Raw genomic sequence first — 144,179 nt, 5'->3', positions numbered from 1 at the left:
GTCCTGGTGGTTGGTGGTTCCCTCTCTCCAGATGGCCCACTCTGATCATTTATTGATGACAGGAGAACAGAGGAAGGCCTTCCCAGCTGCCGCTGCCTGGCACCCCGCTCATGCACAAACAAACACAGGGGCTCGCATATTTGAGCGGTGACTCGAACGCACACGTCATCGGGACTAGACTCGGGACCCGCCACACTTAACGGACAAATTCTTTTTCCTTTGTCTTTTATAGTTTTTTTTTTTTATCTTGTCGTTTTTTTTGCCGTGTCACACGTTTCCAGCGTTGCTTTCTTCTGCTGTCAGCCATGATTCTGTGCTGCACTTTTGTCCCCACCCCCCTCGTCCCCTCCCTCCACCTTTCTCTTCCTGCCTCCAGCCCTCCTCCTCCTTTCACCTCCTGCTGTGGTGTTACTGACTCTGTCACACAGGAACAGACAGAAGGAGAGGCAGAGGGAGGGGAGAGGGAGAGAATGTGATAGCTTGAGAGCAGTGTGTAAAATTGTAGAGTTTGCAAATGCTGCAGTGAAGAATGTGCTGCTCCAAGAGCGATGTTGTAGGGAGGGGGGAAAAATGAAAATGCTCATGAGAAAACTGATAGCCTAGTATTTATTTATTTGTTGATCCAAAGTGTGGACGGACACCCGTCTTGCCTTCCTGCGCTGCCGTAGCTGATGCTGTAATGTGCTCCGGAAGAGGAAGCGTCCCACGTAAAACGTCCCGTTGACCGTTGCAGCTCATGTTACTGTAAATAATCCTATAGCACTCCTGTGCTGCACCTAACACAAACCACCTCGGAGAGCTTTTATTCACAACCCTGTGTTTAATTATTTTTCTCATTTTATTGCCCACCAGGGTTTAGGAGGAAACATAATTGCTGCTTTTAGAGAGAGATTAGAGTTAACCAAGGACTTCTGAGACGGTGTGAATCCTGCGTGTGCTAAGTAAAACACTTTGATAGCTTTTTACAAAAAAAAGTCAACACGTACACTGCTGACGTTGCTTAAGCAAATTCGAATTTCTCTTAAACAAGGGGGGGGAGGGAAGAGGGGTAACTAGCTAACAAACATTCACACGCACACCTACGGCCAATTTAAAATCACCAATTAACCTAACGGTACTCAACTCCTTAAAGTACCGCTGCCACAGACGCCGACGCTCTTTTTCACTCCTTCCACTTCCTCGGCTCTGACGGTACAGGTGCCCTGAGGCGCTTTCCTGCAAACAGACAACATCTTCTGTCTGTTTACATTTATTGTTTTTGGATAAATGTGTTGGATGTTTGTCTTTTTTTTGTACGACATTTGAAAAGCCCCTTTCACATCATATTATTGTACAGTATACTACTAGTGTTCCTGTGTGCTGCTTCTTATAATGTTAAGTTAAACATATGGTTCTACATTATCGTAGAAATAATTACTTGGCAGCTGACAAGAATTTCCATATTATTGTTAAATAGGGGCACGTGTGAAGCTGTTTGAGTTTGTTCATATCATTTGGAGGGTTGATAGTAAGCATTGTAGCTCATTTCAGAGTCATTTTGAAATCTAAAGCTAATGCTTTCATACAAACTTGGTGTACTCACAGTCACAGTGTGCGCCTGAGCTTTTTAGGTAATTTAGATGTGTGCCTGCATTTCCTGAGCTAGAAAATGACCAGACTTAAACACTTAACCTTGCCTCCTTCATGTTTACTTGTTAACGGTGTACTTCTTTGCTACTACCTTCGTTGGCACAGTGGTTCCTGTTTATGTCATTCAGAGGAGCGGTGTGAAACAGGCAAGATGTGCACCCATATGTCGGTGTTTCTCCTTGTGGCACTCATAGAAAAGCGCAGGAATACCACTAATGGTGAAAAGGCACGCTGCGGGGTGCCTTTAAATTTTGTATCGTCAGTACAGGAGCTAGCTGAGCAGGTACACCACCTACTGTAGGCCTGAGCTTCTTGAGAAAGAAAAGTAGCATTAACCCAGAGCGAAAGAGAAAAAAAAAAATTAAACAAAACTCAAATGAAGAAACTGTTGTTGTGGAAATGTAGTCCACGGAGAGGCAGCGCTCTTTTCTTTATGTTTATTTACAGATGGCTTCTTATTCTTTTCCCTCTATATATCTTTATTTATTCATTTTTCCTCATCTCATCCTCTCCCAAGCCGTGGTGGGCCAAAAGTTTTCAGGCGAAAGTGAAAAACAAAATATGAAGCTACGAAGAGAGTGAAATTCTCTATGGCAAGGCAGTTTTCAAAGTGTGGTTGTTTTAGTTTTAAGTTGTGTGAAGGACACATGGCATGCATGTACGCCTCTGCTGTCCAGGGCCAAAGAGACTTCTCTCCAGTCCCCTTACATCCAAACTCGGTGAGAAAACTCACCGACATGATATCCTTGAAGGAAGAACACAGAAACAGTGAGCTGTATACTTATATATGTCCAGGTTTTGTTACACTAAGCCCGGCATAAACACATGTGTCCTTCCTGTGACTGTGTCATAAATAGCCTGAACTGAGCATGCTGCGACTTTGAAGTTACACATGGGAGACTTCTGTGATATACAGCTGGCTTCAGCTGGGGTACCCCAAGAGATGCATGAAAAACACACACGTGAATATATCCCGTCGTACATCACGTATACACACACACACACACACACAGCAGCAACTGCTCTATTACCCCAGAGGTGCTATTTGGTGCCAACACACATTGTTACACACGAGGGGGGTCATCCTATCTCTGAAGCCCAGAAAGACAGTGAGCGAGGGATGAGATGTGTGCGCATTAGAAAGAGAAAGGGAAGAAAGAGAGACTTTCATCACCAACTAGATTCTAATTTGTTAACACAGCATTTGGTATGTACTACTGTACTATGGGATCATCCCCTATTATAGCCTATTATAGATTCAGCTTGAAATTTCACTTCCACTAAATGTCGGATTGTGAATGGAACGCTAAAAGCAAAATCCATCATTCGTCAGACACGAGATGAAGGGGCATCCTTTTTATTAAGCCCTCACAATCAATAACATCTGAGTACGTATCCCACGATGCGAGAGCGAGGCGCTCTGCAATGAGCAAAACATGCTGCAATCCGTGCAGGGTCATTCATCAACAGCATGCAAATGTACCTCTAGGTGGCACCGTCATCATGTGTGAAGTTTGAAAGCCCGTGATGCAGAATTGCAACGGCGCGTGCAATAGCAGTCGCTCGGCTGAAATAATGCAATCCTCGTCGCGCACACGTCGGGCGACGTTCCACTTAGAGAGCGGTGTGTGTCAGGTTTGTTTTCTTACCGACGCCCCGTTTCAAATGACGGACTCTACGGAGGAAGGGGCCCTGCTAATTGACGAAACGGAGCACAACAATGCGGCGCGCGGAGCCAAATATAATAATAGGCAGACGCGCTGTCAAGCACAGGATGAGCGTCATAGACCGAAAAGAGCGGTTACTGAGATAGCATCGTGGCGCTGAGCAGGACAGTGCCGCAACACAGATCAACGGAGAACTGGTCTCAGGAAACATCTGCGTGTCTGTGAAAAAAGGTTGCAGGGGCGGAGGACAGGATGACAAACACGCATTTTGTGTGGGTGTGTGAGTTTTCACCCGCACATGTGCATATTAGGGACTGAGGACAGGTTGACAGCCGCAGAACCCTGCTGTGGTTTAATCCCTTTATAGGTCACAAGGGTCATGTGTGGGGGGCACGTGTGTGCGCTTGCGAGCGTACATGAAAGAGAGGGATTGTCTGTACATGTAAAAATGCGCGTACGCACAGGCGCACACACTCTTAAACGCAGGTATTTCCAGCTACACACAACAGGGCTGGGAGAGCTGAGCAGCACAGAGGCCCCACTGTATGTACAAAGCCAACTGTACATTCCTTTCTGTCCCACTGGACATTCAGTTGCACACAGCGCCGCATGGATACCTAAAACACCCCAAAAAAAGAAAGCGTGGGAGAGGAATAAGACTTCAAGCCAGCTTGCAGTTTGCAGTCGGCGTCTTTCAAATTGACGTCCTCATTGAAACCCTGACACGCTCCAGATAAAGTCGTGTTATTTCAGGATTCCACATCTGCAACGAAATACCTGGTATTCCGCTGACTTTCGGTCCGCGTCCCGAACGCCTGCGCGGCTCCAGCGGATTCAGCTGTTTAAATGATATCATCCATAAAACATGAGGACAGATTTTCCCCGACGCTTTACACAAAAATCTGCATCAATATCTGTCACAGCTTTCATGACTTATTCTTCACGCGACTGAATAAGTGATGCCGTTCGGAATGCAAGGAAGCGAAATTAGGCATGGGAAGGGGGGAAAGAACAAAACAAAACAAATCCAATTGCAAGTCACCATCTGATCGTTAATAGACCCAAACCATATGAGTTTCTGGTGACAAAAAAATAAAAATGGCCTTTTTGTTTTTGTTGCGCCGGATAGAGATAGAAATCAAGCAAGAAAAGCGTGGGTGAGTGAGCCTGGACACAGCCTTTCAGAAGGATCTGTACAGCTCAATGAGTTATAGTACGCTGCTGATAGTTTCTGACCCTGCTCTGTCTCGCTGAGACCTGCAGGCCTGGCGCTGAATCATAAAGAGCTCTGCTGCAGCACTTAAGACTTTTGACATGAGGTTATAAAACACTGCAGTTGAATGATTCAGGATGTGTCGGAGCTGTTTGATATTGTTCAAGATGAGAGAACCGAAGGGCAGATTAATCAGAGGTTTTCCCGGTGTTTCCAATCAAGAATGAACAGACATTTAGATTATTTAATCACACAAATGCGTTTGAGCGCACCCTTTTTTTTGTAGTCAGCCTCCTTCCGTGTCCCGCTCCTGGTCGTGCCTGGTCTCGATCTCATTTCTCTCGGCCCTGTATACCTCTGTCCTTTCGGTCGTGCTAAAGACCTTTGATTCAAACTTGAAAATATTGGCTCTCAGCTGTGAGTATTTAGGTTTAATAAAGCGGCGGGCCTAATGAGAGAGAACAGAGGATGGGAAATATGGGAAATGCCGCCTTTAACTTCACCGGGAAAGTGTTTAATCAAGCGCATGTTTCTCATAGAAACCTTTGATTTGTTTTCACAAGGGCGAAATGTTTTGGACAGAAACTGCACAACGTCGGTTGTTCTCTTGATTTAAAGTGTAATGCATAGAGAACCGTTCTCATCATTAGGTAAGCAGAAATGCGCGACTATTCATTGCATTAAAGTGCATAAACTTTCTCACTGATATCTGTAGTCCAAGTAGCTAAAAGGATTTTATGACACTCATCTGTGAGTATTTAACATTAACAAAGCAGCAGGTCTAATGAGCTCCAAACACATGGTGGATTTCAGGTTCCACAACTTCGGAGGTCTTTGTTAGAGCTATTGTGCAGGCTTTCCAGGTCACATGACCCATGAGCACATGGGTCATGTTTGGGGGAACATCCCATTAAGCTGAGATGCCTCAAGTTTTGTCATCATCTCGTCTTAAACTTTAATATTGCACCCCGTATACTGTCGGGGAAAAAAATAAAAAATAAAATGCATATCTTTAGAATGATATTTTAAGGAAAAGATCACATCTGTGCGAGGATACATCAGCTCATTATGTTCAGGCAATCTTGTGAAATCACTTCCATCCACCGGGGCCTCGCTGACTTTAAACAGTGTTGCAGAGAAATCTGACATCAGTGCCTGCTAGAGCATGTCATGATGTCATGCTCTGACTTCATGTAGCAACTTCAAAGCTCCTGTTTGATGATCTCAATAGAAAAAATCATCAGAAACACGTGGCTTTTCTCTATTTTATGGAAGCTTTAATTCATCCCGCCGCTAAAAATACCTCAGCAGAGAAAACAGCTGCGAAGGAATAAAGGTTAAGAAAACAGCCTGAGCATTTTGTCAACTAACCCTGGGTGGGTGACAATGTTTCCTTATAATCTCGTTACGCTGGGAACATTTATGGTGTTGTTTGGGCGTTGCCGTTGTCATGTTCATGCAACTCCCAGCAATCCCTCATCAATAATACAATCTGCTAAATGCATCAAAAAGCCTCTGCTTCTCTAGTCATAAATCAGTCTACAAATTCAGACAATACATGCTTCCGTAGTAGTATTTAGAATATCATTAAGACTTCACGACCAGATCTGATCTTGAAGGTTTTCATAGAGAGCTAAAAACATGATTTAACCTCTTAAAATGTGGTCACAGGTAAAGATCCAGTTTTCATGTAATATCAGGGCCTCTGCACCACAGTGATGGAGGGAGGGGTCTCTAAGGATGTGTTACTCCTGTGTACTCTTACAGATGAGTTTGGACAAACATCTGATCTGATCTCAGCATGGTCATAAAATCAGAAATAGGCAGCCATACTTATTTTTCATAGCTAAAGCTATTTAATTAGCAGATATGGGGCTATTTAGAATGCATTTACAGCCCAGATGAAATGCTCCTCAGTGCTGGACAGAAACTCATTTCATCATCTGTCAGCATTGGAGTTTATAAGCAAACTGCGAACGCAGCCAGGTTGGCTTCCACACGCATTACATTATCCCACCAGTGTCCAACAGAGAACCTTCCCCCGGCTATACGGCCGTCAGTCAACAGGTGGAGCTATTCCACACGAGATGGGCCACAGACGGTTAACTGGTGTGACCCACTGTGAGGTCCCGACTGCTGTCTGCTAATGTGAGTTCAAAGTCTGGGACCTCTCGCATGACAGGTGGCCACGATGTTGGCTTGTGCGTTACATTCCACGCTTATTTATTGCAGAGCTTTCCACCCATTTGTTTGCAGACGCAGTTCAGAATAGCACCGGGGGTTTAGCGTGAGGCTTTGGGGAGATGCGTCCGCAGCAGATTTTCCAAAGCGCACGCACAACCTGGTGGCCAGTTGTTTTGGAAAAAAACCGGGAGGTGATTGACAGGAACTCTGTGGCACATTTGACCTGAGGGTATGAGTCAGGCTGAAGTCAGACGGGTAGAGACAGAAGCTTTTCTCACAGAATAGTGTGTGGTGCATTCTGCTTTAGTTACACCACTGGCCAGAGAGACAAGTAAAGATAGACTGGGGAAGCAAAACTAATCCAATTGTTTCAGTCTAGTTTTCTATTTAGTGAAGGGTTGCCACTTTGCTATATACTATACCATCTGGAATTACAAACAGCAAACATGTGTATGGTCCTTTGCACGAAGCAAAAAAACTGCAGGCTCTGCTGTTGCAAAATGAAACACAAATTTTCACTCTAATCTTCACGTCTTATTAAAAAAGATGACAGCAGCTAAGAAAACTTTTCCTCTAAACCTTTGAGTGAAATGTTTTGGGTTTTTTTTTTCCCTCTCTCTCTCTTTTCAAATCACAATTTAATTATGTTCGCAGATGCTGTTTGAGCTTGGACGGATCCCAAGTTTTCACCGCTGACGTAGCCACATGGGAAAGGTAATGTGTGTGTCTGTGTGCGTGTCGGTGTGTGTGTGTGTGTGTGTGTGTGCGTGTGCACATTTGAGAAGCTGCAACATGTGGGAATCAACTCATCATCTCTCACGTTTGTGCATAATTTCTCAGTCTGTCTGTAAACACTTTTCCTTTTTTCACCGAAATCCTTTGAGCAGCCAACTCTTTGAAGGACATTGCCTTTAGGTACATCTGCCTTCAAAGCTCAGCCTCCCTTCTTCTCTCCTTCTGTCTAACTCTATTTGTTTATTGCTAAGCCCACACGTGCGGCAAGAGAACAGAACTCTAATTTTTTCTACCGGGCTGACGTCAAACCGAACTCTTGCGCATATAGATGCAGACTGCGCATGTTGGCATTTGTGTGTGTGAGCGTCTTCAAATTTCCATTTTGGCTGCAACAGGAGTTTTACACCAAAACCTTACAAAGAAGTTTGATATCTGGCTCGGCTCCTCTGTTCGGCTGTGGTGGGTTGCTATCACACACACATACAGAGCTGTGGTGGGAACGCTATCAAACAGAGAGATGCCTGCGAGGCACAGCAGCCTCGAGCCCAAAATTGATTTGCAGAGCGAAGGAGAAGTGGAGGGGGGGGGTGCAAGCAACTCGTTAGATTTAGGGTGAAGGAAACGCAGAGATACTGAGAGAGTGCAGCTGACTTAGGATACATTTGCCCGGCTAAACTGAAAGCTTGTTAAAATAATATGGCCCTTGTTAAATCATATTTTTCCTTCTTGAGGGTTTTAAGGATTTAAGGATTAACAAGTCTTGCCGCGCTATCCCTCTCGATGCTTCACTTGTGTTAATTTCAACCTTGAATTCCAAGCCTTAATTTCACAGCTTAGCTTTGCCCATTACAGCATTATCAGTCCATATCTTTATTGATTCATGGCCACTTAATTCAACTAAAATAAAACAAAATGCAGACTCGAAGTTATAGCTTAATGAAAAAGTTAAACAGTCACACGTGAAAGTAGTTTTTCTTTTTTTCTTTTTTTCTTTGCATGTTTTTGGACCACAGATCTGGATCCAAAATGTTGTGAGTTTTTTTTTTCTTTTTTTTTTTTTTTCCGGGCGTATTGTAGGTAACCGCTGTGATGTACTTGTGAGCTTGAGCCCCCATGTGAGACAAATACCTTAAACCTGAGTTTCAGCATGAGGGAACACACTTGTTGGTGGAGTCTGTGTACAGTGAAGTGCTCATCATGAAGTGACGAGGCTTATGTGGTCGGATTTAGAACTTAAAGTACGTAAGTGCTGGTACTTCAGCGTGAAGAAAAAACACTTTTCCCAGCCTTCGGTTTTACGCAGACCAGACCAGGAAGAACATGACACACTGTGTAGTGTAGTGGCTTCTGTTCAGTAAGGCCTATACTCTTGACTATTATTTGCTAATTTGAATCTGCTTTGTTCCGTGTCTGTGGATATATGGGACGATAAAAAGACAGACAGGAGAAGGCACAAGTTAATATAAAGGTTAGTAGTATAACAAAGTAGAAATGTATAAAAACTATATGTAAAATATACAGGGATATATATTAGAATGTATTCATGCAATATATCTGGATCTGAAATATGGGGCAGTATAAAATGTACTTCCATTGTAAGATAGATATGGAGAATATGTAATAAACTATTCAAGATATACACTCCTGAACAATTTGTTAAGATGGGGGGAGGAAAAATGGCAAGTATTTGCATTTTGCACTAGTGAATTGTAACCAGGTTGTAAGTAGAGTGTCAAAATGCAAAAAGAGGAAACTGGGGCAGGAGACAAAAAATAAAGAGCAGGCAACTCATTGAAAACAGCATTTAAAATCCAACAGGCTGTTCATCAGCTGATCAAAAATTTAAGACCGTAGACTTAAGAGGCTGTACAACAATAAGCATTCACACTGTAATTTCATTGCAGCAGGATTGATGACCTGCACAAACAAGGCCTCTCGCGCAGTGCCATCACTGCCAAGGTTGGATGCAGTAAAAAAAAGTATTTTTAAATTTCTTTTAAGATCCTGAGGGTTATTACCAAAGATGGTCAAGTGGTACCCAAAAACATTTCACCCGCGCTGGGGTTGTCTGTGAAGACACAGGCCGATCCTCAACCCAAATGAACCCCCCTTACTGATGCTGACTACAGCCCAATCACTGTGAGACGGCATCTGCATCTCTTGAAAAAAGTCAAACTGTACGGTCCTGATAGCTTCCAACGTTACTGGCATGACAAGGAGATCACACTGGAGATGTTTTCTACACGACACAGTTTAGGAGGCTTCATCATGATCTGGGTGCTTTTTTCCATCAGTGGATCAATAGAGCTTCAGGTGGTGGGTAACTATGAGGACACTACGGGGAACGATGAGGAGATGTTGGAGTGGGATCTTGAATGAGAGTCCTCATCTGGGCGGCAACTGGGTCTATCAACGATCCATAATTATATAATTGCTAAGATATCTAAGTTATCAGTTATATACATTCTGCATAAATACTGTATGTATAATGGACCGAGAAGAACTTCCCGAGAGCAACAACGATGGTTGACTGACACATTTTTCTTTGTTTTTGTTAAGGGGAAGACAGCAGACATAGAGAGGTCCTGTGATGAAGATTCCTCGAGAAGGTAGGACGATACAGCATAAAACTAGATTTGTAGTGGTTACAGCAATGATCGGGGCAAGATGCGCGGTACACAAGAAGAAAATAATCTAAAACAAAAAAAAAAAAGATAGCTGACAATGTCTATTCATCTGCAGAGCGACTGATGCACGCTGCTGCTGCTGCTGCTGCTGCCTCTTTTAAAGAGCAGCGCCAATATGATTCTGATGCAAAGCTGAGCGGTTATGTTGATGTGTCCGCGGTAGAGCGTGTAATGTACCAAATGTATATGTCATCGAAACTGTCAATCCATATTTCCATACAATCATATCAGGAAATACTGGCTCGACACAATTCACTGTGATATTTTCTGAGTCAGCTCCAGGCCTCCAGTTCTTAGGCTGACGGAGAGAAAATGTTCCTTGCATGCTAATTCGCTCCCTAGCAGGAGAGAAATTGCCAAGACAGATTCACCTGTACTCTCTCTCTGTATGACACACATGCACATTTCTCTGAACAGTTACAGTCAGTCACAGCGTTGAGGGTCAGATTTGAAAAACATGGATCAGGTTCAAATGTGTCCTTGGGCTAGTAGCCGCCAAATACTCAGATGCTAATGGGTGAGAGTGTGCGTACGCCGCCTGGTTCTAAGCTTCACCCCGCGCCAGTGTTGAGACGGGAAATCCACAGGATTTAAAATCACGTCCATCCGCACTTTGTTTTCATTGTTTCGTTCTCGTTTTCTGTATAAAGTATACATAAAAAAAAACAGTGCACCACCTTGCTTTTGATGAATGACCTGGTGGTCTCTCAGAAAAAATCTAAATTTGGCGGGAAAAAAAGACAGCCAACTGTGGAAGTGTAAACTATGTAAATGTACTATATGTAGTTAAATATATAGCTGACTATTTATGTAATGTATGAACGGAAGTGTTGAAGAAAGAAGAAATTATATCTGCTAACATTAAGACTTCAAAATAGTTCATCATAATAGTTTTTTGCCTCTGGAGGGGTATGTGGGTAATGTCCACCTTTAGTTCTGTTCTGCTACTTGATGATGCAGATTGATATTTTGTCTCACCTGGTCTTTCACACTACCCTTGTGACCGGCAGCCATCAGGTGCTACCTAGCTACCTCATTCAACATTTGTGCCCTTTAATCTTTCTGTGGTTTGTCAGTTTATAGAGGAATTGGAATTGTATGCGTAGATTGTTCTTCATAAACAATCTGGCAACTTTGCAAACTCATGTACTTTGCTTGACATTTATTTGTGGTAAAGTTTGGGGCCCATGCAAATTATGGCGGCTTCCCAGCAGGAAGCCTAACCCTAACCCCAACCATAACCCTCGTCTTCACTTAAAGCAGTGTGCAAGTAAGGGGGCGGGGGAAACAGTGTAGCCTATGAGGGGTAAGAAACACAGAGCATGATTATGGCAAATAAGCCAGTATTTGTTTTTTCAGTTTCCCACTACACTGATTTTAGAAAAACAATTTTCACCGAAATTTAGAATACTAAACAACCAATTCCTAAAATAATTTATGATTTCATTACAAGGGTCTTTTTGATGCTTTTTAAGCCGTTCGTTCCATATTCTGTGTAGTGCTCTTGAAAACACAATCTGGGTTTAAAGTACCACTGAAGCAGCCTGATGTGGCAAGCTAATGACATCAAAATGCAGATTGGGAGCTTTGGCTTTGGCACAAAAACACCTCTCACTTCAGTGACAACTGTATGCTGCATATGACACACACACACACACACACATGTGCACACGCAGTTACAGTCCACACACACACACTCACAGACACACAAGCACAACTGCAGAAGCAGCCACTCCTCTACTCACAGAGTTTGCACAGTTAAATCAAACTGATTTGCTACCATTGTGAGAGGAAATTAGCATAACAAGGATGGGATCAAATGAGGTAGTTACAGCTTGAATCATAAATTGCAGACTGAGTGAACGTGCGGCTGCAAATGGATTGTAGTTCACATCAGTATTCATGAAAAGAGAAAAGTAAGCTTCAGAATGGGTTGCGTTTTTTTTTTTTTTGCCACCATTCGTTCAGTTTTCTTTAAAAATTGTATCTCAATTTTTGTCTAAATGACCACTGGCAATTTATAATTAGGTTTTATAACTCCGGCATAAAGCAAGCTCTTTCTACATCACTGTAAAATGTTAAAGGGGTGGGTGTTAGTGGGTGAATGAGACATTTTACACATCATTTGTTTTGGTTGTTTTATTATTTTTGTTTTGTATTTTTGTCAATACGAATTTCACCAAGCTAATAATTCTTTGAGAGAACATTCGCTTCATTTCCAATCATAATGGCTCCGTGGGCTACGTTACAGCGATGACACATGCATGCATTAGATCAACATCACCTATATCCATGTAAATGTGCGGTAAGTGCATATAAGATGAATGTTTAAAAGGTTACATTATGCAAAGCATTAAGGCTATGATCAGCTCTGACAGCGACATTATTTTTTCCTCCTGACACAGTCACCAGTATCTCAGCCTTCAATGAGGTCAGTATCAGACTAGTAATATGCAGACAGTGAAAGTACTTGCGATATGTATTCATAAAGAACCTGCATTTACAGTCACATGCTAACACATAAGGATTCAGACACTGTCTGCTGCACATAACCCCTTTTTCAGACCTCTGCCTTTGAGTTGATATTAATACCAGTTAATGACACAAAGACAGTGGCATACATTTTCTTATTTGCATTAGCAGGATACAGATGACTGCCAGAACAACAATCCCTCCTCAGAATTACAAGTGCGATAATCTATTTTAAATATGTGCTCAGAACAATTATTTATTAATTACAATGCGGTTAATTATTCATGGGAATACTTTTTAAATTTAAAGAACTGGTTTACATAATGATAATTAAAACACTCTGTGTGCTTGTTTCTGTGGGCTTATTTCTCATTCAACATTTGGCTTTTGCGCTTTCCGTTCTTCCTTGTTTAATATTTCACTTTTTTGCTTACTTTTAATTTCACTCCCTCCCCCTGTATGTTACTCTGTAGTACAATGAACATTTGTGGAGTCGTAGCCGTTGCAGTGGATGTAACCGGTGAGCCACAGTCGTGGCAAGAAAATCATCGAAGCCTTCTGAATCCCTGTGACTTAAACACAATTGTGTTGGTTGTGTTGTCGGTCTACTTACCTGTTGTTGTTGTTGTTGTTGTTGTTTTTAATGCTCACATTTCACATTTCCCTGTGGTATTTAAAGCTGCCCCGATTACGATAAAGAAGAACACAGCAACAGCAGATCATTATGACCACCTTCTGTCTTGTTCCTCCAAACCAGCTGTGACTCAGCAGATAATGGACATGGGTCTCCTGAGGGTGTCCTGTGGTGTCTGGTAACAGGATGTTGTTAGTGGGGACCTTTGGGTCCTATAGGGTTGAGGAGAGGGGCCTCTGTGGATCATCCCACAGATACCCGATCAGTTTGGGATCTAGTGAATCTGGAAGCCAGGTCAACACCTTGTGCTGTTTTTTGAGTCTTTTCCTGCGTCAGGCTGCATCCTTCTGGGAATGACTGCTGCCATCAAGGAGTGTCATTGCTATGGGGTGGATTTGCCTGGTCTGGACATGAATGCCTGATCCAAAAGTTTCCCAGCAGAGCATTTTATTATCAGAAAATAGATACAGTGTCTTATCATAAGATTATATGGGATTGCTCAAATATCAGAATATATACATGCAGAATCTCTATGCTTGTGTTATTATAAATTAAATGTCTCCCGTTGTATGACAGAAACATGACAAACTGTATAATCAAGAGGGCCGGTCCATACCCTGTAGCCTTCACACAGAATTTCCGAAAGACCTTTTTGGTTGGGACTAAAGAAGCCTCAATTTATTACTACAGTGAGTAAATATTGTTAAACTAAGGGAAAGAAGAACCAATATATAATTGCTTTTCTGCATGTGTTGAGCAATTTACAAAGAGGCACACTGACCAACTTGATCAACGTGCACACGTACAGAGGCTCCTGCTGGAGAGAAAAACCAAAGTTGACGATGCAAGTTGCATAATAAGCACTTCAATATCAGAAGGTTAATTCCATATTTCTGTGTGACATTTTGCTAGCTAAATATTCGCCATCCCGGATTTGAAGAGCTTAGCCTTCCATATGAATATGAGGTTATTGAAAAATACATTCCAACTTCCAGTCTTGACTAATATCACAAAGAATCCAGATATTAACTAATAAAAAAAAATGGAAACCAAAACAGACACTTTGGTCTTAATCAAAAAAGCCTTCGTTACTTATTCTGCTCCATGGCTGACAGTGGCGTTTGCCTGAATGTAATTAAACTTGAGCCTGTAAGGATAAAAAGTAAGCTTGTTAATATGTTCCACGGGTAATGAAAAAAATAAATAAATAAATAAATAAAGCCGAAGAATAAAATACACACAACTGCTGCCTCCCATCTATCGCCTCAGAAATGATATTAGAAATACAGGTAATAAAGCAGAGCTGTGAGACCACATAGTGGGTTATCATTGGACAAATAAAGCAGCTTGCAAGTGAAGGAGAGAGGAAGGGAAAAGACAGAGGTGAAGAGAAGAAGTGGAGACGTAGGGAGCACAAATGCGGGGAGATTAGCGGGGACAGTGGAGAGGGCTGACAAGAAGAGGGACTCAATAATCCACAGGACATCCTCTGTCTTTGTATTTCACTCCCGACGAAGAAATCTCAATTAAACCAGCTAATTGCGCCAAGCCAAAGAGCCCAAGCTGAGAATGATTAATGAGCTGTAACAGACCGCCATGTGTTTATTAACCTGGAATCGATCATTTAGGACAAATGTATTGTCTTTTGAGTTAGGAAGTGTTTGCGAGACACAGTGGCTCAGTGGCTCTGCCCGCACAGTCGATATCGGTTTGTGAGGCAAAAAGCAAAGCTCGATAGCAGTTATAGTAAGTATAGTACTGCACCTTTCTTTTCCAAACTGAAGAAAAAAAGTGTCTTCTGAAATTCGTTTTTTTTTTTTTTAGTGCTATTAACTTAATTATTAATTCTGTAACAGCATTTGCTTTGCGCTGCCGTCTCTCCCTCAGTGTTACAACATTTCTAATTTCACAGCAATATTTTAATGAGAAAATCCAAGTATTCTTTATGGATATTTCTCACCCCCAATTTGTATGGATTTAGACCACCCACTTGATGTTTTACTTTGCCGTGAGCGCTGAAAAGAAGAAGAAGAAAAAAAAAAAAGGCAATTATTCAATCTACTAGTTCATGACCTCAGTTTTTAGGACTGCCACGCTTTAGCTGCGGGTTCATGGAGTTCATTCAAACGGTAATCCTCACTTCAAACAAACAAGCCACGACTTCCTGCAGACACCACTTGAAGACATTCCAACCAACAGCCTCCTGCTCCTCGGCGTCGCCGCCGCCGCCGCTCTCATACCTTCGCGGCTGGGCTCGGACGCGCACGTGCGCAGCGGCGAACCCTGCCTTCCAGGAACTTAAATGAACGCGCACGGACGCGACCGCGAGCCTCAGCGCGAGGGCTGAGATGTCTGCCGCACGCGTTCATGCGTCTTAACCAAAGAGCGCACGTGCACAACGCGCTCACTCTGTTAAAACCACACATATTTCTGCAACAACAAAGGGGAAAGTGGGTGGAGGCACGGTGGGGGGGGCAAGCCTCTTCAGCGGCCCAGAGTCTTTACAATGAGTCACGGCGAAGTCGGCTGGAGAGAGATGGAATATCCTACAGAGCATGGATCGTGGTAATTGCCTCTGTGTCTGTGCATGGGATAGAAAGAAAGAAAAAGAAAAAAAACATGTCTGTGTGTGTGTCTGTGTGTGTGTGTGTGTGTGTGTGTGTGTTGTCAGCACCACCTCCCGGCTGAACTGATGAGCTCATTATTTTTGCTCCCAGAACCCCCTCCAGTTTCTGGAAACGGCAACACACAGCAGAGCATCCCTGTGTGTGTGTGTGTGTTCGTGCAGGACTGTGGCCTTTCCCTCGGAGTTCTGAACTATTTGTAAGAGCGATAGGGATAAAGAGAGGTGGGAGACGCGGAAGGTAAGAGAGAGCAAAAGAAGCAGGCGAGTGCAAATGAGACACGCGGGGAGGGACAGCTGCGATCTCGTCATCGGCTGCGAGAGGTCGGCTGCGAGCGTGCATAATTCAGAAATTAATAACACACGGAAACTAATCAACGGGCAATATTCCAGACACCTGAATTTCAGCTTTCGCCAAGATTGTGATGAATGGTGGCAAGTGATCGCAATCAAGATTGTGATAATGAAGAGGATCATAAGCTTTGAAGATTAAAATATAACTGCCGATAAAAGACTGCGTGGGTGTGTGTCAGATGTGACCGAATCCTGTGATGTAGTCTCTGCTGCTCAAACGAAAAATAAAAATACACGTGATGGAGCTGACACGATAACTGAAAAGATGATTAAAAATTAAACTTGATATGATACGGCAGTGTTTTCAGTTCACACAGGCAGGTGATTTTTTTTTTTTTTGTGTTTGTGTGGTTACATTAGGAAAAAGTGGAATTCGGACACAGGAACATTTTTGACTGACTTTTACCTTTAAACCGAGGCGCGTGTTTTATGTGTGTACATGGAGGAATAATTATACACGTGGAAGACAGTTTTCTCTCACTCGGAATGCAGCACCATGCTGAGCAAAATGCAGTGATCACACATCATCTTTGTTGGTTAATGAATGGATCCCCAAGTAGGGACGGCCAGCGAATCCATGCCAGAGGATCTCATACAGCAAACAGTCTGATATATGGAGCTAATCCCCAGATGACGCCAGAGTCGCTGTATAATTAGCATTTCAACCTTCTTACCAGGCAACATTAGGGAGTCGAATATGCAGACACGCACGCGCACACACTCAAACTCTTACAAGGGATCGGATCCCTATCATTTTGATAATTAATGCCAATGTAATAAAAGGCAGGACGTCGAAATTTAAGACTTTGGGCAAGACAGAAATCGCATGGCAAAATTAAGCTGCGTGATACAAAACAGACACACACACACACACACCCAGCTGTGCTTTCATGTAGTGTGAGTCGCTGTTGGTTGGTGCCTGTCTGGGTGAGTATGTGTGCGTTCAGTCAGTTCGGTTTAGAAGAAAAGAAATTTACAGTTTCTCTTACAGTTTTTTTTTTTTTTTTTTTTTTTTTTTAATATGTACAATGTGCATTCAATTCATTTCATCATAGATCGCCGGCTTAATTTATTCAATGCAGGTTTGTTCAGGTATGCTGAACTGATTCTTAATACATCTATTTAAAGACTTTTATTTCCAGATGTCGGTTTGTGTGACAACATGCCCGACAGCATTGGCATAATTAAAAGTATGATCGCCCCCACTGTGTTAAAATGCAATTAACAGTTGCAGTCGTCTACTGTAACAGCGAATCACAGCGAGAAGTGAGCTGCTCGGACGCGTACGTCATCACATATACCATGGATCTTATTTTGATCACAGCTGCCGTCCTCTTTTTCAAAGCCTCATCTTCCACTTCCACATTTTTTTTTTCCTTTCTCCTCCCCTTTCCCGTACTGTTATCTCTATCTGCCTGTTCTTGTTTTCATGTAAAAACCACAGGGAGGTCAAAGGTCAGCTTGAAACCAGAGACTGGTCGTTGTCGAAAGTGTTACCTTATCTTCACTTTCGCGTTCTGCAGTGAGAGGAGCACACAGTTTAACTTGGCTAAATCTCATCAAGATGTTTGGTGTCTAATCGTGTCAGTGCTGCTCTCAGGTGAGCTTCCACTGCGCTGAGGTGTTGTGTTGCACAGATTGTCAGCGGGGAAACTTCCAGCGTCAGATATTCAGTTTATGAATCTTATCATTCATCGTCTGCAGTCTGGTTCTCAGAGTTCTTCTGTGGGCCCGTGATTACATCAAACACGGCCCTGGGAGAAGTGGGGCTGGAAGAGGCAGTTTGCGAGGGGATGTTTGTGGTTAAAGATGATTCACTTGTAAATATTTCATCAATCCACTTGAGTTTAAGAAGAACAAGTTCACCCGCATGTCTTCCATGACATCAGCAGCTAAACGTCTGCTACTGGGAAAACTGAGTGTACGCAACATCCCAAGTGACAGCCCTCAGGTACTCTGATAATATCTAATAACCAGGTTGAATTGTTTATTATTTCTAATAGCCATTACTGTACCACTGACTGCACTGTGTTTTCCTGGGGCCCCAACTACCAGACCTCTGTACGTGTCTGGCCTCGTCAGCAGCTGGAGCTGCAAGCCTCATTTACCAGATTCAGATCAGTTATGTTGCACCACAGTTTAGTTGCTGAAAAGTACAGGAAAATAAAGAAAGATAGCATCTGAACTAAAAGCAAACCCATAAAAATGTCCTCTAGCCGCGGCGATTACCGTGTTGTATAAGCCTTTGAAACAAAGCCAATGGTATTAAGAATTAAGTACTGCTGCCAGGTCAAAAGTTGCTTATAAAGCAGGTTTTGTTAAGATAAGAGCTGCCTTTTCATTCGGGTCTCACGAAAAGGTAAGAATAGATAGGAAGGAGATGATGTGGCATGAAAGGACGATAAGGACAGACAAAGGGTAGGCCGCAGAGTTGAAGATACATTAGCGACGTTTGAAGAAGTCCAGATGGGGTGAAATTGTTTTCAGCTGGACTGGTGAGGTGAAAAGAAAAAAAAATAAAAATGAAAAAACAAAGAACAGATTGAACAGAGAATTCAGAACGGAGATAAGCTGCAGCCCCATCTGCATTACAGTATTTACATGAATTTCAACCAAGGTATTGACACTGGAGGTCGAGGTTTGGGAAGGGGCAAGAAAGTTCCCAGGTTTGCTGCAGCTGCACACATAAAAAAAAAACATGGGAAACAGCTGAAAGGAGAAGGAGATGACTAAGAAGGTAGAGTGCTACAGGAAGAAAGAAAGAAAAAGAAAGAACATGGAAAATAATCGAAAACAATAGACAGAAATGCATTGTGGGAAAGTGGAGTTGAGCTAGCTGTGGGTCTGGCCGTTGCTAAACCGACATGCATGTGGGCAGTAAATACAGATCTGCTTCCCATGACAGAGCAAGTTGGCTCTGCTTCACTGCAGCATCAGGCTGCACAGTTGGCCGGTAAAGTCCAGAAACAAACTAATGCATAAATAAATAAACAATACATTCACGAACCGCATTGAGAAGAAGTTGCGAAAAAATGAGTTTAATACGTAACCAGAATGGGCTTTGGTTCTCATACCTTTTCTCGAATAACAAACTGTTCTCTTCAATATCACATTACAAAAAAAAAAACAGAGTTTCCATTTTCAGTTTGTAAAATTAAATATCTTTCTTTCCTCAAAATGTGCTTGTTCGGTTTCTTGCCAAGAGTTAAATGAGAAGCTTTTCATTTCTAGTCTCTGTGCTGCAAATATGAAGATGCTACAGTGGCTTGATCCTACCCCAAATCCACCTAATAGCAACTCCTAAAAAAAGAAAAAATAAATAAATAAATGAATTAACAGCCCAGGTAAAGTTTGTTAAATGCATACGAGAACGGAAGTTGGCATTTTTCGGTGTGCGGCGTGAGGGTTATGCGCTGGACCATTTCTTGGCTAGACACAGTGATTTCCTAAAGTACTGTTTTCATTTTGGGGTTGCTAGGCAACCGGCGAAAACTTGGCAGTTTGCTGTATATTAATCAGATCTCGTCTAACATTTGGAAGGAAAGGCAATAAGTATATTTCCCAAACTGTTTTTTCCATGAGCTCAGAGTCTCCCATTAATACCCCGGCCCATGAGGGCAATCACATCAGCGAAAGCAAAATGACCAGAAAAAAAAAACTGCATCTTCGGCTTAGGAGGTGGGACCGAAGCGGGGCTTAGGAGCGGGCGTGCGCGGACACGTGACTCGGCGGTACGTACCCAGCAGCCAATTAGAATCAGGTTCACGACTAAGTTACTGGGTCATAACAGAACGGAGGCGAAGGAGGGATCAGATGAGATAGCACGAGGGAGGAAAAGGGAGTGAGCTCTTCTGTGCTCTCACAGGCTACATCTTTCTCACCACTGCTTCTGTCAGTCTCACTTTTCTCCCTCTCTGCCATCATCTGCCTGTGATGTGCTTTGCTTTCCTGCTTCCCCTCTTGTTATCATGTTATCATGATCATGTTACTGTGTTATTTTATAATCCATTACCTTTTGTGCCGAACCCACCGCCAGTTCATTAGGTACACTTGTAAAATGCATGCTTTCTAATTTAACATTCCCGCTCTAACTCTTAGCCCCAACGAAGGTTATGATATTCATTTGTTTAACGTAACCGAGAGAGCTGTTGTTTCAGCCATGTGCTCTTATTGTAGTACTGAAAATCAATTGCTGTGTATTGCACCAACACATGTTTCTATTATTTTGTCATTCTATTATTTCAGTGAGTGAGCCAGGCTAACAGTCCTGGTGGGAGACTCTTAAACCAAAAAAGCATTATTTTTTTACCTAATGTTTTGGCAAGTCAGAGTACACGTGCTTTAATTCGCTCCAATAGTTGCTCGAGTCAGATTAGATATCCTAACAGAGAACAGTTTTTACTGTGTTTACCGAGTTTAAAAACACAAGATGTTCTTTCCAGCTAATTATCACTGTTTCTCAAATCCAGGTGTTAAAAGTAAAATGCTCTGGGAGCCTCTGGCAGCCTGACAGCGTGGATCTGGAAGATGTTAAGAAACCTAAACGCACCACTCATTGACAGCATTAAGCGCGGCAACATGTCGAAGTTGCAAACATCGCGTCCAGCGTGTTCCACGGGTGTCCGAGCTAATTTGCACCTCGTTCTGATGCAAAGGCGTTTCCTCTAATCGTCCCTCTTCTTGTCCTGCATCTTTCTACTTCACTACTGTCTCTTGCCTCTAATCTCTGCCCCCGTCCATCTCCTCCAGATCTTCATATTATAGTGATATACCTTCACGCACCTGTCACCGCACTGTCAGTATTTGAGATGGAAAACAAAACACTAATGGGTGAAGGGAGGTGAGTATTTTTTGTACATTTTATTTTAGATTTAGTGGGAATAAATGTCCACGGGAGTGATTCTGTTTCCTTCTCCAAAGCATGCTTTGTGCAAAATGAAATCAAAATACATTCTATGTGTAGGGAGAGGGGAAAAAAAAAGAAAACAAGAGAGGCAAGAGAACAACACCAGATGCAACGGAGAGATTCTGCACAGGAAAGAAAAGAAATCACAGAGATCAAGAGTAAAATATCAAGAGAGTAGAAGACGCAGAGAAACACAGACGGGGGAAATAATAATAGGCTGAGGCATCACAGAGATAAGAATGAAATGTGAAATGGAGGCTTGATTGGGATGAAAATGAGATGACACAAATGAGACAGAGAGGAGGAGAATTGATATGCCGCTCCCTGACAACCCAAGGAATGCCGCACACATTTCTCCATAAACAATCAAACCGTGTTCCACGTGTAACACACCCTTAAGTTATTCTCCACCATATGCTCGTCCCATTTACTTATGGCTTCACATGCAAGCAGCGTCGTGGCTATAATTTAAGAATAATTTGTTTCTGCTGTTTCATATGCCTGTATCTTATTGCCACCCATATGGCCAGCCAGTGTGACATTCAGTTTACATACAGTATGCCTCTATTTCCGCCATCTCCATCAGATAACATTCAGCACAATCACACTCGATATTGGACTGGCTATTCTGTCTCTCATAGCACAATGTTTTTCTGATTACCATCAGAGGCAATATGGGCCACCGCAATTCACTTGCAAATGTTGCATGTATAAGGCCGCATTATGCTTTTATTGGCGACCGAAAACATTTTCTAATATAAAGACAGACACAGAGGGTGGAATAAGAAAGCACTGCGCTGGGTGCAGCCTTCAATAATACAATTTTGTGTGCAGCTGCAATAGAAGACTCCCTCCTGTGCCACATATATACTGCAGCGGCCTGTCAGACAGGCTTTTATTAGGAGAGACAGAGAGGCAGAGAGCATCTGAGAAAGCAGGAACAATTACAGTATTATCTGGGGTTTGGTTATTTCCTGCCACCCTTTGTGTGTTTATGGGAACATGTTCGGAAATGTGTGCTTTTTTTTTTTTTTTTTCCCCTGCGTCTCTGCCACACATTAGTTTTGGTTTACTTAAATAACAAAACGATGGCAAATGATGCGGAATATTGAATGGACATTAGCGGACATAACGCTTCCTTAGCATTTTTTCTGAATTTGCCCTCCCCCCCCCTACAAGTAAAAGGTATTTGCCCGAGGATGTGATATATCCCTATCTTGTCTTTTCTGAGGACAAAAAAACCCACACACACTCTGAACACAGTAATGAAGTAATACAGTAACAATTACATTGACATAATGATTACATTTTCTGTCAGGTTTACACCAATCAAGCATAACATTATGACCACTGACAAGAGAAGCGAATAACACTGACCATCTTGTAACAATACAATGTTCTCCTTGAAAACTTTCGAACTGGTATTCATGTGGATGTTACTTAGACATGTAACACCCACCTAGACCAGACCAGGGTCCCCCACCTTACACTCCTTGATGGCAGACACACACACAAAAACGATTCAGGAACAAATAAAAAAAAACATGAAAAACAACACAAAGTGTTGACCTGGCCTCCAATAAATAAAGTATTTCTTCAATCTAATCTAATTTAATCTAATTTATATCCCAAACTGAACAAGTATCTGTGGGATGCAATGGAACAAGCCTGATCCACAGAGGCCCCTCCCTTCACACCACAGGACCCAGTGACCCTCCACTAACAACATTCTGCAGCCAGACACCACAGCTGTTTTGGAAGCACAGATGATCATAATATTATGCTTGATCTGTGTATATTAATGCATTGAGAAATCTAATCCAATGACGATGCATAAGTGGGACATTTATTTTAAGAGGACAACTTTGTTTTAGATTGAGTTGCAGCTTTAGCATACTGAAAAAGAATAGAGTAATAAGATGCCAAATGTGCTAATGTGGCATCAACACGGCACATTCCAATAAACATGGTTCATTGGGTTTGTTTATTTGCTGGCAATCCCCACCTCTTTGCGTGCCATCACCTGTTGTTTGGCAGACGTATAATGTGAGAAAAAATCTGATCTTCGGTCCTCTCGAGATGATTATAAACTTTACGAGGGGAAAAGAAAAAGCTGACCTCTTCTTTGTGCTTGATTTAGGTTAATAGATTATAATGACTCCATATTGAACCGAAGCCCAGAATCTTTATAACAACACCAGCTGTATTCAAGTATATATAATTTTTTTTTTTTCAACTCCAAATTGGCCTTTAACTCAAATTAAGGAGGAAATTGTAGCCAGAGTGACTGCTGGATGTGGCTCAACAAGGTCCCGTCAGGTCCAGCCAGTCTGGTCAGCAGTGGATGATTTTAACAGACTGCTGTAAGAGGCTCATTCTAGGGAGCAGGTTTCTGCTGAGATGTCTCGGTGCTGCGCTAAATATGCCTGATACTGAATGCAGGAAGACGTTCCACATTTCCCACAGCGAGATAACTCACAAAACTTGCGTCTTGGAAAGGGCTGCACAATTTGGAACAAGTGTTGTTCAACCTTTGCAAAGACCAAAGGTTAGATACCCACTACTTTAAATGAAGGTGAAGAGAATTTAGTGCTGTAAAACCACCAGAATGCCACTGTGCTATGCAACCTCTAGCTGTTAACAACAATGACACACTTGATGCCGTTGTGAATAAAATTAGCTCCCGTAAGTGAGAAACCTCTTACAGCACGTTGACTAGGTTTTAACAGGACAAGCGGTGCATTGACTGCAGTGGTGTTAAATTTGCTCTACGGTGCAGTCAAGGACACAGTGACATTGGCGTACGGCAGTAGTTAAGAACCAGAAAGGTTTGAGTAGTCCAAAGGGAAAACAAACCAAGAACGGGGCATTAGGTGGGCACGTAGAGGAGTACGTGCAACATTTCAAAAATCCTTGAGCCACAAGTACAGAAACAGACTTTGTGTATATGTTACTTTGCCGTTGTTCATTGTTTTTCATAGACATTTTCGCAAAAGACTCAACTGAACCTTGCTGAGCACAATCACTGTATGTATTGTATAACAGCATATCTTTCTTTACATCGTTCTATTAAACCTTTATATAATGACACATCTGGATTTGTGTGCCAATAACAAAAAGTGCAGACACATTGTTTGAAATTTTCCGTTCCTTAGATTCTCTTACAACCTTTTTTCCAGCAGTCGAAGTAAGTTAACACATACAATCGTTTTTGTTATTCACTGTACGGATCATTTCAAAACACCTCAGTTGTGCTTTGGCCGGGTTATTGTTGAGGTCAGATCTGATGTATCACTCCGTCACTGTTTCATTCTCAAACAACCTACAGAGACTTGGGTCATTGTTCTAATGGGATACCAAAGATAGTCTCTAAAAACACAAACTAGAAGAGATAGTTTGTCACTGTAGATGCTGTGGTCCCCTTGATGTTTAGCTGTAAAATAATGGGAAATCCTTAGATGTGTACTTTGTATACCTATGCATAGGACTTCCAAAATCAGTCGTAGTTGTACTTGTGGTTATCCATCTAAAGAATAGTTAAATACTATATTTTACAATTCATCCCCTTGTTTCATTTGAATGAGTAAAACTTGAAGTAAAACACTGTGCATTTTTCTCCTGCAATTTCTTGCTAAACTTCTTGCCGAAGCCCTCTACAAACTCTCTCTACAATCCAGTTATTATCCAGGGTGAAATAACTGTCGACTAATTAATCGCGAAAAAAAAGAAAGAAGGAAAAAAATAGTTCATTGTCACTGATGTGAGTGGAAAGTCAGTTGCTGACGTCCATACAGATTCAGGCTGTGACACACGTTTGATGTTTTGGCTCCCTACTGTTATTACTTTGCCGAATATGAAGTGACACAATAATTATGAGGTAAATGACTGGCAGCTTTAATTAAAGGCTCAGCAATATGGAATGAACAATTAAATAACTACTGTCATGTCACATCCAAGGTAATTAAAACATCAAACAATGTGTCGCTGTCCAAACACTTAGAATGCGGAGAATAATGGAAAATATACCAACGACGGAGCTCTGAGGACAAACGGCATTTCCCCCTGTGATGTTCTGAACTGTAGTGCTAAGTGATGCGATGATGCAAAGTTTACACAATATACACACAATGTAATGCAAATCTAAAAGTGTTTGTCTAGTGACAAATATTAAAGGAGGTGCACAAATCGACTCTGTGAGAGGTGAACAGTTTTAACGTATTCCTTGGTTTCATTCTCAGACATTCTCAGGTTCATTGCTGTCGTATTTGAACTTGCATGTGATGATTAAGCTCATTATATAAATCTTTTCTCTTTGCTTTGTTGTCTTTAGTAAAGCCAAACCCTGTATTTTCATAGTACAGACAGTGTTATCTGTAACATATCTATTCAGTCCCTTCCAAAGACAAAACTCCCAGAAAGTCATAAAATAAAACTGAGAAACCTTATGTAATCCAGACTGTAACAGGACTAGTGTCACTGGTTGATAAGTATGTCATAGTTAAAGCGTCTATATAAAAAAACACATTTATATAAAAAATATGAACAAGCAGTTTTGTTATGGGCTTCATTGAACACTCTTTCAGTTCAATGTGCTTTTTTCACTCACATACCATGATTGCAATGGCCATATATCAACCTGAGTTCCTTTTATATGGATGTAATCCCACTACATCACTAGAAACTTAAAGTTCCACATTTAATTTTCATCCAGGAAATGGTTTCTTTGAAAAAGCCCATGAGCCTTACCATTTTACACACCTCTGTACCTACACCTTACATATTTTTAAGATTTTAAAAGAATATTTGTCATAAAAAAAAAATTAATTAAATTAAAGTAAATTAAAAAATTACTCTGGGTTTAACTGAATAAATAATGACTTACCAAAGATGTAATATAGCCCCAGCTCACTAATAATGCGATGGTTAAAGTAATTAGAACATATTGCATCCCCTATCATGAGAAAGTAACATATGTTAAGAAGAGAAATGATGATTAAACATAATTACATAACAAATACTGGTCCGAGTGGTGGCTGGTTGTTCTGCTGACTAACATACTGTTCTTTCTCTATTGAATTTCTGCTTTCAATTTTGCCTTCCACTTGCCTCTCTGCTGTTTCCATGAGCTGCACTGTCATAGCTCACCCGCTACTGATATATTTATAACATTGCATTCTAGCAGATTAGAAGCACACACACGTAGGGAGGGTCAAGTTAAGCAGGAGGTAGCCCAGATGTCCTGTCAGGAAGCTGTTGGTCAATTAGAGACACAGAGGAGGAAGAAAACAAAACTACACTCTGGAGACCATAGAGCCTGGGTTTTCTTATATCTGGCTGACAAAGTACAGCCAGATATAAGTTCTTAAATCCCTGTTTCTCTGGTTCAATGTAAAGGCCCTTTTAGGATACTTGATGGGACTAGATGCCTGTAACCTAGGCAGGTAGCCAACACCGAGCATCGAGCTATTTATACTTGTGCGCTCATCCGTCTGGCTCCCTCTGTGAAAACGCTAATCAGCGCTATGTCTTTTTTGCCAGTTGGGTTGGTTTCTACTTCCTGCTGAACTTTCAACAGTGGCGACTGAAACTGTTGATGAAATTTCACAAAAAAAATGTGGAAGATGAGTCATACAAATGTTTGTAACCTTTCCTCAATGTGCTCCATCTTTATCGATCCAAAACATTAAATTCAGAGATGGAGAAGCAGCAGGAAACACTAAAGTTTAAACACGCTACTACAAAGTGGACCTATTGCAGCTCTTGCGGTTTGCACCGATGCGGTGTGTAGTTACATTTCTGGGTTGTCGCGTCAATGAGTGGTCAAAGAAGCAGTAAAGGCCCATTTGCTAGTCAACTAATTTTGATTCCCAGATTCATGCCTTGAACTTGTTGTTAGCTTACATTACGTACCAATAAAAGTCTACCTCCTTCATTATTGTAATTCAGCATATAGATAAAACAAATCATGTTTACATTCATTTTTTAAACTGATGGTCCATGGAGTGAGTCCAAAGTGGCACGAACCAATTCATCACTGTTGAAAGACGGAGCTGAAAGATGATTTAATATGTACTCACCGTCTGTGACATGCAGGCTAATGTGCTTGTTTACCTTTTATTTGGATAGCAAATACATTTACCCACATACGCTTGAAAGATATTGACTGAACTTAATTTGAATGTGTTTGTTTGAGTGTTAAGGCCCAGATATGAACATCCAATCACGACGGTGTCCCTGGCTGACGCCCTCCTTCGATGACTCACTGTGGTAAATCGCCTGCAAAACCAGCACCTTAGGTTTGACCAGTGGCAGAAATGTGAGGCACACTGCAAAGAAAGTAGTGCCACGGACTCTTACTTGCAGCTCAACAGTGGCCGACCACTGGCTTAATGTGTCTTGGCTCTGTCTGGCGATGTCCGACTCAGGGTGCACTCATCACTTCGGAAGTTATCCCACAGCATAATAAATACAGTGTAGTAGATAGTAAAGTTCGAACTGCGTGGATGATCATACATCATCAGATTGATTTATTGGATTAGTCTTTGATATAAAACATTCATTGATAGGGATACCTGTAGGCATGAGGAGTCCAAGATTCTCTGCTCCGGTCAAGAGTGAAGTTGACAGTGAGTTAGCAGGAAAGGATAAGGAGATGGAACAACTGAGAAAAGAAGTTGCCAAGCGGGGTGATCAACTCCATGCTTAGCAAACTGAACTGCGTGGTGAAGGGCTGGGATGCTGCAGATGATAGACATGAATGAGCTGAAGATTCAGCAAAGTCAAGCCAACTTCTGGGCGGAAAAAGAGGAGATGTGTCCAGGAAGAATTCAGAGGGGTTCACGAACCATTGATTTAGTACTAGTGTAGCTGCAGCCCAAAGCTCAAGTTATGATGCGCAGCGCAAAGTATTTGCTTTATCTGGCTCTTAAATGGTTATGGAAGTTTAGGCGCTTTCCATTTTTAGGACTTACTTGAACACGATACAATAAAACAGAGGAGGAACAGGAAAACACTCGTGTGTGTGTGTGTGTCGGTTCAGGATGCACATCTGGATCTGGAGGATGCTCAGAGGACAGGCAAAAGCTGAATGGAGGACACATAGTACTTGTAACTTGTGCTGTTTTGCTAAATAAGAATTTTCCACATTAGAGTATAATGTGTAAAGCAGAGAAAGCAGGTAATTATTGCCTGAGCTAAACCATTTACAAATTCTCACAAACTTAGTCATTAGGAAGTACAGCAGGCGAATATAATCTGATCAACCTAATGATAATTTCAAATGTGCTGTTAAAATTGCCATTTTAGTCAGAACTCTTAGTCCTAGCTCTCTCTCTGGAAAACCCATGGGTGATTTAGTCCCAGTTTTCTTGCCACACACTGAGAGATCAACAGGGCAAATTCCCCAGAAGTGAGAACAATCATCGAATAAAGGTTGAGCTTTTCACTTAGCATCAGCACTGGAACTATAGAGCACGGGCTCATTATAGACTTCGCTTTGAATTACATAACGTGGCTAAGTGAACTAATTCCACAATCTTAACCCCAAAGTCGAGCGCACCACGGCGCGCATAGTCCGCGCTGGATACCTGCAACAACACAGAGGCGGTGATGAAAATTTCCTTCAGGCTGCGCCGTAGGAGCGAAGAACAGAGGAGGCATCTATTTCTTATGCACATCAGTGGCAGGTGCACACACGGATACGCACGCAAACACACACGTACAGTACACAACAATATTGACGATGATTTGTACACACACACACACACACACACACACACACACACTCACACACTCTCACACAGGCAGAGACGACGCTCAATAGGTGGTCTGACAGAAGTGGTTCATTGTGCATGAATGCTCCCAAAATTTCACTGTGTTGCATCAGCCAGCCAACTGTGTTTTTGCTAAATTAGTTTGCCCTTGTTTCCCAGAACAAACGAAATAGCAGTGTGTGGTGCAAATTACACTATATGCTGTATGTGTGTGTGTGTGTGTGTATATATATAAGAATATATAAAATTAAAAAATTATATATACATATACAATTTCATCATTTCTATAATTTCACCTCAGAAAATAAATAATCAAGTGATGGCATTTGGCAAAACAAAAGCTCAAAAACACTGGAACACTGTAAACTTGGTGTGTTCTCTGAAAATAGTATGTATGTCTAAAATGTAACTGGTATGTATACCTCTACATAAAGTTGCATTTGTCGGAACACATTTCCTGTAAAGGTGCGATTATGCAGATATGGAAATGAAGCTTTGGAGCATTGATAGTGTCTGACACTCGCTTGGTTTGTTTAACTAATTCAATAATTAATAATTTCATTACTTATTCATTTATTTGTTTCTCTATTTATCCATTTAATCAGCCAGTCATTGAATCATGTAATGTGATCCAAAGATTTTAATGTCGTCATACATTAATTAGAATTTAGTCAATAGTTCACGACGATGACAATTTTAAATTTTTATTCATTTATTTCTTTTTTGCTGTTTGCTGTATTATAACACATGCTGATGTGCGTGCGTGTGTGTATATATATATATGTGTATATATACATATGTCATCTATTTAGTGTTATTACTGGACCTTAAATATAAGTCGATCTTCATTATGTTTGTCGAGTGTAAAAATTCATTCACACATTAATCACCTGTCATTTATTTTTATTTAGACATGCTAAAGCATTGCGAATGCTGCACCGTGACAAATAGCACTTGTGCCACATGTCAAGCGTTAATATATCACAAATCGCAGCAGACTGCAGCACCTACATTTGTTCTGGTATAAATGTATATGGGGAAATTTATTCAGGAGTTTATTTCACACCCTAACCAACAGGTTTTCTGCCTGTAGCAGTGAGGCTTTATGCCTCAAAATAAAGTGTTGGGTTTGCATCTATGAATTTGAGCCAAACGTTATTGTCCTTGAATGTAGGTGGCACTGAAAATGTTTCATTACTGTTCCCGGTGGCTATTTTTTATTAACATATATATATATATATAGTATGGTTTTTAAGTCTTGTAGAAGATATGATCTCTCACATACACATGTGCGTCAGACTTTATTTATTAGGTGGATTTACCAGTTATTCTACTCTATTCTATTTTATTCTTACCTTCCTGTTATTTGCTGAATTTTAGTATCTCACCATCAGGTGCAGTGAGTGGCAGTTATTGGTCTGGTGTCAGTGGTTCAGGCTCAGGCGTTACCTCTCTTTAAGGCTGATCTCATTTCCTGCACACTTCCTCTGTGGGGTTAACGGCTGGCAGGCTCATACACATCCTGGCTGAGGTACGTAGGAGGGGAAAACAAAATAGTCATGGCAGCTAACAAGTGGAGGATGACATGTGTACAGCAGCATTCCGCAGAGTAATTGCCTCAAAAGTCCAATTAATTAGAGATAGCAGGTGTCAGACACCACTACGCCGCTCTGATGACAGTAATTCTTCGTTAATGTCCCGTATAATCTGTCATTTCTCATACTTCCCCATTCAGCGTCTGAGCGCTACCCGAGCTAGCTGAAAAAACAAGTTCAAGTTACAGCCCTTTTGCATGTTAATATGGCAGTTGCTGTGGAGCCTCGCACGAAAGCATTTTGCACGACTCGAGAAAAGACGGCGAAACAACAAAATGTGCTTAAAAAAAAAGGCAACAAAATAATGCCAGAAAAAAAAAGTTTAATGGTGAGAGAAGCATAACCCAACTTTTCATCCTGTGTCAAATTAGTCGGATGTTATTTTGCACAGAAAAGGAATCTAAGAAAAGCACCAAAGCGGGTAAATGGATGGTGACGAGCAGGTTGAAGATGTTCCAAAAAAAATGAAAGGAACACAGTGGAGGAAGTAATCTCTCCCATGCCCACTTCTATCAAAAAAGGATCCCTATTACAGGTCCAAAAATAATACTGGGTCTTAAAATCAGTACGTTCTGTTTACTTGTGTGAAATTTACAGCACTAGTTGACTACATTGTGACTTACAGTTTGCCCTACTTCAAGGTACTTTACATTACACCTCATGCTCTATTTTACAAGATATCATTAATAAGTCAGCAACAGGGAAAGAAAGAGATCATAGTAATATATATGTTCACATACAACTTCCATCTTTTTGTGCATTCACACGCGATGGTCCCATATTTCTAACCTATTTAAAAAAAAAAAAAAAAAAAATCATCTTAGCAGATAGCAGCTTGCATGTATAGAGTAAGATGTTTGACAGCGGTGAAAAAACCAGAGGTGGATTTTATGCGCCTGTTTCTCATTCTCTGATGGAATGACTGCGAAGATGGTTCCAGACTGACAGACTGACATGACAAACTGGCCGTGGACATAATGAAACCGCTTTCCCTGACATTTCGATCCATACCGTACAAACAAAGGCCCCGAGTTCAGCTGAACAGCCAGAGATTTATTAAGTTCAATAACATTTCCATCGCATTCATTTCTAAAGAAACGGCACACACAGGCATTTAAGTGAAATCATTTTCCCGGCCATTCATTCCGTGTCATTCAAAATGTATAGGGTCATTTTGACTTTGGCTTGAATTTTCAATCAGTCCGAAGTGCAATTCAGACATTTCTCTCTCACTGCTGATAGCTGTTAAAGGACAATTTTGCTCAGACCTCCTTCCGGCTTTGTGCCTATGAGCCTTTTAGGTTTTATATCATCAGCATGCCGCACAGTGCAATATACCATTTGCACTGTAATGATATGTCCCAAAGTCTTTGATTTTCCTGTCTGGCAGACTGACTGGGGGCCTAGCGTAGAGGGAAAGGAAGTGTGATAAAGTGTTCGTGGAAAATATAGCAGGGGCCCCTTGTCTGACCACTGTAGCTGGGGTTAGTAACCACAGACAAAGATGGAGGGAGGCAGATAGAGAGTCTGAAACTGGGCTAACCCAACCCTGGTGTTTTGGATGTTCTGCACTCGCTGAAAATTAGCCTTCCTACACAAATAGGAGGAGAGTTTTCTTCCATGACTAATTATATACAGTACGAGTGGGTCAGACATTTAAAGCTGTTAATTAGCCATGGCAGCAGAGTTGCTCAGGGGACAGCATTGTTTGGTGGTTGGTCCACCACTTTGCTCCAGCCTTACAGTAAATATCTACCAGAAAATAAATAAAAAAAACAAAAACAAACTTTGAATGGATCACCGTAGAGGCATGGTGCAGACGTTCATGGTTCCCAGAGGAAGACGCCTAGTGACTTTGGGGCCTTTTGTGCCACAGTGAGACATTACTTTTAGCGAAATGGTCATTATTAGATGGATTACCGCTGAAATGTATGGTGCCCATGCTCCGTTTTTTGTTATTATCAAGGGCCTTTCCAGGTATTATGAAAAAGGTAACTAAATATAATTATTAGGGCAAACATAGCCAATTAGATACCATAAAACCTGCTGTGAAATCATGTGTTTAATTAAAAACAGATCTCTGCGGACTGCACAGTCAATAAAGGGAAAAAGCATAATTTTAGATGACTTGCTATGTGGCGAGTACACAATGCGGTTACAGGTCAGACTGGACTTATAAAGATAAAGAAGCGGACCACAAGCATATTGTAAAAGGAGGCTTAAGAGGCTTAAGGGATCATTTACTTTATAATTCAAAACACACCTCAGACCAAACTTAAACCCGGTGTGCAGAAGTAAGACACTTTTCATCTAATGTCACCGCCATCGTTATCACAGCACACTGTAGCAAGCCACTCAGCTCTAAGCTACTTAAAGCGCTTTAACGCGCAGGTGTGGAAGAGGAAGTAATGCTCTCGCTCTCTTGATGTCGCTCTTGACGGGGAGGACGCACTCTATACACCGTTCACATGCTGCTGGGAGATTCTTACACAGCGAGACAAGTGTAGCTCCATGTTTTCATGAGTCTGTTGGGGAACCATTAAAATTCTTTATTCAACATTATATTACCTAGATTTTTCAGAGAACAATACAATATTCATTAATAATCCATGTTGTCATGATGAAAGTGAGAGTCGCTCACACTTATATTGTCATGATAGCACCATGGTCTGGGGCTGTTTCCCCATAGAGTATTACATATTGTATGAGTACAGCTGTCTTCTTCCCTCGAGACCAAATTGTGATATCTTAACAGATATATATACATATGTGCGCACACACACACACACACACACACACACACACAGTACCAGTCAAATGTTTGGACACACCTTGCTAAATATGTTTTATACTTTACATCACAGGTCTTTAACAGGGGGTCCGCAACGTCTTTGGTTGATTAGACATTTTTTAATCCATTTTTTTTTTTTAATTTTGCCCCACACATTTAATTTTCTTTAAATACACATTAACATGACTCCAACATATTTTAGTAAAGGGAGAAGGGATAGCTTAATATTGAATGTAAAATGATAATGATAATAATAATGTGAATTTATAAATCGCACTAGGCTGAGTTTAATATAGAACACATATAGTGGGTAAGGGGGGCCCTACGTAACCTCTACATCAGTTTGGGGGTCCTTGGCCTGAAAAGACCCCTGATTTACATTCCTCAAAGTAGCCTGCTCTCAGTCACCATGTAGTCACTAGGGATGCTTATCGTTAAGGTTTTATCCAATACAGGTGCCAAAGCGGTACTTAAACGGTGCTTAAAGAATGGAAAACATACTAACTTTGTCCAAAAACTGTACCTTTTTATTTTTTAAGCTATTTTGTGATACAACTGAGAAAGGGAGTCACTGCCAACAACAAAAAGACTGCTGCATGAGATTACGACGGCGTTTGCTAGTTCATCCTAGCATTCATTTAGCATTCCTTCAGCACATTGATTTAACCATAACCACCATAACTCACTGGCAGCGCTGGGACTGTCCTCTCCGGGGATGATGCTAACTCCACTGGCGGCAGCAGATGTGTTTGGCGTGGGTACATTTCTCAACTTTAAAAAAAAAAAAAAAAAAGAAAAAGCTATGCATCGTCAGATGTTTAATCAAATTTCAGGTGTTACCTCCCTTGCACAGTATCTCCTTCGAGTACTTTTCGCCAGTTGCCAAGTCTGCATCTTTTGAGGTGAGGCACAGCAATAGAGCTAAGGGGGGCGGTAATTAAAAATTCAGTGGCACGGAAATGAAGCACCAAAATCTGCTCTGCTTTTCGGTCTGTTTGCTACCGTTAGCGTCAGACCCTGGTTTTGGGCAGGGGATGGGGATACAGGACTCAGGGTACAGGACTGAACCACTTGCAGTTCCATATATATTCATTCATTATAGGCAGAGAGAGAGAGAGAGCAAGAGAGACATACACACATACAATATGTGTATGTCTGGTACAATAACATATTTCAATGACATCAGATACACCACCTCAGTGGTGGAACAACAATGTGGACAGCACTTTCCAATGTTACAATGAATATGAACAAGAAAAGGCTTTCCCACTGTTTCATAAAGTGCATGATTGTGCTCCTGTATCATAAATTCACTCTGATGCCATTACAGAGTTTGTGCTAACACATGGTTTCCCCATATAACACAGTGTTCTAACTTTTTTTTAACATACAACACATACAAAATCTGAGACGTCACAGCAGTGAACACCATTGATGTGGCTGCACAGCCTTAGCTTCTCATTTAAACTCCAGACCCCCCACATGCTGCCATCCTACCCATAGTCAAATATTTAGGTTGCACTTTATGATGATGATGATGACAATTATATGTCATTTTGAACATGAGAAATACGCAGCGCATAGCTCCATATCCTCTTCTCTCACACTTCCTTGATGTGTTGCTTTTTCCTCCTCTCCTGAGTTGTCTTCCTCTTCATCTCCGTTTTCTTCATCCTAAATGTTGCACTGTGGACGCGCACGCTGCAGAGAGAGCACACACATACAAATCGTTTCATTCACCGAAGAAGAAACACGTTTCTGGTAAACACGCACAGTATAGGGTGCGTGAAAGCATTTTCTGTTGTTGCTCTTCTGGCAGTTAACTGAATTTCCTGCAAAGGTTTTTCTTGAAACTGAGAGGACTGTACAAAACACACATATAAAAAAAAAAAAAAAAAAAAAAAAAAATAGCATGCCATGTGCAGCTGCCACATTTGATTTGTGTTGATTTTTAGCATACACGACTTTAGTTTGAAGTATTTGAACTAGATTTGTGCCAACATTCAGCAGAGGCCAGGTTTAGGCTGTACCAGCACAACGCAGCACATGCTAAATTTAATTGCTTGATGTCTCCATTACATGCACTGACCCTGGCAGCCTGGACTGTTGCTAGGAGAATGAAAGCATTTATAACACGGGCAACTTTTTCTTCAGAAGATTCTGCATCTTACTCATCTCTCAGGGTGCCTGGTGTTGCCTTCACTGGACCACATATTTCCATATGCGGCATGTGCTCTACACAAAAAGGCTTTAACTATTATCTATAGACAGGAATTGCGGCATTTACAATTCTGGGAAACTCATCATGGGATCATTACTCAGCATATTGGAAAGTGCAAACTACACCCTGAAACACGTCTGAGTGTCTATGTGAAGTGAAAAGCGCCTCATAAATCAGCACTCTTTAATACCATATCATTAAAAAAAAGAACTGACATATAAATCACTAGTGGTCTGTGTTATTCCCAGGGGTTATGTGTGCTGCGCACTGTCAGGCTGTCTGTCTCCCAACACGTCAGTCTGGCAGACTTCACATCTAGATCACTGTTATTATGACAATCATAACATTTAACAGGGTACGGTATTTCAGGCACTTCTATGAAATATCCAAAATTGGAAATCAGTGCCTTGTCGGAAGATGTCTATATGTTAAGTTTATTTTTAGAGCTGGAGATATACAAGTAACTGACATGTCTGCGTCCCATGTGTAAAATTAAAGTAGGCCGTGGCTGTCCTCAAATACAAAAAAAGACAAAAGTGTCTCATGCTTGATATATGGTTGCTGACTTTGTTTCATCTTCCTCTTAGATATATCTCCGAGCTGTGACACACTAAACTGATAGACAGCCATGGCTCCAGCTAGTCGACTTTGTGATTTGGTGGTGGAGCACAGCTTAGCAAACCAGTGGCCAAGAGTAGAGAGGGATGTGATGAAAGTATGCAAACAACGAATTCAACAGTTCGCAGCCCATGCTAGCTCTGTAACTAGCTTCACAGCTAGTCCGGCCTCTTCAGGTCTCCCCTTTTGAATGACAGTGCAGACTACTGCCACCTGCTGGCATGTGGCCTTCAACACATCTGCTCGGTGTAAGCTGTATGTCTTTGCAGTGTGCTCTAGTGCGACAATGTCGCATTCGGGCTTGTTTGCCGGTATTTCCTTGACGTCTGTTCAGCTAGTCTGGGCCTCTAGGGTGAGCGTAGCATGGTTGTTCTAGATGATACGAGCTTGTAAAACTGGATATACTGCAGTAGTCATCAGACTTCAATAGAGGAAGATACTTCAGAATTATGCTTGAACAGCAATCAGACAAAATTACCGACCAGACTGCATCGCTCATTTGTCAGACAGTCAGACAGTCCAAGTTTATCAGGGTGTGTCATCTAACAGTGAGCATTTCAGCCGTGACTCACCGTGGCGTAGCTGAACACTCACTCTCTCTCTCTCACACACACACACACACACAAACAACTCCAAAGAACGGTTGGCTAATGTGCTTAAAAGTGTCAATAGCCTGTTTGGTTCTTAAACGTGAACAGTTGGCCACAGTTTGTTATAACAGCCGCGTCTTATCTAACGCATAACCGCACGCATTTTCCAAGATACTGATGTGACACAACAATACAGAAAGGGAAGTGCTATTGTTCACTTACGGGCCTGCATGCGTGGTCATCCCCGAACAGTCATCTTCCCTACGGTCACACGAGACAAGGCACGGTATAAGCCCGTTCGGTTTACACTGCAAACACAAACACACGGTGCCTCGGTCACGTGCGTCTAAACAAGCAAAAACAAAAGCAGTCAACACGACAGCCTAGTCATGCAAAGATGATGCTGAAAGGAGAGGGGGAGAAGGCCCGTGACGGAAAAGACACATTGTGACAAGAGAAAGGAGAGGGGGGAGGGGAGGCGGGGGGCTAAACAAATTAAATTACATCCCCCTCTCGATCTTTTTCTCTTCTTTCCATTTTTCACTCCCTTGTTCTGCTCTTTCATTTCCAGCTCATTTTGCTGCCTCACTTTCTCTCCGCCACCCCCTCCATTCTTTCTGTCAGTCTCTGTCTCTCTCTCCATGAGCAGACAGGCAGAGACAGGGAGACTGTTGTTGTGCTTGCAGTCTGACACTATCAGCTCATAAATCCCTGTCAACAGCTTGTATGTCTCCTCTCCTCCCCTCCCTCCTTCCCTGTCCTCCCTCCCTCCACTGGTGAAGGAGTGGAGGAACCCAGTGACCTGCCAGTGAAGGTTTGACTGGCACAACCACAGACACACACACACACACACACACACACACACACACACTTAGGAAAAAGAAACACACAGAAGCGTGCACGGCAATATGTGCTGTACATGGGCACATGGATGGATGGAGGGATGGATGGATGGATGGATGGATAGTCTGTCTTTTTTGTGATCCCCTCCCCACCCCTCTCCTTCCCTGTCTCTTCCCCTCTCCCTGTCTTTCTTTCCCTCAGGCGATGTTTGCCGGCAGACATTCGTCACTGACAAGAGCTTCCTGTGGTTCGGGGTAAACACCTGGGTAATGAGGCCACACTGCACAACAACCATAAAAAAAAAAAAAACTTCCACCAGGGTTCACAGCTCTCACTCGCAGCACATGAGGATATACACTGTATACTCGCAATCAGGTCATGCAGGCACATAGGGGCGCGCACACACATACAAACACATCTTGCACAAGCACAGACAGGCACTGAACACACACACACACACACATACATGCTTGACTCAGACTGCTAAACAAGCATTGAGCCAAACCAGCCATGTCAGCCAAAACTCAACACTCAGACTGACTCCACTGTTAAAAGCATCCCGTATTGAGCCGAGGCGAGGGGGAACGAACTGAAGTCAAGCTTCTTCTATTCTTTCACCGTCACTAATAGTTTATTTTCCAAACTTAGAAACTCTCCAAGGTTGCCCGTGAGAAACTCGGCTTGAACAATTTGCAGTATGTCAAATATCCTGACAGATTGCAGCGCAAGGTTATGCTTTGGTGAAATGTGAGAGCTGCTGCAGTGAAGCGCAGAGCTGTCTGTCAGATGTTGGTGACACAAATAGGCCTCTTCCACAACAGGGACTTCATCGACCCCCAGCTGAACCATTGTCCAAAGCGCTGCTTATGTTCTCACCGTCCTCAAAGTTCCATGAGCTAAGTTTCGGCGCACTTGTGGAGATGGTACTGCAGAGTTTCCCATACAATGCTAATTCTACGACGGCCTGCTAGGGTCTAATTTGCGCCGCCGTGGCCTCATAACGAAACGTAAATAATATGTTTCAAACAGCGTTGTGCTTGAGTTGGTTTTCCTATTGCTCCTGAAGCATCTCTCCCTCCCTCCCCTCCCCAAAGGCGCCTCCCCCCAGACCTTAAAAAAACAAAAGCCAGTCGCTCCCCTGCTCTGTAATTTAACCTGACGTCGAAAAACGGCACTCACGTAGAATGTGAACCTATTTGTGTTGGTCACTAATAAAAGTTTACATCACCAGTAGTTTTTAAAACCCAGTAATTCTCTTGATTTTTTAGACCATGGAGATTTACAATAACTCATTGAGAACCTGAGTAAACAACTAGCTTAACTTAAAAAGAGCTAGCTCGCAAAGTTGAATTGAACAGTTTTCTTAAAATACGTTTTATTCACTGATACAAAACACATGCTGTTATTTAATGTGTACACATTGTTGGGATAGTAGCGTAATTTGGGGCTTTTATTAAGACGTAGAATCATTTGCCACGCACACAAAAAGGTTACGCCAAGGAAATTTTGTTGGAAACACTGGTTCTAACTAGAGTTCCAGTTCCTAGTGTGGGGAGAGGTGGGTGTTTACATGGTTATTGCCCATGTATTGTAAATCAGCTGTCACTCCTGATATAGCAAACGTGGCTTTTACCAGCGATTAACAAAAGGGAGTTGACTTGAGTGGGTAGCAGTCCTGCATTATAAGTTTGTGTCCTGTTTGTGTGTTTTGTCTTGCTGACATATTTCACTGCACTTAACTGGTCATTAAGTTTTCATCAGTGGAAAAATAGCCTGAGTCTACTTGTCATGGAGGATGCACTGACCAACCTCTTAGCCTTAATGACATATCACTTACGACTTGTGTAAGAGTGGCGACAGAGGAAGCTTAATTATAAATATAATGGTAGTCACAATGGTGCTGTCAAGCATGGCTTTCATATCATAACTGATGAATAGAAAGACATGTTGAAGGAAGAAAGTTGCACTATATGCACATAACCCATTCTTAGCTTTGAGTTACGTTACACTTAATACATTCTGGATCTGTCTGCACCAATCAAGCATAATCAGGCTTAATGACCACCTTCCTAATATTGTGTAGGTCTCCCCCGTGGCTCCAAAAACAGGTCTACTGGGGGTGTCCTGCGGTGTCTGGCAACAGAATGTTGTTAGTGGGGCCCCCTTTTGGTGCTATGGGTTGAGGGGAGGGCCCCCTATGGATCAGACTTGTGCGTCCCACAGATACTTGATCAGTTTGGGATCTGTAAGTGTCAGGCTGCATCCTGCTGAAGATGGCTGTTGCCATCAAGGAGTGTGATTGCTATGGGGTGGGGGTGCCTGGTCTGAGCGTAGGTGGGCGGCACATCTCCAACATCCACACAAATGCCAGATCCAAGTTTCCCAGGAGAACATTGCATTGTCAAAAGATAGTCAAAGTTACTCAATTCTCCTGTCAGTGGTTTTAATGTTTTGGATGATGGGTATATATGCTAGAAGCACAAAGATTCAGCCAATCACATGTCTAGGCTTGGCTGTATTTAATCCTCCTATGTCTTTCTGCCATATTTGTACAATTTTTTAATACATTCTCAAAGCTTTGAGGCAAAATAGGCAATTTTTTAACCAGCGGCAACCCATAGTTCACTGTCACGCCACTTTTGCTCCTAACAATGTGCCTTTATCCTAATTGATTTTGTCACCACAGAATTATTTCTGGCTCCGCTGCTTCAGAATATTCTGTATGTATCAAAGCCTCAAGAATCTTCCTTGTCAAAAGCGCTAGAGTGCAAGCGATTCACTCAAGAATCGTGTTATTGTTATCTCTGGACAACACAGCGCAGCCTGCATGTGTCATCGGAACGGGGAAGCCTGTGGTGAATCATCAGTCCTGCCAGAACAGATAAGTCTTTGGGAATTCTTTTCAGTTTTACTGAGGTTTTAATGTCCAAAGGACATCGTCCTTAGCTTTTTTTTTCTTTTTTTTTTCTTTTTATTGTAGTTACCTTCAACAACAGATACAGCATACATTGCTGTATCTGGCTTAGAATGTGTATACACTCACGTGTGTATGTGGCCCACACATGTCTTTGTGTGCAACGGAAATGGCTGACAGTGAAAAATGTGACCAATTCTAATTTTAATTGCCAATGAAAAAAGGCCTCAGTATTTATGGGTCCTGTCCAGACGAACAGAGCAGAAGGGTTTAAGCATGAAAGCATATTCCTTATCACAATTAAAAAGTGTTTTAACATGACTGCAACCCTTTGAAGTTAGATTAGCAGCAATATTGGAGAGATCTGCCCTGGCTTTGAACAATGGAAACTGAATAGAGGGAAAAGAAATTATTTAACAGAGCCAAAGGTAACGCTTTCCTTTCCTTGTCTCTCCCTTTTTTTCCTTGAATTTAGCCTCATGCTATTTTCTCAGAGATTTACTTGCGTGGAACCACTAATTTTTTTTCCCCTTTCTTTTCAACATGAAATTGCTTCACGTGCACTTGAAAAAAAAATATGCTTGGAGTTCAACCTAGGACCTTGATTGAGAGGCGGAAAGAAGAAAAGAGGGAAAACTAATTTGACAGCACAATTTGAATTGGGATCCTTTTTTGAAGGATTTGAAACGCGGAATGACGGAAAAAAGAAAAAGAAAAAATTGGAGGCACAGCTGCTGGAGAATTGTAATCGCAATGAGTCCACAAGTCTTGATTATAAATATCTGAAACCGTGCAGCGCCGGTCCACACGACCAAGCACACGGGGGAAAAGAAGAGGCGCATTCGTGCAAAAAAAAACACATACAAAACAAACGACAGCAGACTTGTGAGTTAAAATTCCCATCATTACAAAAAAAAAAATGCCATTCAGCTAGTCCTTACATAAGGACATACAAACCCATGGGAAGGCACGGGGCTGGAACCGAGAACAGTGTAATTAGAGAGAAAGAGAGGACAGAGTGAGAGGCAGAGAGAGCTTAACCCCAGGCACAGAAACAGGAAGAGAGAGAAGGAGAGGTGACATGCTTGAGAAAAATCCTCCCATGTTAACCTGAAAGAAAGCAAAGAGAGGGGAAGGAGAAGTGCATGACAGCAAGCAGCTGTTGAGGATTTACATGCTGTAAATTATTTATGCAATCAGCTGTAGGAGCAGAGATGGAGCCATGGACAATAAGGGAAAAAAAATGGTCCGCAGGGAGAAGGGCTGAAAATAGAGAGACGTACACAGAGAGAAATATGTTTTATACTGCAAGAGGCAACAAAACTAATGTAACACTCACCCTGCCGGTCCTGTCTAGACCAGGTGATCTTTTCCACTGAGTCTCATCCTGTCACACCTGAAAGAAAGACGAGCGTTCACATACATGCGTTGCTCTCCGGTTACATGTGCCGTTTCAGATATCTGCCCCCAGCTTGTGAATGACAAATGTCCTTTGAACTGGTTCAAAATGCCACAACTTTATTAGACTTCTTAAAGGTTAGTTAAAGTTAAAAATAAAAAAAAAAAAGGTCACTGTGAATTTACAGCATTTGATACCGTGTACTTTATTAAAATTTCCATGCACAAATATTATACCCTTTAGGTCATATTATACACATATATATATCCCATTCTACCTGTCAGTGCGGTTCTGTGGTAAAGTGGGGACTGTGTGCATGATCGAGTGACAACACTGACCTTAAAAAGTCCTCCCGTCATCACAAAAATAAACACTGGGCTGCTGTTTCTCAGAAAAATAGTTTTCACTTTGGCGGCAATATCTGCTGTGCTACTGTATAGATGTAAGCGTACACAATTTGTGGAAACTGGCCTCCACGCCACGTAATATCACTCTGTACCTCCAGAAGCGACAGTGAGTCATTGTAACATCCAGTCTGTGCAACATAAGAGGAGGAAGTAGCCATACAGAGTTTTCTAAGTTCTCGACAATCGTGTGTGAACACACAGCTCTTAGCGAGGAGTGGAAAAGAAGCCATGTTTTTGCGTCACAGGAAAGAAGTGATAGACATGAGAGAGCAACGAGAGTTGACACTGGCATCGCTTTCAACTGCTGGAGAATGCTCTTGGCGAGTATGCCTCCGATGGTTGTCAGTAAACCGGGACATGTTAATCCAACCGATCCACAATCTTAAACAAGGGCAACGGGAAACTGGGATTAAACGGGAACATCTGTAAGTGTTGCCCATTAGAAGCTCGCAGGGCTGGGGTCTGTTAGTGCTCAGGAGGAAACTGTTTTGGTCCTGTTTGTCTTTGTGAGTAAATAAAATTGTTAATGTCGGTGTTGGCTGTCTTTCTAATCATTAAATTGTCCTGACCAGTTATAAACCAGGCGTAATGACCTTGTGTGGATGATTTAAAACAGATCATTAATGCATTGACGACACAACCGTATTGAAAACCATTTTTAAAAGTTTTGCCATGTATTGCCCTGCAAAGATTTACAAAATTATATTCCACAGAACATCTATTACACATTATTATAGGTTATTTAGCGTCATACTGACTCTTAAACTATGCCACCGCTTGTCCTGCCCTCCCCCCTGCCCCCTCTCAATTTCCACAATACTCTGCGATACACAGAACTCATCAGAAAGGCTGCATAGAAATAACGACACCGCTGCACTCCTTGCACTCTTTCTGTGCACAGTTATTCACTCTGACGCCCAGGAGCGTTTTGAGAAGATGCTGATCCACAAATTCCCATGGGTTTGGTCGAGTGGACCAGAGCCAGTGGAAATTGCAAACAAACACTGGGACTGCTGTGTCTGATGTGAGCACAAACAACCTCAAAGCCCTCGTTCACACATCACATGTGCGCGCACAATTGTGCATGTGTTTGGGCGTACGTGAAGGAGAAGGAGAAGAAGAAGAAGAAGAAGTGAGAAAAAGTGGGAGAAAGTGTGTGTGTGTGTGTGGGAGAGGGAGAGAGGGGGGATTGCAAGCATTGGAAGGCGTTTCAAAGGCATTACACCATTAGATTTATGAGGGCATACGCAGTAACACTGGCAATAAAACAAAGATCCCAGCTCCTGTCAAAAGTTCACATTAGGTCTTACTGTGGCAAGAGAGAGTGGGAAGAAGGAAGAGCGAGCGTGTGAGAGAAAGGATGGTGGAGACTGGAGTTCAAGAAGGATGTTGAGAATAGAGGAAACAAGTTGAAAACAACAAAAAATGGCAAGAGAGAGACATCTCATGACAGGCCAAAGGCGACAAAGTCCGCGACCAAAAATTTAAAGAGCAACAGAGAGAAACAGTTAGCAGCGCTCCCCTCCCCTCGTGCCTTTCCACCCCATGGTTTTAGTGGCCAAGTCCACACCACATTATGGGTCCCTGGATTTTTTATAATGGCTGGGTGTGTTCTGATCCGGCACTAAAGTCATCGGCAGTTAAATTCCTTTCCTAATTAGTGGTGGGAATGAGAATGAAAAGGGGAATCGGTTGAGGAACAATTAAACATCACTGGGGGAAAACAATATTTTCAAACAATATTTCACATCATGAGGTTTGATGGTGCCACACAGGGCACATAACGTGTCCCTGACACTTGAATAAAAGACAGAAAACGTGGCTCATTTCGCCCGTCCTCTCATTTTAATACCAAATATAAAAGTTCTTTTATTTTTGACCGTCGGGGTGAGGTATTAATATCATTAGTTGAATATTTTCTAAAGAACTTTATGCAGATGTGAACACAGGAATGTGGTGGCATTTTGGATGAACTGCACTGATTATCCAGCTCATAGAACAAAACGTTGTGGTCTGCGTAGGCGCACTTCAAGCAGAATAGGAGATTTTTTACGCCGATCAGGCAAAACATTATGACCTAATATTGCATAGCTCTCCCTGACTCCTAAACAGCTGTGGCTTATCAGTGGATGGACGTGTGCCTTCTGTCCTGTGGTGACTGAATGTTGTCAGTGAGGGGGCCTTTGTGTCCCATGGGTTGAGGGGAGGGTCCTCTGTGGATCAGGCCCCTGATACTTGATCAGTTTGGGATCTGGGGAGTTTGGAGGCCAGGGCACCACCTTGTGCAAGGTGGGTGGTGCATGTCTAAGTAACATCCACACCAGTGCCAGGTCCTAAGTTTCCCAGCAGAACACTGAATTGTCTCAAGATGGTCAATGTTATTTCCTTCTCCTGCCAGTGGTTTTAACATTGTGCCTGATCAGTGTATATACTTCCACACTCCAATTCTATTTTAAATGTGGTTGGGTATAAATCACCTTCTGGTAGATGGAGATCCAAATATAAACAATACATTTGATTGCATTTTACAGTTGTGTTATGAAATCCTCTTGACCAACGTTATTTTCTAACAGTGTCTGTGCGTTACGTGTTCTCTTACTTAAAGGCAAAACCCACGCATTATTTGCAAGTTATTTCATTATGAGCCGCTCTCTATTCCCTCGATTGTATGATGTTGACATCACAAGATGCATATTTAGCTACCATGGGCTACATGAACTGCCCCAAAAACTAACTGTAAACTCACAGTAAGCCTGCACGTGTCAGCTGTTGAAAATGTGAGACTGTAAAGCGATGGAGACGTCTCCAAGGTTCCACTGTTGCAAGTCGCAAATGTAATATATTTTGGATGAGCATGGGATAGAAAGCTCGTAATACAAACCAGAAATATTGCCGACTGCTCAGCCCTGCGCTTCCCTCTATAGCATGTGTTTCTCTGTACATGTGTTCAAGGGTTCATTGCCAAGAGCGGAAAGCTGCACATACTGTAAATCTCACAAGACACATATCATAACATTTGAGTTTGTGAAACCATGAGTTCAAAGATGGCCTTTAAGATGTGGCACAGCAATCTGGCAATCTAGAGTATCCCATACCGCCTGCAACAGTGAGCCCGTGTTAGTCTTTGTGTAACTTGATCTAAACTGCAGCCATGCAGCTTTCAAATATATGTGAGGCAACGCAGTTTCTGATTATGGATCGTTGCTGGGCTTAAGCTTAAAGTCACCCCGCTGCTTAAAAAGCAAGAAATAAAGTTTTTGGACTTTTCTCTCTCCATCGTTTCTCTGATATAATTCTCTTTTCTTCTCCGTGAAAAATCTTTTTTAGTCAGCAAGTTTTTCTTTTCTTTTTTTTTGAATGTGCTGCGCTGCATCAAATGTGCTGACTGGTGGCATGGCCATGATGTCCACACACTGGAATGCACCCTCATCCCTAGTGGAGTGGAAGGGTGAATCTATATGTGATTGACAAGTGGTGAGTCAGGCCACCGAGCGCAGATACTTAGTGCCGAAAGCCAGGAAGCAAAGGCAGAGAGAGGGACTCTGTGACAGATTGACTGCACCCACTGAGCAATTAGAGTGAGATTAATTGGTTAGTTGTCACTTCATTGGACTGTTATTAGCCAAGGAACTCCTCTCTGGAAACCATTTAAACGTGAGCTAATTGGCATAATTGTTCTGGAGATGACAGAACTCATGTGGTATCACAGAACACAGTACTCTTTTCCCTCTGTGGGTTAACAATGAACGAAATGGTAATTGACAAAATGCTGCAACTTGGAAAGAGACAGCAGCTTAACAAGGAAGGCAGACAGCAGGACAGGGAGAAAGAAAGACAGAGCGAAAGAAACCAGATTGTGTGTGTGTTTGTGATGCTGGTGCCAAACTTTTGCAGAATACCAATGTTGTAGGGCCATTTATCAGGGCCATGCAACTTCTGGAGATTAAAACCTGTGGAGACCTGCGCCAGAACAAGGGGTGGGTACTGGCAAGGACTCCATGATACGTCATTTGACTCATGATAGTATACACTATTGCGATATTATGACATTATGATATATTGCAATATTCTACATAGTTCACTGAGAAATTTTAAATACAGCTTAAAAAGCATATTGTTTATGTCTACATGAGTGATAATTCATTGGGCAAATTGAGTCAAAAAACAGTATTAGCCCAAATGATCAATTTCCAATTTGTTGCATTTGCACAGAAATAGTGGTGGTGGAGGTATGACTGTTTCTTTTAAAATCGATATTAAGACATTCAAAATCGATATTGTATTGGAACAAAAAATATCACAATATATTTCCATATCCATATTTTTTCCCACCCCTTGTTGGAATTAGATTAGGGTCTGGGTTAGTGCCTTCAGCTTGATACATATTCCATGAGAAGCAAGAGATTTGTTCTTGGACAGGTCATTTATACTTGACGAAAAGCTTAGCTGCCAAACTCTGGTGAAGTCCTCATAGGGCCCTAAGTGTGCTAAGCCTTGTGGGAGATGCGAGAGAGGCAGTTTTCTTATTATTTTTGGATGTCGGCCAGTTGTTTTGAAGACCGTGTCCACAGATCATACCGTACATTGCTGCATACCCACACACAGCATGCCAATCTCTATCCAGTAGAGATTAGCAGCCACACTACACATGTGGGTGCTCACAGTATAGACAGTATAAAGATGGATGACGAAACTTCTCCTCAAAAGCGAAGCCAAAGCAAGCAGAGCTCCCCCTGGTGACTGGCTGTAGTAAAGGTCATAAGCTCCACCTCCTCCATGCTAGTGGATGGGACTAACTGAAATACATGTTAAATATATATATATTTTTTTTTCAAGGATGGTTTCTGTCATTCTAGGTAGTTAATGTAATGTTAATGCGTGTTCAAGTGTCAATTCAATTAATTCATTCATTCAAACAAGTACAGCGTATAATCCAACATTTCCGTGTAACAGGTGGAGGTAGAGCAGAGCGTAGTATTAATTAAATGAAAACGCGACTGAATCTGGCAGAAGTGTGGTCAACTCTGTTCTGAAGTGCGACAACAAACTTGCTTCTGGCGGAGTATGTTACAGCTTTCACTTGAAATGGTTAGGGCTAGAGTTAGGGTTAGGGAATGCAGTATGTCCTTTCAAAGACAGAAACACGAATATGTGTGCGCATGGGGTTGAGGTCATGGAAACTTAACCGCCTGTGTGTTTTGGCGTGTGGATTAGCCAGGACATGCCTCCGCTCTGCCTGGAATGCTTCTTTATCACACACACACACACGCATATAAACACGAGCATAATCTAGACACTCATATGCACACACACGAGGTCGGGCTTAGAAATTAGTGCGGTGTTTGAGATGACCTTGTGAGGCAACTTCTGCACACCAGTTAAAAAGTGTACAAGATTTATGAACGAACCCGCCAAAGCACTTAACACAAATCACATCATATATTCGTTGCTAAAAGTCAAACCACTAATGCATACACTGTAAATATTTGATTATTAGTGAATAATTGATGCGTTTTCACTGCTGTCAATAAAAATAACTTGAGCATATATTTTTAAACCTTTCTATCTGGGTATTTTTAACTTGCCTGTTAGGACATTTCTACTTTGCATATCACTGTGGGAGATAAGAAGGAGTCAGCTCCCAAAATAAGCTGTCATGGAGATTAGATGCCATCAGCAGCATTCAGGGTTTTGCCCAAGATTGCAATATGATTCATTAATATGACATCAAATTATGTGACAAAGTGATAGCAGACTATGTGTTTTTTTCCAGAGATGTGATATGAACCAATTACGAATAGTGTCTCTTTTTCAAAGGATCTCTAAGATGATCAGTGCGATAAATAAGCGGAAGAGTAGAAGACTTAATCACTTAGATTGGTTTCTAAAAGAGGATCTTTCGTGATTTCAAACAAAGCAGCCTTTTCTACTGTGTTTACAACTAAATCTGCTTCTATGTTTTCCAAATCTGTAGAAGGGAATGGATGACATTTATTTCAAGTATTCTGCCTTTTTATTCTAGAGAGACAATAAGCAATTACACAACAAGTGTAGCTCGGTTTACCCAAGACCTTGCATTCAGTCTTTTATGGTAGTGGCATAGTTTTGCTGATACAGAAATGGGGCCTTACAACAGGATATAGGAACAAAGAAAATAAAAATTATTCACTCAAGCTGGCTAAATAGCTTTTTTTTTTCTGATGAGCAAAAGTACCATGTTAATACTGGATTACAAATTTAAAAACGTACATACAGTTATATGCAAATGTAATTTTTTAACCTCATATGCCTTATTATTGATATGATATTTTAGCATGTTCTAAAGAAATTAAAGCCAAGAAAGTTTGCTAGTTATAGCTTTTTCTATATCATTGCGCAGAAAATCCACACTAACATTTCAGTATATTGTAGCTAGGGTTTGAAATCTAACCAAGGATGCAGGAAATCTTGCCAGAGATTTATATTTTGTTCAACCTCAGGTCTTCTCGGAGACAGGATATTCCTTTCGGCTGTTTTTTGACTTTGCTGCACAGTTGCAGATGTGCGTGCACGTCCCTTCAGAGGTTTGAAAATGTGATGCAGTGGTTCTTTCCGTTCCTTGCGGAAGAGTTGCTACTCCACCACTGGCAACAAATGCCTTCCCTGCAGAGCAATCCATAATAAGGAAGAAGAGAGTTATCAGAAACAGTCTTGAAGAGAGTCTGACTCTCTGTTTCTGTGGATTCTGAGATTGTTGTTCTTAACTCTTCTGGACTGGTGAATTGCCGACTTCATTTCCCGGTATTATTGAAATGCAGGCTAGTGGTTATTTAGGCTGTTTACCGCCACAGCAGGGAGTGCGTACCGATGTGCGAAGCCAATTGCTCATGTCTGGGGCCTGATTTGATTTCATGTTCATGTAGCAAGTTATACATCCTTGACTCCCAGTTTGTCACCTTAAAGGGCTTTACATGGCCACAAGCTTTAAGAGAAAAAGTACAATTCTCATAGAATTGCTGCTTTAATACGCAGCTTAAATGTTGAAGTCACTCAGTTCTGAGAATGCTGATAACTGAACTCCACAGTCAAACAAAAACACCACTCTCTTAGGTAGTCTGTCAGTAGCTGGGCCTCCCAAAATTGCAGAGACAATGCAATAGAGTGAAAGACTCAGCAAAGATACTAATGGTAGCTACGTAGCAAAGTGGTTAGCAAACTGGATTTGCTTTTCAAAAACAAACATGCTCCCGGTGTTACAGATCTCCATTAATCAGCCGCAACATTAAACCCAGGAGAATTAAATAGCATTGGCTATCTTCTGATGACGTTCTGCTGGAAAACCTTTGTACCTGGAATTTGTGTTGATGTTACTTAGGCATGTACCACCCACTTAGACCAGACCAGACACCCCACCCCATAGCAATAACAATCATTGAGGGCAGCAGCAGCCATCCCCCAGCAGGATGCAGCCTGAAAAACAGGACCAAGTGTTGACCTGGCCTCCAAATTCTCTAGATCCCAAACCGATTAAGTATCTGTGGGATCCACTAGAACAAGCATCATCCACAGTGGATCCTTCTTTCAACCCATAGGACCCAAAAGCCCCCACTAACAACATTCTGTTGCCAGACACCACAGGACACCCTCAGAAGGCCTATGTCCATTCCCTGATGTTTTGGCAGCAAAAGGAGGACCAACACAATATTAGGAAGGTGATTCGTGTGCAAGTATGTGTGATTGGTCCAAAGTGAATGTCCTTGTCTCAGCTGCTTGACAAACACAGAAAGTTTTCTCAAGTTCTTGCCTCCTGCACATCATCTACTCCGATGTCTGCTCTATGTTTTTTTGCAGTGATTTTAGTGAAAGTAACTGTTGATTCACTTTGATCAACTTCAACTCCAACATGAGCCGGTCAGTTCCAGTCAACATTGCGTGAAGTACACAGAGAACACGGTCAACACAGTTTCTACCTTTGTAAGAGTATCCAAAGATCTAAAGGATTTAGAGGTTTTGCCTGTTAAAATGCCCAGCAACACTTATTTTTCAATTTATATTCATCAGATATTTTCCTCTTGGGATGTTTCACGGCAGTCACAGGGTTTAAGATGTTAGCATTATTTTAGAGCCAGGTCTTTGTACAAATTAGTGTAACAGGGGACTACTACTGAACCGTGAAGAGATATTCAGTGAAGTTATTTGTCAAAAGGTGTTAAGGATTAAAATAAATGACTTTTCCTTTAAGGGACTGCAGCATGTGTGTCATGTTGAGCATTGTACATTCTCAACATGACACACAGCTCATTCTCAAGATAAAATCCACCCACCATCTGGAAAGCATTACAGTGTGTTACAGTTAGGTATATCTTTCCCTCTGGGAACAGGAAATAGTTTATTTCTCCTGAGTAGAGCATGTCCCTGCTAGGGAAGTGGCTAACCACATGAAGCTAGTGCGATCCAGTCTGTTTACACGCAGTCATTTGCACAGGTGAGAGAGGAAGGGCTACTGGGATGAATACAGCGGCTTTATTTAGCCACCCCACCTCTGAGGAATTCAGGACATTTGGAAAAGTCATGAATTCGTTTCATTCATCAATCCCCGACCGCTTCAGGTTTTAAATCACACATGTAAAACAAATATCCAAGTTAAACAGAGCGGTTTCAGGGTTAGGACATTGCTAATGCACCAGCCATTACATAATTAGGAATCTTTAGTTAATTTAATTCTGACTGACTTAATATGTACATATAGGGAGTTATACACATGTTGTACACACACACATCAACTTAATGTGCTCTTCAAACCTTGAAGAAACATTACACCTTGGTTCCATGACTGAAATGCAAGAGGTTTAAAGGAGTTCAGTTTTCTGCCCATTCAAAGCAACACCCCGTGGTCTGATCCTGAACCAGGGTTATGTTTGATTCTTCTTAACTAGTCGTTCCAGTCTCCTCCGCTTTAAAAAGATATCAAGTAAATTGGACTGGAAAAGGAAATTGCTCACTGCATGCAAGGCTGGTCGTCACAAACAAATACTGCCGAATTCACCATAATCAGGTTTCAATGGAAAATATCAACATGCCTTTGAAAATATGTTGTCTGCTCGCTGTAAAAAAAGAAAAAAAAAGTCTCTTTTAATTTTATGTCACAAAGAGGTGTCAGTGTGACCCCACCATGGGCCTTGTAGCAGCACAAAAATGACACACAAACATAAACAGAAATACATACAGACCAACACTCACTCAGACGCTCTGAAAAAGTCTTATATCTATTCAGAGTGAGTAACTATTTGCAACAAAAGAAAAAAGAAATGAAATACTAATTAACCCTGCCCTTACATACTGCGGCCCCACTGAAAAGATTTTTATCACGCCTTTTGTGCAACAACATTTTATTTTATTTGCAAAGGTCAATCATTTCGTGCATTCTTGTGTGTTATTCCTCCCTCAGTCGTACTTTTCTTTTGACTCCTTTTTTCAAGGTTACTACTTCATTCTGACTTTCTTTTATCTTTTCCATAACAGCTTATCATCCGTCCTACCTCCCGTGGATTTGCCGCTCTTATGAGGTTATTCAGACGTGTTTACAACCTCTCCCTCCCTCTCCTCTCCTTCAATCATTCATTCATCCGTCGTCATTGCTGATCATCCATCATTGATACGGCCATTCCTCCGTCTTTATTATCCATCTTTAGCGGGCGGTTGTTCATGTCTGCTTGACTGTCTGCCAAGCTGTTTACTGACCGCCCTTGCTTTTTTTGGACTACTCTCCTTCAACTCTTTACCCTCTCCTATTTATCATAACTTCTTTCATCCCTTTCCCTTTCCATCCATCCGTCTATCACTCCAGACTTTTTGAAATCTGCACGTTCTCTTTCTTTCCATCCCTCCATCCAGCAAGCTTACCTTTGGCGAAAGTTAAGTTCTCCTCGCTGTACCCCCTTTCATCTCCTCTCTCTCATGTCCATCTCTCTCTGAGAAGTTATTTGAAGTTATTTAGGTTTGTTTATCAAACATTTCTCGTCTTGATTCCCTGACAGTCCACTTCTCAATCTATACGCCCTGTCCTTCTCTCTACCCTATGTACAAAATCCGTTTCATTTGCAGGCCATGCTGCATGCATTTCCCCCTTTATTAGGTCACATACTGATAAACATTGTGGTCCATACTTAGTTCTCCCCTTAGATGAAAGTCGGAGCAGAAATCACAGATATTTGACCGCAGCCAACCAGGCAACCAGTGTGTGTGTCCATGTGTGCGTGAGGGAGATAGGCAGACTGAAAGGCAAGCCACTTAAGGCACGTTCAGACCACAGCCATGTTTTCATAGATCTGTTTAAAAAGCATCCCCTTTTTCTTGTGTAGAAGTCAGCTTTTAGAGTCCTTTTTAACCTCTACTTTAGGGTAAAGGGTAGGCACTTTCCAGGCACAAGACGAACCTTGAGTGACGTAAATGTGTCGTGATTAGTTCCAATTTGAATGCGGGTTTATCAGGTGGAACATGTAAAAGCATCAAACACAATGTAAAAACACAAAAAGTACTGTAAAAATTTCAAGGTGGTAAAATTTACTTAAAGATGAGAGTAAGCTATACTGAAAGAGAACCTTTGTTATAACTATATAAACATATACTTTCTTGTTTCAACTTGATACTATGAGTTAAAGCAACTTCCTGGGTTACATTATCCACTGAAGAAATCTCATTTTATCTATATACACTCACTTGCCACTTGATTAGGCACACCTGTTCAATTGCTTGTTCACACAAACAGCTAATTAGCCAATAACATTGCAGCAATTCAGTGCATTTAGGCATGTGGAGGTGATCGAGACAACTTCCTGAAGTTCAAACCGAGCATCATAATGGGGAAGAAAGGGGACTTAAGTGACTTTGAATGGGGTATGGTTGTTGGCGCCAAATGAGCTGGTCTGAGTATTTCAGAAACTTCTGATCAACTGGGATTTTCATGCAGAACCATCTCTAGGGTTTACAGAGAATGGTCCGAAAAGAGAAAATATCCAGTGAGCAGCAGCTGTGTGGATGAAAACACTGACGTGATTTGGTGGGATTTCAGAGGTCAGAAGAGGATGGGCAGACTGGTTCGAGATGATAAGGGCAACAGTAACTCAAATAACCACTCGTTACAACCAAGGAGTGCAGAATACCATCTCTGAACGCACATGTCCAGCCTTGAAGAAGATACAGCAGCAGAAGACCACACTGGGGCCACTCCTGTCAGCTAAGAACAGGAAACTGAGGCTACAGTTCACACAAGCTCACCAACATTGGACAATAGAAGATTGGAAAAACGTTGCCTGGTCTGAAGAGTCTCAATTTCAGCTGCAACATTTGAATGGCAGGGTCAGAATTTGACGTAAACAACATGAAAGCATGGATCCATCCTGCCTTGTATCAGTGGTTCAGGCTGGTGGTGGTGGTGTAATGGTGTGGGGGATATTTTCTTGGCACACTCTGGGCCCCTTAGTACAAACTGAGCACGGTTTAAACGCCACAGCCTACCTGAGTATTGTTGCTGACCATTTCCATCCCTTTACAGCCACAGTGTACCATCTTCTGACGGCTACTTCCAGCAGGATAATGCACCATGTCACAAAGCTCATATCATCTCAAACTGGTTTCTTGAACATGACAATGAGTTCACTGTACTCCAATGGCCTCCACAGTCAGATTCTCATCATAGATGTTCAGCCGACAAATCTGCAGCAACTGTGTGATGCTGTCATGTCAATATGGACCAAAATCTCTGAGGAATGTTTCCAACACCTTGTAGAAAGTATGCCACGAAGAATTAAGGCAGTTCTGAAGGCAAAAGGGGGTCCAACCTTTAACTAGCAAGGTACCTAATAAAGTGGCTGGTGAGTGTATATTCATATCAATTGCCATTTTAAGTTGAGAGTGCCAGTGTTTCTAAACCACTTAAATTTCTTATGTTGACTACTAACTACAATTTAATATTGATTTTAAAATCTATTGACAAAATGTACAAAGGTTTGCAAAGGCATTTAAAGCAGTTCCCTCACTTAATTCCATGTAGGTGTTTAGGTGTGTTTAATACCATGGTTTAATCCGCTTTTGCAGAGCGGTATCACCATTTTATAGTAATAGTTCTAATTCCAAAAAGCAAAAATGGCAGCAGCCTCCATGTTTCTTCTCCATCACCTCTCCTCCTGCCTCATTGCTTTTTTTTCCAACTCCAAACTTAAGGTCGTGAGTTAAATGAGCATTGACCACACTGACATAACTCAAACCAAGTCCTGTCAATGGATTTAAAACGTATAAAATTGAGCTCAACACGCACCCGTTTGTGCGCTACCCTTTCTTTTCCAAAGTGTAAAATTTCATAGACCTTGAGCAAACGTGGAAGATTGGGTGAGAGGGTGAGAGAGGCAGCCCAGCTAAGGTAATAACCTGATTTCAACTCAGTTGGTTTTGATTTAAGAGAGGAAGAGTGTGTCAAAAACACAGCGGGCGCTCTGCTGTCTCGGGTCCATGCCAGATTTTTGAAGGGAGAAGCAAGAGAGGGATGGAGACGCCAAATGAAAGGTGAAAGAAAGTGAACAAAGAGAGATAGAGACAGAGAATCACACCCCATGCCAATAATATGAAGTGAGATGACACAAAGAAACCGAGATACCATTGAGAAAATGAGCGTTCAACAGAGGGAGACAAGGGAAGGGAGATGGAGAAGGGCGAGTGGGAGGGTATTACCAATGAATGAATTTTTAATAGCATTGAGATCAAGCGTACCCAGGAGCTCAAACAGAAATAAATACCATGCCTCCATATTTTAAACCTCTTTTATAAAACTGTAGCAACTGTATGTTTATTTTCTTCCTACCAGGATGATTCTTAATCATTCAGCAAATATGACAGTGTACCTGACACCAGAAAGCGAGGCAAGACCCTGACAGCAAGACAGGCAGGGACAGGGAGGCTTATGGGTAAATACAACGTTGCACGCCACTCACACCCCGCACACACAGCCAGTTGATTACCCCAGGTGTCTGTATTCACACATGGGGAGCATTTGAATTTTAAACTCCTCCAAAAAACATGTGTCAGCCCTCGCCCATCTGTCTGTCACCCCGCAACGCCCTGACAATAGCACGAGCACAATTAACGTAAGCCGGGAGAATGTGCCAATTTACCCCCAATTTCCTGCTTACGGCATCAGACTTTACTTTCAAATGCGTATTTTTTTAGCATAACATATGAGACGTGCCATTTCCCTTGCCAAAAGCATCTCCATATCAACGAGGATGTCCCAATTTGCAGATTTTAAAGTGCGGCACAATTCACTGTTTAAAACATTGCAATTCAAATACCTACATCTCGTGAAGGGCTATTTCAATCAAAAACATGTTCCATTTCACTGCTTGCATAACATTTTTTTTAAAAAAAACTGTGCTGTAGGCTCAGAAAATAAAAAAATAGCCTTCTGCTTTAATAACAAGGCCAAGGTTTATTGTTTGACAGTGTAGACAATGTCTTGGAAATTTTAGATCTACAACAGGTATTTGTGCATTTTGATTTCTATCAAAGCTCAAGTACAAGGTGCAGATTGATTGGATTTAAAGTTGCATATGATTCAGCTATGCACTGACAGAATGAAAGAGGGGTCCGGAATAGAAAATAAATGAGTATTTACAGTACTATGTTAATACCATATTAACAGAATAAGGATAATCAAGGATCCCATCTTTCGTGCCATCTCTCTTTTGTCTGGCACTACTGTCTTTGGTATCCCCTGTGTGACACTATCTGAGAAAACTGTGATATTTTGCATAATAATATCGACATAGCACGGCGCATGCATCTTCCTTGACAAGGCCAAAAAAAAAAGAATGTTAATGGCTCTTTCGGTGTGGCGATAGTAATTGCTTTCTGTGTGTCTGATAGCTGTCAACAAGGCAGCGGGCATTATACTAAGTCAGTGGGATGTCGAGGAAATGAGGGGGAAATGGTTTTCAGAATTCCAGAGCCATTCATAATTTGTGTGACTTTGGAAAGAGCACCTCGGCAGTCGCCTTATTTAACGCCGAACTTCCCCCAAAGTGTTATGCATAACGAAAACTGTCACATATGCAGGGTGATTTCAGTTTCATGCAAACATAAAGGTAGGGCCGGTTCGTGCATTTGCAGTTGTTTTGTCGACTGAATTGGTATCCGGTCCAGTTTGTCCAGTCCATATACAGTCTATATCATAAGTATTGGACAGTTGTGCACCTTTTGTTCTACAGCCTCTTTGTTTCAGCACGTTCAAACTGAGCTTAATGGATGCTACATTAAAGTGCCATGTCTAAGTTATGATTTAAAAGGGGTTTACATTCATTTCGAAACAGCGCTTTGGAGATGCTGCCATTTAAACACAGAACTCTGTGAGTTTCACTGCAGTCACCTTCAGCCTCATGCTTGTTGTGGAGACTCTGCCATTACTGCGGTCTCCACCAAGTGGAACGCAGCTCAGTCTGATGTGCTCGGCAAGTCAAAAATATTTCATCTTTTCATCTTGAGAGATGCTTTCATATTGTTCTGCTTGATGTTGACATTTCGCTGTTAAGCACACCCTGAGTCCTGAGTACTCGGTATCCTCCCGTACACATCTGCATCAATTACGTTTCTGACAGTGGTGAGACCATAGATAAATGCCGGTGTGCCATTTGCTTTGGTACTCATGAGTGCTTAAACCATGACAAAATCACCACAGATGTGGTGATATTCTCTGGGCCATGAGTGGTTCCTTTCTATCCACACTCTTTCCAGCAATTTCATCAAAGACGGGTTCGCAGCTTGTGGAGAATTCTAAAAGATTACAGTCACAACGGCTTCACTTGTTTAAAAGGATATATAGTGGAGAACGTCGTTCATTTGTGTGTACACTCACATGGGGAGTTCTTCCCAATCGTGCCGACGATTTTCCACAAAGCAGCTAGGTCTGAGAATGCTCTGATAGACTTGGATAACTTTATTATTATCTTTTTCCTCTGTTCAACTCTAAATGAACTCTTACCTATACATAAGCTCCCGTTTGCACGAACTTGCACTGAAATTACACAAAAGTAAGTTAAAGGGGCCATAGTTATTTCAACTGTGATATAAATCTTCTCGTAAATCTCATAAACCTCAAATTAAAGCTAAGGTCAGGCAATCTGACGTAGTTTCCATTAGTTTATTTCAAATAGAATGTGCTGAAGCCTGAGGAATAAAAAAAAAAAAAGTCTGAATACTACTGAATCTGAGCTGCATGTGGAACTGAGCACTGACTCTTAACAACCAAAAACAGGTGATCCAGGTGTTGCCCTGTTAGGTCGGTGATGGTATTCACATCATTTCCCAACCTTCGGATGACATGGATACGTGAGGGTATAAAACAGTGAGATCGCTGCTCTGATTCCCCTCCGCTTGAAACATTTGTTGAGTTTCAAGTTCTCTTTTTAAGGAAAGGGATTGATTAAAATTCCAAACAGTCATTACCGAAAACTTTTCAGTTCAGCATTGTAGTTTGATAACTAAAACGGAACAACAAGCACTGAGGTTTTGGGGGTTTGCTTTCCCAGGGAGATGAAATTGCAACGCACTACTCCGACCTTGTAGTATAATTAATCCAAAAATGCTTTGATGTGATCAACATACAATTCTTTCTTCTTCCTTCTAACTCTGTGCACATACACTTCCTCTTGTGTGCATATAGCAGGATGCAGAAAGAAAACAAAGAGGCAAGAACAGGTAGATAACGACAACAAAAAAAGGAAAAGAAAATATTATATCACATTGCTCTGTATGCCTGAATTTGTTTACCACTTTTCCTGCCTAAGTCCATGATCTCACTGCTGCCTGTAGGACTGTTCAGCTCTCCTTTGGACTCATTTACATTCATTAAGTTTTCTGCTGAAAAAGAAAAAGTTTTTGTCTCTCTTGGACTCTTGCTCTTTTGTGTTTATGTAGCAGACTCTTAACTATGAAGAGTCTGCGAATGTGTGCTGACAAAATTGCTATAGGCTACAAAACTCTTGATTTTCCATTTCTCTCCTCTTAAGCTTTTGCAAATAGTGATTGCTGAAGAAAAAAAAAAAAAAAAAAACACTTTGTTACCAGTGAGCCAGTGCAGGAACGTTGCCACGGACACCAGATTTAAGCTCCGGTATTCTGGATTAATCTGCTTAATCAGCATTGTGTGAACCTGTTTGCCGATGGCTTGAATGTAACGGACATTCATTTATATGTAAAGGTCCTGTACCGTGGCTCTAACAGTTCACTAATTGCTTGGCTTACTGGTGCCTTTACCTGCCAGTGTTTTAGTAAATCCTGTGATAATTAAAAATAGTAAGTGTAGCTGAGGTGATATCTGTAGGAACTTCGAGAGAAGCAGTAGGTTTCACAGATTTCGAAAGCTTCTATAGGACCGCTCGTCGCCCACCGCATTGTAGCTGACATTCCAGCCTCTGGTTGCCTAGGTAAGCCTCGCTATTTTCCACCCCAAATGTTTCCAAAAGAACATAAAAAAATAGCGTCTGATCACCCAAAGCTCAAATTCCACTATCTATTTGGGAAACGCTGTGTCAATCACATCACTGCAAAGTTTAGATTACTTTAGGCAGTGTGTGTGTCAGTGTGTCAGTGAAGTAAATGCAATGTATATATTCCAATATATATATACATATATATTCCAATATATATATATGTTCCTCATTTCATATCATGTATGAACAGTGGTGTTCTTTCCTGCACCTATTCTTATTATCAAGAGCTCTTACAATGACTCAAATTAAAACTCCCATTAATCCGACAGTGTAATCCCCCCATTGCATGGAACAGTCTTTTCAGCCAGCGTGTGGATTAGAGAACACTGAGACCCTGTGTTGGTGGTCACTGGCGTATAACGCCTCATAAAGATAATATGTGTGTGTGCTTGTGTGTATCCTGCTGTGCTGGTGGTCAGTGTTATATAGCCCTGAAGGCTTGTGCGTGCGTGCGTGCGTGTGTGTGTGTGTGGGAGGGGTGAGGTGCTGTACATGTGGGTAACGTGCCTCTTTTACTCTTTGTGGTTACCTGGTGAAGAGGAAAATCCCTGTGAGGTGGTCTTCTCGCAATGAGGATTTACAATGAAGGGGGCCTAAAAGAGAGGAAACAGTGAATTAATAAAATAAGTCCCCTAAGTCCAACACAAGCCACCAGTCAGACGGCAGAAAAGTGAGATGGAGGGAGGTATTTGTTAAATAAAGCAGGGGCCACAGACAAAATGCCGCTGGTTCCATACAGAGGTACAAAATGGTGTTCTGGATTAATTTTACAGCATAAAAAAAGGGATTCAGTTATGGAACACGTCGTACTATTTCACCCCTTGTCTCAGTGTGCCACCCAGGCATTCAATTAAAAGCCTTATGATTGGGATCTTTTCTGCAACGCAACTTTTGATTACGAATTAACCTTTTACTCTTTCACTGGATTTTAGCTTACTGGACACATTTCGTCCGTTCGCCTTTGCTCATCGCCCTGTAGCAACTCATCTTCGCCGCTCACTCCGCTGGCCCTTATTACACACGCAGTGTCTTTAAGTATCAATAAAAATTCTAATTCCAACCCCAACAGCGAAAGAGGGCGAACGCACCTCCTGACCCCGACTCACCTCCCTCCCGGAGATCATTCATTAAAAGCAAACTGGAACTGGTGGGCGAAAACACCACGCGGCGGACACAAAAGTTGCAGCGAAGAGGTAATAATAATAAACATTTATATCCCTCGGCTGCTGTATGGGAAAATCTATACGGTGCGGCCCCACGAAAGCGATATCGGTCGGGGATGCACGGCTGCGCACGTCTCACTGGAGCTCGGGATGAACGTGTTTTTTTTTTCGCGCACGGTTGTTGCATCGAAAATGGGGACAATCTTAAAAGGTGGTCTTAAACATAAAGACTGTTTATCTTCACTTGGAGCAATGATGCATGGTATGCACGGGAATGTGCAGTTTGCGGCTGTGCATTTGTAAAGAGACGTACAATATGCACTGTATATACCCTTAGCTGACTTTATATATCATTGGAAACGAGGCTTAATAGTCTGTAGTGGCAAACAAGCAGATATTATTTCATTCAGCGCCGGCATGAGTGCAATAGAATGGTAAAGCTGATAGTGTATAATAAACCATTTGCCAAGTCAAGTGTGTGCGTGTTCAGAACATTACTGCACGCATATTTATTGTATAGTCTGGCCTGGCTTTTTTACTGTCAGCAGACATTAAAAAAAAAATAGTGTTATTCAACACTTTCGTAAAAGGCGAACACATGTAAATCGCATCTCGTTAAATGATATCATTCAGTCGGAAATGCAACATTTGTTTGTTTTTTTGTTGTTTTTTTCATCCCAGAGATGCATCCGTTAGATCCGCACTTCTTGTGAACTTCATGTCATTTCCCACTGCAGCCATAGATCCATTTATGCCGGCCAAAAACATGGGTGGGCAAGTGTCAGGTACAGTGCAGAACAAAAATCTCCTAATCTCCCAACCCTTTGCCATTCATTATTATTTTACAAGGCAGCCGTCCCAAATACATAGGGCCCCTACCCTGCTCAGCCCAGTCTGCCAAGCTCCGACTCTGGGTTTGATGTTCCTCCAACATCCAACAGGCTATGATTATTTCATTCCTTTTTTTTTTTAACATAACGCATCAATTATTCAACCCTTGCTAGACCAGATTTGATTTTTTTTCTATTTAACAAAAATGACTCCGTGTGTGCGCATGTGTGCGTGCGCCTTTGCAATCTAAAGCGGAGACTGAATATAAAGTGTTCCGCAAAGATAATACCTCATGCCTTAGATGACTGATGGATGATGAAGGGGTGGAGTAGAAGTAGAAAAAAATACCAGTACTTGGAACGCGGAATAAATGATGACTGCATTAGCATAGGATAGCAACCGCTCCCTCCGTTCTGCGATAAATCGCTCCCGTCCTCAAGGCAAACTGTCCACGCGACGAGTGTAATCGTGATATTGGAAGGCGCGTGTGTGTGTGTGTTTTATGGTGTGTGTTTAATTCCACCTGAGAGTAAAAGTGTCTCAGCAGCGCTGCAACAAACATGCAAAAAGATTAGCATTACGCACAAATCTGTTACATCCAGGCGTTTGGTGCAGTCAAGTAACATCCAGTAGCCTTTGGGCAGAGAGTGAACTTTGACTATATAAATGTGATGAAGTGCGAAACGTTATAACTTAATTAAAAACCTAAGCATCTCATTGTTAAGCGAATTAGCTTGCGGTGCACGTCTCTTACTAATTCATACCTTTACAAAAATTATCCCTTTATCCTCTGGCCTCATTTCCTCTCTTTCTGACTCTCCCTCTCTCTCTCTCCCTCCCCTGCCATCCCTCTCCTCTCCTTACATCCTCATCTCAGCTAATGAGCCCACTTAAATCTATGCCAAAACACAAACAGCACGGCGAACAGGGGGAAAAAAAAAAAGAAATAGGTACAGTGCTTAGTCTGTTTGTTAAAGGATTCATCATGTGAGCTGTTTTCAATAAATAATAAATGCAAACGCTGACTTTTGTCTGCAGACGAGACTTCGGGACATGAATAATGCATTGTTATTCTTGGATAGGGCAATACAGGGACAGGGTGGCAGTGTGCGTCGTGTGTGTGTGTGTATAAAAGCGTGTACGTGCGGTAGATCCCCGATACACACTGTGAACACTGTTTCGGAGGCTTACAATCAAGGCATTTCTGTGGACACAACGCGCTGTGATTACAACTCTGAAGACATGGTTTTGTTTGCGGATACACGCGCGGCCTAAACCTTAAGCTTCTGGAAGCTCAATTTGACTTTGAGCTCAAACTTGACTGAAAAAGGATCACACATTGCACGGCTAAACTTTTATTATTAGTTAAGCTGATTCTAATCAAGTTTCCCTTTAATGGCTGGATGATGAGGAGCGGGATTTGTGCGTCTTGACTCAGTCTGGCTTGCGTGTGGGAGGTGTGTGCGTTCGAGGTGGTCCTCCCAGCACATTTGTGTTTACAGTATTACAGTATTCTTCCATTTGATCTCTACTCTCTCCCCTTTCTCCTCCTCTTTTTTCTGCTTTTTACCACTCTGTAATCATTACAACAAAGGAAACCGCATTCCCCGCTAGACAGTGGAAAGGTTCCACTAGCAAAACTAAAAGAAATGTGTATATATTGTATGTGTGTGTGTTTTTCTTTTCTTTTTTCATTTCTGTTGTCACTGGGAAACACGAGTGCAGAAACTTGATTGGAAACCAGGGGAGAAAAAAAAAAAGGGGGAAACAATTACAAAGAGGGGAGAGGCACTCATCCACCCGCGACAGCAATCATCACTGATCTCTGCTGTCATTTCACTCCACTGTAAATAATTCATCAAAAGAAACAAAGGGGAAACAAATATGCAAATAAACCCCCCGAAAAAGGCCAGTGACATCAGCCTACCGCCACAAGGGAAGAATACTAGTGGATTATTATCATGGCAGGTTATGACTGTGATGAATCTGATTTTCTCTTGTTTCATCTACCTTGACAGTGCTGAAGTCACACAGACACAGAAAAGAAAGAAAAAAAAACCTGGAGGGATTTGAGGGTTTGATTGAGGAGGGGAGGGAGAGAGGGATTAAGGACAAGGGGAATGGAAGGATTGAAGGGGGGGGGGGTGTATAGGCAGGGAAGAGGGGTAGTAGACATTGGAGGGAAGAAGAAAGAGATTTGGGAGGGGATGGGAGGAAAGGAGGGAGGGAAGCTTTTGAGGGTGTATTCGACAGTACTGTGAAAGGTAGCCATCAAGGGCTTTGATGAAAAGTGCAGGCCTTCTAAAGCTTAGGAGTGACAGCATATGATTTGGTCAAAGCATGAAGCTTTTCAAAGGTAGACATTCTCACTCCCATTCATCTCTCTCAGGTTGAATATAACTTTTGGGCTGAGCTCTGGCAAAAATTTGGAATTGGTTTGACAGATTGACCGCATGTGGCATTGTCCCTGTGACTTACAGACAGTAGGCTGCCTGGAAATGTAGACATCTTGAAATGAAGGGGGCTTATATGTAATGTTTCAGCAAACTGCCCTAGATCAGCGGCTATGCAGGAAGCGTCACTTTTCTTTCTAAAGGTTACATAAAAAGTGTAATCCTGTGTGCTTTAAAGGAACTTTAAATCATCGCTGTCCTTGGTTCTTCAACATTTCCTGTGCAAAAAAAGTGTAATATAAGTTTAATAGCAACGTGTGGCTTCATGTGTGATTGTGATTAGCTCACTGCTTCCAAGAGACCATTGTGTTTCTATTTTAAGCAAGAAAAATTAAATAATGTATAATATAGTAAGACTACAATTTTACACATTCTGAAATCATCCTTACCTCTAACACACCTCCTTTGGATGTTGTATGTCTTTCCTACACCTGGTAACACGCTAACACATGCACGATAGCTTTGGAGTTCCAATGGCCATTTTTTCCTTGGAGTGGTGCTCGAGGCTGATTAGCAGTTTGGCTCGGAAATGTGGCAATATGGACAGGCTTTCGGAGCCAAGAGAAATCGGGGGGCTCAGGTTTACGGTCCCAGGTCAGCGGTAACAGGCGAGGACACCGGTGTGTCATTTTCTCTCGCATACATAATGTTGGAAATGGCGTGCAATTCAACACCCACGCGCGCAGACGGACAAACACACTCTTGATAGTCCTCTTACATGCAAAAGCATGCATGTGCACGCAAAATTGAAAACACATGCCTGTGAGGCTCTTGTCTGAAAATGGTCCCTCATTCTCTCTCTCTCTCTCTCTCTCTCTCTCTCTCTCTCCCTCTCTCTCACACACACACACACACACACACACATTCGCACAGATAATAGTGTCTAATTTAGGCCCTCATATCTGTAGAGTTCTCCAGAGGACTAGACTTCATCAGGAATATATTGGTGACCTACATACTAGGAATGCACGCACACACGCACGCACACACGCACGCACGCACACACACACACACACACACACACACACAAAAGTATTATAAATGCACATGCTTCTACACTGCAACACAAATCTACAGTCGGGGATCTTCGAGCAGACACATGTACAGCAACATGCCTGTACACCATGGATGTAACACACTGTCAAATACAGACATACTGGAGCGTATGTCCACATATAGATGTATATCCGCTCCACAACATGCATGCATACTGTACTCAGAAACAGATGTGCTCATATCCTCTCTCGAAGATCAAAAATGTTGCTGCAAAGCTCCCATGAAGGGAAAAAAAAAGAGAAACATGTCATGGTGATCTTTAAAATACTGTATGTAGCTTTAACCCACAGGATCATCAACACTAACATTAAGATCAAGATTCAACATAAAATTAGAATAGGGACTGGTCTATTTCGATCACTGAAAATCAAATAATAAAAAAAATATTACCCAGAGTGCTGTGTGTCTCCTGTAATTCGACTGCATGTTTGATGGGGTGGGTGACAGGAGTTGTCGTATGTATTCTGTATTATGCATTCTGTTGACACCAGACAGTCCTCCAGTCATCATTCATCATTCATGGTCATTGTCTGTATGTGTCTCAGTCTCCTAAATAGCCAAGAGGACCTGACAGGGGATGACAGAGAGCAAAAGGGGAATCTCAGCTATACATAAACACTAGAAGACCTGACTCATACACAACCAAACACGTTTAGATTAAGTCCAAGACACTGACAAAGACACTGAGTGAAATGTGACAGTTTTGGAAAAGATAGTATGTATCAGAAGGCTCGTTTTCCCTCCTGCCATATGATCCCTGTAAGCCTTTAACGACCCTGCACCCTGAGAAGTGTCAAACTATATGCAGGGGCAGAGACATGCAGAGCCCCTGTATTAACTATCTGGCAGTGGGTGGAGACCTAAGCAGACTGTCGGCTCAGCACCATGTTTATAAATGACTAAAAGAACCTGACTCATACAGTATTGGTCTAGAGGAGAAGGAACTGAGGTTGGGACCACAACTGATGCAGAAATAGACTTTCGAGCCATCATGGAAACACATTAACTATTTTCACGTTTATGGGTGGTTAGAGGGCCTCGGCTCAATGGCGAAGAGGACCTGACTCATGCATAGTGGTGTCTTTACTTAGCACCGCAGCTAAGACGTAATAGCAGCTTTGGGAGCTGGTGTTGGACCACAACTGATGGAACACTTATTCAGTGCAATTACAATTAAAGCAGATACATTGCCGTATCTATAATGTGTTTACAATAAATGAAAGATTCTTAGTAAAAGACGAGGACTTTTTCTTAATTATTTGTTTTTTCTGAACCGGAATTATTCAATATTTTTTTCCTCGGCCTTTGGCCAGTGCCACACGCGCTTGCACATAAATTCAATGCACACAAGCAACTTGCACTTGAAATGTATTGTAATTCTTCTGTTTATCAGGTTATGAGAGCTGAAAACGGTAACACACAAAAGTTCATCCTCCTTCGCTCACCGAATGAGCCTAAAACACAGTCCCAGCCTCTGACTATGTAATTATCTGCTGCCTCAGTAAATCAGACACTAATTACAAGCAGACTGCATGTGCAAACAGAATGAAATTCGAGCCGTGTTTTCATCAGCGGCAAACTGTCTCGTGGAGTCAAAAGAGTCTAGTTTTGTTCATTTCATTCTTTTATAAAGTTTGAGATAAGCAAGCTGAAATGGTGTGTACAACGGACAGACCGATACAAGACAGCTTTCTAGCTACCTACAGGGAGGACAAAATTCATTTCTACTTCAGTAACTGGAGGCAAGGGCATAGGAATTCATTTGCTGGGGCATCACCTCATACATACTGACCTGCCGAAACCAATAGCTCAGGAGCAGGGATAAAAAGTTGGCACAGCGGTCTGCAACTTCTACTTTTGCCATACTATTACAAGATTGGGAAAGAAAACACATACAGTATGGACATTACAAAAACGGGAGGCACGGCCAAAGTTTGGAAAAAGTTACTCCAAGCTTCATGACCTTTACAGAAAATGCTTCCTTTTCTTTTTGGAAGGAGCACAAGTATGGCATGGCAGAAACCTAGTGTGTCTCTGGCAAGACAGACAGAAGACAAATCATATGTGCTGCTGAACTTACTACAAGCAAGATTTATGCCACAAACCAGCTATATTACCTGTGGTGTGGATGGTGTTGCTATTGACAAACCGCTTCGAATCAATTTTAAAAAATCGATCTTGGCATCGATGGCAACCATGTTCATCCCTGATTTTCCTGCAGCGCTGCTATGATATTTTGCTCTAATTTTATATATATATAAATATTAGATGGATTGCAGTGAAACTGATATTCATGTCCCCCTTATGATGGCTCATTGGCGATTTTTTAAACTTTTTTTATCTAGCACCACTACTGAATCAAGACCAATGACATTCAAACTTAGCTTCAGTTTGTGGATTTTTGACAGTTAGCATATTCTTGCATGCAATTTATGTTGGTGTGCGACAAAATAAGGCAGTACACACTGTAAACATTGTACCTGCTAAATGTCAGCGCAGTGGCATTGTCACATAGAGCCTATTAGCATAGCGTCATTAGCATTTAGGTCAAAGAGCTGCTGTTATTATTTACAGTCTCGTAAGAGCTGCAGACATGTCTGTACATTTTTAATTTAGTTTCCTCTTCCATGCCAGGTTAAATATTACTGAACACTCGGTTAAAGAAATGCTGAGCACTGTAACTGTGGAGATAATACAGTATTTAGTACATCCAAGTTATATTAGAATCCATTCATATCCACTGGTGGAGCTAATGAACTGGCAAGGGAGTGTACATTTCTTCTAGCTTTTCTTGTTTTACTTTTAGCCAGGAAGGTGCATATGCAAGTGTATTTTGTATATATCAGTGTTTCCCACAAGATTATGTCATTATATGAAATGTATGCACGCACAATACGATCTTTAAATTACTACATAACGAGAATCTTAGCGACAAGTAGCAGCAGCACCTGCAGTTCGGATACAGGAGCGCTAAACATGATGCTCTTGAGACGTTGCATCTATGGACAAGAGTTTTTAGGATTAAATAAAGTATCAGCAAATAAATCAAATTCATAATTAGCAGCTGGTTAATTCATGTTACGTCCGGAGTCTTTTCAGTCTCTGGTTGTCCACCAACCAGAGAGAGGGTTAGCGGTTTGATACCTGGAATGTGACAAATTCCCAAGTGTCCTTGAGCAAGATGCTGAACCACCAGCTGCTCCCAGTATGTGGCGTATGTGTGAGTGAATGGGTAGATGCATCTGTGACCGAAAAGCGCTATATAAAAACGAGACCATTTTCCATTTTCCTCCATCAGGTTAAATTCAGTACAGACTAAGTGAGTGGATGTGCGTTTATTGAGAGGGGTCTGTGTGGAGGGGAGAGGAGGGGAGAGGAGGGGGTGGGAGGGAGAGACGATCTAACTAATGGGGAGAGATGATTGCGGGAGCAATAGGAAAAACACAGCGTTATTTGAGGCTTCCGATTCGTTACGAGACCACGGCGGGCGGCCATAGAATTAACATCATGTGGGAAACCCCGATATATTCAATATCAACACAGTGAATTTAATGTTGAGCTGCACTGGTGGACTCATGGTACTGTGTGAATGTGTTTTAATTACTCCGTTTTGCTTTAATGTGGTGTACTGGTATGACAACAGTCCTTTTCTTTCTTCATCTGCTGCTTCCTTCTTAATTTCTCGGGAAACACAAATGTAACGTGTCACGCCAATAAGGCAAGTTGAAATTGAAAAACGCGCAGGGTGTGGGGGGCGGGTTCGGCGCGGCAGCGATGTGTCTCGATTACATGACGCCGTTCTCATGAAATGAGACAGATAGCAAAGGAGAGGCAAATGTAAAAGGACAGAGAATGCAAGGGAGACTGACAGACAGAGGCGGGCGAACAGGAACAGACAGCATTTTGTAATCACACATTCGCCGTGTGCCTACCAAAGAGCTGAGCCACTGTTATGTAAACTAGAATGAAACATTCATGAGCAAACCACGAATGACCCATATGGTGCATTGGCCACTATCTGAAACACATCTATAGCAAACTGGACCGCTTTGATAGATGGAAGCTCGAACCTAGAGAGAAAGACAGATACAGTGCGGAGGAGAACAGAAATGGGGACGGCCTTTATTCACATCAATTGAAAATATATGCTTTCCAGAGTAACTAAGGTTACATTCAAATCCTGAGGAAAAAATACGGCGAGGGACGGTTGGGGGGGCGATGGGGAGGAGATAGAGGACAAAAACAGAGGAGGGCGGTGCATGAGGAGGAAGAGAGGATGAGAAGAGAGACAGGGATTAGGCAATAAAAAGACAGATGAGATCAAGAGACAGTTCTGACACGCTCAGGCAGCGAACGCTTTCCGTGAGCCTGGGAGCAGCTGAGCTGAGTGGTTATGCGCACGCACACACTCACGAAAAACGCACACCAAGTTGTGATGTGGTTAGCTGTGACTTTGTGTCTGACTGGGTGTATATATGAGATTTTTTAGAAAGGGGGCTGCACTGTAGGAAGTTGTGCCAGATCCCTTACACCACACCCCACCAGCATAAGGAGACGGGGACTTAGTGGGCTTTGGACTTCTGTTGTGGTTCCTTTAAGTCTCCCCCTCTCTTCTCCTCTGTCTCTGACTCTCGCTCTGTCTCTGTCCTTGCTGTCTGTTTCTCAGTCCAACGCTCCGCTTCCCTTTGGCTGTTCCTCCGCATTTTCGTCTCTCTATATCCATCAATCTTTCTCCCATCCTTAACCCGTTCATCTCTCGCATTCTTCGAGGCGACGCGCAACCACTGAATAACATTTGCCGTGTTCTAACATTGTCATGCCTGCATGCGGCCATTCAAACAGGCCAGCGTGAATCAAGGAAAAAGGGCTCCTATAGAGAACTCGCGGCAGCGTGCTTATCGAGCCACTGGGACGTTAAAGCAATCCGATCGTCACCACAAACGGTTAAAGAACCTGATCTTTTAGGCATGTGTAGGCCCAAACACTGGAACTGGAACACAGGAGGCGTTTAGATTATGACTGTAATAAGTATAGGAACCTCCTGTCAGATAAACCGCACCACTCTGTGATCATAAGGTGGTGGGCTTTGTTGAGGTTTCGGGCTTATGTTGTGGTCGCTTTGTACTTCATTGGGTTTTTTCCCCCCTAAGACTATCATGACATTCTCCATCACTCAACCTCTTCTCTTTCTCACTCCAGCAGCGCCTGATCTCGATATCCTTTAATGACTTGAGTGTGAGCAATAACCAGAGCTCCACTTTGTCCTTTGATTTTCCCTGGCTCGCAGTTGCCCTCGTACTTTCTTCCTTAATTTCTCCTCGACGAATCCGCTCCTGCGTAGACTTTTCTCCGTCTCTGTGAAATTCACCTTGTTAGTTTTAGCCTGCCTTTTGTATCGGCGCAGCACAAATACAGACGTGGCCGCGAGTGCATTCGCACCACGTGGAAGCTGACTGTCTGTTGTTTGCCGTCCGTGTACATGCACACACCCGCACATGCTTCTGCCATGCACGCCCGCCTTCCCCCATTTCCCTATTTCCTAAACTTCAAACACCCACACACTGCCTCTTGATTCGATTAAACCACAAGCAAGTCTGGATTGTGACATTTTGTGTGTGTGTGTGTGTGTGTGGGTGGGTGGATGGGTGGGTGGTTGTGTGTGCGTGTGAATCAGAAAACTTCATGACCTCCTTCGCCGTGGCCCTTCCTGCTCATTGTGATAATGGATGAGTGACCTTTGACCCTCTAATACATCCAATGACTGCCCTTACTCAGCTGCTCCCTGTCTTTCTTTCTTTCTCCGCGTCCTCTGATCCCCCCCCTCCCCCGTCCCCCTCCTTCTACCTTCCTGCCTGTCTGTCCGTCTTCCTGTCTCTCTCTCTCGCTCTCTCAGTCTCTCTTCTATAATGAGACAGGGACTGTCTTCCCCTGAGGAGAAAGAGGTCAGAGCTCCTCATGCACACATTCACACACGCACGCAAATAAACATGCAGACATAGATGGCGCACATGCACACGCACACGCAGACATGCACACATCCGTGCAGATGAAAGGACACATCACCACCAACACCGTTACCGACACACACACACGCACGCACACACACACACTGACCCAGAAATCCCATCTCTATTATGCAGAATATCAGTTAGCTGATGGCAGAGCTGATTATGCAGCTACCCTCTGCTAGCCCACAACTCCCTGGTGGATATCTGCCTTTAAAATCCCAATCCCAAATGTCTTTTTACCATATCAATAGAGAATTATATATTCCTAAACAGTAGGACTTGCACACACACACAGTTTTTTTTTTTTTCTCAACTTTCTCATCTTGTCATGTCACAGTAGGAGCCAATTCCATGAAAGACAAATTTAGGAAAACATTTCACTCAAAAAGCATCCGAAAGGAGCATTTAGCTGTCAGACTGATGAAAAGACTACAGAGGTTTCCTGTCATGATTTGTTTCTCCCATCCATTACATATTCTATAAATATTGCATAAGCAAGTTCAAGTATGTTATTTTATGAATAAGAATGAGTTAAAAAAAAAAAAAAAGTCCAAGTTTTCCAAAACTCTTGAAAACTTTAGGCTATGTGATGCCTTGGGTTCACTAATGAAGTCAGCCACGTTTTGTGACATTTAGTTGTTTGTCAACTCTTTGGCTAAGCTAAGTGGTCGCAACAGCAAAGTTGTTCTGCCGTCAAGGAAATCTTACGGGTGAATATTTTAGCATTTCACAACTTGGGCACGCAACTTCCTCAGTTTGTTCAGTAGCAATTAATATCAACAGAAGTGGGATTAAACGGGTTAAGTCAGCTATAAAGAGCACTGTTTTAAGATTAATATCACCGACGGAAAATTTCTATTGCACGTGGGGGAGGCCCAGCAGGTAGTGCAGGTCAGCCACTAATTGCAGGGTTGATGGTTTGATCTCATGCTCCTCGTGTCCAATGTGATTTTACAGGGAGCAGAGAGTAATTCTAGCCCTTGCTCACCAATTTTCACCCTCCTCGGGCAAATTAAAATGACTAAAATGCCAATTTTCTTAGTGCGAATTAAACTTGTGGCCTCCCAACATTTGACACGGCGAGCACAGAAAAGTTACCTCGGCGAACTGAAAATACCTGATGCCACGTGAATCGGTACCTTCTGAAAAAAAAAAAAAAAAACTAAAAAAACAACTGACAGGCTTCTTTTGCCGCATGCCGCATTTACTGTATCTTAAATTTGAAATCTGTGACACAATGTGAACGAGTCAGCAGCAGCGCAGTAACTAACTTCAGATCGCTCCACAAATACGTTGGCCCGACTGGGTCCCACAGGGCTGGATTTATAGATTGGTGCAGTGTGGAGGTGAGGAGTAGTGACCCTACCAAAGATTGCTTGCTAAGCAAATAAGCAAAGTAATCTGGCTCCGCGGGTGTGCACATGTGCGCGTCCTCATGTGCGTATACGTGTGCCATATGCAACCACATTTGTCTGTGCATATGTGCCTGAGCCTGTTTGCAGTTTGTGTGTGTGTTTGAGTGTGTTTGCGTACATATGTGTGTGTGGGCTTGCCCGCTCGTTCACGAGTAGATATTAATGTGGTCCCACTTGCAGTTCTTTGATAATACTATGCATTGCCACTCTGCATGTTTTAGCTTGGTAATTGAAAGGCCATCCGCGGTCTACTGGGGAGGGTTTAGCAAAGGGTAAACTATGAGGCTCATTATTTTAAGAGAAGGAAACCCTCAGAGGCCAAAACAAATTAGTTTGTGTCCACTTTAACCTTCAGAAAACTCAATTACTGCGGGTGAGGTGTACGTACGCGCCGCATCCGGCATGTTCTTCGGGAGTTTGTGCAGGCTTGCATACATGTTCTCGAACCGCAATAAATAAAGCGATGTCAAGTTGACCCGTAGTTTAGTGTAAACAAATTCAGCTACTACTTCGTCAAACGGACAATATGGCCCTCGACCAAAAACTTTGCCCAGCAGCACAACAAAGGACAATTGATTGCACATAGCGAGTGTTTAGGTGTGTGTCTGAGCGAGTGTGTGCTTACTTTTGTATGTCTGCAAGGTCCATAAACATGGAAACAGACATGGACTGCATGTCTCAGCAGTTTCCTGTGTAAGCTGAGCTGAGTGTGTGTGTGTGTGTGTGTGTGTCCCTGTGGTTTTCCTGTCACTCCTCCGGCCAGCAAAACAACCCTTTCCACTCTATTAGTGTGTCTCAGTGTCTGTGCCCAAGCACATGTGTGTCTGCCTTTACATGTATGTGAGTTTCCATCTGTCTCCTGTCACCAGCAATCCTCCCAGTGCCATTAGGACCTGTTAAGATCAAGGGTCATTTCTCGGGAGGTCGAAGTTCACCCTCCCAAAGGTGAAAAGTCTCCGGGATCAGGTTTGGTGTGAGGTGACATTGAACAAGCGCGCAGCTGCAGCCTTGACTCCTTTGGGGAGTCAGACAGCATCCCACTTGGGCAACCTTCGTTATATTGAATATAACGAAGGCGTTTTTATTTAAAAGATAAACTGACATGGGAATCTTTCCTGAGGGACAAGGGCTTGATCGAGAAAAAGCTAAAAGTCAATGTAAAAACTAATGAATAAGATCATATCCCCTATGTGGAGGATTTAAACATTAGTTGCATTACCTATAGAGGTATTAAAGAAGACTGTAAAAGAAGGCAGTGCACACAGTCCCAAGCCAGACACACTGACACAGCATTGTTGGTGCTTCATTATTCTACAAACCAAGCCTATGTGATCAGAATAACCGTTAAAGTATATTGTAGCCACTGAACAGGCTGTTTGTTACTGATGATGGCAACTGACTGACGTGGGAGGGTGGTCTGCTGACATAGTTGGCCACATCCAGACTCTAAAAGATGGCCCATGTACTCCCACTGCCTCTATATCCACTTGTCATCTCCACAACACATCTATAACACAAATGACAGACACTGCTGACTTCCCTGCGCTGTTATTGCTGTTATTTATCTTTGTGCGGTAACCTTTGTGCGGACACCTGCTTGACACATTTCTCGAGCCAGTTTGTGACACTAAGGAGGTCTCTTAAAAGAACACTTAACGTGTCAGTAAGGAACAATGAGCGGTGCTGCCAAAAAAAAAAAAAGATGACTCATTTGCTTGTGTCATTCCGCTGCAGAACAACACAGGAGACAACAACAAAGAAGTCTTGAATGGAGAGGAAGTCCAAGTTCACCCTGGAATCAAGGATAGGGGCTGTTTGGCTCCCAAACACAGACATCTGTGAGCACACAAACACACCCCACGCACACAACCTGCCCAGACAGATATATCGCGCGAGCACCGAGTCAACCCGTTCACCCAGACCTAGCAGTTAAAAGTTTTCCCTGCAGCTAAACTCGAGCCACGCCATAACTGAGTCTGCGCTTTCAAGTGATTTTATTGAATTCCACTTCCCTGCTGTAGCTTATTGTTTTTATTTTGCTTTGTATTTTGCTGGGTTCTGTTTTATTGTGTGAATTTTAGCGTTTGATAGCTCGGGGGATGGGGGTGAGGGGGTTGGGAGCTGGTGAAATGAATCCTGCTGTGCGCCGCAACATTCCTTCCTTCACAGTTCATTTTGTGATTGTGTTTGCCGTTATCTAAATTGGGATGATAAGTTGCGGTCACGGCCATACAATCAGGCTTACAACAAATCAAATCACAATTAATAACTGTTAATACATGGGCATGAACAAATGTAACGTTGCCCTACAACTACATGTATGCCGGTGCAGGGGAGGTGTGTGTGGGGGGGGGCTGCGTGATCCCGTTGGAAAGAATGTAAAAATGAGATAAGAAGTAACCATGCTATAAAAAAAAGACACTGAAAAGTCTGTCTCGGTCTCTTACGCATATTTTGCATGCCACAGATGGATGCGCAGCTACAGCGTATGAATATATAACATGACAAACGGTACATGCTTTATACTGTTTGGCTATACGGCCCTGCACACATGGACTCGCAACAAACACACAGCGCCTAGACCTGCATAATGAGGGTTAGAATAAGGCTGATACAGTACCATCTCAGAGGAACTATGCACGCATTCATCACAGAACCAACAAGCTAAACAAGCTATGATATGAATTGCACATACACAGCTATTCACTCCAGGACTAAACAAGTAAAATACTGGCTGGACTGAAGCTGGACGCGTGAAGCCACCACTTAATCTGTGTGTTAATTGTGTGTTTGAAACATGTCCGATCAATTTTCTGTCATGTTTGTTCTCCCCTTGAAATACTCATGTTGGAAAAAATCTCTAAATGTCTGAATTTACTCGCAGCCCACACAAACACTAGGGGCCTTCCCCCAGACCCTAGGGTGTGTGTGTGTGTGAGTGTGTGAGTGTGTGTGTGTGTGTGTGTGTGTGTGTGTGTGAGTGTGGGCATGTGAATGTGCATATGTATGAATGCATGTCCATCGCCCCAGTTGAACAGGATATGGGAGGTCAAAAGAGAGGGTCAAAGGTCGAAGCCTGACTAAATAATTGCCAGATACTCTTTCCATCCGCACACACACAAACGAACACACACACCATACAACTACATAGGCTGTTATTTTTGAAATGTCTGGACAGCGTCTTCCTTTGTGACCTCCTTACACAAAAACACACTTGAACATGCTCTCTGTCCCGCTCGTCTCAGTGGCACTGAAACACCCACCCACCCTCACACACACACAGACACACACACGCACACGCACAAACAGAACACACACACCCACAGTGTCTTAGCCCGAGAGCTTGTCCCACTGACAGGCTATCAGTCAGGAAACAGAGGGAAGAAAAGGAGACGAGAGCAAGAGAGAAGGGGCAGGGTGGCTAGATTTAGCCTGTCAGTCTTGAAAGGTCAAAGGTTGCAATGAAAGCCCACTGACATATATGTGCGCACACACACACACACACGTACAACAGTGTTCATCAAAACAAGGTCGAAAGTGGAGGGCAGACAGCTGGCTAGGCTTACAGAGAGAAAAGAGAGAGAAAGAGAGAAAGAGAGCGCAGACAGCTGGGGAGTTTTACTGGTGTCTGCCCTTTAAATAGAGTCTGGAAGAAAGTTTAAAGAGGGCACAAGTGAATGTTTACAGCGGGGCAAAGAGGTGCAAGAACTTATTTCAATTGTCCTGAGTGGGCTTAATGTCAATAACATGCTTTCAACAATAGCGCGGGCACTTTGTTGGGGAAAAATTCAATCAGCAAAAAGAAGCAGTTAAAGATGTGACAACGTAATGGGATCAGAGAAAATCAAACCTCCATGTCTTGATATCGTGCCGCGAGCACTGCACAGCTTAGAACCTCATTTCCTGTTGTCCTTTGTAAACTGTTAAGACGGAGGAAGGAAGCAGGTGAAACAAAAACACTCCTCGTGCCAGAGGCTCTGTTTGTTACTTTATGTCACCGCGACACACCTTCTAATCATCGAGATCAGTCTCAAACCGACACGCCAATTCACCTCCTGTCTGTGGACTTGAAGTCTTCCCGTCCTTTTGGAGTCCACACCCGGGTAATTAGTGCAATAATGAAAAGACGTGATCAAAAAACAAAACAAAAAAAAAAAACGGGTAGCTTATATATGCTGCCTGCTCTCACAGGGTATATGTGCACACTTAATCACTAATCACACAAACTGTTCACATCGCCGAGTACATAATGCCTTCAGATATGTAGAGCATGACATATGCACACCCACTGACACTTACTAACCACGGGGCCTGCTGGACAGGCATTAGCACTCAGAAGGTCTGGCCAAGACAAATTAGGCCTTTATTGTCTCTGACTGGAGAAGAATGCGGCGAGGAGGAGAAAAACTAAAGAGCTCAGATCAAGCGGAGAGAGCGAGAGAGAGAAAGAAAGGATGAGAGATTGTGTTGTACTTTCTCATGGTAATGAAGCCGTTAGTGGTGTATGCTTCAATTAAGTCCACCCACACTGGAGGGGAAAATAATTCATCAGTCTCCAGTGACTTTGAAGTACGTGAAGGTGCCTTCTTGTCACTTCTATCTGCGTAGAAAAAAAAAACTAAATGAAAATGCCTAAAAGCTGCTGTGTGGTGGGATGTACTAACACCAGGGAAAATAAACCAGAACTAAGTTTTTCATGTGCTGAAAACCTGGTTACAGGCAATGAGATGTGACGCATCAGCAGGAAGAATTGGGAAAACTGTGGGATCCTGGCGCTCAGTAGGCCTCCATACGGTATGAGGCAAGCGTTTTGTCACTTGTAAGTAAAACACTGAAATTTCACTCTCAGGCTAAAGTACTTTTTACATCGTGCAGATTATGTTGTGCATGTTGGAGTCAGTTCGCAAGTGTCCTCATCTAACGACTGAAGCTTTCTAAAGCACAGGTTTTCAACAGGGGGTCCGTACTGCAGGGAGGTCGCAAAATCTTTGGTTGATTAGACATTTTTTATAGATTTTTTTTTTTTAAGTTCCCCTCACAAATTTAAAATTCTTTAAATACCCATAACATGAATCCAACATATTTTAGTAAAGCGATAAGGGATAGCTTAATACTAAATGCAAAATGCAAAATAATAATGTATATTATTAATCTCTCCATTAGAAAAAGATTGAAGACCCCTGCTTTAAAGCATGGTGATAAAATGATCTTAATAGGCCACTGGCACTTGTCCTTAGTTGTTTTCCCCACCTCGATCTCTAGCCTTCAGCTATGGTATCCTAATTTCACACTGTAACTCTAAACCATACACATATACACTTTAGGGTATTTTCAGCGTGCAGCATTGTGACATTGTTTACTATCTTTTTTCATTTAGTATTGTGTGAGTCAGCGCAGGTGGTGCTTATGGCATTATCTGCCCAGTGATATCCCTGGTCATGCTGTGCTTCTCAGATCTTTATCTGCTGACACATCTGCCAAACAGGACGTATTTAGCTTCCGACGATGTCAGCAGAAAATCATTTTTTTTTAGAAAAAGTTTAGAAAGTGAGGGGTGGTTCAGTGCTGTAGTATCTAAATTCTGTCTAAATTTATTGTGTTTTCCGATTAGCATTTCTTTATAGGGAGCGCCGCTTTCGCCTGCGGGGACCCCGCATGGGGCCCCCAACACCCATGCATAGAAAAGACTGAATAGCACGACCATTCACTACAAAAAGAGTAGCCAGGCCAGACAGAACAACATGGGTGTCAAGGTAGAGCAGCCAAGTGGGGTAAAACTGAGGACTGGAGGGAGAGGGAATCGAGCCGAGCATGTGGTCAACACAGCAGGAAACCCAGTGGTCATTTCACCCATGGACACACACATACACACGCAAACTGATAGACTTAGCGATAAGGCGAAAGATGCATGGTCAGCCAAACATGGACGACAAACAGCAAGGTAGGCCATGAGCCAGATGAACAGATACGGATGCATGCGGACACAAACACACATGCATACACAAACACACAGACAAACTGGTCAACCTGGCCAGACAGACTGAGTGTGCTTTGCCTGTGGGGATCAAGGGTGAGTTGGGATACACAGTGATCTGTCTTACTAATGTCGCGCTGTCTGGGTCATATAATATCTTTTACGCACAACGCATGTAAGAGTAATGCTCTCCTTTTGACTTCATATTATCGTCTTGTCTGCCAGCCAACCATTGATCATGCGCGTGTTCGGGAAAGATTACTATTAAGTGAAGCTTTCTGTGTTTAAGAATTCAACAAAACATATAATGGACGAAGGCCCACGTTTTCGGGTTTATAGGTGTAGCGTTAGTGTGAGACCAACACTGAAGCATCGCTCGGGTTAATATTACATTTGCAAGACCATTTATATTTGTTAATAGGCCGTGTCAAGTACACTACAAAAGACATCCATCTTATCCAGTAATTTCATCTCGCGTCTGTGCGGGACTGCTTTCAATGCCGCACCTGCCCACAATACAGTTTCTAATAAAACTCAGGCTCATCCCACAGGAAAAATAAGACACATATTGTCCTAATGGATCATTTTAATCTAAAAAATGCAAATGCAGTGGCTCAGGTGTATGAAGCAACCCTAACAAGACCTAATTTTTTATGCAATGGCAATACATGGAGACAAACCAGGTGCTATTGTTAACTTAACTAGTGTCACAACAAACAATATATACACAGTAGCTACAGTAGTGTGTCACTGAAAACACTGCATGGTCACGGCCATTGATTATGTGGATCAGGCTTGTTCCAGTGCATCCCACAGATACTTGATCAGTTTGGGATTTAGTGAATCTGGAGGCCAGGTCAACACCTTGACCAGCACGGTGACCAGCACCGTGCTGTTCTTAATGTTTTTTCTTTTAGTTGTTCCTAAACCGTTTTCGTGCGTGGGTGCTCGTGTTAGGTCGCATCCTTCTGGGGATGGCTGCTGCCATCGAGGAGTGTCATTACTATGGGGTGGGGACGCCTGGTCTGGTCTAGGTGGGTGGTACATGTCTAAGAAACATCCACAAAAATGCCAGGTCTAGAAGTTTCCCAGCAGAACATTTCATAAACTGGTCAATGTTGTTTACTTCTCCTGTCAGTGGTAGTAATGTTATGCCTGATCGGTGTACATGCAGTCATAACATTTGGGTTTTATATATCCCTGAAATTCCCCTTGTAGCTGTCCCAATTCTTCTAATGGTTTGAAAGAGATTCCCAGCAACCTTGAATAAAGTGGAGTTTGTTGTTTATGCTCCAGAAACAAGTCTTTTTACACTGGACGCAGATATAATCAAACATTGTAACCAAACCTGCATTTTCACAGTTGCAAATTAGATAGCATATATAGGATAAAGACACCTATATTTTGGCATTCTTAAAGGTTTTGTGCAGGCTGATAATAGAACCGTAGGCCATCAATCTGTGCTATGATGGTAAAGAATGAAGCCAAGCAAAATCAAGACCTTGTGACAGATGTTTCAGAAATTCTGATGAGAAGGAAAAGGAGAATGACGACCCCAGGAGTGTGTGTGTGTTCTGTTATCTGTTCTAACATAATTAGTCTCTTTCCAACAGTGCATACGACATGCACAAACAAACAAAACTGTGACATTGTATTGATCGGCTCATCAGCGCCACATCCCGAGTGATTTAAAATGGTTTGCAGCAACAGTCACATTATGATGTGCTCATGCTGAATTTCTGACCATGTCCGAATTTTGTCCAAGGCTATCTTTGGTTGTGAGGTTATTAATGATTAATGGACTTTTCTCACAGCCCTCTCTCACAGTGTGATGTAGAAACAAGGTATCGGAGTCACGACCTTCAGTAAGACACTGCTGAATGTCTTTCATTTAGAGCAGTTCACTTTGGGCTTTAGGTCAAAAGAAAGTGTGATGTGATAGTAGACAAACTAAAACTATGTCAGGAAACTGATGTGAAAAACAGTCCCACACACTGGCAACATAAAGCTACGGTCTGTGGTGCGGATGATATAGGCCTACAGTGATGTAAAGAACGGTGGGTGAATTCTGTCTTACTTTAGCTACGCCATAAAAGAACCACGGAGAAAAAAAGAAAGATGGAGGCATCAATCTCCACCTCAAAAACCCATTTCATTTCAAACACAATGCATGCCGTATGATCTATATTATGAATCAGTGTTTGGAAATAACACAATAGCTAAAAGTATCTGAGTGTCATTCCTTTTGTTATTTTCTTTAAATCTCAAACTTCCGTCTCCTCTCGTCACACCTATTCACTCACTCCGTTAGAAGCCTCTTTTCATTTCGCAGAGTGTCAAACGTGCACCTCGCTTTGGCCCCTGTATGAATATATTCATTATCTGCTTTGGTGTAGTCACACATTCCACACGACTACACCACTCCATCTAACGGGAAATTATTTGAAAAGAAACTACAGCGCCACAGCAAGACAGGCACATGGAATGGAGAACTGTGCAGCGATTACCAGCTACAGGACTGTTATCTGTGTATTCATGTTCATCTGAGCCAGACTATAATAGTGCATTATTACCATGTGGTGTGACAATCCAATCTGATGGCAGTAAAAAACTCCACCTAACTACACTGGGAGTGGATAGATTGCATGCAAACGCCTTCTCTCTTGCTAAATCAGGCGAGGGGAAACGGCGTGTTGCACAATGGCCCTGTTGTATTATTAGCCCCTCAGAGGAAGCTACAATTGTCGGATCAGACAAAAAAAAAAAAAAGTAAAGTAAGTCTGGGAAAATATCAACTCCCTGCCCATGATTTCAGGGTTTAGCCTGAGTAAGTGTTTTTTGTTTCTGTCTGTGTCACGGCTTCACCACTTTCTCCCCCTGTTTCTCTTCGGTCCTTGTTTACTCAGATCGAACTTGTCAGGAAAAGTCAAGAGAGTTTAAAGTACACACACAGACACGCGCGCACACACGCGCACATACACGCACTCATCAAAATTAGCTGGAATTGAGGCGCCGCTAAAACACCAAACTGCACCAGTATCGGATTCTCATTCCCAGTGATTGCTGCCGAGGCTGACATAAATAAATCATTCAAATCTACGTGTCAGCGTGCGCATGGGAGATGAGATGGAGAGGAAGTGAGAAGGAGCGATAGTAAAATGAGTGATGGTAATTCTTTCATCATTGTTATTTGCCTTAATGACACTGTGTGAGAGAGAGGTGGAGAGAGAGACAGGGAGGGAATAACAAGACATCGACTTTCGACTGAGTGAGGTACTGTGGTTTGTAGCCTGCCTGTGTATCCCCCAGGGCAGCAAACACTATGTGTTGTGACCTCAACTGAACCCAGCTCAGCTGCAGAGTTGTCTCACCTCTCATGACGTGGAGCTGAGAAAGAAAGAGGGGATTTAAGGAGCTAAAGAGAGCACGAGAGAAAGAAACTCATTTATTTTATATGTTCCTGGTGGAAATGATGAACTCAAGAACTATTAATGTGCGTAAAAAACAAATTAACAAATATAAACTAAATTAATACAAAATCCAAAGGGCAAAACTGAGTCAGTGTTTTCTTTTTTTAAATCAATAAGGGAGTATGTTATCCGTTTGCTGAAGGCCTGTTATCATGCGCCGCGCAGACCATAACACTGTTAAATGCTAAACTGAGGGCAATTTTCACTTGAGAAGTTGAAATTAGGCTGAAAGAGACATGATGACATGAAAAATAGATGTTCAACATTGGACTTTGCTGACAGTCAGTCGAGAGGATCAATACCACTCTCTCATGTCTGTGTGAAGCTACAGCCAGAGGGAGACGAGCAAAGCTTAGCTGTGAGTCTGGTTCACATCTAAGACTCCAACATTTTTGACCGATCAGTCATAACATTATGACCTGATATTGTGTAGATCTCCCTTGTGGCTAGAAAACACGTCTGGCCCATCAGAGAATGGCCATGGGCCTGAGGGTGCCCTGTGGTGTCTGGTAACAGAATGGTGTTAGTACGGGCCGTTAGGTCCTATGGGTTGAGGGGCGGGGCCTCTGTGGATCATCCCACGGATACTTGATCAGTTTGGGATCTGGTGAATTTGCTGGTGTCATCAAGGAGTGTCATTGCTATATGGTGGGGGTGCCTGGTCTGGTCTAGGTGGGTGGTACATGGTCCAAAAGTTTCCCAGCAGAACAGCTGTTGTCCCAAGATGGTCAATGTTATTTATTTCTGCTGACGGCGGTTTGAATGTTGTGGCTGATCAGCCTGTCTCATTTGTTTAATGTATATTATTTCTTATGCTAAGCTAACCAGCTGCTAACTGTAGCCTTAGAAGTGGCAGACAAATGGGAGAGGGCCACTAATCTTCTAATCCACCTTAAGAAGGTAAACAAACATATTCCCACAATAACCATAGCTTTAACGGTGAATAATTCTCCACTCTTTTCTCACTGGCAGCTAAATAAATCATCAGTGATCTTAACTTGACTTGATAATGGTGGTTTACAGGCTTATTAAGTTTTTATTTGATAGATGTTTCTTTTTTGGTGGAAAGTCTTAATGTATGCTACTCTAACTACCAAAAGTTGCAAGGCTTCGGTAACAAAAATTTACTACATACAGCATATTTGAAGTTTATTGTAAAGGGCCCAACAGATACCATAAAGTATAAGGGGGTGGGAAAGCAATCACAGAGAAACACACGGAGAAATGAAACATGGAAGGGAACAGTCAGCGCTGAGAGCTACAGCTACTGATGGAGGCTGGGAGTCGGGAATGAAATGATGGAGGACAGAGTGGAATGGAAGGGCAAGGAGAGAGGGAGGGAGGTAAACATGAGGTAAGGCATGAAAGAGAGGGAGAAAGACGGGGAAGAAACAGGCGAGTGGGTGTTCACAAGCGCAGGGCATGGTGAAGAAAATGATGGAGTTGGCAGCGGGGAGCAAAGGTAAAGAAGGGGAATGATGAATTTGGAGGGAGAGTTCAGCAGAGGCCTTGGATCCAATCAAAACACAGTTTCTTTTATTCTGTTTTTCTTTTTTCATTTCACCTAAAATAATGTTTCAATAGTCACTTGCTCGTGGCTAAGAATCAACCTTGGTCTTTGAATAGGTACTTGTTTTGAGCAAAATACTTCTCTGTGGCCCCAGATGAACCGTGAAAGCTCACCGCAGCTGCAGCTTGGGGAGCCGAGCACTGTGGGATTAGATAAGTGTGTTTCAAACTGGCAACACATGAAGAAGTATTCAGACTTCTAGAGATGTAGTTTAGAGCCAGAGAGCTGATTGTTTAGCATTCTTGGAATATTTAACCTCCAAAGGTTTGACTGCATGAATAGTTCAATAAACTAACCCTGCATCAATGTTATGTTTGAATTAGGGGATTAGTACGAAATAGTGGTCGTTTAAGTGAGACAGATTTTAAATAAGTCAAATTAAATCAAATCTTTGTAATGTAGTGCCAGATACATACAGGATATTCTTACACACTGTTTTTTTCCGTCAAGTTATTTTCCTATCAAACCCCAGAAGTCTGCATCAAACTTTTAAATGTTTTACTTTGAAAAGTTGACTTTGACAGCTTGTTGATGATTTCTGGGTAGAATTCTATTTCAAAGATTTAAAATAATGCTGTGGGACACCGAAAGCTAGGAGAAGTATTGGCAGCAACCGTCATAAATATATGATATATTACCAGAACAGATTATAACTGAAATTTCGACCTGGTTCAAACTAATTCTCCCAAGAAATAAAATATTGATCAGGATTGATATACAGAGTGTGAGTAGTACAAAAAAAAGTGAGTTTTACAACGTGTGTGAACTCTCAGCGGTGGCTGTGTTTACAAGAAACTAGCGAGAGGCACTTGCAGAAACAAACTGTTACACACCTGCAGTATTCACAAGTGCACGTGGTCACATCAAACGCAAGGAGTTAGACTAAATTCCACTCAGAGAGGCTTTTCATTTTGCAGGGGTTGAACGAAAAAAAGAAAAAAACAACAAAAAAAACGCTCGGCAGTGGCTACGTGTGCACGTTTCCTCTGTGGGACCGAAGGCGTGAGCGCTCGCTTAACTTTTTTTCAAAAAAACGCTAACATTGTTTCTCAAGTTTCTCAAAAACACGAACTCGTAAATACACATGAAGCCTCTAACAAATGCAAAACCTGCATGTGTCAAGCCCCTCACGAGCTCATACATTTATGCATAAAAGCGCTCACATGCGCGCACGTGCGGTGCGGCTGTTTGCCTCCCACATGCAGTGTTTGTGACGCATAGGAAAAGTCATTAGACCCACACTTCCTCTCCAAACAGAAGGAAGAAAAGACTGTCTTACATGAAACAGGCAGGAAGTGTGTGGGTGATTGCCTGTATATAAGCATGTGTGTGTTCGATTTTCGTATTTGTAAGCGCTTGTCTCACGGTCTGAAGTTCTGCCTCCAGGGCTGGTGACCAAGGTCTTGTAATTGCTTGCCTTTGATTGTTTTCATTGAGTCGTCTACAGCTACAATTACAGCTAATTAAGTTCCTCAGCCAAGGGTTGGGTTTCTCAGCAGACAAAGTTGCATGCCATGATCTTGTGGGTTTAACATTTGCTCTCCATAGTCTCTCTCCCTAATTTTTTCATTTAGGTCCAGGCTTCATTCACTTATAGCAAAAAGTGTGTGGCAGTTGTGTATGCACGATCAAGCATCATGCGGCAAATCAAAAAAAAAAAAAAAAAAACGCCTGAAAAGGTTCACTTATTAGAGCGTCAACATAACGCATCAACACATCTGTCGTTTTTGTTTTTCTGAGCATCAAAATGTAAAACATACATCCTCATATATGCCCACCGCTTTAGAGTTTCACAAGTTTCATTTCTCCCTCCGCACGGTTACAAACAGTCCATGCTTCTGCTTTTTAATGGAACTTATGCTTCTAATTGTGTAACTAATCACTTGACAGATAACGTGTGCGTGTGTTTCTCATGAGTCCTCCAATGCAACAGCTATGATTTTGCATAACGTTCAAACGGACGCTCATTTGTGTTCCTGACTGTTTACGGGCACGTGTGGGTGTGTGCGTGTTTATCTGCATCTTCGGGCAGCATCAACAGTTTGCGGTGTAAGTTTCTGTTTACAATTGTATGTCGAGCAGGTGGAACTATGTATGTATGTGTCCGGTGAATTACAAGCACTTGAATGATCTACTGTCATAGTAGAGCGGGATCAGGAAGAGAAAACTATTATCGAGCACATGCACTGATCAGGCTTAACATTATGACCACCTTCCTAATATCGTGTAGTTCCTCCAAAACAGTTGTGACTCATCAGAGAATGGACATGGGTCTTCTGAGGGTGTCCTGTGGCATCCGGCAACAGGATGTTGTTAGTTGGGGCCTTTGGGTCCTATTGGTGGAGGGGAGGGGCCTGTGTGGATCAAGCTCATTCAAGTGCATCCCACAGATACTTCTGGTTTACTGTCAGTGGTTATAATGTTGCGGCTGATCAGTGTATACTGTAGTTTCGTCAGCTAATAGAAATCCAAAACAACAAAGTCAGGAAGAAATAATTTTTAAAAAAAAACTACAACTGAAGGAGGCAAATGGTGGATCCTGGGGCTTGGACATCTGCAAAAGCTTCAGGATACCTAATCACCTCGCGGCTGAAGGTGGAAGTTTCAGTTGTGCGCTCTGAAGCGTGGCAGCCTGCACACACACACACACGCACTGCACTGAAGACGACAGAGGCAGGTGAAGGACACATTTTCTGACTTCCAGTGGGACGCGCGCTCCCCTTCACACACACATAGACACACCAGTGGATTAATTTGGACGCTCTGTCTCTCGGCCTGCCTCTGCCAGGAACATCTGTCACCTCAGCAGGATCCAGACTGCTAATAAACATACAAACACATGCTCGTGTGCATACGCGCATGCACATTATTTCTCCCTTTCTCTCAGCCCGTCGGTCTAAAAATAAGGCTAATTTTGCTTCTTTTGTTTACTGGTTCGGGTATTTTATCGCTGCCTCCATTCACAGCTGACTGTCGCCTAGCATAGCTAAGACTGTACAGAAATGCAAATGCACTCACTTTCCCACCTTCACAAGGCGCAGCTCTTTACAACTAGTGAATCTTTTGCAATAATAAACTGTATTGTACTATTGTGGAAGACACCTGTCCCTTAAGATTCCCAAGGGTATAACTTTCTACATTGTGAGCAGCAAACACAGTGAGGCATTGTTTACAGAGTGGATGAAGGGCTGTGTGTGTGCAAGGTTATCCTCTGACTATTCCACAGAGAGCGAGAAATCCCCCCACAGAGCAGACACTAAAATCACGCAGGTGTTATTGAACATAATCTTTTGACTTTTGCGCTTCAGGGTGAACGTTTTTCCGTTGCGCTGTTCAAAGAGACCGTGTTTGAAATTCATAAACGTATAAATTGGTTTTGGTTTCTAGTCTCACTTATTCCCCTTGTTCAACACTGATAAATCCAAACATACGATACATGGGTATTCGTTAAAAAATAAAAAGTATGACAATCACATGCTTCACATCCTCACTAGATGTTATTTTATACCACATTATATCCCGAGAATCACACGGCGTGACACATTACAAAGTATAAACCAACGAAGGAGTAAAATGTCTCCCTCTTTCAACATTAGCTCAACTTTGCATGTTAAACCGGAGAATCAGTAAGATTGTTTGCAGTATATTTAGAAAGTTTTGCTGGTTAGCCACTTCGGGTGGCTCTCTAACTGTGGTAAATGTTTCCTACTCTTCACTTTCACAGTCAGGCTTAGACTCGGTCGGTTTTATGAAATTAATAGGCCAACGTTTCCTGCTTCTAGCTGTAAACAACCTACACGCAAGTGGCGCGATGGTAACATTTTGAACTTTTTAGAACTGTTGCAGCTGAAATGTCAGTTTAGAGTGCAGGAAAGCGGCACATAGCTGTGCACATAAAGGGGAACCAACAGACGCAACCTGCTTTTTTTTTTTTTCTAGTGCCATTTACACTTATGCTTGGCTCCCGTTTAGCGGGGGAACAAAAAGAGTAAAAATATGTTCACACTTAATTATGCTGGTGTTGTTCATTAACATTTATATCTCTAAAACACTGCAGAATTACATATATAAAAAAAAAATTTTTTAAAAAATGCTGCGCGTTTTCATGCATTTAATATCACCTAATTACCTTATAAAATACAGGAAACACAGTTGGTGTAACTTAAAAGGTTATTAGTGTATATTGCCAGTAATAAAAAAAACACATTAGCATAGTGCCTTACCTTGGCAATCCAATTCCCTTGTACATTCTCATTGCAGAGGTCTGGAGTTAGTGAGGATTCCTCCACTGTTAATTACACTGTCTGTCTTGGAGAGAATTAAGGTCGTGATCTCCCAGACCTCACCACTCCCACACTCCCTGAGAAGAAAAGAGAGAACAAAAAGAGACTTAATGAAGGAATAAAAGGATGAAATGGCTTAATGAAGCGCCTAACGAGGCCTGCGGCCGTTTAATAAGGGCTTATTAAAGCTTAATTAGAGCAATAATCCGGCTTGTTTAGAGTCGTTCGGTGTTGACTTGTGGCTGATTGTGTTTTTATGGCAACTAGATAAACAAGGGTTGATGTTCCACGGGAAGGAAGACAAGTTTAACATTCCAAAAATGATCAGGTGAGGACTTCGACACCATTTCTCCGTTTACGTGGGGAACATGGTCTCATACTCCACCTGGATTTCCATTCAACACTCTCCGAGCTCCATCTGAACATCAGAACGTCCAAACCCACGCGAGACCTCTAAAGTATGGTCAAAAGTTATGAACGTCCACGAAAAAATCCTTCAGATCTGTAATGTACACCATCACATCCTTATGTAAGAGCGTGAGCTCAAAGCACCAGATGTGTCACTTAACTTAAACTTTTCACGTTAATAAATACACAACCGTTTGACTGATTACGAGCTCCTACCGTAAAACCGTGCCATTGGAGCTGATGCACGTGTAAGTAAATGAGCCACATGGTTTTCATAACGATTCAGCTGGCAGACTTATTCACTCTTATTCAATTGATCTACAAACAAAGCCCGGCTTTTTCTGTATAGAAGTGAGCATGACTCACTTGAGTCACAGACCAAGTATTGTTCCTAAGGACACATCTAAAGAGAGTGTAACGTATACAGAGCACTTGAGGCATCGAATTTTCATTATTCATACAGTGATGTCATCACCCCTTTGAGGACCGAGCCAAGCTCAGCATATGCAGTTTCCGACTGGTATGTGGACGCCAAACTCTGCTCTCATTGCTATAGTTCTCTCTGCTCCGTCTGCGAATGATTCATTATGTATCAGTGATTCAGGCTGTTAAAGCCCACAGACCCTTTTATGGGCCTTCCGGTGGTCCTGACATTAAAAGGAGATACTCATCCTTCTCCTGTGTCTCGTGAGAATAGATAACCCTGCTGAACGATTCTACAACCTGAGCCAAAGAAGAAGAAAGAAAAAAAAAATGAAACACTAATGCAGATGTATCAGATAACACATGCAGTCAGACATTTGTGGAGTTAGATAGCATATTGCGCTGGAGGCTCTGCATGTTCACTGTGTTACAGGATAAATGCCAAACACATGGACTTTTAGAAATCACCGCTGGCTTTTTTTTTTTTTTTTCCTTCAGAGTAACAGCAATTGATGAGAGAGCAACATGAGTAACTACACTGATCAACATTAAAACCACTGACAGGAGAAGTAAACAACATTGACCATCTTGTGGCAATATAAAGTTCAGCTGGGAAACAGACCTGGCATGTTACATAGACATGTACCACCCACCTAGGCCAGACCAGACCAGACCAGACCAGGCACCCCCCACCCCATAGTAATGACATGCAGGATGCAGCCTGACACAGACACACACACAAAAAACGGTTTAGGAACATGAAAAATAGCACAAGTTGTTGACCTGGCCTAAAAATTCCCTGCGGGGTGAAATGGAACAAGTCTGATCCACGGAGGCCCCTCCCCTCAACCCACAGGCCCCATAGGCCCCAAAGGCCTCCCCAACAACTTATGTTGCCAGACACCACTGGACACGCTCAGAAGACCCACGTCCATTCTCTTACTGATGAGTCACAACCGTTTGGGAGGAACAAAGGAGATCTACGCAGTATTAAGCAGGTGGTCATAACGTTAGGACGGGTTGGTGGGTTGGCAAGCACGACTCGCCTACACACAACATACACAGGGTATACGCATTCAAATAATTAAATGGACACACGTACAGTATACTGTACGTCACTCTGGAGGCACCCTTTGTATTTTCTGAAATTACTTCATTTAAAATCAATAACTGTGACAGAGGCAGACAGTTGCTGCTGCGGTGGAAATATGAAAGTGCGCCCACTCACACACAAACACACACACACACACACACCACACTGACACATTAGCTGATGCATATTACTAGAACTGCAGTACATTTGAGCGAGATGATATCACCTTGCTGCCAGCTCTCTGTGAAACCACACCACTTTGCTAGAGTGTTGTGTGTACGTCCACGCATGACTGTGTCTCTGGCATTTGCGGCCAGAAACACATGCACAATCTCTCTCCCTCCCCCCACCACCCCAGCCCCCAGGAAAACATTGACAGCTAGCAAACACATACCTTTCTAGCACTGCGGTCATGATTTCCCACCATGCTGCCACTTTCAGGGTGCTAATCCACGAGTTCCATCCATATCCATCTGAGACAGATGGCATCGCCGTTCCCTGTAGGATTAATTTTGCTTGTAGCACATACGGTTTCAGTTTAACAACCTCAAGCACTCGCGGAAGATAAACCCTTTTTACCAAGTTTTATGTTTGTAACCTTGAGTCTTCTACGGTTTCGTTACAACCTTCTATTTTTTTCTTTTTCAGTTACACGTTTTTTTTTGTTTTGTTTTTTTTTTACTGAGATTTCTCCATCTATGAATTGTGTCATTTAGCCAGAGGGTAAGACTGCACCCGCACTCTCGAGGGCTGTTAAGCGATCTCAGACATTGCAGTGTACATACACTTGGAGCGTTGCACAGAGATGTGTGACGGCATCTCATGGAGAAGGCCTGAACCCTTAGAGTCACAGTTCATGGACTGTGTCTCTAGCAAGTCTGCTGCTCTGCTGAAATGAAATCCCCGCAATTCATTTCCAGAATGCCAAACAGCTGATGATTCCCGCAGAAGGGCCAACGATTCCCATCGTTGTCATATGGTTCCCTTTTCTGCACATATGTCAATTTTATGTCAGAGGATTAGGGGTGGCAGTTATTGTTCTGCAGCGTGTGAATGATGTCAACTTTCCTACGGGGCATTTTCTGTGAGATGTAGACAGCAAAGCAGCTGACAATTCCTGCAAAGATGCCAGCACATCACATCATTTACACAACTACTTCCCTGCTCTTCAGCTCTGTCAGTGGTGCACTGGAGAGTTATGGAGAGGGAAAGGAATGATGTCATCTTTCCAGCAGGGTTTTAAATCCCAGAGTCATTATGCTACTGCACTGAGCTCTGGGAGATGATGATGATGATGATGAGGATGATGATGATGATGATGATGATGATGGTTGGGGTGCAGATGATGGTGCTGGTCAGTGCAGTGGTCATGGTGGTGGTGATGTAATCTTCCTTGAAGTTTTTTCCCCTTTTAGTTTAATAACGTGAGCAGCTAACCGCTTCTCTCTCAGCGCTGCTGAAAAGAGCCAGTGCTCATATGACTTCAGCTGATTTAGCCTTTTAAATCAAACGTTGGTCAACGGTGCATCCACGTTAATGTACATATTAACTGCATTTGAAGGGACGTTATGTTCACGTTGGATTATTACATGATGCGTTGGTCTTACGATGTCCACCAGAATATCATATCCCACTGTCAAATCCATTTTGTTCTGACACACTGTATTTTTATATAGCTCCATCTATTAAGAAAGGAGCTCCATCTACTCTGTTGCATCATCTTGTAAGACCGATTCTGATGCTATGTGAACGCTATGAGCAACATCGTTGCAAAACGGCCAAGTATTACTCATCATCATTGACTTCCATTGAAAATGACCAGTAGCCACTTGTTTTTTTTGGGGTTTTTTGTGAACACAGCATCAAGATCTAACACTACGTTTTGGGAAGCATGCCAGCCTAAGCTACACAATCTGCAAGAACTTCAGCTGAGTTGATACGTTGAAAGAAACTTCTACAAGTTTAATTGCTGGTTCTGGGTGTTCTTTATTTGAAATGCCTACGCTGTAGACTCCACTGCTGGAGCGACAGTATACTCCACATATTCAGTTTCCTACTCAGCACTGATGAGACACTGTGCCGGCTGTTTGTGTTCTTGTCGAAAGCAATTACTTCGGCTTGCTCAAGTTTCTACTGTGAGTGAATTACGGCGTCTCATCATCCCCCTTGTCCAAAAAAAAAAAAATTTAAAAAAAGCTGCAACCATCATTGTTTCCATTGTTTTCCATCTATCTTAATGCTCACTTATTTCCAGAGATTCCCTGCTATTTTCCAGTTCCACCCCTGTGTGTTAGTTCTAAACTATAAATTATGTCATTCTGCCACTGGGCTTCTTTCCCTCATTATGGCTAAACTGATAGCACATGCTGAGGAGTTTTGGCTGTTGAACACGTTCCGGAGACAAAGAGCATTTGGAGGAATGGCTTTAAAACAAGTATTTGAAGCTGAGAATTTGCTATTAACACATCAGCACAGATCATAATGTCAACATTACTTTCAAACTGTCAAGGGCACTACTGATCAGAGGTGTAAAGTTTTTACTGGAAATCTGCAGAGCTTGGACTTATCCTCCCTCCCTTCTGCTCTCACGCTGTCTTTTGCTTTTCATAAACCGTTGCAATGCACTTTAGCACCTTTTCACACCGTGCAAAGAAAACCTAAAACACACTGTGTGTCTTTGTTGGTTTTCATTAGTGTAAGTTGTTTTCAACAATCCCACCCCCCCTCCATTTCCTGCACTCTCCTCCCAGTTACGCCCTTGTGTGTTAAAATATATCTAGTTTTACACGGGGCATGATGTCATTCTGTCTGCGGGGTTTTCCCACATTCATGGCTCAGCTGATAACACATGTGGTGGAGGGAGAACTGTTAAACACATGGGTGTGTAGCGGTACTAAACTCCTAACCCGTATCAGCCTTCCATGAGAAACCCAGCAAGGAGGGGATTTGGCAAAGCAAACAGGGCTCTTTTTCCCCTCAGCAGCAACCAGCAGCTTTAAAGCTCATTCTAGATTGTGATTACATTGGCTAAATACAATAACCCAGCCCATGTTGTTGTAGGCAGGCTACAGCTGCGCTTTGCTCCATAAAACCTCCCAAAACAACACTGCATACAGTAGAAGTTCTCTTTACCTTGCTGAGTCACAGAACTGCAACCTGTGCTTGAATAAATCTGCAAAAAAGAAAAGAGAAAAAAAAAATCGAGTGCTCTTTAAATTGTCAACCTGGGTGAAACTGTTGAATTTGTCATTATGTAGTGCCTGAGCATTGACATCAGTGTAGGCTGTAATTGCACAGTTGATCCACATTGCTGTACAAACCAAACACTGCTCCACCAAAAATGCTTTCACTCTGTTAATCTATTCTGTGAGTCAGGGAATTAAAGCAGAGTCTACATATACACAGCGGGGATTTAAGGTCAACATTTGTCTCGGCAAACAAGTCTTTTGAGGTTATGCAGTACACCAGAAGCCTATTCTTATGCTTTGTAAAACACCGTAGAGCTAAGCAAAGTCTGGTAGAGAGAATATTGTCATTATTGCAGCTCATCCAGCTGTAGAAGAGAGGCTACAAGTATTCGGGGGGGGGGGGGGAGAACGCTCCGACACACATCCAGTTCCCACTGGGACACTCACAGGATAAACTCAGCTGATAAGGACTCTCAAGAGGAAGTTGGACTTGTTTATGAAGGAAATGACATCATTGGGACTGGCTCAGACAATGACTTCATGCTGACAAGATAATAGCCGAGAGGGAGGGAGACAGAGAGAGCACTGTTTAGTTTGGTTGCAGGAGTCATATGTACATAGGGAAGGTGAACGAGTGCAACATGGTAATTTCACACCTCCAAATTGACTGCTTAATAGATCTCGTAAGTGGACGCTGAGCAACGCCGGCTGGTTTTAGGGCTTTAATTTGCTATTTTCTTTAGACAGATACTCAGAGCAAAAAATGAAGGCCAAACTCTCTCACACCAGAAGAATGTGGGGAATTTACTGTGACAGTTGCCTTGTATATTCAGTTTAGTGTGTTGTTTGCAGTGGAGATTTTCAAGTCCTTCAACCATAACCTCCATGCAGAATAGCTTTGGCAGGAGACTATACTATTAACAAAAAAACAAAAAACAACACAGTTAAGCCTAAGCTTTTTATGATGTGACAGTCGCATGCAAATAGTTTGTTTAAGGTGAAATGATGAGGGTATGAACATGTGATCTGAGGTCATGGAAAGTTCAGGTTCAGGTTACCCAACCTATTTTTCTTGTCAAAGTCCAGTGTTTCGTTGGTCCATCCCTAAACCCCAACCTCCTCCACTACACATGCATTGTGACTCAATACCATGCCCTGACCTCCTCCTTTGTTCCCATTATAAACGTATATTACTTTGGGGCCTTTGCTGTGACGATTGATGCCGTCTCACATGACCGCCAGAGGTCACGCAACCATGATGCGTCCCTACTCAACAAATACTCTGCATCATTCTGACAGCTAAAGACGTATTAGCGCAGCGTGACACTCTACGATCCTTGTGCCTCGGACCTCCTCCACTGCGAGCAAAAATAAAACCTTTCAGGTTTTTTCACTGTGCAAGCTTTCTAATGTTCCAAGCCTGTTCAGTCACTCAAGGGGCCGCTACAACTTCCGAAGCAACACTCAGCTTCTCTGCACTTTCTGTAAACTGCTCTGTGAAGATCTCTAATTGTCCTGGGATTGGGACAACATGATTGAATATAAAACTCTCACATACACAGACGCACACACAAAAAGACTAGAAGGTGTTTGGTGGAGCTGTTGGACCTCCCAAGAGCAGAGCTGGTCTTAAGCCCAAAGACAAAGCTTGCTGCTGGGTTGAGGATCTCCAAATATGCCCCGGACTATGGAGCCAGAGAGCTAGAACATGCCTGGGGACAGTGGTGGAAAACTAACAGTGATTTTGGCAGAAGGAGGGATATTAGGTTATGTGTGAAACAGTTTGTTCACTGTTGTTAGGATAATGACAGTGTTATGGGGACGAAATAATGCATTTTAACAGAGGGGAATTTGCCCTCGCCAACCGTTTATACTACCAACAGCTGTTTTTTCTTGCACTTATCCACAAGTGGTGGGCTAACAAAATCAGAAATGATCACCCCCGTTAAGAGACAGTAATTATTTCCTTGTGGTTGTTTGCCTCTGCCAACCAGTCAAGTTGTGGTTTAATTCCGTGTCTGCTAAGACTCACACCTTTCAAAGTTGTTGTTGTTTTGTCTTCTTTCTGCAGCACGACAGTGGATGTTGTCATTTGTTTATTGTCATAACTGACAGGTGACATGTTAAGGGCAAAAAACGTTTGAACTCCAGATTCTAGTTCATGCATCTTTGAGTCCAAATTTGTATGTCTAAAATTTCAGTGGAGTTACAGACCATGATGTGTTTCGAGAGGTCGAGGTGGGCCTTTGACAGCCAACATCGCATTAGTTCATCCTTGCACCTTCTGTGCCAAATATGAAGAAAGTCCAGTTAGGAGTTCTTGAAATACTGCATTTGGAACACAGGTACATAGCTGGACGATGGACAGATGCGTAATCTTATGCCTTTGGCCACGGTTGTTGCCTGAACCGACCAGTAAAATTGTGTAATGCTGCCAGATTTCAGCTTGAATAGCTTACAGTATTGTGTAAATGAGAAATCTGAATGTGTGCCATCAATTAAAAGTTGGAAGAGCACATTCAGAGTAACAGCATGACTAAGAACTTGGTGTGGAAACTTAAATACGGCATAATAACTAAACATAATTACACAGTTTGATGGGCAGAAGACATTCCAGTCAATTTCAGTGTAATCCTGCAGCGCCACAAAAATTGATATCACACTGTATATCAGTATATCAGTACACTGGAGTGCAGCACAGTCATTCCATATATGGGGAAGGAAAACAGAATACACCACCTAGCTGGACTGTTGGAGAGAGACAGAGACCGATAACTGAAAAAACACATAAAGACACACAATACAAGCTTAAGTAAGACATAGCTACTAATGGGTATTAGTGTACGTTTCTGGATCATAAAGAGTAATACAAAAGGGAACGTTAACATTATTTTCACCAATGTACTTTAATCCTACATTTATTTATTTACTTATATAACGCTTTAAAAACATACAGTTACAACATACTTATCATAAAATGCTCAGAAAACAAAGGCAATTTCAGAGAAACAAGGTGCAAAGGAAACATAAAAAATGCTGGTGTAAAGCAATAAAACATATGAACACAGTCAGTCAGTATCAGTATATATCGTTGAGTCTGAGCAGCTTAAAACAGTCCGGTGAGGAAACGGTCCTGATGAGATTAGGATGGTGATTCTATAAGGTCGTGGTCAGCACAGCAAAGAATGTAAAGAAGGCAAATTTAAGACGATTGCAGTGGGGGAGCGGGCTATGGAGTTAAAAAAAATCACAGATGTAACTTGTGACCCTACATTTTATTGGGAGCCAGGGAAGAAATGCGAGAACTGGGGTGATGTGGACATGGCGACCACTAATCTGGCATCTGTATTCTGAACCAGTTATAGGCGCTGCAGGGCAGGTGTATGTCATAATGAAGAAGGCTTCACTTCCCTTCAAAAGCTCTGCTCCACTGCCTTGTGCAGTATTTTAGTTTTTTCTTATAGGAAATCATCCAAAATATTAAGTAAACAACATATGGGGAACGGATAAAAACTAATTACAGCTCATAATCCTCTAAAACTCTTGGAATGCACTGCACATTGCAGGTCGATAGCAGGATGGTACCCAAGGGGCTTTCTTAAAGTTGCATATTTCAAAAAATATGTTTCAGCCAATATATCTCACACAAATGCAGTGTATTTCTAACTAAAATATTTTCAAAGGCCTGTCAAAGATTATCTTTCCAGGTCTACCCGCAAAGAAATAGAGAGAGTTCATTTACACAAACAGAATGGTCCCATCTGGCCTGATTAACATACTACATTGCTAATGCTAACTTTTAATGGTGTGATCATCTCACACGCTCATTTTCACTGAATCCTTAATGCGGAATTAGCATATTAGAACAACATATTGTCTCTCACACTGGCCCAGGGGCCTGATGCAAGGTGGTGTCAGATTCCATTTTTGTCTTGAGCTGCGGTTTGAACAGTAAGAAGAACTATTCACTTATGAACGGAAATAGAAAAAGAGAGATCGTGTAAAAACATGTCCTTCAACAAGTATGTGATTTAATTTATTCCCTGTTTTTCTGTTTTGTTTTGGGTTTTTTTTGTTTTTTTCCTTTACAAAAACCAATAGAATTGTCAAAGTCAGTTAAGCCACTGGTGCGTTGCGGAGGTGTTTTCAAACACAGGATAAACACGTTAGCTATCACTTTTGCGTGCCCTGGTGAATTTACTGGATTCCCTCTTTGTTCTGTCCGATACTGTGTGCCTAGTGGCTGCGTAATCAAAAGAGACTCACTCCTTTTCTGGAAACTTTCCGCGAAAGCTGCGACGTTAGATTTGAAATCTAATCACCGGCGTGCATGCGCCGCGGTCCGACTGCAGTCTCGCTAAACTGTCCTCTGCAGAACAAATCTGTCGCACTAATAAGTCAAGGCGTCTCCTCATGCAAGGAAGAGGGAGCGTAAAAAAAACAAAAAAAAACGCTGGCAACAGCTTTTTAATGTTGCTGTAAATCATGAAGGGCCATCAAAGGTGGCTGGTAGCTGTAGATAGATAGATAGATAGATAGATAGATAGATAGACAGATAGATAGGCACAAGTTCATTCGAAGTAGCATTGTTCATGTATAAACTTGTGCTTTGATGAGTGTTTGTGGCCTTCAGTCGCACATGCGCAGGCCTCAGACCACCATCGAAGCTGATAATAACTCTGGTTATCAAGGCAGAGACAGGCGTTCTTTTCAGGCAGCAGAAAAGACGTAGAAAGAGATGGTAGAGCAGAAGACAGGTGGGGTGGAGAAGGGAGGGAAAGAAGGAGGTGGGCTGGTGGGGGTGGGGGGGCTACATATTTCACCCCCATTCACCTGCTGACATGGCCTCTCAAAGGAACCTTTCATTAGACCTTCAGAACAGTCAGCTTAGCCTGCCCGATGCCGTCAATTTAGCTGTCATATTACGCCGGCTCACTTTCGGCTCTTTCATCCAGGGGGGATTTTTCATCTCATGATTTTCATAGGAGGACTGGCAAAAGAGGTGCATGTGCGGAACGTCTCAGAAGCCGAACCATCTAATGCGCCGGTTAAGTGATTTACGGCGTGCATGGTTAACCAGCACATATTTGAATCCGCCCCTAGCAGAAAACGGGGGTTGAAGAAAGTAGCACCTTGAAAGCGGCTCGTTCGTGAAGTCGTCACTTACGCAACAAAATTGTTGCTTTGCTTAGCTTGTGTTGTTCACGAATAATTTGTAGAAATGTAATTAGTATCCAATGTGTGCATTTTATTCAAAAAAGAAATTACATAAGTTTTAGTTCGTGAGTAATGATGAGGTCAGTTTTTCTTGGGCTGAGTTGGATATTAGTTCAGATATGTGCAGGTCACATGTAGGATCTAAATGGGTCCTTTGAGAGGGTGATAATTTAGTCGGCCAAAAACCTCTTCTGAATCATTAACTGGAGGGAAAGTTAGCAACGCCGGCCTATTTTGTCTTTTTTTTTTTTTTTTTTCACACAGTGCACTGAGAGGAATGCACAAAGCACACACAGACAGAGGAGAGAGACAGAGGCATTCAGATAGAGACGCTCTCAACGCTCCCACCTTAAAATAGAGCACATCAAAAACATCCTGGTGTTGATGTAAGACTTGAGAGGACTGGCGGGTTTCGCTTTCCACACGGGACAAGCTCAAACTCATGCACTCTCGCCAAGTGTTTCAGGCCACCCACAGACCATATAGAGCCTCTCTATATGCTCTACGGCTGAAGAGTGGTGTCAGCAACTTCTCATACCGTCCTGGCTCCGCTGCCCCTCTCCGCTTTCTCTCCCTTCTTCCCTCTTTCACGTTTCTCTTTAAGCCGACCTCCGCGGCTTTACATGCTGCGATTCATGTTCGCATTACACAAACAGAACAGCAAAACCACCTATGCATGACCAGTTCCCCACGTCAGCGGCTCCGTTATTTAAATATTTACATTGAAGCCCGCCTTTTCTATTTTTTTCTTGTAACTTTTATGGCATATTTCTCATGTCTCACTCTCTGTCTCTTAAGGGCTGCACACCTGTGACCAATTTCACCCCCAGAATTCCAAGACAAACACAGCGCAACATAAAGAGAAAACATTGGGAGGGCGAGGGCACGCACCCTCCGTCCACTTTTTTTTTTTTTTCTCGCAACCGCACACACACACACACAGAGGGACTCACTGTTTTTTGTTCGAACCGAGCAGGCCCGAAAACCCAGAGAGGCTGTAAAACTTCACAGCCCCACTGTTTTACTGAGCTCGGTTTATCAAAGCATCTAACTCCTGCGACCGAACAGCTTTGCATACAGTAGCCCATTTTAAAGGGGGAAGCAGTAACCACCAACCAACAGTTGAAACAGTTGGAACAGTATTACTCCAACAAATAAAACCAAACGCCGCTCAACTGCCGGCAGAGATGTTTTTTTTTTTCCTTTTTTTTTCCAACCTTGTATCTACCCTGGAGTCCAATTCCGTCGCATCATTGCTATAATACATTTTTGAAATTGGGGCAAAGTTACAGCACCTCGGTTTGGGCAGGTGTGTTTAATCATAGGCTTGAATAAACAACACTGTACTCGTGGTCGCAGCACGAGCACGAAAGCGAGAAAGAAAAAAAAAAAGTCTGAGCTCAATCCCAACTATTTATTAGCCATGCAGAAATAATGTTGGGCAGCATAATGCAATGAAGGGCAGGATTGTGCCAGCTTCCACCCACTCCACCTGGCGTGGCGCTTTGCTGTAGCGAAGCTGGACCTCTGACCTCAATAAAAGCAGGAACCACTTCTGCTGCAGCAATTACAGATTTAAGCCTCTTCGAGGGGAGCTCCACAGACTTGTGGTCTGACTTGAAGTAGACCGAAATTAAGGTGCGTTGAAGTCCATTGCATTTATTCACCCTTTTCGAGTGACTTCGCTTTCTGTGTTTAAGAAAAAAAAATCAGGTCTGCTTTCTGTAAAGTAACAAGAACCACAATTTGGGTCACGGAAGGTCACACTGTGGCCACAAATGGATTCTTTTTTTTTTTTTTGCATGCTAATGGACAAACAAAAAATGACATAGAGGCAAACACACACATTCATCCAGACACGCACACAGGCAGTTTGGTGGCCACCCAGGATGAGAGAGAGAGAGAGCGAGAGAGAGAGAGAGAGATGGAAACTTTAACTGTGTTTATTACTTAACTGTGGATTATAGGGTAGACTGAGAGAGAGAGAGAGAGAGAGAGTTTCGGCTTCTCAGCTGTAAATAATTAAAGTGCAGCCCTCCCCTACCTTCTTTCCCCTCTCCACACACAGACATGCGCCCACATACACGGTAACCTCTATTATCTTTATTATAACTTCCCTTCCTGATATATTCTAGCTGTCAGTTTTACAGAGAACAAGCACAACAGGCCCATCTTGTTAAAGCAAGGTGTGTGTCTCTGTGTGATTACTAAGTAAAGTTACGAAGCAGGCAGAAAGGAATGCCTCCCACGGCTGGTTTCACCACCAAAGATAAACACACACATGCTCCCACACACATATCTTCATCTCTATCGATGCGTCTTTCGGTTACTTCGTTTTTTCAATCAACTCATCTAAGTCTCTGTGTCTTTTTTTTTTTTTTTTTTTGTAGTTTCAGAAACATGCTAAAGCATTTTCATCCATAGGTGGGTAAATATTAAAGGTTGCCCGCACACACTAAGGTACAGGCAGGATGCAGGCTGACAGACAAGCGGTTCGATCAGACATCGAGATAACCTCAGTGAATTGGCTGCAAAGAAATTAAAAAAAAAAAAAAGAAAAATCATTTCGCAAAGTTAGAAACCACCATGCATAAAAGTCAGCTGCAAAACATTTACTGTGGGGGCTGCAGACTAGCTGCCAAGTCTTAAACAGCATGTCTTATTGGCAAAGCTAACACACAGCTGAAAGTCTTATAGATGAAAGACTTATACTGTACAAGGCCCGGGGCTCATAAAAGCATTTATAGCATGAACAAGGAAGATTACTTTTAGAATGTAATCTATTACTGATAAAAGATCACCTGCTTAAAGATATAATCAACTCAGAACTTCTTGTTCCTAAAGGTAAACAGAGACTGGTTTTCCAAGCTGTGATGTTGGAACTGAAAATGAACCCAGTCCGAGACTTGATAAATGTCCATATGGCAAATACTGACACAGAGTATTACCGACCGTTTTAATGAGCCTAAGCCTGACTGAGAGGAACCCAAGTGATGCAGATGTAGCTCGGTGCACTTGAAAAGAAAATGCAAATGTCGCGTTTTTCAAAATAACACTTAAGACAGCGGAGATGTGTGAGGTTGAATTAGACTCTCGAAAGGCAATAGTTCATAGGAGAATCCGCCCAGTCGTCTATTTCCTTCCAATGAAAGTAACAAAACAGGGACTTAAAACTTACTTTGAACGTTGATGTATCTTTTGATATTTTAAACTCGGCCTTGCTCAGCTGCTTATGTTGGACGAATTTTAGATTTTCTCAAGGCAAAAACCCAAAACCGAACCGACTGCAAACACCTCTCCCACACACCTAGCAATTACACACACACACACGCGCGCATGCACACACACAACTACATGCACACGTGCACACACCACTGCTGTTTCCTGGGTAGCCTGCCAAGCAATGCAGGTCCTGAGCCAAGGATCTGCACTGCAAGGGGTTAAGGGTTCAGAGCGTGTCAGATGTGCAGTTGACTAGAAACACTGAAATACAACACACACACACACACACACACACACCCCGGTAGTACAGCCAATCCCACAGTGCATGTCCTCCTGACCCCAAAAAGGCCAAAGAGTCATGAACTCTCGAAACTTTAAAGACTTGTATATTTTGTGCTCTGACATGCCAAACCAGTATCATTTTACATCTGACACAACAGCTAAGTTCAAAGCTAATATTCCATCCGCTGTATTTTTGTTTTGTTTTCTTGTGCAAAAAAAATTACAGCACATCAAACCGCGCTGCCGTCTTCTGCTTCATGTGGCAAACTTCTGTTCTGCTGATGCTGCTCTGGCTTCTACTAATTTCCCTCCTCTGTAAACAGCCACTTACTGTCTCGCTCAACAGCTCCTCTCTTTACCTTTACCTTTAAATCTTTTTCTCTTCATCTTGTTCTCTCCTATTCCTTAAGCTACACTCAGCTCTTTTCTCATTTCTCCTTCACTACACATTGTCGAGGAAAAATAAGACTAAAAATAGACAGGAGCTCTGAGTCTGCATTGCAGTGCCTGCTGTTTACCCCTAGGCGACTTGTTCATTCAGTACTATCAGTCAGTTTCCTGTCCTCTATCTGTGACCCGGTGAAGTAGTCTAATAATATCGGGTGTAGTCACTCCACAAAGGTATCGAAAACACATTGAACTAAATGACAGAGCTCACGGCACACATGTTATTACAGGAAGAGCGCTGATGAAGCTAATAGCATCAATAATGGGTCTGCTCCATTTAGGCGTGCCAAAGCACAATTATAACTAGAAATGGAACAGCGGCTGTAAATGTACTTGTAGCATTTGGTGTTTTTGAGTTCCAATATCCAACAAGTCAGTACAAGCCCAGCACTGTTTGACCCTCAAATGCCCCAAATGCACCATCAGAAAACTAGGAGAAACAACTCGATATCTGTAAACAGATGTATTTGATTGAAAAATCCCTGCGCCCCGGCTTCTCGTAGAATCATTGGAACTCCCTTTGCTAAACATCTTCGGTCCGGCAAGAGATTCGAGATGTAGATATATGGATTAGCTACTTCAAAGCCGCATTTGAACCGCCTGTAAACAATGACACTGAGTGAAAATAGCTGAGGGAGCTTGAAAAACATAAATAATCACTAGTGGGATCCACAAGGTTAGCCCATCACACAAACAGCGAAAAGGTAAAGTTAGGACCGCAGAGGATAAAAGCAAGAGTGCGAGATGAAGAGGCGAAGCTCAGCTTATAGTGGTGCGTCACTTTTACGCCTACATGCTGTATGTATGGCTGTACCAAAATGCATTTCTTTGGTCACGCGTCTCATCCGTCAGACAAACACGGAATTTTTCTCTTGTTGGTTCTTTTCCAAGTCATCAGACAACTGTGATTTGAGTGAAGGAAACTGTTGATCCACATTAATTAACTTAAACTCCAACATGAGCCGCTGAGTTCCACTCACTATAGTGTGAAGTACGGAGTGAAACTCGACACAGCTGACTAATCGCTGCATAGCTTTTTAGTGGCATAATTACAGAACAATGCCAACACTCCAGGGCACCGGTAGAAATCTTTTCACAAGTGTAAGCTCCCTACATCCTGCAGGAGTGTAAGAAGTAAGGACTCTGTCATTGCACACAAGTTACAAAATTTAGTAAGAAAAAAAAGCTACAATATAAATATCTCTTTGAAATGGGGGGGGGGTTAAGGTTACTTCAACAGTCTTTTCACAGCCATGGGGAAAACAAATCTGTGCTTGAGTCTGTTGGTGTGGGCCCTCATGACTCTGAGTCAACCGGAGGGGAGGCTGCTGATCAGGGAGTGTCCTGGGTGAGTCGGGTCCCTGCGGATCTTTGTGGCCTGTCGGAGACGGCTCGAGCAGATCTAGTCCAGATGTGGAAGTGGGGACCTACAATCCACTCGATGGTCCTGATGACCCGCTGCAGCTGTTTTTTTTTCTCTGCTGTGGTGCAGCTGGTCTACCACAATGTACATCCGTAGGTTAGCACACTCTCTGTGGTGCAACAGTAAAATTTTTATCGTGGGGAAGTGGAGGGAGTTTGTTCTTCCTTAGCATTCTCAGAAAAAAAAGGAGACACTTATGGTCCTTTTTATTAATGTGGGGGGTGTTCACTGTCCGGCCCAAGTTTCTCTGTTGATGTGCAGCGTTGTCCTCAACCTCCTGAAATCAGTTATGATTGCATGTCATCTGCAAATCTGATGACAGTGTCAGTATCTCGGGTGGCCAAGAAGTCATGGGTGTAAAGTGTGACAAGGGCTGAGGTCTGTGTGACAGGAAGTCCATGATCCACCAACAGAAGGGTGTTCTGAGCTGCAGTTTGTGCAGTCTGTTGACCAGTCAGCTGGGGCTGATGGAGTTGAATGCTGAGTTGAAGTCAACAAACAGCATCCTGATGATGTTTGAGGCTTTAAATGTTGCCGATAGCGGCGTGAAGGGCTATGGAGATGGCGTCATCTGTTGATCTGTTGGACCTGTAGGCAAACTGATGTCGGTCAGGTGGAATCTGGGCCTTGATATGTTGCAACACCAGTCTTTCTATACATTTCATCATTACCGGTGTCAGGGCTACAGGCTGGTTCCTTAAGACAGCGCTTTCAATAACGCTCTTAAGTACACATGGTACTAGATTTTATACATATTGCCAGTAGAGGTGACTAACAGACCTCTTGAAAGTGAAAAAAAAATCAGCTTATTATGATTTCTTTATCACTGTGTGTACTTGACAACCAACTCTTTCCTATATCTATATATTTTATATATCTAACTATTCTTGCCGTTACAGCACGAAGGAGACAAAGACACGAGGAAGAAATGCAGTTAGACCCGAAGAAAATATTATGAAAGGAAGAGAGGAAGGATGTGGTGGGGGGAAAAAAAGTGTTATGGGAGGCATCTTGCCAGAGTTTCATCCTGAGAGACATTACATTGCATGAAGAGAAAGAGAGAGAAAAATTGGAAGAGAGAGCATGACCCGGTGGTCAGGGTTGGCAGAGAGCAGCCATCCATGTCAAATGAATGACCTTCCCGAGACTTCTCAGATCAACCTGGCCAGGTAATTTTTCTTTCACCCCTGCTGTCTCATATCTCCTTCGCCTTTCTCAGATTTTCCCTGTCTATCTTCCCTTCGCCTCCCTCCTTCCCTCCTCCTCCTCTCCTGATCACACCCACGCAACCCTTTGCCGCCTACACTGTAGGGCTAACCTTCGCAATGTCAGGATCGTACTTTTTTCCGTTTGGTTTGCACAACAGAGCTCCCCCCGGTCTTTGTCAGCCGTTGCAGCCATGATTACGATCTCAATCTCCTAAATGTCCTCATGGAAGAAATATTCAATTTCATTTATAACCTCTAATTTCACTCTCAACTGCAATAACCTTTTATTCTGTCCACAACAAAGGGACTTTTATGTTCATACTCACCTGACTAGGGTTTCTAATGCTGCATTTCACACCAGGTAATAACAATAACTGGACAATTCAGGGAAGCGAAATACTTGAGATTTGGAGCCACCTTTGTAGGTTGTTGTTTAGGCTTTGGGTGTAGGTTTAACATATGGATAATTAAGACTAAAAGGCCATTTAGGATTCTGCATTAAGCAACAGCACAGACTCCTGTGCCCTAGCGCCATAACTGATTTGTACCTCCCGCAACAATGCACAGAGCAAGAGCTGTGATTGGTCCAATTGGTTGTTGCGTGTTTCCGCTCATTATTTCAGGCTGCTTCTCCATCTCCGCAATGTTTTGAATTGCTTGTTTGGCATCAATACAGATGGAACACATCGAGGGAAGGTTAACTGAGGAGGTTCGGAGATACAAACATTTGTGTGACTCATGTTTGGCAAATTTTTGGCGAAAGTTTCAGCCGCCATTGTTGAAAATGAAGCAGGAAGTAGAAACAAATGATAAAAAAAAGATGCAGTGGCGACTAGCACGTGGGTGGCCGAGCGGCGCAGGCTGTGTGCGTGAGTTTTGGCGTCCATGTCCCACAGTACTCTAAATGGGTTTTTCTGTTTTCTATTGACCCAAGTCTATCCACCCACAAAAATCTGCATCTGCAAAATGTAGGACCCCACACCCGTCAGTTGTGAACCCACAGGGACCGAATGGTGTGTTTTAGGGTGTTCAAAGTGAGGCCAAAAGAATCATTATGACCGTCTGCACGTCCCTTATCTCTGCTATACTCTTATCTCACGAATGGGCCCCTCGCACACTCACAATCATCGCATTCACCACTGGCTCCGAGGTGGACAAAGCGCACATATCGCACACTATAATGGCACCGGACTTGATCTTTTTACTGCTGTCCATTTGCGGTGAAAGACACGACACATCTAAAAAAAAAAAAAAAAAAAGGAGAAGGGGGAGGAGGAGAAAGACTCTTTTTCACTGATGAAATGAGAGGCTTGTGTTGCAGCAATCTGTCAAAGCAAGCAAAGGTTCAACGGTGGGTCAGACTGAGGGGGGATTATTTCACCGTGTTCCCTCTCGAATTACATAGTAGAATGGACGAATATAAGCAGAGGGATGGGGTGATACTATATAGAGAAAAAAAAGATTGATCACATCCAGACAGGGAAAGGGAGGCAGCTAGGCAATGTACGGACGTTTCATGTTTATGAAACAGTCGCGAAACCGAACTTACGCTTAAGATAATTAAGCAGGAGTAAAGAAAAAACGGAGCATGGAACTGTAAAAAACTAATTGGCTGTGGTCACTCTAACACAAAGTTCACGGAGAAAGTCGGCATTAATGAGGGATTTGGACAGATAAGAGGCACTGAGGAAGAAAGAGATACTCGGTGGATGGACGTCGGCAGACTGGTGTCAGAGTCAAGGCTAGATACCTAGTCATACAATTCTCCCTCTTTCCCAATCTCATCTTTCTCACTTTCTAGAGCTCTCTCAATCCCCTCCTATTATCCTGTTACTGTCTGCTGCCTTGTCCTCTTTGCCCTCATCTCACTCTCTTTCCCAGTCCTCCTGTTTCAGACACACACAAGCTGCAGACTCAGTTCCATCAGCAACTGAAAATGACCACAGGCAGTGAGAAGGGAAAGAAAGGAATTGTGTGAGGGGGTATAGGGAAGTAATGAGACAAGGGGGAGACGGGAGAGGGAGACGGCTGGTGCTGACCGACACTGGGGAGAGCGAATGAGAAAAGGAGACAGAAAAAGAAGGGTGCTCCGTTGTCCAATGGAAGTTGGGGTTAAAAAGTCGAAGGCATCATAAGCGTCAAAGGCAGACTGCAGAGGCCATTCTTTCAGCTGTCTTCTCTTTTCACACAAGGCTATAGTGTTAGACTGAAATATGGTTCATTTCTATACAGTAAGTATGTATCCCTTGTACGCACTGAACAATAGAGGACTGCCACAGAGCGAGAACATATCTAACGCTGTGAAATGGAATCAGAATTTGAAAAATCCTTTTAATATTCATCCATGCAATTACAGGGCTGTGAATGGATTGTTCATATGTGCTGTAATGCTTTTAGCAAGACTGAGCCACTACCCCGAGAACAGCGCATACACCAGTACCAGAAATAATACCTGTATTCAAACAAGCTTGTTGACGGCAGTTTTGGCTGACTGATTCAGTGTTTAAACAATATGTACACACGGAAATGGGCACATTAGCTCTGATTTTAAAATGAACATGCCAACCCAAAAGTTAGCGACTGGAGGTTGTTTAGCAACCACCACTTGTTTAGCTACCGTACAAGGATTTTTCTGACAAGGAAAAAAACATTTAAATCTTATTTATTAAAAAGAATTTGTCTTGCACAGTTTTACCCTTTAGTTATTGCTCCAATACGTTACCAGAATTTTACCCGAGCGATGAGCAAGGTGGTGTTTTACAATTTTGGAAGCAAACAGGAACCATTGTTATAGTGAGTTGAGCTGTCAGTACAATAACCAATAAAATAAAATTATAATTGAATCGACTGCATAAATGCTGATTGTTTGTGTTCCAGTGTGAATTAAAAGAACCCTTTCGTCATGAGAGAGGGAAAACTCAACATAAGAGAGTAACAACAAAATATGTCTTAAGTACAGTTTTGAAACTTCACCACAGGGAAAATACTGAAGAGCCCCTTTCCCTTACTGAGCCTATCTCTTCTTACCATATAACATCAAACGAAGGTGAATAGCTGGAAAAAAAAAATCTAGAGGGAAATAAAAGACAAGCGTGCTGAACACCGTGAAAATGAATACATTTCTCTGTACACTGTTACTCAGGGAAGATAACTCAAAGTAGGAAAGTCGCATATTTAGGAGTAATAAACAACTCACAAAGATTACACAGACAAAACCAGAACAGCAGGGTGAGGAAATTGCAGAGCGCTGCCAGAGAAAAGAAACAAAGGAGAGAAAAACAAAGTGAGGAAAAGCAACAAGATCCGGCTTAGGAACAGACAAGGGTACGGAAACATAAAAACAAAATGAGTAAGGATGAGTGGATAACTATGACACTGATATGATGAGATGCAAAGGACATGGGAACGCAAAGAGAATGAAAGGGAGGGGGAGAAGCAAATCGTAGATGGGGAAGGAAACAAAAATGAACTGTGATGAACTGAGAATGCTTGTTTGTGTATGTTCCCTCGCCGCAGTGAAATTACAGCTGTTTATTTCTCCAATCTGCCCTGCACTGTCGGAATAGCTGGCAGCAGTCAAGGACTAGAGTTGACGCTTCCATCTTTGTTTGTTCAAACTCAAATGATTCCAGTGAACAATTTACAGTGAGAAATACTGCATGCTGTCTACTTAGAGACGGGGATCACAGAGGACTGATAGAGAGCCGTGATCCAGGGAGAGGAAGTCCCGAGGGTGGCCTCTTCAACGTTTGAGGAATACGTCAAATATTTACCATATGGATCGTAAAGACCTGTAAGTCCACGGTGACTTTTGACCTTGCTTGTTGCTGACGATGTTTCCTCAAGGTTTCTTGGTTTATTGTGTTCACAAAAATACAACATAGGGACACAGAAATATAGCACCGCCACCACTACACCAACAAGCACAGCTGTCAAGGCATAGAAACTATGTCAAACATGAGCATTTTAAACCATTTTTCATTATCCTATAGATCCCTTCATAGCCTACGTCATGACCCTGCAGTGTTAGCTGGAGGCAAAAAGAAAATGGCGTCTTGCTGTATTTTGGGGGGCCTAAACCGAAAAAGCAAAAACACTAAGTTTTATCGCATACCAGCCACTGCCAGTCATAAATTACTTTGGTTTAACGAGAAAGGATTGGAGTGAGTGAATCATCAACAACTCTCTGTTTGCAGCACACATTTGATATCAGGTCAGTTTAACATGTAATGCATCATCATTTTCTGCCTGGATAACATTATGAGTTAGAATAAATTGTCACTTAAAATAATGTTAAGTTAATCATTATTTGGAGGATTCTTGATACATGTTAATGCTAATGCTAACTGCTAGCCAATGTAACAGTGTTCAAGCACATGTTGCATTTACTACATTACCCTCCACAATGTTTGAGCTTACTTCTTGTAATATTTTTATTGGAGACGCTTCACTTGATAAAGTGAATCTATAAAGACAGATTAAGAAAGCTATAAAGATAGCACAGACTGTGTCTCCTCAATCAGTACATTTCCATGCACATGGAAAAACAATTAATCCGACTTTGAATAGACAACTTAAATGCATGTAAACACATTAGTTCAACTAAAATTGGAGTTCTCCTTATCCGATTAAGACTAGATAATGCGATTGGAAATCGATCGACATTCAGAAAGTTTAATTTCGAGCATAGCTCAATTAAGCTTTGAATGTAAACACGCTGTATGTTCTCATATGATCAAAATGTGCATCCAGTGAGTGAGAGTGTAGGGCTTGATATGCATTTTCCTCGTCTATTCTTCCCAAAACAGTTTGTTGAAATATGTTAACTTACTTAGCTTACGGGTTTGAGTGTTCGAGATGTTTTGCCTCCAGCTAAGCCCCGCCCCTCAAAAAACATCACACTGTTTACAAACTGTGAAGGGGTCCATGAAGTCAATAAAGCAGGCTTCCCTTGCAACAAAGATTCTTTGTCAAAATAAAGCCAAGATATTTTTAAATACATTTAGATTTTTTTTTTTTTTAAGTACCAGCTGCACTTGTCCACAACAGCTGGTGTAACTCTGGACATTCCCTCTGTCACTACCAGATTATCATCTGCAGGCTCAGATGTTCCAAATGTTCTTCACGCTAGTAGTGATCCCCATCAGTAAAGATCTTAGAGATTTTTCATGACATTGCTGGGTAGAGCACAGAAATAGCAAATACCAAACTCAAATACCAGCTCCATTCCTGTTCAGCCACTGCAAGGGCTGCTGTTCAGGTTATGACGTGCATATTCACGTAATATGGTCACACTGCAAAGCCTTACACAAACTGAGTGGGCAGGAAGAGTTGATGGGAACTTGAATGTGATTCAGTAGGGAGATGAGTCGGTAATAAAAGTTAGTGACTTCTGAGAAGTCAGTATTGGGGAAGGAAAACTCAACAAAACAATTTGACTCGAAAGTGCAAACCATGGTCTCTATGTGAAGTAATCTACTTATGTTTGTATGTATCTCAGTAAAGACGTCACAGATGTTCCTAGTGTAACCTTTTTTTATTTATTACAAAATATTTTAAATGAATTGTTTACGTCTGCTTATTTTATTCCTTTCCTTTGAAAGTAGATATTGTAATATGGACTATATTTGACAGGGTTTTCTCTGAATACACCTTTTCCTCCACCGTGTTGGCTGTATCACCACTGTAATAAAACTGGCCTAGCATCATAAAGCTAGGCCACCGCAGTAAATACAGTGAATTACGTCCTGTGCACCAGATGCACCAACATGCAAAGAAGCAAAATTAGACTTTGTATAGTTTATGGCTACAGTCATCAGCAGATTATGGGATAAACGCTACAGTTAAAAATAATGAGCAGACTTTGATTTATTCGCCAGCTCTTCACTCAACTGTTGTCACCTCCTAACTTGAGAGACCTCTCCGTCTTTCCTCTGTGTAAGTGTTTCAAGAAACACACTCATTCTCTACCGTAACCAATCCCAAGGCACATGTGTGTGGAGCATTTCTGTTAATTTGAAAAACACTTCCTTTGTCACCTAACACAAGCACCTCTCTTGGAAAAAAAAAATGTTAAAAGTTAAATCAGAAATGAAGAGAGGTGAGAGAGAATCTCCCTTGTGAGATTTGCAGACTGTTATTTTCACTGAGATTTGTTCTGTTGTATTTCTCCAATAGGCTGTTGAGTGCTGTAGCAGGGGGATAGTCACGCTAGAGCTGCTTTGTATGAATAACATTTCATGTGCAATAATCTGTGGCTTTCTTGTCACAAAATGACAAACGCACGCACGCACACACACACACACACACCCACACCCACAGATGAGGAATAGTCTCACATTCTGTCTTTGTGTATAAAAATATTTGACAGACTGTAAGAGGCAAATGCAAATAGCAAAAAACCCATATGGCCTCACCACTGGAACTGGCTAACTAAATCAAAACACACACTTAAGTAATCTGCATCCATTTCTTTCCACTCTGACTTTCCTTTAATTTCTTCATTTTCTTTCCAGGGCCTGAGAGTTTTTGTTTAGACAGAAATTGGATTTAAACTCCACTTCCGTTCAGTAACTTGTTTTGGATGTTTGACACTCACTCTACAGAATGACGTATACCCGACGTTTGCTCACCTGAACTCTGAGTTCAGAGTCTTCACCTGTGAGAATTGTTGACATTGTGGACTTGTTTGAAACCAGTTTCGCTCAAGTGTGAAAAAACAAACCTTGAAACCCTGAATTGCCAAACACTGAAACTGGACTTTTGGTGGTGTGGGAGAAGTCCCGCTTCGAGTAATTGAAACCAAGGCTGATGTCAAATCAGCTTTATTTAAGTGACGTATTCCATTTGAAACAAACCGGAGCCTTATAATTTATCATTTTTTTAGTCCAACGACACTCTATAGTCTCTCTGTTTCTGTCAGCACTGTGAGATCTGTTGCTTCCGTCAAGAAGTTTATCAGCTTTGCGTTGCTGGGAGAGTGAAGGTGATAATCACCACACATGTACAAAAAACATATGGAATATTTTCCGAATTTGAGAATGCCTTTAAACGGGGACAGTCGTGTAATGAGAGAGAGATTCACAGTGAGCTGTGAGATGGTGTGGCACCTTTAAGAAGACACAGAGGATGTGTTGGCAGAGTGACAAAGGGAAAGACACTTTTATTTACCTCTAATTGCCTCTGTGGACGCTTTTCCTGTTATGCTAACATATGAATCAAACCACAGGCTATAATTGTACAAACTTTCTCTTCCTCTTTGTCTTTGACAAACCTCATTGCATACACCAGGCTGTGTTGCATACTTACTAATCTTGTAGGTAAATACCTGAATTTGAATTAATTAATAGCTAATTGCGCTAATTATCTGAGTTCACACCAGTTATATCAGTTTCTTACATTTCTTCAACTTAAGTGATTTAAAGCACATCACTGCCCAATAGGTCTCTGAGCAATTGCCTGGCTGGTACCAACATGAAATGTGTCAACGTCGAGTCCTTAATTATAGTTTAAGGGCGAGTCTCTTTTTCAAGCTGTAAAAAGTTATTAGGTGACATCAAGTTTTACTTTCCTTGTCCTTGTGACAAATGTTGATTAGCGGCTTCCCACTTACTAAGAAATAAAATATGTAAAAAAGAAAACGGATTACCATTTTCCACAGTCAATCAAAAACGTCCTCACTCTCATTTAGCGTTACCTCCTGTGAGTCTGAATGAACAATGAGATTTCTCGCTCGCTCTTTAATGCATTTGCACATGTAGTGCACTTGTCAACAACAGAGGGGGAAAAAAAAACAAGCTGTCAAAGTGTCACCGTGCTTTCTCTGGGGCTTTCTATATGCACAAAGGATTCGTTTTCGCAAATTATTGCTAAATGAAAAATCTGAACAGATAAATATGAATACATGTCACTGTGGAGATTTAACTTAATTAAGAACATTTAAGAGTCCCAATCTCTCTGTGTGAGGCTGTTCAACTGTGCTCGCGTTAATCTGTGTGTCTGCATGTGTACAGCACTTATTTTCCCGTACTCCAATTAAGAGTCATAGCTGGAAAAAAAGGTAATTACAAAGCTAAGTGGGAGACTTGAAGTCATGCTGGGGCGCATAGCATAGACACATTTATGCAAACAAACACTTACACGCTGCCATTAAATCAAAATGATACATCTACAGAGTTAACCCATCAACCTATATGAAGGAGGAACTGTGATGATTAAATGCCATTTTAGCTTTCATTGAAAATACATTCTATAGGGATAAGTACTGTAGAGTAATTACATCTGGGAAATTAATAACTTTAATTGTTTTCATCTGTGATTGTAAGGGTAAACAGGATCAGATCAAACCAAGTAGACACTACAAGTAAAGGGCTAAGGGACAGTGGCCATGGTTCCATATACACTGATCACGGATATGATCATTCAGGAATATAACAATATGACCACTGACAGGTGAAGTAAACAACATTGACCATCTTGTAACAATTCAATACTCTGCTGGGAAACTTTAGGACCATCAGTGGACATTCCCATTAACAAGCAGCCTGGAGCAAAATTCACTAGATCCCAAACTGATCAAGTGTCTAACTCAACTGTAAGTAAGCATTCGAGTCTAGAGAATGAGATATGTGTACATAGTGCAACTCTAAAAGACATATGTTTTCATTGTCATCGTCATTGTGGGGTCAAATGAATCACTAGGAATCACGTGAAGAAACTCCAAGGAAAAACCACATTTCAGTTTATTTCAAACCCGGCAATACCTGACAAATACTAGCCCATCTCAAAGACAAAACACCCAGACAGAAACCTGAGTAAAGTAGTGTCTGCTGTTCAGTGCAATGAGGATTGTACAGACTTGTTCATTGGGGAAACCAAACAACCCATCCACAAAAGCATGTCCCAACACAGGAGAGTTGGCTCATCAGGGAACGACTCAGCGGTCCACCTACACCAGGACAGCGGACACTCCTTTGACGATACAAACGTCAAAATCTTAGCCAGAGAAGACAGATGGTTTGAGAAAGGAGTAAAGGAAGCCATCTATGTCAAATTGGAAAAACCTGCTCTTAACAGAGGAGGTGGCCTAAGATATAATCTGCCATCAATTTACAATGCAGTCTTAACTTCTGTCCCCAAGAAGTTTCAACCCTGCTCACACCCTGGGACCCGAGCTTCTCACTAGCTAGGTTTACATGGAGCCAAATATTACAATTACAATCAGTTTAGAAACCCAAAACAACTGAAAATGCTCCATATAAACACCTTAATCAGAATAAACAGACCCAAACCAATTTCATTCAGTTTCACAGGGGCAGAATATTCCTTTTCCCAGACTGATCAAAAGTCATATAAACGGTGAATCGGAATAAAGTCAGGCTCTGTTCTATCTGCACATGCTTTTTCTTGATGTAAATGCGCAGTGACGTTTGAGTGGTCTGCAGCTCTGATAGAACTAGACATTATCTCACACTTAGACGGCAGAAAATATAGAAATATTGAACTGTTTAAAAAGGTCGGTCAAAACTTAACTGAAGCCGGGATAGACTGAAGCGAGCAACAAATTCTGAACCACTGGGAAACCTTGAAGACCGGCTACTATATGGCTACACAACACAATAGTAAAAGTGGATATGACCCCAGAAACTTTCCGCTTAAATGTCAATTTCTGTACAACGGTCGTTTTGAAAGGTAGAGGCACGTGTTAACATCAGATCGGAATAGATCACCTCATGTAAACAGTTTCTTCAGAATGAGAAAAAAAGTCTCGGCTACTGACAGTGGCTTCATTACAGCATCATTCATAAAGAAGTGGTTTTAAGGGACAGGCAGTCCCAGTTGCCTTTTTAAACACCATTTGAATCACTGAGAAATTGTTTTTATGGGCAATTTAACCGGATTAAGAAACAGTCAAATGATTTTGTTTTACTTTCTAACAAAGAGTAGCCTAGATTTCTGTACAAATCATTATAATACCAGCTGAGACATGTCAAATCCACAAACAAACAGAGAAATGCGCACACACACACACACACACACACACACACACACACACAGACATGAAACCATGCATAATGAACTGCTTGAAGGTGCTTCACACCTTGTCAAACTCAACCTGATTAGCGGGTTGTTCAACAGTCATCAAACAGACAAAAAAACAGACATCTAAGGTCATGCAGATGTGGTGCGTCATTTTTGCAAGACCAGTTTGTTAGTTTAATTGTTTTTTTTTTTAATCTCTTAATGGAGACACAAAATCTTGGTCAAATGGTGTCACGTGTGCATGTGTGCAGGTGTGAACACAGTCCTGGAACAAGACCAAGTGACAACGGGACAAACTGTGAAACCTCAAAACCAGAATACAAGTCGGGACATGTCTCGGATGATACGGAAACAGCTGATTAGTAATCTTTAGACCTAATCTACAGCCTTGTGAAATGGCAAAGAAGCTGAATAGGACTAAACAGATGAAATGTCCTCAGTGTCAGTCATATTCCACGCTGACCTTATTATCAGCGGGAAATTTTAATTGTCTTGCCTCCGTCTGTTGGAAGTGGTGTCAGTATTTATAACCAGGGAGCTGATGACCGATGAGGTGATAAGGGTGTCCAGAATGTTTCCTGTGAGCCACATAAAGTCTTTCATCCACACATATGGAGCTATTTACATGGAACAGGTGGTGGGGCAGTGAAGACTGAAGAGTCTGCCATACACACATGCACGCACGCACGCTGTCTTGTTATCACTGCTCGCAGTTAATTTATGGCCTCAGATCAAACATCGAAAAATGATACACCTGACACTCAACCACATATCACAGAACAAAAAAAAAAAGTAATGGGTGAAGACCCACTACCAGATGTCTTACAATTTACAGTTCTGTCATCACCGCGGAATACACTAAACAAAAAAGCACGAGGAGATGTCTGACACCCAGATACCGCATAATGTTACCATACGTCGCAGGTGTAGTCGTGAAAATAGACGGAAGACGGAGCCTATCACAGCTGTTGGTTTATGGCTTATAATTATTGCCATAACCACAATTGTCAGTCGGCATCACATAGTCACATTTGTGTTCCCCACCCTGTCAGAGAGCTTATCTGTTTCATTTTAGGTTGTTTTTTTTTTTAATGTTCATTTGTTCATTTCTGGGTTCTCACTGGGTGAGCCGTGACCCTTCAATAACCCCTCAACAGGAATAAACAGATATGAAAGGAAGAACAGGCAGATTTTCCTGTTTGACACGATTTTGATCATTGCATTTAACCCGTCTACTGGTACTACTGGTAGTAAGAGTGAGCAAACACAGTTATGATATGCTCTAATGCAATTTGCATATTCAATTAAGGTTGTTGGCTGCTTATGTATATACAGTATATTGTATATTTGTATACTGTTAGCCTGCTAGCATAATTGCCCAAGCCATATTTGAAAATCTTCAGAAAGTTCGCATATTTTTTTATTAATATCGTAACAGTGAGTCAAAAAATGACTTATGCAATTATGTCATTAGGCACACATAATATGTGTGAGAATACACCGATCCGCCACAACATTAAAACATTAAAGCCACTGACAGGGGAAGTAAATAATCATCTTGAGACAACACAGGGTTCTGCTGGGAGACCTGGAAGACATGTATCACCCACCGAACCCAGATCTGGCACCCCCACCCCATAGCAATGACACTCCTTAATGGCACCAGCCACCCCCAGCAGGAGGCAGCCTGACACGGTACATACACAAAACGGTTTGGGAATATATCAAAAAAACATGAAAAACAGCACAAGGTGTTGACCTGGCCTCTAAATTCGCTAGATCCCAAACTGATCCCATATCTGTGGGATGCACTGGAACAAGCCTGATCAAACCGTGTCCCTTCCCCTCAACCCATAGGGCCAAGCTAACAACACGTCAGGACACCCTCAGAAGGTCCATGTCCGTTTCACAGTAAGGTACATATAAGTGTATATTTCACGGTCATATTTGTATTTTTATTCATATTTATATTCCATTCAGACTTAAGATTTACAAGGAAGACCTACACAATATCAGGCAGGTGGTCATAATGTTATGCCTGATCAGCGTATATACACCAAGGTTATATATTCCTACTGAATATATTGTCTGTAATTCTATTCTTGCTCTGTCAGTTTGAATTTCCGTCATGGAGGAGATCAGTTAAGAGACGTCTTTATTTCTTCCTGTCAGAACAAGGCGTCCAACCAGTGACCTCTCCGGTCCCACTTCACAAACCACCAGGCCAGAGCTGCCCCAAATGTATGGATGGATGCATGGGTAGATGACTGAACCAACAGACATCTCCATCACAAAATATGTTTTACATCCCTCTTCTTATTTTCCAGCTTCTCCTCTTTCTGTCTCCATTTCATTTTGACACATTTGAATTAATATAAATCCAACCAAATGCAAAAAGAAAAAAAGAGGGAAAAAAAAAACATGACATGAATGCAAATTTCAACAATGTTATTTCCTTCTTATTTACGCCACTCTGAAGCTGCTCCTGCCACGGGAATGACAACCCTTGTTGGGATTCTGTCGCATCAAGCCAGCATATTTGAATGCTAAACCCATTAGCCAAGCATCACTCACAGTCAGAGCTGGCGATGATAAATAACCCAACCAGAGAAATCTGATTAGGAGAGACGAAGGCAGGCGATCTGAGGGAATGAGTAACAGCAATGTCGCCGTTATCGGGTCTCAGTCAGATTGGAAATCACACACCGAGAAAACATAAAATGTTCATCTGCAGTGGGTTGTGTCAGCTGTTTTTCTAAAATATGGATTGGGACCTAAAATTGGGTCCTTGGTCGGCTGCAATTAAATGAAAGCTGAACTTTGAGTGCATACTAAGATCTGAGATGCCAAAGTCACTGAGCTGTACAACAAATACGCTGGTAAATATGGATATTTAATCCAACAAACCAAGAGTTTTTGGGTGGTACAGTTTCAGAGACGGGGGGCGAGGCTCTGCCAGGTCCATCTGGCAGACAAGCATGTACGGACTGAGACTCACATACAGTCTCTGTGGACAGATTTTAGTAACTCCTCTGTTATTGTCTTTTACTTTAAACATTTTTTTTTTTCATTCTAGCTGGTAATCAAAACCACAGGAGGCTGTCGGCCTATTATTCATGATGAAATTGAATCGAGATCTCCTAAACCATCCTGTGACAGCCAATACTCTGCAATCTGGCAAATATAATTTACTCCTTTTTTGTTTTATACTTTTTACCTCAGTGACCAAGTTGACTTTAAACTCGGAACTCGTTCACGTCACATAAGAGTTAATGATACAATCTGAAAGATACCGTTGACTGTGACTGACAGTTATTTGGCACCATTTGCTGTTATCTAAATAAATATGCTCTTTCTTGCGCCTCGTCCAGTTTTAATTGCAGAGTCATACTGAATTTACCAGGAGTAGTGTAACATTTCTGTGGTTTATCTTTTAAAATATAGATTGGCTTAAATAAAAAGACTTCCGTTTCACCCAAGGAGGGTTCCTTATACATGTGTAGATTTAAAGCCAAGGTAGGTCCATACAGCTTCAGAAACATACAGACTATCATCCAGGGCCTTGCTAAACAAGTTCACAGTATGTGTGCGTGTTTGTGTAATTGTCACCAGATTTGCTTACGCAACCTTTAAGTGGCTTAGTATATGAGGTATATGGGCTTGTCAGCTAGTCACTGATTAAAAGAGTGAGCGTTGGCTAAGTCCCGCCGCATTTTGCGGCATGTCAGAGTTCTACAGCCACAGTCTGGTGCACTGGTGCGTCGAAAAAGCCAAGAAATGTTTGTGACGCTTCAGAGAACCACGAAATGATGTTAAGATGAAGGATTGCAGTACAAAAAAAAAGAGATTGTTGAGCAAAATGCTACGTTAGCCTGTAAGCCAGACCCACTTCCCTACCCACAAACCTTTTGTGGCTGGAACTGCTCCGTTGTGAACTGAACATGCTCCAGCAAAGATCTGCTGTGACTCAAATCGCCTGGGTGGGGCTTTATGTGGGTATGGACAGAAGACTAACAGCATCTGAGCGTCGTGGAGTTAAATTTGTTCACAATAAAATGTCTCTGATTGGTTGTAGGATTATCCAATTGTGTGCAGAGGTATTTTTTTTCCACATTGAGTGAAACATGCCCCATAATGAAATCCAAATTCAGATAAGAATTGACTACGACAGGCTAACGCTATGAAAAGCTACAATCTGTTTTCTACAAATCCAAGACAGTAATCTATCATGTAACTAAATGTAACGACTGCGTAGCATACCGAACACACAAATACCATCCTGCCCAAGAGCAGTTAGGAGACATCCTGGATTCTTCACTGAATGCTCTGCTGCGAGTTCAAATCTTGTGTTAGCGAACTAGCGAGCATACCTTGAAAACAGCTATATGACGGGTATTTGTTTCCCTTGAAAAAAAAAAAAGAAAGAAAAAGCCTGTAAGGTGCACTAATGAATATGTCGTATCCTGAGTTGTGTGTTTTACTGCACCCACACATAATAAACATGCTACAGTGTATGTTCATTCTCAACACGTACAGAAATGTAAACGTTAAAGCGCTGCAGCTTCACGGGGAGTTTCATGCTGCAATTATTTTATCTGTTTCTTGTGACTTTTTCAGTCCACACACTTGTCAACCTCCCAGCGACAACAAAACAGAGCATGTAAGACTGAATTCAGATTGTAAACATCATCTCATCATTATTTTCTCGTGACTCCCTGCCACACGGTGCAGCACAAGGCAGCTTTTTCCGTTGCCATGTGAAAATGACATTAGTTTGTCTTTGCTCCGTTTTTTGTGGAGCTGCGCATCCAACCACTGTCACACTAAAAAGGTCAGCCGGGACCCGCATGCAACATCTCAATGAGACAATCGATTCTGCTCCCTTAAGCCGGTCACTCGGGTCAGATGTATGCATTTACAATCATTACAACAACCCTTAAGGTCAAACCGAATTAAATTAAATAAGTTATCTCCATACAGCAGTTAAATCCACAGCCAAAGAAGCTCAAAGTGCAAATGAAGGTGTTGCAGTTTAGTCATATCGTAATCAGAGAGTCCCTGTAAATGAATGACCAATCACTGAAAATGTAAACTGTCAACTGATCTGCCAAAGCACATACATCAGAGGTTTTTCTTTCATTCTAAATCGTATCACAGATGGCAATTCAAGTGTACTTTAAAGTAAATGCGACTGTGCAGCAAGGACAAACAAAATGATATGCAATACGTTTGATTAGAAGGCATCATTAGCAAGATTTTTCCCTGTGGCTCCGGACACACAGGCGCACCACAACATTAAACCCTCAGTCCTGGTTAATTAATAAGAGCAAATTCAATTTACCCCCACCACTTCACTGACAAGCCCATATACCTCCTATACCAAGCCACTTATGGGTTGCATAAGCATATCTGGTGACAAACAATTACACGAATACACACATGCACACATACATTGATTGACCTTTCCCACTGAGTGTTATTAATACATGCAGGTCGTATTAGGAAAGGTTAACGAGCAGTAAGGCCAGCACCGCTCGCATGGAATACAAACAAGAGCAGTAGAAGCCTAACCCTACAAAGGTGAGTGAGAGGCTACGTGACATCCAGTGGCTTTGAAAGATATATATATATATATTCATGTAATTACAATAACTGCAAAGAGAAGTATGGCCTTGATGACATCAATAAGAAATAAAAGACCGGATTAATGGTTTAGAGGAAAGTCAATCAGCTTTTGCAGTGAGTTCAAACACTTCAGAATCACCTGCCTCTGAACGGAATCCAGATAGCGATTATTATATTTGTTAAGTAATATGTTGGTTTAGTAATATGTCAATGTAATTTCTAGGAAAGGGTTGACCTGCAATATGTACCACAGGGGTGTCAAACAAAACCGGCCTGCCAGAGGGTCTAATTTGGCTCGTGGCATGGCCTTGCAAAAATTACACAGAGGGCAGCAATTTTTTTAATAAGTGCTACTTTTAATTTGTCCTCTGTTTCAGTAAAAGTAGTGGACAGAACACAACACTGAGACCCAGGACTAAACAGCAAAAATTTCTTTTAACAAATTTCAGTTTTTGTAAAAGAATAGTGCATTAAATGTACAGTATTACAGTAATTCCAGTAAAAATCTCATGTGAGTTACAGTTTATGTCACTGATCCAACCAGCTAGAGATCAAATTCGGATGTATGTGGCCCCTAAACTAAAATTAGATTGACACCCCTGGTTTAACCGATAGAAGCTTAGAGAGAGGACACAGACACTAACACATAAGGATGCTGAATGTTTTATTCTTTTTTTTTTAAATAAAAAAAAAGATGAAACAGTCATAATATCATCATAAACAGAACAATTACTTTAATAATATCAATGAGATGATCAGCACAGAACATCCATGCAAATCTAACAGCTTCCATATGTGTTATTCAGGAAAATACAGTCCAGAATGAAAACACATGTGTACTTCCGCAGCAAATGTAAAATATACATCAAAAGTGATCTGAGGCCGACCCCTTCCTTTCTTGCGTGTCCAGGAAACATCCCGCACGCTGATCTGAGACGACCTGCAATATATCTCCTCCTGCTTCCCACATCACAGAGATCCCATGCATGACTAAAAGCTTTGAAAAAGCCCTGGAAACTACTTAAAACACATGGAGTTGTACAAATAAATGTAGTCACAAATGACTCGGAACATCTCCCTCTCTCTCTCTCTCTGTCTCTCCTTAGCTCCCTCGCTCCCTTTAACTGGGTCAGTGTGATGATGGTGTCAGTGTCTGGACTCAGCAGCAGCATATTTGCATCAGTCATCCCAACTAGACCGTGAAGAGAAGGATTTCCCTGCTCAGCTGTGCCAGTGAGTCAGTGAAATATACCCTCATAAAACCCTGCTGGACTGAAAAGAGGCCTGAGGATAACTTGGATTCATTTAATGGGCTGAACTTCAGGCTCTTTGCTTTTGGCAATGCAGATACATTATAAGTGGAAACTAACATCCCATGGGCCTGATACTTCACATAACTAAGCTTTAAGACCTGCAGACGTCATTCTTACGGTATTTTATAGGTGATTTTATTTTTGTAGGACTGTTGTAGATACCAAACCCCTATCGTCAAAGGTCCCAAATTTGCACTGACTAAACAGCCTAACGAAGCACTTTCTCACAAATTTGGGGTTTCTGCTTTAAAGCCATTACCAGAATTCCACAGCACAAAATAAAAGAGCGTCTTGAATAAGATTCAGCTGCATCAACGCGTGTGATAGCGTGCACTTAATTCTGTTTAAACGCTAAGCCAGTCCTCTGGAGCGCTTTAAGGTCGGATAAAAACTCAGTGCCGCAGTCAGTGCTGCGCAACCAGATTCAACCTCTAATTAGGCCCGCTCATCCAAATTTAGAAGGCTGCGGTGGTAAAAGAAAAGGAAAAACGCAGCAGCCTCGGGACACCCCTAAATTTGAAAATTTGGCCGCGATGGCAACTTCGTGGCTTAATTAGTTGAACAGCCAGGCTTGTTGGGTCATATCAAAATAGCTCGGGACACTGTTACACAATTATGATGAGGCTGAATTCAAGTCACACTGAGAGCTGAGAATAATATTTCGTAGCAGGAAACCACTTGGGTGGATCATCTCACATATCTGCCGCTGAGGTCATGCAACACCTTGAATAAAACTGCATCGTCCGATGGTAGAAAAATAAAAAGGATATTAATATGTAGAGTGAGAACTGAAAGTTTGTTTGGGATTTTGTCATCTATGTGAGTATCTCTAAAGGTTCCTTGTTCCACACAAAGGTTTTCTGTGACGAAATTGCGGTTTATGACAAAGACACGTCTCTAAATTCTTTGATAATAACCCACTAACCAAACACTGACTCTCAATACAAACTCTCTGGAGAGCTTCATTAATGTGGACTTAAAGTGATGTCATTAGCAGATACAACACACTCAAAAGGCGTGAGTCTTATTCTGTTATTACTAGGGCTGGGCGTTTTGATCTAAATATCGATGGTATCGACACCGAGGCCAGTATCTGTATCGGGTCGATGCCAGCGTGCTGAGATCAATCGACTTTTGTTACACTTTCTCTTTTATACGTTGAGCAAATTTCTCCTCACAGAGTTCATGCAGCTTCTCTCCAAGTCTGCGCACGGTAGGAGCTTCTCCATCCCAACCTGCAGTAAAAGGTGGGATCTGGACAGAGTTTGACACTCAAATCGTAGCAGCACAGCAGCATCTCACAGCTGGTAGAAGACAACTACACTTCTGTGGTGGAAAATGAATGAGCCGACATTCCCCTCTCTGATCAGTTCTTATATTTATTATTACATTGTTGCTTTTGTTTACATAGTTACTCAGCTGAACTGCTGCTACTGACTTTATTTTCCATTGTTGTTGTGTTTACATTGTCATATTAATTTGCACTAATGACTTTTTTCTAAATCAATTGTGTGCAGTAAAAGGGGAGTTATTTAAATCTTATACTGTTAAATTGTTTTATATTGTAATTAGTTAAGAAAAAAAATAGTTTATTTGCCTAAATACTTGTCCTGTATTTTATCATAATCATAATCAACTAACCAAAATTACAAAGTTATTCAACGATCATGACGTTTCAAGAAAAAGAATCGGTATCTGTATTAGTATCGGCCCTGTAAATTCTCAGTATCGCCCAGCCCCAGTCATCACCAAAGCAGGAAGCCACTCACCTCCTCAGACTCAACTTGATGTTCAGAACTCACTGACAAATACTCAGTAGGAGCTGCATTCACACACAAACATATACACCCAAACACATTTGATCAATGATACCCCGAGTTGCGCCAAAAGGACAGTTCTTCTGCCAAGGCAACATGCTGTTGGCGAGCACTGTGAGAGGCTGTCATGGAGTCTTCTGCTCACTTAGCACTTCACACACAGTCTGTCGTGCTCTGTGTTACTCACTCAGCAAAAGCTCGGTGCGCGCGCGAGTGTTTTGTGCGCCGGTCCAAAAAACACACAGTCCGGAGTGACCTGGAAACAAGGTAAAAGAAACAGAGATATAGGTTCTGAATGTGGAGTCTCAGTTGATAAAAGGCCAGTTTTTTTTTCAAACAAGCTCAAAACTGAAGCCAGAGGAGTAAAGAATTAACCACCGGGGGAGGGTGTCTGATGACAGATGAAAGACCCCGATAGGTAAACACAGTCTTTCAGCTGCACATATTTCCTCCTGCCTTGCCAAGTGGATGAAATGTTGAATAGTGTCAACCACAAGGGGGCCAGTGATACAATGCAAACAGCTATTGATTTCGTTCTCCTCGTCCAATGAGCACAATGTTTAGATTAAAAAAAAGAAAAGAAGGCTGGCAGAGAGACGCAGGTACGCTCGCATATGCTCCGACACTCTTCACTTCCTCTCGCTTCGGCTTCCATGTTGATTGTGCTGACACATACGCACCCCCTCCCACCCCACCTACTGTCACCCTCACATATGCTCGCACACATCAAACATCACTTCTCCTGGCACGCACACAAAGGGACGCGACTTCTCTCCCCCCGTGTCACGTGAAAACACACAGACGCGCACACACACAAAACATCCGCCTTACGCATGAGAGAAACTCCTGACGCTGGCCACCTAAAGTCGACAGCTACTGAGAAGGTGATACCTTGGTGCCTGCAGTACAGACTTCAAGCAGTATGTGTGTGTCGTGCGCATGGAGGTGTGAGAATACGAGAGATGCTTGGATAGGCGCATGCTGTTCCTACCCGCTTCCAAGTACGCATGAAAAAAAAAGAAAGATGAGTTTTGTGACACAGTGAAAAAATCTAAGCAGGTGAGTGTTGTTAATGCATCGTTTTCAACAAACACAATCGAATGTGACAGAAAACACGGTTTCCCCTGAAGGGCAGCTTAGATTGGAGATTAAGTGCTTGTGAGCCTTTCATTGAAACGTGTTTACTGAGAAGTCTAAATATTTCTCCACAATTAGTAGCTCTGTTGTTATCGCCTGAGTAACCTCCGCAAACCTGGGTAAGACGCAACTTTTTCGACGAACAACCTGCTGCAGTAATCCATCACGTTTAATCAATCCGACAGTGACTTTCGATCCGCGTGGTGCATGTTTGCGCGTCTGCGTTTGACTCTACATATATTTGCTCTACTGACTTCCAGAAAACTCTCACAGAACAGTCTATCTGCATCTGACATTCTCTTAATTGCATTACTTCCTCGAGCCAGTTGAGTAATTAAAAGAAAGCTCCAGCTCCATACGTTGTCATCAAGCCAGAGTTGATAAAGGCTGAATACATATGGAGGCATATAGGTACCTAAAAGCTGCTGGCTTCCCAGATGCAATTAATGAAGTGAGATTCTCAGGCGACCCCTCTGACCTGCAGCCAAGGCCGTGTCGGACTAGAGCCATAGAGCCTCGGGGCAGTGGGCATGTTTGTTAAGGCGTTATTGAGAAAAAGAGGTGTGCGTGTGTGCGCATGTGTGTTACATATGCACGCTTCCGTACGTGCGCACATGTGTGTCTGGGTGCGCACTCGGAGCGACGTACCCCGAGGCTGCGACAGACGGACTGTAAGCCATGTTACCCACACACCCCACTGCCTCGCTTAATAGTGCATGAGATAAGAACATTTGGACTTCAAAATACCCCCTGTCTCTATGGGAAATTGAGTTTTATGGCCCCCCAGTTTAAGACAATGGCTCCACCGGTTGGGTCCGTTGAAAGGAAATTCCGTCCCGGCGATGGGTTGAATGGGAAATCTAATGAAACGCAGATGCACTCAGAACTTCAAAGGGACAATATCTGGATGGAACTGCAGAAACGTGGAGAGGGTTGGGGCGCGCTGCAAGTGTATGTGCGTGGACACCAAGGGATTCACCAGGGGATGGCATGGTCACGTGCAAACTCTTGTGGTGTGAGGCAGCTGACCACCTGTTAACACTAAGGCTGAAATAAATACTAATTAAAAAAAGAAAAACAGTGTGAAAGATCCAATTCAATCATTTGGTCTGTTGTTGTTTCGCAAGGCCGCACAATGAGATTAGTCCACGTGTGAGGGAGTTCCAAAGCATAGACAGAATTTAGGTATTTAAAAAGTAGACGAGCTGGACAAAAGCAAAGCTACGTGCAAGACATTCCAAAACATTGTGGAAATACCACAACCCTTTTGTGGCGTTCTGTAAGAATCTCAAAAATTGTTTTTAAACTGACGTGTCTCTCAACGCATCAGCACTGAAATGAAATCAGCAGCGACTCTGCTAAAGACGTACGTCCGTAAATCTCGAAGTCCGGTTTAATTTTTCAAATTGCCTGTGACGTTTAGCAGGCGGGCGTTAACCAAGAAACGTGAAACCCACTCGAAAAGCAATAAATCATGATCCTTCCCATGCGAGGCGGAGGTAATCTGAAGAGGGAGACCTTCTAAAGCAGTGAACTCTCACAGAGATCAGATGAACGCAGACAGCGGCTCAGTCATGAGGAAACCGAGGTAGCGCACACCTGCAAAAAGAAGGGCCGCTCCACAAGCTGGTGTGGACCAAACTGTAACAGATGACAAACAGAAACGGAAAGAAAAAAAGAAAAAAAAATTAGTGGTAAGCAGACAGACGCTTTTATGTTCAGATGCGGTAACGCAGACAGGATAGAGGTAGAGAGTGGCAGGAAGAGAAGAGAAACAGACAGATACAGACAGACAGAGAGAGAGAGAGAGAGAGAAGCAGACAGGCAGCCAGCCAGAGATCAAGAGAAATAGTGAGGAAGAGAGAAAAAGACAGACAGGCATCCCAACTGTGACAGGCGGACCGCTCTGGCGCAAAAGAAACTTTAAATGCAAATTCTGAAAGACAGCAATACATACCAGCATGAGGCTGAAGGAGAGAAAAGCAGAGGGAGGCAAAGTCAAAGTGTAACTGGAGGGGAGAGGAAGAAGAGAAAAAAGTGACAGAGGAGGTAGTGTGTGAGTGAGAGCTTGAAATGATGAGAGAGACACACACACACAGAATGATGGAAAGTGCATAACTCAGCAGGGATTCCTACATTTGTCTAAGGGCACGGTCCAACAGAACAGAAAAAAAATACTCCACATGACAAGGACGACTTGTCTTTCCTCCACACTCTCTTTAGCTTACATTCTGGGACTGTGAAACAGTCAGTAAGCTAGTCTGTCCCTGTCAGCCAACCAGATTACCAACCATCCACACTGCAAAAAGTGAATGCACCAGAACTTTCCAGCTTATGTGGGATTAATAGTTTTTACAAGGACGTTAGAAAGTGACTAATCAAACTTATGCAGAGTACGTCCCTGGATGCACTTTGTTTCGGAGAGAATAATGATGCTATGGCTGACATTTGCGTGGTATTTTCATCAGATGAGATTTTTTATTTTTTTTCCTGCTTTCACAAGGTCTGACAGAATATTTTTAGATTCTTTGGAAGCTGCGGGGACAGATGAACCCGCACAAAGTGACAGCGCATTATCAGCCTCAGACAGAGCTCCAATGAGACAAGAATAATACAAACCCTTGTCTAAAAGTCGAAAAGTTGCCCTTTCAAGTGAATGCGAATGGGTACCTAAAGTTTTTGTGGAGTAATGTTAACATGAAGTGGCTGGCATCACTGCCGTTGTCAAATTTGCATTTCTGTCCAGCGTCATTTCTGTCAGTGTGGAGCCGAGTGAACTGGTGGTGAACTGAAGAGGAGGCTGGCGCTGTGCTCTCACTGTCTATTGTGGCAAGGCAGCATCTCACTGTGTGTCTGCGTGTGATAGAGAAAATCGGGCAGAAAAAAAAAATTAAGTCAGAGAGAAAAAATACAGAGGCCAAGAGGAGGGGAAGACAACAGGGGAAGAGAAATGGAATAAATTAGCCGTCAAATAAAAGGATAAAGTGTTGGGAAGAAAACACCTATTTGCAAGCGTCCTTGTGCCAGCATGCTTTCATACTGAATATCTTTGTGTCTGAGTGGCCACAGTTCACTGTGTCAGCAGCTCTCATTACCACACACATAGCTGAGGACATCAGAGAGCTTACTAAGTAGCTGGTAAAGTAGCTTCGGTCCATGTGAGCACAGACAACAGCAGAACAGAGATGGGCATACACACAACAAACAAACAGCAGGAAAGAAGAGAGGCTCTCAAATGTATCAGCGATACACATGAAATGCTGTTGCAGCTCCAAGTGGATTATCTGCCAAACCCAACTGTAAAGCAGTCTAAGTGATGCACCAGGATTAACTTTGTATGTGCAAGGATGTTCAATAGATACTGGATTTCTTTTTAGAAACTAGGCCGGTCAGGTTCATCTAGGTTGTATGAAGTTGCAAAGACAGGTCATTTGTAATCAAAGTAAATGAGTCATTGTGATGCACAATTAAGTGGCCTGCAAGCATTTTTAATTTGATGTAGACCACATAATGTTTCCCCACGTCCTTCCACTGGCCAAACTGACACTAATATCCCAGGGATACAGGCGCCGCCACAGAGCGGAGCCACGATATCGATGACCCGGCCACACTTCTACCAGAGTCAATCAATGTGTTTTTTTAACTGATATTAATTAATACCTCCACCAGTTACTAGGAAAAGTTGGATTTTTTTCTTACTACTCTCATGGTCCCATGGCACCACTTTAAGGAGCAGTTGACATAGCAGCTGGTGGTCGCCATTACGTCACATCCTCTTTGTATAGCATCAAATAACCAACTATAATGAAGCTTCTACAGAAAATTGACGCTTGAATATCAAACATCAACATTATATTAACTACTTACCTAAAATGACAGAAACCATTCATGAAAATAAGTTATTGTAATAGTAATACCTTTAGTGTTTCAGATTGGCTTACAACCTATATTGCAGCCAGTCACCAGGGGGAGCTCTACTTGTTTTGGCTTCACTTTTGAGGGCCGGTTGCCATCTTCACACATGCCTATAGTCTCGAGACCAGTTCCGCCATTATACACAAGGCTGCTTTCATATGGAAACACAGAAAATGTGTCTTGTTAACAAGTTGTTAGCCTGAATGTAACTGTGGATCTAGCGCAGGAGTTAACTAGTTGCACAATTACGAAAAACAGTTAATGTTTTATGTAACAGCTGGGGTTTCAATTTTGCATGATTAAAGCACTCTTTTTCTAATTTCCATGAAAGGATAATATTCCAACCGGTCACTTGCAAGTCTAGGCTGTGTCAGCTATCTGGATGCTACTTGACGTTTGTCAGAGAGCGCAGGGTAACAGGCTAATGCATAATTGAACGCATGACTCATGCTTGCTCAGCTCAGTTCTCGGCTGAAGATGAAGCCTTGACCTTGTCTGAAAGGAAATTTGTCTCCACGTGTGATTCAGCACTGGATGGTTGGTCTGAACGAGAGCTGTGGCCTCAAGTTGAGGTGTTACGAACATTGCCACGGGCTATACGCCAAATTCAGTGTATGGGCTGGCAGTGCAAGTGTGTGATCATTCCAGTGACTGTCAGCGAGTCGCACACACACACACTACACATAGTTTGAGTCAGAATCTAATTTTATTCAGCAAGGACATTTACAAGTACTATGAATTTGACCTTGTGCCCTGGCCCTGGCAACACACCACGGTAAAGAATAGCTAATCGCTGACGCACAGTAATTAAATGCATAATAATAACAGCTGGGCCCGACTGAGCCTCATTCAGCCGCATTCCCACCAAAGATTACACATTGACCTCAAATTAAAAGACCTGAAAAGAAATATGTCAACCCCTATTCTCCACTGGATCTTTTATATACCTATAAAGCCATAGATTAAAGTAGCAAGATGGATTTTGGACCCTATATAAATGGGATAAACACACATTTGTATGAGATAACTGCAGGTGGAAATAAGTTAGCCTGCTACATGCTAAATTACACATATTGCATATGTATTCCAGCAAATGTCCTCATTGTTTGAAAGTGGTTTCACATAAAATGAAAACCTGCATAGCTGCTGTGAGTGGTGGTATGTTTTTACAGGAAGCTTGTATCCACCTGTGTCCATCGGACAGGCTCTCTCCGCCTAGGCACTACTACATTATTAAAAGTGGGACATTTACCTCGGCTTATTCAGCCCATTTCCAGGCACTCAGATTATGCCTCAGACTGGACTGTAAAACTGTGTCACTGCGGATGCTCTTACGGGAAGGCTTTCAGTCATGGCATTTGTTTGTGAAACACAACTTCCTACGTCCACATCACAGTGCTGTAAATGCCATGTCCACACACACACACACACACACACACACACACACACACACACAGATTCCCGTATATGAGTGATGCCTGAGGCAATGATAAATTCAGACTCATCTTACAGCGTGGTATTATGCAATCATAGAGTGTAATATATATATAAAAAAAACATTTTTTAAAAAATAAGCTTCGTAGAAAGATAACAAATTGGCGGATGTATAAAAGAGAAAACTGATCGCTTGGGTTGACTGTAGATACTGAATATATTTAAAAATTAATTTTAAATATATACAAACAAATCCAGGCCCAGTCGTCATGTTGAAGTCTGTGTGTTTTGTCGCTGCTGTCACCAGTCAACATGTGATCTGTCCGGTCAGATACAGCATCAAGTCAGATGACACAGGGATCTTCCTCCTTTGCTGTGATCTTGATAATAATAATAATAAAAAAAAGTATGTTCCTGGAAATTAGACTTGTGTACATGCACAAGAGAAAAAAGAAATGCATTAAACCCAGAAAGGCAGAGATTGGTACGGGTTAAAGTCTGATATCTCTAGTTCGCTAGTGTTACGGAACATAATCTGACTTATCACGCCACATCCAGCTAAGCTCAAAGATATCTCCATCAAAACAGATCAGATTCAGTACTAGCCAACGACAGCACACGGTCCCGACGAGGTGAAGAGAAAAGACGACACAAGATAACATTTCAGATCGGCTCGAACGCTGCTGCCACGACAATGATGAGTACACAGCTCAGAGTATCAAACAGTTATTATTTAAGGAATAAAAAATAGACGCTATTTACAGCTAATATGACACCTAACTGACAGCTTAACAATGCTACATCCCCCTGTAATCCCTCTCTAAAAATAGTTCTTAAATCAATCTGAAGTTCCCAAGTAAACCACCAACTATTAGAGAAAATAAGGGCTTAATATGATTAAATAACTGGAAACCGTTATCTAAACAATAAGGTGACACTTCTAAGTCAGCAGGTTTGGGCTGTGTGCTCATTTATTGCATCCCTTTATAGTTTTACATCACTGTAGATTCCTCTCTACAAAACAAAACAAAAAAAAACTGCCACTTTTCTGTGATCTCTTTTAGTTCTTTTGTTCTCTAAAGTAAATATTTGAAATAATTACCGTCAAAAGTTCTCATGGAAATTAAAGGATGTCAGTTTCAAACAGAATATAAGGGTTTCATTTTTCAGTTAGCAAACATAGCTGGCAGAAGATTTATTTTGCGCTCAGGTTTGTTGTGACAATTATAGCAGGTTGCTATGTAATTTACAGAAATATCACTCCGTGGTTGGCAGGAGTATTTTGTCGAGGGGAATGTGGAAAGGTGACGCACCATCGCCGTAGATACTGTATGTGTAGAAGGAGAAAAGGGAGGCAAACCTCTTACCCTGCCTTTAAAAACTACACATAACCTACAAGGATGTACGGCACTGCTTTGCCCGGCCACACTGAAGCTAACATGCAAGAACTACTGGCAGTGTTGGCTAACGATGCCTCAAGTCACCCATGTTTGGAACTAAAAGTTGCACTTGACCACAAGCGCAAAGACTGAAGACAGTTATCACATACTGTACATTTATTATACCAGCAAGTGGCAGTAGTCTAGATTCTAAAGGGTTGTCTGGAAGAACTAGGAGTAGCAAAGGCTCACTTTTGTCACTTTGTTTCTTGGCCATTGGTTTGCTAAGGCGAACAGTCAACCCAAGTGATGTCTCTCACCGACACTGCTAGTTCAACACATTCAACCAGCTGCCAGTGGTTTGACCACGGGCGGTGGTCTGACAAGTGTCAACAAGTGTCGACCATATAGAGCACACCGCAAGTTACGGAAACACACCGAAAACTTGTCAAGGGGAGACTATCGATTCAGTATTTCAAAGCGCAGAGGAATATTACACAAACATATATAAAAAAGTAAAGCTTGTAAAGCTCTGCTTTAATTCCTGGCCACTGATCAAGGCCAAAAATGGGTGCTACATTGTCATTACATAGCAAAGGAGCTATAGTAATCCTCCCACTCTGGATATGGAGGAAGAGTGACTGAGTATCCACCAGTGAGGACATTTCAACCATTTACTAATGGTGGACTTTGCCCTCCTTCAAGTTGATAGTCTGAGAAAACAGCATCAGCCCAGTCTCGGTTCAACTCCAGGACACCAGGCATGCCCGGCTGCAAGCTGGGTCTCCATCAGCGGCAGCTTTTCTCTCTATAACCTTGCGCTCAGGGCTAGCGTCTCTTCGCTCACTGTAGTCTGGCGCTGCCGCGGATCAATTAGCTTGAGACAGGTGTCATTTCAATTACACTGTTCAATACAGCGCCTGACAGCGAGTTCCCCGCTTCACTCGGGCACAGCGTGAACATTTTCCACACCTGACTGGATCAACACAACACTTGTTGGGTCGCTGATCTTGGCTTCACATTTTCAAACAGGCAAACGTGATTTTCAGGAATTTAAAAGAAGCTCACTGAATGCTCTAAAACTATCCACTAAACCCAAAAGAGAGAAATGCTCCTGCGGTGGTTGGTGATTAGAGAAGATCTCTATGTGTTAGGACAATGCTACTCTGGCTTCGGAATGGAAAAAGCAAATCTAAATTGCATGAAACAGAAGCTGCTATCCGTGGGTTTTTATCATATTATTAAACCTCAGTCAGATTATTAACATGTGCCAGTGCTGATTTAAACTTACTAGTCTGTGCCTTCAGCACGCAGGCAAGTGTTCATCCTCTAATGACACGTCCGTATGTTTGTGTCTTTAAAGTCACTGCTTCGTAATCCTATAACTACCAGACAATAACAGATTTGCCTGCGATAAAATCCCAGTCTTTACATATATGTCTGCGTTTTTATCAGGCCAGTCTATCGCCACATGTGCGTCTGTGTGTTCCCGTGTGGGTATTCCTGATGCAAGCCAGTCCTTGTGTGTGTGTGTGGAGCAGATTTAGCTTTGATAAAACCCCGGTCTTTAGAGGGATTATCAGTCCATCCCCAGACGGCAACATGCTGTGCATTTATGGAGGTAATAAGTTGATCTGTGATAGACAGACAGACAACTGGCTAAAGCTGTTATTGGAATCCGGGTCCCTGTATCAGTACCTAGGCTAGGACGAAAGATTAGTAGAAAGCAATATCTTCAGAGATAGTTAGACCTGCTGTGCGACACACCATGTAAGCTATCATCCGGTGAATTTTGATTTGGCGCTTACCTTTATGTATTTTCCAACTGATTTGTCATGCAATAGTGTGCGGTTTGGGTTTTGATTTTACTAAAATCCCAGAGGGCAAATGTGCAGCCGGCATACAAGCATAAGCACACGACGTGGCACAAAACAAGACATTAACATTTAAACCCAAACCTAAAATAGCCACAAAAAAAAGAAAAGAAAAAAAAAAAACAATCCACATCACAAAGTCTTGTCAAATTTCTTCTCAGAGATCTAAAGTGGCTATTACATGCTGTCTCTGTGCCATTTTCTTTTCCACTAAAAGCTACACCAGTGCGTTTTCACTGGGATTTTATTTTTATTTTGTTTAACGCCGTCTGCCAGCTATTTCTCCCTTGCATGAGCTGGATATTTAAAACTAGGGCAAAGTCCCTCGAAAGGTCACATTTGCGGAAGCAGGCTGAGCGGTTTTCGGGTCAGAACAGCGAAACGCATCTGTACTGCCTTTTACTTTCTGGAATAAAGTCTAGTTCCAGAGCTCGTAGCTTTAAATGTTACCTATCTGGGAAAAGGCGGTTATCTGTCTTATATAGTGTATGTCTCAGCTGAAAAGAAAATGAGCACTCCACTCATGACTATTTTTCCCACCACAGTCACAGTAAGAGAGCAACTATAAACGGAAGAAAGGCTGATATAAAAAGCCCTTTAAAGCCTGCTGTCTGGATCATTCTTGTCCTTTTCATCTCACTTTCTATCTCCCTTTCCCTCTCAATCTGCATCGCTGTGTTTCCCGTCTTTCCCTCTCTCTCTCTTTCCCTCCTTTCCGCCCTGCCCATCCCATCCGACGTCTCCTCATTCTGCTTCATCTCCCTACGTTCCCCCTCCGTCTCTCCCTCACCTCCTTCAAACGCTCTGCCTTGTGCGCAGTCATAGAGAAATAATTTATTCCTGTCCCCTAGTACTGGTATGTATTAGCATGCCAGCAGAGCACGTTGACTTATCTCGAGGCTACAGGCGCCGAATGGTATAACTAAGCTCTGATAGTTTGCAACAGGATGACCACAGAATGCCTGTGGCTTGGAGAATTAGGACTGTCGTCACGATTAGTAACGGTAGGCCTAATGTTTTACTGCACTGCAATTCGCTGCACTGTACCGACAGTGTAGTATCCTGTACGTGCACAAAAGGAGCATCAGCCTAAATTCAAATTGTGGAAAGAGGAGAGGAGTGTGGATTAACTGAGATTATTATTGCTGCAATTTTTGACAACTTCCTTGTCCCTCTTGTCCTGTCCCATTCAGCCTTTTTTTGTTGTTGTTGTTTTGTTGTTTTTTTTTTTTTGGTCAAGGCACATACTATATAACACAAATCTGTTTTCGCGGCTGTTACGCTTTCAAGATCCAGCACAAAATTTATTTGGCCATCTGTCAGCGCTTGTATCAGAGCATCAAACATGACAGAGTGAAGAAACAGCATAATTTCAATAGTGTAAACATACACAGCGACGGGTCAACGGGGCCGCGCGTGTAACCGTCGAACGCTTTCAGGAACAGATTGAACCGTAACAAGTATCTGCTGTCATTTTGTTGTTCAATGAACCAGAAACTATAAATATATTATAGTGATTTCTATGAGGGACAACGGACTGAAGTGCCCACAAGCTGCATGCAGTGAGTGGTAAAAAATAAACTTGATAGCTTTCCGGAGGCTGACCAGAGGATGTCTGAGAGAATTAGGCTCACGGAAGTGATTAGTTATACTCTACATCCAGTGGTGTATTCTGGACTGATACACTTTGCATAACATCAGTATAATATAAGGGACATGCTGTGCATTCTAGTAATGTGACGTCAGTAGCATAGGTGTCGCTGAACCAAAGGTTGCTCCCGTCAAACTCCACCAGCAAGAGAATGGGTTTAAGATTAAGCAAATATAGATGGACAGCATATTACGGAGTCACAGATTTAGTAATAAAAAATTGCATTCCAGTTTGCATGGATACTCAGAGAGAACTGGAAGATTTCTGTATTAATGTTGTCCTGTGTAACTCATCGGATTAGGTTCAGACCCACAACTCCCACTGCAGCAGCTATACAAAAGAACGTACGGTCTCACAAAGCGTCCACCAAATGGCAAATGTGACAAAAAAACACGCTAAACTTGATAATAGCGCTGCTGATAAGCGAAGTAATTAAGCACACAGTGGAAGATTAGGGGTAAGAGAGCTCATGCCAGTGAATTGTCAATTTAGAGCTCAGTGCCGGGCCTGTCTTCATGATTAGTTCCGGCAAACATGATGTTTCTGTTTTATTCATGAGTTCAGTGTTTATGTACTGGTTTGAATCAGTTCACTTGTAAATACACTGTGCAGGTAAATAGTACGTGTGTGTGCACCAGGGATAGGGCTATGAGTGCAGCCTAGTCTTCAGATCCAGCAACACATCAAAGAGCCAAAGCTAAACTTATTATAAAATAAAAAGCTGAATTGATTGCACAAAAGCCCTGCGATAGACAGCCGACCTGTCCAGGGTGTGTACCCCGCCTCTCACCCAGTGGTAGCTGGGATAGACTTCAGTAACCCCACGACCCGCCAGAGGCCAAGCAATTACAGAAAATTAATGAATGATTGTAGAAATGCTACAGACGTCATTCAGTTCAAGAAAAAAAACACTTGAGAGTAAATTAGATAAGGTGAAATCTAGGTTCTTAAGGTGAGATGAGGGTCAGGATCCCAGCATGTCTGGGTTTCTCCTCATATTCTCTCTCCATGTTGTACTTACTGTACATGTATGACTCATCAGCACCTATACTCTACCACTAAGCAATATGTGCCCAACGTACGTGTGACATTGTTGACTGACCTCGATTCCCACTGATACAGCCATTTCAAGGATCACTTAAATCAGCAGGATGCAGGTCAATGCTGCTCTCCCACAAGGCTCTTTTAGAGTACTGTGAGACACAGACGTCGTAGCTTACACAGCCTGCACTGGTGCTAGCCATTTATACTTGTGCGCCCGTCAGCCTGGCTCCCCCTGTAAAACCGCCACCCGAACGCTAGTTGGCGCTGTGTCTTTTTTTTGCTAGTCGGGTTAAGTTTTGTTTCCACTTCTAGCTGCTTCTCCATCTCGACAATTTTCAAATTGATCGTTTTGGTTCAATGAGGAATCAGTAAGGTTAACTGAGGAGGGTTGGAGATACAGACTTTTGTATGACTGGTTTTCAGTGAAATTTTTCGTTGCAGTGAAGCAGGAAGTGGAACGTGAACTGGCGTTGGCTATGTAGGTTATGGTGACTAGGTTCCACAGTAAGGTGCTTGACCCCATAACCTATGCACGTAGCCTGCGCCGGTACGAGCCATTTATACTTGTGCGCTTGTCAGACTCTGTAACATCCGAACACTTGATGGCGCTTTGTCTTTTTTGTCCATTTGACGCAAAAGCATAAACCACCTACCAGTCTTAAAACTATTAACAAGTACTAGTAAATAGCTTTGGCTTAGATCCCGTCAGGTATGTTGTTATGAGCTGATTTAATCCTTTATCATTTATTTATTATAATTAGGTCTTTCCCCCCATAATCTAACACTAATTTGCGATAATTCAGCAAACATTAATTAAATGCGATATAAAAAGAGAACATCTGTGTTACTTGGCTGGCTTTTAGTCTTCCTTGTATTCTTGTTTAAATTTTAGCTTTCAAAGGCTCATTGATTTTTGGCTGATCTTTAATTAAAAAATAATAATAATAAAAAGAGAATGACATTTTTCCTTGCTACCCATGTTGTTCCTTGCATGCCGTTCGCTTACAGTGAAATACAACTCATTTCTGGGCAGACATGGTAAATTAACATCGGAGTGCACAGCCAAGAGCCACATCTCCATATCTCTGCCTCTCTGTGTCTCTCTCTGCTGCAGAGTAAAGCATGGTGAAAATGTGATGCTGCAGGACCATGTGGGCTGCCATGCACAAAGGGGGCTGGGGGCGGAGCTTGGATGCTGACAAGCACCATAGTATTCTCCCATTGGCTCTCAATGACATCATTGATAAGGAGCTGCAAAGAGAGAGAAAGGGCTGAGTCTTGCCCTCTCTCCCTTACATTCAGTATAGTAGAATTACAGGTTACTTACAATGTCTTGTCAATCTCTTCTAACTATAAAAGGCTCGTCTGAATTAACTGAAACAACAATAGGTATTTCACAAAAGACCCGTCTTTACTGTGAGGTGCTGGGACTGTTGCACTCCTCTCTTGGATAAACCATGCTGCAGGGTACTTGCAGCTCATGCAAATGTTATTCAGTTCCCAAATCAAAGCAGCTGATCATGAACTCTTGGACTACGCCCAACCATTTTTTCATCATCGCAATGGATGACCGAGGTCATGTACGTGGAAGCATAAACTCATGACATAAACTCATCATAAACATGATGATGTCGCATGTTATAGTATTCGGGGTCCTGCATGCCATCTATATTTCAAAAATGATACTCGATGCAGCAGCGTCTAATATTGTATAAGAAATTTGCATTTGATCGTATGAAAGTTTGTCCATCTATTTTGTTGTAAAGATTAGAGGTCAGGTGTGAACTTGACAAACTGTGCATGTTCATTAAAGGCGCTTTGGGTGTTTTATCGACTAAGTGTCTCAACAAGTGTGTTTCCGAGTGCATGACAAGTGCGAAAAGTGCTCTAAGTTGTGTTGTCAGTTAACAAAACCCCAGGCAAGGACAATGCTTCTGCATTTATAATCACAGACAGTGGTCTCCGAACCACTGCGTATTTGGGAATTCTCAACATCATAGCCTGTGTGACCGTACAGGCCCAAGTCAACGTCACACAAAATTCAGCTGATAAAGTGAAATGAATGCGGCGGTGTATGTGTGTGAGTGTGGTGCAGGCTAGACAGCACTACCAGGATTGTGAACAAGTGGTCGAACAAGTGCCACATCCCACTAAAAAGTAATATTACGTACCCATGCAGAGGGCCCAGGAGGATCAGAGATGCAATATCCTGAGGTCCCGAGGACTGGCCCAGGACGTGTCTTGTAAAGAGGCACATTGCGCATTTTTTATAATCCTCAAAGTGTCTCCGGGGGTTTTAGATTTCCAAGTGTGCCTAAAACACAATCCGACGGGCGCTGCTGCTGCTGCTGCTGCTGCTTGAACACGTCCAAATCCTTCTGTGATAAGTCTTCACCTTCTCAAAAAAACTGCAGTCTCTTAATCCTCCTCTTCTTCTGAAAAGTTGCTCGATAGGTGACTCTACATCGTCCATGTGATTTCCACATATTTTTATTTCCTTAACCTCATGCAGGAAGAACAGCTTTGCTGGTTAATCTGTGATAGAAATCCACCCTAAGGACAAAAAGAGAGAAATCAAGAAAAAGAAACGACTGAGAGCAGCGTAGTGAAAACTTTACTACTCTTTACTACTGAACAAAACATAAAGTTAAATTACATTTTAAATGCTAATAACATCTCACCAGTAACTTTAGGCGTAAATAAGCTCTGTAAAAGTTGGTATGAGTGAGCCGTGTGGGTGTTTATATATATATTTAAAAAAAAAGACTGGAAAACAAACTTAATGAAATTCCTTTTTCATTTCTAAAATGTAAAACTAATTTTGTGTTATATTACAAACTCAACCCCGGGGTGCAAATTCTCTTCTGTGCTGCCTGATAGAAACTTTAAGGGTAGGGCTACTGTACAGTGGAATGCAGCAAATTCAAACAAGTTGTTTGGCCACACCTTCACAAGATGAATAAAGTTTTTTAAAATCGTTTTAAACTTCATTCGTTATGTTATAATCACTTCACGAGATGAAACTGTATATAACACTTCAAGTTAGTAACTATTTGTGTTGAGATGTTTCGGCGGTTTAAATATATCTTAAAGGAAGGGGGGGAAAGCAAATGCACGCTTAATGAACACTTTGGAATATTAAGACTAACCAAATGAAATGAAAATATTTTTATCTGTTGAAATTAATTGTACGAGTTCAAAACAAAGTTGTTTCCTGGTGGATTTGCGCTCCTTTCTACAGCTTTTCTTTGTATGGACTGAGAACAAAGGAGCCTTTACAGTAACAAAGAAGCTGCAGCGACTTATACCTGTTGATCCGTTTCCAATAAACTACAGCAAGTTTCTTTAAGATCTACAACACGAACCCGTTTTGGATTCGTCTCTTGGCATCCTTCCCTGTCCAAACATCGTCCCTTGTTCGTGCAAAAAAGTTTAAATCTGTGTCCACGTTTTGTTTCTTGGAGACTTTACACCTGATTGCATTGTGCTGAATTCCCATAGTGCAGGGGCAACTTCGCAAGACCGGGTACACCGGTGCCATAAAACTACAGCAGGAGATAAAACTATTTACCAACTAGTTGTGAGCCAATATTTGTCACTTTGTCTTTCTGTAGCGTGCGTAAAAGATCCTTTCCTCCGCAAACTTCTGACAGGCAGTTGCTTTGTCTTGTGTGTCGCAACATCCCCAGGAGACAAAAAAATACGGCACCAACACAAACTCCATCTCACCTCCACCAAAGCTCACAGTGTAATTAATTCAAAATAGCACAAGTTGGGTATTACTGTGCGTTTTGGAGATGCGTGTCAGAGCATCCCCTCAAGTTCTCTCCCCCGCATCAGACAAAGGAAAAGGGGACCGCTCCTCTCGCTCTCTCTCTCTCCCTCCCTGCTGCCTCTGTTTCTCTATGTCTCTCTCCCTCTCCCCTCCTGCTTTGTGCTCAAGTTTGAGCGCTGACGCACCAACTACAGCCGCAACTTTTAACTGGAAATAAATTCAAAAATCACTGCGGGGGAGAAAGAAAAGCCAGTATCCCGACCGGAGCCAACTCACCTGGGGGCTGCTTCCTCTGCGCGCCTTGCCGTGCGTCGCGGAAAAAAGTTTGAGAGGGCACATCTAGCTTTGTGTTGTGGAGTCCCCCTTTGTCTACACGTGTGATAGATGGATGGGGCTCCTTTTGGCCGCGCCTAGTTCATTTCGCTTTCCAAAGAGTCCCGCCCTCTCAAAGTCAAACAACTATGCCTACAACAATATCGGACTGTGGATACGTCTGATTGTGGACGCGGAGCATGGTGCCCAAATCTAATGGTTTATTGAGCGTATTTATCGATGCGCGCGAACTTCCCAAATCAGTTACTTGATTTATCTACCTGGAGTGGCAAATTGATTTACTGTATTTTAACCAATTTTATTCATTTATACTTTATGCTCGTCTGTCATTTGTTTACTCATTGGCGCCTCATTATAGCTGCTGTGCAGGTTATTTACATCTCTTTCTCTGTGTCTGTCTCTCATTGTGGTGCCCACTAAAACAAACACCATCTTCATCCTTCCGTTCCTATTTTTCCCCCATCTTGTCTTTTGTTGTCGGTGTTTTGTTTTTTGTTTTTTTTGTTTTTTGTGCACACAAGGCGCAGGCCGTCTCACAGAAACTTTCCTGGATGCACCGCCTGGAGACCGCATTGTGTCTGGACGGCGGTAGCAGGGGAACAAAGGGAGAGACAAAAGAAAAAGGTCTCATTGTTTTTGTACTGCACGTGGTGGCATGTAAATACAAACAGTGGCAGGAGTCGGTGGCACTGCTACTAGGTGAAAACGTAGCTGGAAAGACATATTATAAGTTGATCTGGGTGTGATTTAGAAAAACAACAACAACAACAACAAGAATAGTCCTGGTTATCTTCCACAAACATGAAAGATGAGAATTAGACCTTATCCAACACATTTGGGTTAAACCCTGTATTACTACTTATATTTAATGTGTTCTTTAAATCTATGTGCATGAGAAAAGTTGTTTGTTTTCAACTTAATTTGATTCATCAGCTTGCCCCTGGCTGCTATTTGCATACACCTGCTGCTAGTAACAACCTTTATCTTAAATTTTCATCGATTTTAAGAAACTTTTCTTTAAATTACTTAGTTTTACTGCACTAAATAGTCAGAATTACTGTTCATTGGAGTTGAGTACAGGTGTGGTAAAATTATTTTCACTATGTTAGGGGAATTGAAACAAAACGCTTCTGCTGCTTCAGTCACTACATGGTGGTACCACTTTGTGTGTTGGACATGTTGGAAGTTGGGCAGGGAACAAGTTATAAGTGTGTCCCTCTGGCCCTGTTGTTCTGACTGCAATGATCCACCATGCCCCAGATAAAAAGGAAACAACCTGAATTAAAACGGACGAACATTTGCAAATAGATGCAGCGGGAGTCATTTGCCACCCACTGGTTCAGAGGAAAATAAAAATGCAGGGTGCGCGGCCCTGACTGTTAGACCCTACCTGGGTCTCTAAAAAACCCCGGGACCCACTAGAACCTGTCTGCGTTGTGTTTGTGTGAATGCCAAGCCTGTGCGGACACCTAGCCAGAGGTAGTCAGGTAGAGGCTCGTAAAACTAATGATAACAGACACCACCACTGTGTCTTCTACTCATGTCCCAGACAGATACAGATAAATAATGGAGGGGAAATGCTGCTGCTCATGAAACTGTGTGCGTACTGAAACCAAATGAAAGGAAAAGGCATTTGCACAAAGGAAGAAAAAGTGCCACCACCACCACCGCCACTACTTCACCAACCTCCCCCTTTGGTTTGAACTCAGAACAGCTACATATACAGACAGGCAGGCATGGAGATACAGCCATACTTCTCTCACCCCCCTCCGGCAGAGCTCTTATCCCCCCCGCTGTGGTTTTACTGGGCCACTGACTCCAGCAGTCAGGCTGTTCTGCTCCGCTCCGCTCTGCCCTGGCTGCTGCCTGCATATCTCCCACTGAGGAGTCAGCTGAGCCAGGCATGAGACTGCACACTGAACAGGCTACATACAGCTTAGGGGAGCTGAACACACACACACACACACACACTCATAGAGAGAGAGAGAGAGAGAGAGAGAGAGAGAAGTGCTGGAACTGTTCAGAAAAGGTGCAAGATTATACCACATACGGAGGACATTATCTCCTTGCACGATTCACATTTGTCACTGGAATGTTAAAAAATAAACCAGTACGCAGCAGGTATTACAAAGGCCGTTATTACGCGGAGCCAATTAAGCTGCAATAAAGGGCGTATGTCTGCACTTAAGTTTGATGCTGGGGGCTCAGTGACAGCAGCAATCATAATATATCAGTTATGAATTTGTGAATTAGAGCACACTCAATGTATTTTCCTCACATGTGTAAACATGAAAACAGTTTGTTTTTACACACATGCAGCCCATGTATTTGAAAGTGGTACAACATATGCAGCTGACAGTTTGTTTTTGCATCTTCATCTAATTTATCATGTCATCCTGTTACTGTGCATTAGAACTCGTGAAAGTCTCGCTGTTATTTTTGTATCCAATTACAGCATTAAAAATAAATAAATAAACAAATAAATAAAAATACACAGTGCCATAATGATGTTTGTGTCACATGCGACGATGCGTAATTCGTCAGTTACGAATTATTATCGAATTAAATAGAACGGTGCAGCGCTTTTCTTCGGGTGGCATAGTTTGTTCTTTTCGACTAGCTGACAGAAGGCGAGGTTCAGCAGTTAAGAAATAAACATGTGCTGCATCTTTGCTGATGTATGAGGTGGGGCGTACAGTTTTTTTTATTATTATTATTATCATTATTATTTTTTATCCTGCTACAGAGATCCCCATGTCATGTGGTGTAATGTTCACACACAGGACGCATGCACATACTGCAGACAGACAGACATGCTTGTCAGCTACGCTGGAGGGCCCTCGGCTGACTGCTGCTAAAACAGCCCTTCCCCCACAATAAGGATCTGTCTGGGAGAGGGGGAAGGGGGAATCATGACTGTCTGGACGCCAGCAAACAGCACAACAGGCTGAAATAGGCTATAGAATAGAATAGAATAGAATAGAATAGAATAGAATAGAATAGAATAGAATAGATTTCTGAATTCATCATTGTGCACCCTTCACTAAACAGCCCCGTCAGCCAATTAAGGTGGCCTTGGTGCGCGTGCAGCACCAAGGGTGCAACCTGCTATTCATCAGGATGAATGCATTTTAAGGAATTTAATGAGAAACTTAACATATGAGGCTGAGGTTTCATCTGGTCAGTTGCAATCTCCCACCTGGATTTTTGCTTTGTAGTATTTTTTTTTTTTTTTCCAAGGGATGCGTTTGAAACAGGCAGTGTGTCTTATCAGCAGGTGTTAGCGCATCGTCGGTTTTTACTGTGACTGTTATGTAAAATATCCAGGAGGAAAGATCAACCGGTCCATCCAACCGTCGTTGTTTTATTGTAATGCTTTATGCACGCAAAGCCTCATATCTGCCTGTAATTTATAAAGCAATGAGCACTTTCACGCCAAAACAATGTGAGGAGCAGATTCACTTATGTGATCCTGCGTCGTTGAAAATACACCTCGCGCTTTCTTTTCCGCCACAAGTGACAATACCCTGGTTTCTGTTTTCACCCGGTGACAGCGTGGATTTAAGTTATGCATAATGCATGGGGTTTTTAACCCTTTAAGCCAAAAAATCTATTTCACGTGGACATTTGAAAGGATAAGTGCATCTTTTCATGTGGTTTCTTTCTGATGCAAGAAAGGGGGGGAAAAAACTGTACAACAAGAGTTCAAAGGGGCAGATACGGTTTGGTCAGTGCGAGGTCAAGCCATATGGTCACATAATCATGGGTATGGGAGATCCAGGTCCCAGCTCAACACTCCCCTTCTAAGATACATATTGAATGCATGACATGGACTTAAGCCTTATAGGGGCTTTACATGAAAACTTATCAAATATATGTCATGGCTGGGTTAAGACGATCTCATTGATTTGCTCTGTCTCAGTCCATATAAGTGCATCTGTTTCTTGAATCCACAGTGGTGTCCTTAAGCTCCCCGAAGGCTTCTGGACACCATTCTCAGTCTATATGGTGGAATCACATAAAACTCTTTCAAAGTCAGCCCTGTCTGTTGTACTGTAACTGTGAATAAAAGTGTTTCAAATGCTGACATGTGTGAGGCCTTTGTACTAATCCCAAACATGAGCATATATGGATTCAATAATCTAACTGTGCAGTGAATTTGCTCCATAGAATATAAATCAACAATCCTCCCAACTTACCAGTAGCTCCGAAGAATGGAGATGTGTTTCTTTTCCATCTTCTTCCAATCTGTAGTCGCCACTCACTCATTTCATTTAGTTAGAATTTAAAGTAGCAGCTGGTGTTTCTTAGGGACCATGTTGCCACATCACTGGAGTGGATTTGTCCAAAGCTGTTTCTGCTCATTGCTCATTTTTAGTGGTTATTCCAAGTACTTTAGGACATACTCCACATAATAAGGTTTGCTAGCCTCTGTTATTTTTACCCAATTAATTAATGTGTGACCATGAAAGAAAATGGAACAACTACTACTACAAAAGTTAATCAACCTCCAAAACAGAACGTTGATTATGATCATCAGGAGTTAATGTTGGTTATTTCTTTCCTCTTTATGGAATTCAAAATCAAATTCACACTTTCTGCTGAATGCTGACAGTCAAACTTAAATGCAAACATTTCATAATCAAGAGAAGAGCTGTAGAGTTTCAGTTCCAGCTGATATTTATTTCCTTCCTTGAAAAAGTTCTGTACACAAGTTTGTATCAACAATCTGACAGGCAGTGAATGGACACAATTTAGCTGGCATGAGTTCGCCCTCCCCTTTCTCTGGGTCTCAGAAAAAGGGTGGTTCCTTTGTTTATGGCATGATTAGAGACAATAAATGATAATTCTACACAGCATATTGCACAGGATGGATGAAAAATAAAGTTAATATATTTAAAAATGCTTTCATATATATATAAAAAACAGTCCGAAC

General features: G+C 42.2%; 1 protein-coding gene and 1 long non-coding RNA gene across 2 annotated transcripts in view; both read right to left on the bottom strand.

The window, feature by feature from the left end:
- Positions 1 to 33,501: 33,501 nt before the first annotated feature.
- LOC125016934 lies at positions 33,502 to 139,296 on the bottom strand. Its single transcript, XR_007113793.1, has 8 exons — positions 139,187 to 139,296; positions 137,307 to 137,688; positions 86,935 to 87,071; positions 64,665 to 64,841; positions 59,301 to 59,364; positions 41,788 to 41,844; positions 36,914 to 36,999; positions 33,502 to 34,963 (listed from the first exon to the last, which is right to left on the bottom strand). It is a non-coding gene; the product is annotated as an uncharacterized LOC125016934 (long non-coding RNA).
- A 4,609-nt stretch (positions 139,297 to 143,905) lies between these two features.
- Positions 143,906 to 144,179, bottom strand: part of sox4b (SRY-box transcription factor 4b) — a 4,470-nt gene continuing 4,196 nt past the window's right edge. Inside the window, exon 1 of the mRNA XM_047598566.1 lies at positions 143,906 to 144,179. This exon is cut by the window's right edge and continues 4,196 nt beyond it. The gene's annotated coding sequence lies outside the window, so the exon portion shown is untranslated.

Source organism: Mugil cephalus, chromosome 11, assembly GCF_022458985.1.
Source record: "Mugil cephalus isolate CIBA_MC_2020 chromosome 11, CIBA_Mcephalus_1.1, whole genome shotgun sequence".
Lineage (NCBI taxonomy): Eukaryota > Metazoa > Chordata > Actinopteri > Mugiliformes > Mugilidae > Mugil > Mugil cephalus.
This window is presented reverse-complemented; position numbering and strand designations above follow the sequence as displayed.